The sequence below is a fragment of the Sander vitreus genome, chromosome 21, assembly GCF_031162955.1.
Source record: "Sander vitreus isolate 19-12246 chromosome 21, sanVit1, whole genome shotgun sequence".
Lineage (NCBI taxonomy): Eukaryota > Metazoa > Chordata > Actinopteri > Perciformes > Percidae > Sander > Sander vitreus.
The window spans coordinates 3,428,569-3,531,054 of NC_135875.1; the positions used below are offsets into that span (position 1 = coordinate 3,428,569).

Below are 102,486 nucleotides of genomic sequence, written 5' to 3' on the forward strand. Positions count from 1 at the left end.
TGGAAGTGGGTCAATTGTTGCGCCTGAGGTCCTTGCGGAGTTTCGGACTAGTCCTGAAAATGGCAACCCCACACCATGTACGGTTTAGGCTGTAGTCGGAGTTTTAGGCGGAGAAGAAAAATAATCCTTAGGGTTCCACAGCCCTGCTGTGCGAACGGCGTAGCTCTTGCTACCGCCGGTTCTTGCAGACTCAGGCTTGGACCCCTAATAATGCATTATAGGAGCATAACGTATGGTGCTGGTTAAAAAACAACAAAGAGCTTATTAAGAGATCTCACCAAATTCTTTTTTAAACAATCCCAATCTAAAACCTAATGCAATACAGAAAACAAAAACACAGATGAAAATAGTGTGGTAAATTAAGTTGCAGCACTGCGTTGCCGATGTGTGGAGAAGGAACTTCGTTAACACTGTTCTTGATTATAAAAAAGGTTTATTACATCAAAGATTCCAGCATCAATTTATAAGCTTCTGCAGGAGCTCGGAGAGACGACCAACCCAATCTTCAAATATTGTCGCTCTGAAGTTCTGCGGCTATCTCATTGTATATATTCTGTGCATTTAGTGGGGGTGTGAGTATATGCTTGGAGTAGGGAACTGACCATTTAAGGCCCCAGACATGGTATAGCTCCAACAAAATATCTTCTGTCTTAGGGGGCCCCTTCTAATGTTAACAGTTTCCAAATGTTTCAGCAACAGTAGGATAAAGTTCATAGGAATTCCCTTATATGTATGTATATATGGCAAACCTTAAGTCAAAGTTGTAAATCTTCAGATACCACAATAGAAAATAGACAAGAATTCAAATAATCTATAATTATATTTGCCAACAATAAAACAAACACAATATATGCAAGATACAAACACGTCAAGAGATGTGATTCAGCTAGCCTGTGTGCGATATATATAGAACATTGTTTAGTCAGAAAGTATTAGGACACTGATGAATTTCTTCCTGTTTTTGCTCTACTCCTACCAAGCATACCAAGTTTGAAAACATTGTGTCCGAGGTTAAAGCTCTGATTCACACCGTTAGACTGTGTTCACATCCTGAAGCCCTGTAGTTCCAACGATAAACAACACTGATGATTCAGCGTACAATCATTTTAGACAATAGAGATCTTTCAGCTCTGTGGTAGTCTCGCTTTGCCAGACCTTCCTCCACAGCGCTGCGAAGGAAGGTCTGGTTAGTCCACACAGCATTCCTGGAAGGGAGAAAAACGTGCTCTGGTTTATTGGTATTTCTTTAAACCAATCACAATCATCGTGGGCGGTGCTAAGCGCCGGACGGAGCCACGGTGCCTCTGCAAAATAGCCTCAGGAAGGAACTTGTTTTGGTGGAACATGTATACGTTCAAAAGTTGTTTTAGTCGTGCAACAGAAAACTCAGTAAAAAATGAAATCGCCATTTAACTTTTATTTTTGAACAGGACACAAACCCCGGTCTCCTGGGTGAAAGTCTTGTGTTTGTTTGACCCAGCCACAATTCCAACTTAGACTTCGTTACATTACTAACCAGTCCTTCCACAAAAATGCAGAGTTTTTTTGTGATTGTTGCGGGCAAAAATCCTTGATTATGCATCACGTTTTCTTAAAAAATGCGATGGAATATGGGGGATATTTATGCAATTTCATGCGATGAAATTGCGTGAACTTGCTAAAACTGCGGTTTCATCGTGGCTTCATCGCGGGGTTTGCAGTTTTCGATGATGTTCACGTCGCGTAATTACGTCACTTCATAACGTCACTTCATAACGTTCCCATGGCAACAGGGCAAAATGGCTGCTCTTGTGTGAAGTAAACGCAACATTTTTCAACTTTCTGCTAAGATATATGGGACTTTTTTGCAACAAAAATGCGGGATTATGAAATCATGCAAGCCTAGCATATTTTGTGCAGAAATCGGCAATTTATGCAGCAAAAGTGCGGCGTATTTATAAGAATTCAGCCCCCGCATAAATCTGCGGACTTTGGCTGATTATGCATTGAATTATACGATCGCATAATCACGTTTTTCTGGAGGGACTGACTAACTGCTTTGCTCCCATCATTCGGTAACTACTACAGCCACTAGAGGGTGCCGCTGCTATAAACGTGAATATGAGTCATAATTGCTGCTTAAAAAACGACCTATTGGAGCGTTTTTTGGGGGAAGAAAAGTCTTTTCGATTCATATTTAACAGACAAACATGAGAGTGGTATTAATCTTCTCATCCAACTCAGAAAGCTAAAAACCATGTTACCCAAAAAGTGTTTTATTTCTCATTTTAGCAGGTTAACCACCGCCACGCACATGTTTTAGCATGTCTACTAAACTGTGTTTCCGGTGTTTCCTCTTTTAATTGAGATTTAGTTCACCCACATTCAGATGTATGGTTTTTGTCCTCATTTATAACGTACCCTCCTTTTAATTTCCTACCAGACTGGATTATTATACAATATAAACAGCAGCTTCTGAAGCATATTCTCACATATATAACCTGTACTGTGAGCTGAGGCTTATTGCAGGTCTAACACGACTCACTCTTGGACATTACTTTTCCAAACCACCACATATACTAGTAAGGGGATGAGGCTGACAGGGATGAGAGTGAGGGCGATCACCATCCCTTGAGGTGCATCCACAAGCGGATCCTCCTCTTTCGAGCAGTTGAGGAAGTAGTTAGAGTGGATGTTGAGGAAGATGTCCTGAATGGTGGGATTTGGGTAATAACAGCCGATCAGATTAGACAGCCTCTCAAGGCATGTCGTCATATTGTTGTATGGTCTGGAATAGATAGAGAGAAAAACAATGTTAACGATGAATCATCTGGTGTTTTACAAACCAAATGAATGAATCGAATGATTCAGAAAATAAATGTCAGATGAATCAATAATGCAAACAAACATTAGTGGCAGCCCTTAAACAGTTGCTCTGTATTTTTTACATGTTTTAGAAATTCAATTTTATAGTATTCTGGGTTTCATCCGATATTTTAGCCACAGTTTGAAGAAGAAGAAGACGCATTTTATAAATCCTGCAAGGGGAAATAACATTTTTTTCCACGCTGTTGTTAGTTACACACATTACACACAGGCATGCATGCACAAGAAGGGCTTGCTCAAGGGAACCTTGGCAATGCCCAAAAGGTGAACTGGTAACGCCCAGCTACCAGCTACCAGTCCACTAGTCTATATCTACCACGATTCATTTAGAGCAGGGATCTTCAACAGGGGGTCCGGGACCCCTAGGGGTCCTCAGAGTCAATGCAGGGGGGATGCCAAATTATTGTTATTTTTTGAAAGTTTTTTCAAAAATTAAAGTCTTAACATGAATCCAACATATTATAAGCAAATATAAATCCCCACTGCTTACTGGCCTAAGGTAGTCACTAAGATAGCCATCCACAGATCCAGTTCATCCTAAGCATTCAGTTTGCCACATGATTTATAGAATAATGCCAACAATTATTATGTCAATAGCTTAGCATGCTATGCAATAAAAATGTATAAAGGCTTTAGGCCGCCCTAGACGTTATTGTAAGCCCAGTTTAATATGCAACTTCAATTTATACAACATAGTAATAATAGTAGTAGGAGGTCCCTGCTCCATCTCTCTTTCAGTTAAGGGGTCCTTGGCTTAAAAAAAAATTGAAGACCCCTGATTTAGAGGATTGTTCCGGTGCTACCGGAAGATCCCCCAGATGTCCCTCACCCTTGTGTTGGCGTTCTAACCTCCGGTGGATTTCTGAGGACTATGGTTAACTGCTCCTCAGATCTCTGCAGGGTAAATCCAGACAGCTAGCTAGACTATCTGTCCAATCTGAGTTTTCTGTTGCACGACTAAAACAACTTTTGAACGTACATGTTCCACCAAAATAAGTTCCTTCCTGAGACTATTTAGCAGAGGCACTGTGGCTCCGTCCGGCACTTAGCACCGCCCAAGACGATTGTGATTGGTTTAAAGAAATGGCAATAAACCAGAGCACATTTTTCTCCCATCTCGGGATGCTGTGTGGACTAGCAAGACCCTCCTTCGCAGCGCTGTGGAGGAAGGTCTGGCAATGCGAGACTACAAGTGCACACTCCGTACTTTGGTTCGTCCAAAAAAAGGTTTCCTGACTGGGAATCGAACCCCGTAAGAGTGCCGAATCCTGAGCACTAGACCCCCAGGGATGACTTAAAAGTAAAGTAAAAAAAAAAAAAAAACACAAACATATGAACCTGGTTAGATAATCAAAGCTTCATGCAGCACATACAATTAAATATTAAAAGAAGACACTGATTTTGTGTAACTGGATACATAATTTCTGAAAAGAAACTCTTCAGTTGGAAGATGTGAGCACATATATCAAGAAGCAAGAAAGTGTGGCAGATATATCTGTGCCTAAAACCGAGACTGTGTGGTCAAACTATTTCCTGTTTGAACATAAACAGAGCAGAAATGATTGAGGCTGTGAAAGGGTGTGCCGAAGGAAGAGACCATCAGTTACGTACACATACACTCAGCGTGCAGCCTTCTGGCACCAGATGGATGATGGATATTTCCCACTGCCACATTACTATTCCCAGTTTATTGTTGCTTAAAGGGCTGGTGTTGTTCTATCTATATTCTTTCCTATTGTCAACAAATTGTAATGAAAGGACTAACAATGACTTGGTCCATCTCTACTCTGTCTGTTGCTTTCAGTCTCAACCCCATTGCTTCCTGCTTTCAAAACTGGTCGCAAATATTCATTTCATTTTTTTAAAGGCTCAATAATTTCCAAAAATAGGTGGGCACTGTAAACATTACTCAAACAGGAGTAAAAGGGGCATTTGTAGCCAATGTGTTGTTGTTATGTTGTTTCAGTAGGCTACTATTGTGTTTTCTTATTTTATTCCAGTAAATATCTTGTAAACTTTGATAAAAAAATAAAACACACACACGCACACACGCACACACACACGCACACACGCACACACGCACACACGCACACACACACACACACACACACACACACACACACACACACACTTTTATTTAAATCCTGAAAACAGCGCCCCCCGTGTAGTAGCGGCTGGGAAACGTTAGTCTGTGTGGTCAAAACGGGTATTGCAGTCTTAAAATCAAGGCAGTCATGTCAGTCAACTGAAGTCAAACCTATGAGCTGATAAGACAATATAACAAGCTGTCACTTTTAAACTGTAAACGGACAGACCTCTGGAAGAAGAAAATGTGAAGTGAATTGCGAAGCAAACCAGTCGTAATTTGGCCTCACAACAAATATGAGAAAGTTATCAGGATAAAGTTTGAAACAACCGCAGAGTTAGCTCGTTTTACAGTGTTGCTAACGTTAACTAGCTAACGTTAGCTAGCTAGATAGATAGCGAAGATGCAGCGAAGATGGAGGGAAGAAGAGAGTCAACAAACAAACAAGTGCAGCGGGATATTATGTAATATGGATATTGACTGCCTCATCTTGATGACAGAAATTAACAATGGGATTCGGCGTCAAAAAACGTGAGTTAAATACAACTTTTGTCTGCTTTCTGGCTGTTTTCTGGCATGATAGTGTAATGTCCCGCCGTGGCTGTCTGTGTAGAACCTTAACACTTGTTTAACCTAACTTCTAGCTGTGTTCTTGTTGTTATGGAGCTTGTGTTATGAACTTGATCTTGTTTGCTTGGACACTGAAGCTGCTGTGTTTCTGCTGCTGTTTATATGATTAATTTACAAGTAGTAGGACTAAGGTGATTTGTGACTTAAGTTACAAGCTGGGTGCTTGTGAGACTTGTAACTTAAGTAGCTACATTTACTTAAGTATTGTGCTTAAGTTTTTGAGGTTATTTTTATGCTACTTCATACTTCTACTCTATTGCATGTATTTACTTTAGTTATTTTCCAGTTTAAAATAATAATACTACAACCAACAAATAGGCTACATTAATATTATTTACCTAAAAGATTAACCCCACATTTACCAGCTGCAATATTAAATTGGTGTACCATTAATACATCAATAATCATAACCCAATAATATAATACACCTTCTGAAATGGGCTATTCTATTGTAGGTTTTGATGGCAATACTTTAGTACTTTTATTTAAAATGTTAAATGCAGCCTTTTAGTGTTTCTGCACTGTGGTATCCTGCTTTCACTCTTCCACCACTCGCGATGCAGGCTGTTTTTGACACTCATATCGTTAGAAACGTGTCAAACTCTAGGCCCGAGGGCTGAACCCGGCCCCTCGCAGATTTTGATCTGGCCCGCATATCAACTTAGGTTCACAACATTTTTTTTTTGCGACGTTTTCGGCACTTTTTTTTGACAATTTTGATGCTTTTTCCGGGCATGTTTGTTGCTTTTTTCTATGATGGCTAAGGAAGTTTTTTTGCTGACTTTTGTAGGGCTTTTAGGCGACACAACTGTCAGTAAGAAGGCTATATGTGCCATGCAATAACCTGCAGCTATTTTTTTGACACATGTGGGCGAAGAATGCCAGAAAAGTCCAATTGAAAATGTGTCCTTTTTTTTTTCAAGATTATTTTATTGGGCTTTTCCCTTTTATTACATAGAGACAGTGGATATGCATGAAAGGGGGAGAGAGATGGGGGCAGCAAAGGGCAGCAGGTCGGTTTCGAACCCACGCCGCTGCAGGACTCAGCCAACACGCAACATGGGGGGAACACGCTTACTGGGTGAGCTAGAGGCCGCCCCGAATGTGTTCTTTCTTAATACTACTACAACTATTACAGGGTCTGTCCTTCATAGAGGAATTTTGGCTATAAACTTAATTTATGTAGCCCTTTTTAAAAAGGTTTTAAAAGCATAACGTTAGGACATTTAAAGTGTGCTCAACCAAGAATAAATCAAAAGAAGAGATGAAGAAAAAAAGGTATAAAAAAGTAAGTTTATAAAGAGGAAACAAACCCTTAACCTCAGTAGATACTCGGTATGCTTTACCTGATTACATCTGGCAGCACACACCAGTTTTCTGTGCTGATTGACATCATTTCAGTGTGAAAAGCTTCACCACAAATGAGGTGGCTGTACGCTTCCAGCATGTCCACATCGCAAAGTGTTGCAAACTTATTTTCCTGGTCCTGAAACCTCTCTGCAAAGTAAAAAAAGAAAATGCTTCTGACATACGTGAACTAACAGGGACACACAAATATCAAACAGCACCCAAGGCTAATTTATCATGTTTCAGTGTCTTGCTGTGTGAAATGGACAAAATCATAGATTCCCTGTGATATGCCTCTTTATTCAGTATACAGGTTCTTTGATTTACTCTGATTTCATAAAGGTATGAGCTCACTCAGTAGCCCAGTAGTGCATGTTTCTCTTTATCTTGGCTTCTACCTTAAAGTGAAATTAGAATCATCACATTTTTTCAGCTGTGTAGTAAGCAGTTTCTTAAGCACAGGAACTTTAAAGGCACTGATATGGACATGTGGGGTTCCTTTCCTCATGCAGAATACGTAGAAACACTCACCATCATCCTCTGTGATAACGCCAGACGTTTGGTTGTTTTGCAGTTCATCCTCAATTAGACTTTTTTCATCTTTGTACAAACTGGATGTCACATTGTCTGGTTTCAATGCACCTGCAATGCAAAAAAACATGCATTTTATTTGAGCAATATTCTCCACATTTTGGTGAATGAATAATGTCAGTGAACGCATCCTCTTATTCTCACAGCTGCCAGGTCAAAATCGCATACTGTACGTGATTCACATATCGTCGCTGTCGAGCAAAAACCTTCATAAACCGTTGCTTTTCAGCTTAAGAAAAACAAGCTAATTTGACGATTATATTGAGCTATTTACCTTCGACAAGGTCAGATGAAATTTCCTCGTCACTGTACAAGGTTTCGGCCGGGTCTTAAAAAGTCTAACATTTTAGGCCTTGAAAAGTCTTAAAGGTCCTATGACATGCTGCTTTTTGGATGCTTTTATATAGGCCTTAGTGGCCCCCTAATACTGTATCTGAAGTCTCTTTTATATAGGCCTTAGTGGCCCCCTAATACTGTATCTGAAGTCTCTTTTATATAGGCCTTAGTGGCCCCCTAATACTGTATCTGAAGTCTCTTTTATATAGGCCTTAGTGGTCCCCTAATACTGTATCTGAAGTCTCTTTCCCGAAATTCAGCCTTGGTGCAGAATTACAGCCACTAGAGCCAGTCCCACAATGAGCTTTCCTTAGGATGTGCCATTTCTGTGTCTGTAGCTTTAAATGCTATGGAGGAGGAGAGAGGGGGGGGCAAGGAGGAGGGTGTGTGTGTGGCCTTGACCGCTTGTTTTCAAGCCATGATGTCTCTCTCTTTCTCATAGGTGGGCTAAATTCTCTGGGCGGGCAAAGCAGAGAAAGGGGAGGTAACCTAGCTCCTTATGACCTCATAAGGAGAAGATTCCTGATTGGCCCATCTGAGCTTTCATTTTCTCAAAGGCAGAGCAGGAACCCAGGGCTCGGTTTACACCTATCACCATTTCTAGCCACTGGGGGACCATAGGCAGGCTGGGGGAGCTCATATTAATGTTAAAAAACCTCATAAGGTGAAATTGTCATGCCATGGGACCATTTACATTTGCTCAAGTATTGTGTTCTAGGTCTTAAATAATTTTAAACATGTCTTTGTTTTCCTACGTCCATGTAACGTTATACCTCTAAATGCTCTTTTTTATTTATTTATTTATTCCGTGGTGTTGTAGTTCTTTCTTTCACTAGTTGTAGAAGACTACAAATGAGACCAACATGCAACTTATACTGCAGCCGATCAGCTTTCGTGTTTTTGGCGCGAGCCTCTTTCAGATTGTTCCACACATGAAATAGACTTTGTTCTTCAGCTACGGGGAAGTGCAAGTTTAGTGATATACTTGGCTTGATTAAAACAGATTTTAGGGCTTAGTTGATGTTGTAATAAAGGTCTTAAATTTCATTCATAATGGTCTTAAAAAGGTCTTAAAAAGTCTTGGTGAAAGCTGCAGAAACCCTGGTTTAAATGTAGTTGTAGTCTTGCTTTGCCAGACCTTCCTCCACAGCGCTGCGGAGGAGGGTCTGGTTAGTCCACACAGCATTCTGGGACGGGAGAAAAACGTGCTCTGGTTTATTGGCATTTCTTTAAACCAATCACAATCGTCGTGGGCGGTGCCAAGCACCGGACAGAGCCACGGTGCCTCTGCAAAATAGTCTCAGGAAGGAACTTGTTTTGGTGGAACGTGTATGTTCAAAAGAATAAACACAAAAACACATAATGCATTATAGGAGCATAACGTATGGTGCTGGTTAAAAAACAACAACAAAGAGCTTATTAAGAGAGCTCACCAAATTTTTTTTTAAACAATCCTAATATTACATCTAAAACCTAATGCAATACAGAAAACAAAAACACAGATGAAAATAGAAAATAGACAAGAATTCAAATAATCTATAATTATATTTGCCAACAATAAAACAAACACAATATATGCAAGATACAAACACGTCAAGAGATGTGATTCAGCTAGCCTGTGTGCGATATATATAGAACATTGTTTAGTCAGAAAGTATTAGGACACTGATGAATTTCTTCCTGTTTTTGCTCTACTCCTACCAAGCATACCAAGTTTGAAAACATTGTGTCCGAGGTTAAAGCTCTGATTCACACCGTTAGACTGTGTTCACATCCTGAAGCCCTGTAGTTCCAACGATAAACAACACTGATGATTCAGCGTACAATCATTTTAGACAATAGAGATCTTTCAGCTCTGTGGTAGTCTCGCTTTGCCAGACCTTCCTCCACAGCGCTGCGGAGGAAGGTCTGGTTAGTCCACACAGCATTCCTGGAAGGGAGAAAAATGTGCTCTGGTTTATTGGTATTTCTTTAAACCAATCACAATCATCGTGGGCGGTGCTAAGCGCCGGACGGGGCCACGGTGCCTCTGCAAAATAGCCTCAGGAAGGAACTTGTTTTGGTGGAACATGTATACGTTCAAAAGTTGTTTTAGTCGTGTTTTGAGCGGTATGCACCCCCACTAACCTGGAAAACGGTTTTCAAACAGTAACATTAATACAGGAAGGAGGAATACAGCGTTCTCCTGCAGCGGGGAGTCAGAGGCAGAGGGGCCGTCACCGCAGCGTTCGCCAACGTTAGCTTCTTGTCTCATCTGGGGTCTGATAAACAGTAAATTCATCAACTTCAGTGTCCACAACGCTATTTTCCAATAAACTGTAGCTGTCATATTTCACTGGACCCGCGTGAGTGCGGATTTCATGTCGCGGCTATCGTCGCTGTTTGTCACTTTGCCTAAGATTGAGTGACAAGTGTACTCGCCGTGTTGTTTATTTGGTTGCCATGCCTTCGCGAGTGATGACGTCCTGTCACTGTTCCAGTTGCTCACACACTGTCTATGGTTGCTCACCCTAAAGGGGGGAGAGAGCGGATGACAGTTCGCCTGAGTTCAGTAGAGCAGACGGCTCTGCAGAGTCATGTAATTGCGACTTTATGACTTTTCATAAACAGCTGAAGGTGCGCGGTGTACATACCGGAAACCCTGCCGTGCGTATGCCCTATTTCTGATACCGTGGCGGCAGAGGAAAACAAACAAGCATGCAAATGGAAATTATCGCGGCCCAAAAAATGATCAAGCTCATTTTTATTTATCATGCGATTAATTGATTTATTGACTATCGCGACAGACCTAGTCGTGTTGTGTCTCTTTTGCGGTGGTTTTGCAACTCTTTTTCACATCATTGTGGACCATTATTATCTCCATATCTGTGTCTAAAACGTTGGAAAAGCTAGAGCAAATAATAAGTAATTGACTCAAAAAGCAAGTCCATCTACAATCATTAGATCTGATATCTAAAGAAAGTATTTTAGTTCCATTCATTTGTTAAGGTGCTGACCAAAACGGCTCCGGTGCTGCACTTAAACCTTACAGTGGCGGCAAAACCCTGTGATAATAATTGACAATGAAAATAATCACTAGTTGCGGCCCTACTCGTAATAAATGAAAACGTCTTACTGTTGTTAGCGGGGGGCTCTCTGAGTGTTTGGTTCCCCTCAACTTTGCTCAGCTCTTCCTCTGTCCTGTTGGCTGTTTGTGATTCCACATTACCTCCTGCTGTGGACACAGAGTCAACAAAACTTTTTAACATTACACAAACAATTCTAGCACATAAAAACCCCTAACCCGAAACACCAGCCTTTTCTTTGCTGCTACTAAAATGAAAACTAAAATGCCTTCCTCTACCACCTTCTTTTCCTTCATCAATCCCACACACAGGGGAAACAATGGACACTCATGGAAAACATGCCGCAAACCCCAAAAAAAACAGGAAATCCTAAGAGAGTAAAACACAAATAACCTAAAGCACACGTGCAAAGTCAAGTATGGGATACATACTACATACCGAGGATAAGAACGGGGACGAGCAGGTACAGGATCATGGTGGCGAGCGATGAGGGGATCGGCAGTAACCTTCGAGGCCGCTCGGTGACCTGGGATGCCATTAATGAAGCTCAGAGTCTGAGAGCTGAGTGGGTTAAGAAACAAGCCCAGCCCTCTTTATCTTAGCGCTGCTGTGTGTGTGTGTGTGTGTGTGTGTGTGTGTGTGTGTGTGTGTGTGTGTGTGTGTGTGTGTGTGTGTGTGTGTGTGTGTGTGTGTGTGTGTGTTTGTCTTTGTGTGTGTGTGTGTGTGTGTGTGTGTGTGTGTCTTCCGGTGATGTTGAAGATAGAGAGCGGATGATGGAGAAATAACAATCTAATCATGAGTTAAAGCTGGAGCTGTAAAAATTCCAAATGTTGCTACACAATTAATATATAATTGTCTCTTTCAGTCAAATAAAAAAAAAAAGATATATTATTGTTAGAGTTGTGAATGAATCCGAGGATACATTTTTTGGTTATATAACTGTCATGTGACCCAGATGATGTAATAACATATACACAGCCTATGAAGTAAACAACGGCTCTTTATTATCATAAAACATTTCTGTTTCCCCCGCTGCTCATTCTTGTTACTATGAACGTGTTTAGGGTCAAGTGCCAACAACCGACCGTTGAAATAATAATAAAGAAATATAGTCCGACCAATAATCATTGTCAATAATCATACATTTCAACATTACACATTACGGCACAAATATTTTTTTGAATTTTTCAGCTGCGTAAGCCCCGTCTCTGTGTAACGTTGAGTTTTTCCTGCGTGTCTCTGCGACGCGTAATGTTAGGCAGCCAATCACAGACATTATTAGATCTTGGTAGAAGCATTCTGATTGGCTCACAGACTCTGAAGAAAATTTGGTATTATTCGATACTTGATATTTCACAGGCAATTCGGTCAGTGCCTAAAAAGTATCGAATTCAGTACCCAGCCCTACCAGTCATACGCCTTAAGACCTTAGCTAATGTTAGCATTTCATTGCGGTTAAACAAAGAAACCGCGACTATTTAAAAAAAACTAACAATTACAGACAATTATGTAATAATTGTTACAGACCTAATTAAAGGTGGCCTGTGGAAGGGTGAGAGGATTAATAAATACAAACTGAAGGCTCTTCTAACATGTTATTTGATTATAATTGGACACATATTCCTATTTTACTGTTTACACCGTTAAATTACGACTCATCAGTTTGTGTCAGTGTATCACAGATACTGTGTATTACTTTAAAACTTTTTTCAACCTGGACCCTATTTTTCTATGTTTTGTGTCTAAGGGCCTGATGGGAACAACAATCTTTGACATTGGTCCAGTATTAAGCGAGATCGCTGCAGTCGTTAGTGGCGCAACAAGCTACAATGTAAGTTAATAGGACAATTGTCCAGCTTGTATTTACCTTCACAAAGGTGCTCGTTTTGCCGCTGACAGACTCAGATTAATATTCTAAGTGTCTGACAACATTATGGAAAGGATCCCTTCAGAAATAGACCTTTAAAACCTTTCTGTTTAACCAGAAACAGCTCTGAAGTCGCTAACGCTAAACCCACCAGACTCCATTTAAAAAAAACAATACTTTTCGCGTGTATAGAGCCAACATATTTTCCCATGTAAATCAGTAAACTATGTGTTTATTTCAACCAAAACTAGAGTTGTGATAGTTGGAAAAGTGTAACGATGACCCAAAACGGCTTTTCACAGTTTGATTTTGTTTGTGTTGACTTTGAATGAAGTGTGTTTACGATGCTAAAATGACTGATTATTTACATGGAGTCTGGTGGGTTTAGCGAACGCAATTTCGCGGATGTTTTTACGTTTAAAAAAAGGATCTTACTCTTTAACAGAAAGGTCGACCTCCTTAGAAATCATTTCCATAATGTTGTGAGACACTTTTAGATATTAATCTGAGCCAGTCAGTGGCAAAACAAGCACTTTTGTGAAAGTAAATACAAGCTGCACAATTGCCCTATTAACTTACATTGTAGCTTGTTTCTCCGCTGCCGACTGCAGTGATCTCACTTAATACTGGACCAGCGTCAAAGATTGTTGTTCTCATCAGTCACTAAGACACAAAAACATAGGAGAATAGGGTCCAGGTTGAAAAATACGGTAGTTACCCTTTAAGAGGAAGTGCTGGTATGTCCCTACTCACTCTGTGGGTCTACTGCCATAAATACACAGCGATAAAACTCCTAATTGGAATGGGACTGCCCAGTTTCCTGCTCTTCCTCAGATAGTTAGTGAAAATGCTCTTAAGGAATTTCCTTCTCCATTTAGCTGCAGGGAAGGTGGCTGCCAGACAGACAGACAGACGGGGCTTGAATCAGGAAGCTGATGCAGCATAAACCACACAAACAAGCTCTCGGAGCGGTCACAGAAAGCTCTGACATGTTCGCAAAGGTGTTTGTATGACAGCGATAATGATACAGACACAAAATACCCAACGAGTCCTGTATTTTGTGCAAAAACTCTTTCAAATTCCCATTTATTTTGGAAAGAATGTGATAGTAAAGTACGTTTTATACGCATTTGCCAACTTTTCTAACATTTCTAACAAACCAACTACTAAAAACTTCAGCTTCCTCTGCTTTGTTGGTTTTAATGTGCAGGATGTCAGAGCTTTTTTTAATGGCTTCTGTCTACACCTCAGCTCTCAGAGACAGGAAACGGTTCTGGCATTCAAGGGTTTTCCTGCATGTTGAAAGACATGAGGCTGCTTGATTTATGGAAAAAAATCATAATCACAATTATTTTGGTCAATGTTGAAATCGCGATTATTTAACACGATTACTCGTTGACTTTTGGAAAAGATGTTTCATTTATTGAACTTAAAAAAAACAGTGATACAGTTAAACAAATCAAAAGTGAAAAACACCTTAAACTTTGAAATGTCCCGTTGAACTTTTTAAATTCCCCTTAAAATAAGTAATATAAAAAAATATATTCAAATGTTGGCTGAGTGAGTTTAGAAAGTGTGCATGTCATTCAGAACACAAGACAAAATAAGAGTTTACTTGCAAAGCATAATGTGCAAAATAATAGTTTTTCTTGATTACGTCGTTTTTGACATCGATCAGAGCCGAAATCGCGAGCCAAATTTGATTAAAGCACAGCATTAGAAAGACGTTTATAGGGACATTTTTGGAAATCAGAAAAAAGCAAATCAAAGATGTGTAGCAACCAAAAAATATATGTGGCAGATTTTTTGTAAAGACAATAAAATGGTGACAGTGAGTTCCTCCAGTAACTTGCTTTTTCAGTTTTGCATTTCTATATAAGACCTTAACATCCCATGATTGTAAAACAAAACAAAAATCAATGTACAGATTTCATAGAAATAAAATGAAGCTAGAGGTGTGACGAGATCTCGCGAGATTAATTTGTATTTTCATGACAGTTCACAACATTGTTTAAGAAATCAAGACAAACGCAGTTCTTTTGCATGAAGGTTACCTTTATTATAATCTGTTAATATTAACGGGTTCATGGCAATGGACATAGTCACACATGAAAAGGGGAGGGGGAGGGGGGGTAAAATCCCATTTCATCAGCAAATGCTGCCCTATCCCAGAGCGTGCCGTTAATATACATATATATAAGTGAGTTAGACATATACAGTATCTGATTCCAGTCTTTAAACTTCCTTTTACAGTCGGATTTTGTTTTAATCAATTAACATAATAACCTCCGCTGGGCCTGTTAGAGAGAGACTGGAGGAGGACTCATAACACGCGGGCGATTGCACAAGAACAACTTTAACACTTCACACGCTACGTGTGACATGTCCACACATCAAATAAACCACCACAGACTACTCCGCTGCAAATGTACGTGTCATACTGAGAAAGAAACCTTCCTTACATAGATCGAAAGCCTTTGAAACTGCAATAAAAAAAAAGGCTTTCAGTCATAATGTTTAAGGTTTGATTAGGAGGGCTTCGGTACTTTATTGGTACTGATTGAAATGACAGGGTTCAACCGTAAGGGTTGTCCAATGGCCCGGGGCAAATAAACCGCCATGTCGGGCATGTAATCATAACAACCCATTTGCCCGTTCGGGGCTTCGGGCATCATCGTGTCATAAATTATAGAGCCCGACCGATATTAGGCATTTTCAAAACTATTAGTATCGGCATTTATAATCGCCAATACATTTAATATATTTTGATGTTCCTCTGTTCTGTTGTGACAATAAAACAAAGAAGTTTATTTTTAATATTATGTTAGTGAGGACTCATAAATAACTACAAATAACTAATGTTAGGGAAATCTGTTTGTTTTGTTACGCGATTCTGTGTGTATTTTTTTTTAAATAGATATCGGCCGATATATATCGGAATATCGGATTTTTAAATCACCAAATATTTGTATCGATATTGGTCGTGACGTTATTGTTCTCTTGCCTCGTTTGAGAACGCTTGTTGAATGATTTCATTTGAATGTGCCGCTGGCCAATCATGAATTGAGACGGTCCCTGGCGCTTTTGATGTATTTTTCGACATTTCGACAATGTTTTTTACGCTTATGATGCTTTTGACGGGTTTCAACGTTAAGACATATTTTTCGACATTTCTTTGACATTTATGTTTAAAGTTTTTGACACTTTTTGACGTTTTTTTATTTCAAGGCTTTTTTAGAAACTTTTTCATTTATTTTGTCGACGCTTTTTTTGACATTTTTTAAATAAGTTTTTTTAAATGTATATTTTACATTTTGTCAAACCTTTTTGGGGAGTTTTATTTCAGAAAAAAAAAAAAAAAAACTTGTATAGGGGCCAGTAAAAATGGACTTTGGACAAGTAGAATCTTCTTTCTTACCCTTAATGCTGAACCCTGAAATGTGTCAGGTACTGTACTTTTTAAAGCTTAAAATTGTATTCAGGCAGTTCTTACAGGGTACCCATGGGGTCTTAAAAGTCTTAAAAGGTCTTAAATATAATATTTTTTAAAATAAGGCCTTAAAAGTCTTACATTTCTTTAGAAAGTTTTAAATTTCATTCAAAAAGGTCTAACATTTGTATTGTCCTTTCATAAGATTAAATAACTTCATTGTTTCGTCACAAAGCATGTATGTACCACGTGCTACAATAAAATGTCATATTAAGTTCAAGTACTTGGTAAACAATTATTTTTATAGCCTAAAATCCTTTCTGATATTCCATTATATCCTACAGTACATACGTTTGCCAGTATGTTCATGAAGTTGGTATTATATTTCATTCTAAATGGTATTAAAAAAGGTCTTAAAAAGTCCTAAATATAACTTGTGGACCTTGTGTACAGTTGCTTGTGTTTAGACATTTCCGTTTATATTTCCTTACCCCTTGTGTTGTTTTGTTTTCAAAATTTCTATCTCAGAAAAATGAGTTTCTTGTTAATTACCTAATTTTTAATTACCCAAAAATAACATGAATGATTCCATGCAACGCGCTTCGCAAGTACAACAATGATCGGATCTCCACTCTCATTGAATTTTGGGTGTTTTATTAAATGTGTTGCTATACCGTATACCAGTCTGTGATTATCTTTCCTTTAATATTAGTCTAAATAATTCATCATTTCTACTTTTTTTAACTCAAGTATTAGGTATAATTTCCAATAAATGAGGTTTATTGACCATGAATTCCAAAAATAAATGTAAATATAGTAATAAGTTGGTGTTTGTGGTGTTTATGTGACGGGGAAAAAAAGCATCAGAAAAAGTGTTGATTTTTGGGAGGACGACAAGTGCACAGTCGAATGGAAGACAACACAAGGGTTCAAGCCGGTGCTGTACTCGAAATACTGATTAAAAAAAGAAAAGAAGCTGTCTGGGATTGCCTCCACGGCTCTCTCAAAAAAAAAAGCAGCCATGATGCCAAGGAGCCAATCACTACTCAACCTGACTGTGTTGAAGGGTTGAATAGTAGGTCGCCAGTTTCACATCAGTTTACATTAACCGCACATACAAACGAGCAAGCGAGCAGGGTCGAAATCACAGGTTAACAAAACCACTCAGGAGTGGATCAGGAGTCGTCAACATCTCAGCCCAGCTGTCAACAGTTGACATAACCCATAATCAGACACCATTCACATCCTCCCACTGTACGTTGTTCTCAGGGTGCCAACGTCTGAGGAAAACACTGTGGTTTGATTCCCTGTATCTTTGACGTCTCTGCAGCCATTAAACTACGGCTTCAACTAACAATTATACTCCTTGTCGATTAATATGTGGATTATATTACAAAGCCCAAGATGATGTCCTCAAATGTCTTGTTTTGTCCACAACTTAAAGATATTCAGTTCGCTGTCACAGTTATGATGTGTTGTACAACGGGCAATGTGCACATTTGTTAGCTATAGTGGCAGTTTCTGCATGCAACATGAGCATGTCCATGCAGAGTCTGTGTCTGTGTACTTTGTGTGTGTGTGTGTGTGTGTGTGTGTGTGTGTGTGTGTGTATGCATTTGTGTATGTGTGTGTGTGTGTATGCATTTGTGTGTGTGTGTGTGTGTGTGTGTGTGTGTATGTATTAGGGCTGTCAGCATTAACGTGTTAATCGCGATGCGATTAAGGGCCGAGCATAACGCGTAAACTTTTTTTTAATCGCATGCCGCCATTGATTAATTTATTTAACACTTCACTGGGCTTTGCGTCGTGCCTAACAGGCTACTATTTTGACCCTTTGCAGCACCGTTACTTATCATCAAGCTGCCACTTCCTCGTATCACATCCTGCTGCTGCAGGCTGCAGGCATGATGGAGAAAGACAGCAGCAATGAAATCCTGAATGGCGCTTTTTATTTTCCAAAACTCCCGGACGGCTCGTAGAAAAGTCGAAAGCCATATGCACATGTTGTGTAAAGCCAAATTAAAATATCACCGAAGCACGTCAAGCTTGAGCTACCACCTACGAGCTAAGCATAGTAGTACAGTTAATGTGACTGGAGAGTGCTACTAGTTGCCGACCTGTGGATGAAACAAAATCCCCAAAAATTACTACAGCTCTTGAGAAATGGGCGGCAACTAACTGCAGACCCGTCAGCATTATACAAGACTATACAGTATCTGATTCCAGTCTTTAAACTTCCTTTTACAGTCGGATTTTGTTTTAATCAATTTACATAATAACCTCCGCTGGGCCTGTTAGAGAGAGACTGGAGGAGGACTCATAACACGCGGGCGATTGCACAAGAACAACTTTAACACTTCACACGCTACGTGTGACATGTCCACACATCAAATAAACCACCACAGACTACTCCGCTGCAAATGTACGTGTCATACTGAGAAAGAAACCTTCCTTACATAGATCGAAAGCCTTTGAAACTGCAATTAAAAAAAAGGCTTTCAGTCACAATGTTTAAGGTTTGATTAGGAGGGCTTTGGTACTTTATTGGTACTGACGAGCTAAGCATAGTAGTACAGTTAATGTGACTGGAGAGTGCTACTAGTTGCCGACCTGTGGATGAAACAAAATCCCCAAAAATTACTACAGCTCTTGAGAAATGGGCGGCAACTAACTGCAGACCTGTCAGCATCGTACAAGACTCGGGTCTTAAAGAAGTACTACGGTTGGCATGTTCTGACCCGTCTTATACATTGCCGTTGAGGGAGACAGCAGTTTCAAGCACACACATCCTGTACGACACGGAGAAAGCGGCTAAACTGGAACTGCTGCACGGTGCTGCAAACGCTGTCTCATTAACCCGTGATCACTGGACGTCAGTGAGGAATCAACATTATTTAGGAGTTACTGCACACTATATTGACTCTAGATTCAAATGTGTGACTAGATTCACACATTTTCTTTTGTTTACAGTAAATAAATAATAAACAAATACAAATCTTAAAGTCAAGTTCATAAAGTCACTTTCTTTGCATTCATTTGATTCCCAATCAAGATCCACTGGTAAGAATGGCTTTCCATTGTTAATATGTACTTAAAAACACTTCTGAAATGCAAAATAATAGAATTTTAATCATGTGATAAAACATGCGATTAATTGCGATTAACTACAGAAATTCAACGATTAATCGCGATTAAGAAAAGATTTATCGTTTGACAGCCCTAGTATGTATATATGTATTTGTGTGTGTGTGTGTGTGTGTGTGTGTGTGTGTGTGTGTGTGTGTGTGTGTGTGTGTGTATTAGGGGTGGTACGGTTCACAAAATCCACGGTTCGGTTGGTATCACGGTTTTAGGGTCACGGTTTTCGGTTCTGTACGGTTCTTGTTATTTTTTCTTTTAATCTTTAACACTCCAGAAATATACTTTAGCATAATAGCTCAAATTAGCATATTGAATGCATGTTGCACAATACATGCACAGAGTGGCAGTTCTATCTGTTGTTTTATTTCCGCTGTCATCATAGCTAACATGAAATCCAAAATGTTCCTACTAGGGCTGTCAAAATAAAGCATTAATTTCGATTAATTAATCCAGAATGTTCTGCCTGGATTATTAATTGGAACATTTACTACTTAAATCTTCTTCCTGCCAACCGTGTCTACTGAAATCTGGTGCCACTGATATGTCTGCTCTTCTCTCTGATGCTCTGAAACAGACGATACAGGCAACACAAACACCGCTGCACGTGACGCTAGTTAACACTCTACTCAACAGCAGCTAACGTTAGCCTACCGCTAGCTAGTTAACACTATACTCAACAGCAGCTAACGTTAGCCTACCGCTAGCTAGTTAACACTATACTCAACAGCAGCTAACGTTAGCCTACTGCTAGCTAGTAGCTGGATTAAACACGGTTAAAATGCTGACAGCTAACGCTAAACGGTGTAAAGTGTGACTGTGTTTTACTGTAGAGGATTCAACACGGGATGTAACAATCTGCAGCTGCCGTCGGAGAAACAACACAGACGGTGCGTTCAATGAAACTGGTAAACTACAGCGTCGTGGTGCATTTGAAGTTATTGTAAATGTCCTTTTCCCATCTGGTGGTTGTTTTTGACGTTCAACAGCAATTTACTAGTGAAATAAGTTATTGTTATACATTATTAAATCATTTCATTTTGACCATATGGCCTTAGCAATAAACAAGCCGTTCTTTAATGTCACCAACTGTTGTTTAGTACCTTTTTTTTCTTTTCGGTTCAGGCACCGTTAATTATGTATGCGATTAATTTCGATTAATTAATCACAGAGTATGTAATTAATTAGATTACATTTTTTAATCGATTAACAGCCCTAGTTCCTACACACCAGACTATATACGACGCTGGCGCATCCTCCAACTCCGGGCAACCTTCCTCATTTCTCCCACTTGACATTTCTGCATGTGACCTGCACTGTGATTTCATGCCATGAGATCATGTGACTGCCTTGTGTATTGAGGCCAGAGTTACTTCCTGTGCACACTAAACAAGTAATGAATGTGTTTGGATGAAGAAAAGGTCGAGGAAAGGTTGTGAACTGGTTTGGTGCCAGTGAGCAGTCACACCCTGCTGTGTTTTTGCACGGTTTGTCCGCCCGTTGAACCCACAGCTTGAATCTGAGAGCATGTTTTGTGCATTTCACTACATTTCGTCTCCTTATTAGAGCATATTTTGGATTTGTTGAAGGGAAAATATTGTCAAATGTACAGTTTATCAAAATTGTGATTGTGGATCTAAAAAAAAATCAAAAAAACAATCTATGTGCAGCTGCAGCAGCATGACTTTTGGAAAGCGGTTGCAATTATTGGATGAAAAACAAACAGTGAAACAAATCAACCGTGAAAACACCTTGAACTGTGAAATTTCCCTACGTACTTTTCCCGTGTGAACTTTTTTTTCTCCAGGACAAAATAAGAGTTTACCTGCAAAACGTAATGTGCAAAATAATCATGTTCCTCGTCATCACAATTTAAAATTCAATGAATTGCGGTATGGTTACAGTGATGATGATAGATAAACATCTGTTGACTGGTACCAACAACATTTCGAAGAGTTTATGTTGTCCTCCTCGGGTCAAATTTGAAACTTCTAAATCAGAAATATGGCTTTCTTTTTAACCCAAATTACCCAAAAAGTGTAAGTACAACTGCAAGTACTTGATCACTACTTTCACTGGACTTTGGGTATTCCATTTCATTTGAAAACAATTGAAATTGGTCTCCTGACTAAACGTTGACATACACTAGATTACAAATGGTTCAAAATGCTGCCGCTCGACTTCTTATTGGAACTCGTAAACGAGATCACATTACTCCTGTTCTTGCCTCCCTTCACTGGCTACCGGTTTGCTTTAGAATACATTTTAAGATTCTGTTGTTTGTTTTTAAATCTCTTTATGGTCAAGGCCCAGCTTATATTGCTGAACTACTGAAGCCGCACGCTCCTCTGAGGGCATTAAGGTCTGCTGACAACATGGCATCATGACTTTGCGTAAACATACACGCCACTTTCCTAAAGCCAAATGGCGTGTTATCTGTACACATTTTGAGCTATCCACGTGTACGTCTACGCTGTATACAGTGGATGTAAACATACACACCACGTGGCGTCGCCACGATTATGTGTCTTGATAACTTGTAAAAATGGCATACGAATTGGCATGTCATACATACGCCACTTTCTGAGATCAGTCTGCTGCTGACCAGCTACTCCTTGTTGTCCCTAGAACACGGCTCAAAAACAGGGGAGATTGAGCGTTCTCAGTCGTGGCCCCAAGGCTGTGGAATGAAATGCCTCTGCATGTCAGATTGGCCCCCAGCCTTCACATTTTTAAATCACGACTTAAAACTCACTTTTATTCATTGGCCTTCAAACCTGCGAGAGTTGTGTTCTGCATTTTCATTTTCCAGTTTGTTACTTGTTTTAAATGTTTGTTTTGTTACTCGTGTGTTTTAAATCTGTCCTAAATCATGTTAATTTCCAGCACTTTGGTCAACCTGGTTGTTTTAAATGTGCTTTATAAATAAAGTTGGATTGGATACACACGTCTGTGATTATCCATCAACATACGTTCCTCTAATATTAGTCAGAATAATTCATTATTTCACAATGAGGTATCATTTCCTATAAATGAGATTTATTGACCATGAATTCCAAAAATAGGAGTAAAACTAGTGGTAATAAGTTGGTGTTAGTAATGTTAGTGAAAAATAGCGTTGACAAAAACGTGAATAAAAGCGTCAAAAGTGCAGAAAAAAGGGACAAAAATGTCAGAAAAGAGTCTGTTTTAGAGATCTGACAGTGAGTCCATCACATCTTTCTCCTTAGTGTCATGGTTTGGGTGGGTTTCAGTTAAGCACAAGAATCGCCTAAATCAAATTGTAAGATGGTCAAGTAAGCTGACTGGTGAGTCCCAGCTGCACCCCCACATCCCTGTATGCTAAACAACTACAGCGGATAGCTACGGCCATCTTAGAAGATAGCCTACACCCTTTGAATAGGGAACTCCAGTATCTCCCCTCTGGACGGAGGCTAATGGTCCCTGGTTGTAGAACTACAAGATTTAAAAACAGTTTTGTCCCAGTGGCAATCACTCTGTTAAACAAACTGTAGAATGACGCACAAGCACCTTGGTTTATGTACTAGCTGTAGAATTTCTGCATATAACTGCACAAGTCATTGTGGTCATGGACTGTTTTTTACCCTTGCTCTACTGTCGGTTTTTGTGTGTTTTAATGTTTTGTGTGTTGCATGTTATGTGTTGGTCTACACAGTTTTAAGGATGTCCTGCCTCTTAGACTGTAAACCTAGTTTACCTACAGGTACCAATAAAGGGTAACACTTTACTTGAAGGGATCTACATAAGAGTGACATGACACTGTCATGACACGTGAACCCTAACCCTAACTTGTCATGACAAAAACCGAATGACACTTACTAAAAGAAGCGTTATGTCATAAACATTTATGACTTGTTTATAATGCTTATGACACGTTCATGACAGTGTCATGTCACTCTTATGTAGATACCTTCAAGTAAAGTGTAACCCATTAAAGTAACCTGAACCTGAACCTGAACTCCCGGTGACACAAACAACTAACCGAACCCAGGAGGGTACGGCAGGGTCACCAAAACACACAACTGCTCTCATTGGCTGGGGTGCGGTTCTGGTTTAACCATGCAGGCTGGCTTTTAAGAGTGGCAGCTTCTCAAGTCTCTACCTCAGATACCAGAGGACAACTTGGGACAGACTTTAAACCTCAAAACAGCACAGGTAAGGATTTTTTTTGAAAGACTGAATGTTTCTCGATTGGCAGATAAATGGAGTTCAAGTATAGATAATTACAGATAGAAATGTTTCCGCAAAATATATATAGGGAAGTTAAAAAAAACAACATGCTTTTCTATAAATACAAACATAAATACAATAACTATATTTACAATATAAATACATTTGTAAACATAATTGAGCTTACTTGTAACAATTTCACATTCATGCATGCAGTTGATTTTTCCAACATCGCTGATAATAAATAATGAAATGAGATCATATTCACTGCTGATCGGTTTAAGAAAGTAAATTGTCTCGCTCTGTGGGTTTGGTTCATCACAAATTGGAGCCCACATATGACTCACATTTACAAGATGTGTGTTGCATTTTTAAGACAATAATTTCACATCCTTTATTTTCTTTAACAACGTTGTTGAGATGTAAATTTCATCCTTTTTCCCCCATTCTACCAAAGGGAGATTATTAAGAGCATGTCAGCAGGGTTCCCCGCAGACCCCATTAAGTCTTAAGAAGTCTTCAATTACATTTCCAGAATTTAAGGTCATAAGAGTTTGAGGTGATGCCTAGTTGCATTAGAAATATCTTCGGTCTTTGCGCTTTCTTTTTCTTGTAATGTTTTTTATGATTAGTTTTCCATAGGCCTCTTGCATTTACAATTCATTTAATGACTTTATAAGATTTTACAAACATAAAGCTCAGCCCTAGGTCTGTGCAATTAATCACAATTTTAAAATTTTGATTACGATTTCGGCTCCTAACGATCACAAAAACAAAGTCATCGAGAAAAGCTTATTATATTGCATGTTACATTTTGCAAGTAAACTCTTTTGTTTTGTGTTCTGAATGTGCAAACGGGAAAAGAATTAAGGGGAGTTGTCACAGTTCAAGGTTTTTTTTTAAATTAAATAAATGCAAGATCTTGTTGTTGTGTTACCCCTCCTGTTGTCGTCGGGTCAGATTTGACCCATTTTTAAAAAGTTTCTATATCAGAACATTTGGGTTTCTTTCAACCAAATAGTCCAAAAACATAACGTGGATGGTTCCATACAACCAATTTAACAAGTAAAATAAATGATCAGTTCACTACTTTCATTGAATTTGGGTGTTATTCAATTTCATAGCGTTTGACATTTTTTTTATAAAAGAATGTTGGAAAAAAACACAAAAAAAGTGCAAAAAAATCGACAAAAACATTGGCAAACGTCGGAAATTTGTGACCAAAAATTGGAAAAAAGTGACAAATGAAAAAACATTTTCATGACGCTGTATTAGTCGAGCTGTCTACTGTTGCAGAGACGTCTGTCATTTTGTTGCCATTTAGCAAATAAATATATATTTTTTAAAGAAAGTACAAATACTATAATATTATAAAATTATTATTATAAATATTATAAGAGTTATAAACATTTGACATTTAGGGTTTAAAAAATAATAATTTCATTAAAAAGGTGCATAATGTGACAGTCCACGGGGCAGTCCTGGCAAAAGAGAGAGAGATGATAGAAGAATAATACTATTATAATTAATTAATAATATTAATATTATGAATAAATAATAAATTAGTCATGCATTAAAAAGCATCAAAATAGAGCTTCAAATTTCAAATCCTAGAAACACCCCTGGTATAATGAGTGAGTTGTTTCATTTTACTTCATTTTGGAGCTCCTTCCTAACCTAACACACACACACACACACACACACACACACACACACACACACACTCTCTCTCTCTCTCTCTCTCTCTCTCTCTCTCTGACACAGATAACTTTTCGTACAATATCATACAAACCCCTCCATGAGAATGTGTTGCACACACACACACACACACACACACACACACACACACACACATTAATTTTAACGGGCTGTTATGCTTCTCTTCTAAGACTATGGCACATTCAAACATGTTTTTCGTCGAGTTTTTTGTCTCTTTTTTCTCTTGCGCTCGCACAACATGCGACCATGTGTAATCATTTTCTCTTCATAAACCATTCGGCGCTGTAGCGTCGGACGCCCAGGCCTAACGTCAACACTGCTGATCATAAGCAGGCTAGATTCACAGCAAGCTCTGAACCATCGTCATCTCATTTTTCAGATAGTGAATGATCTATGGTATCAAATGCAAAATTTGAAAGGGCCAATAAAGAAAGCGTTGCCATATGATTATTTTATTTTAGGAGACGGCATCATACATCATATTACACAAACTGCGCCAGCGAGTCAGAGGGGAAAACCCGACCACTGATCACATGCCTCAAATGTAGATTCTCTCTAAGAAGACATTTCCTTTTTCCTTCAGCTGCCTGAGCAATATACCAACAAATATTCTATATTTTCTTGTTAAATTTGTCCGCTGCTTTTCCACTTAAGAGAAAATATATTGAAGTTACAGAGCAGAACATGTATTCAACACAACTTGGTAAACATCCGTTCTGGCTTAAAGAAAATAAAGAAATATCAGCTAAATCCCAACTGTCTACAAAATGTTTTCCCTTTTTACTGTTGTTTCTCTTACCTTTGAAAGGAAACTCCTTCATGTCTATCCCCACCATCAAATAAAGGGTTTAGAGAAAAGATATTAAAAAGAAAAGAGCACTGTTAAATATTGCGAGTAGCCTCAGCCGTAACAGAGTCGCACAGAAAGATAAAGTGATCAAAGAGGTGATTGTGGAAACTGCCTATAAAGGCTGTTAGCACGCAACACTGACTGATCTGTAGAACTTCAAGATACCCACTATTTCCCCTGTGCCAACGACCTGGTGCCAGTCGCACGCAACCCAGCACAAAATGACTAAAATATCACACCTGCTTAGTCAAAGTGAGGAACATAGCTGTCTGTCTCTTTCAACTTCAGTGTGGAGGAGTTAGTGTTTCCTGATATTGTGACAAGTGCAGTATTCTGCTCAAAATCCACCCAGGTAACCCAGGAATACATGTTTCTTTTTAACAATAATTAGTTCTCACGCAAGCTGGTTCCACTGACATTTTGAAAAGACGAGAGTGACTCATAATCATAAACCCAGCAGGCTGCAGAAGTTTATTATTATTCTGCAGTATGTAGGTTGTTATTTGGACCAAACTGACATTTTTTGAAGAAAGTGACAAAAAAAACATTTTCATGACGCTGTATTAGTCGAGCTGTCTACTGTTGCAGAGACGTCTGTCATTTTGTTGCCATTTAGCAAATAAATATATATTTTTTAAAGAAAGTACAAATACTATAATATTATAAAATTATTATTATAAATATTATAAGAGTTATAAACATTTGACATTTAGGGTTTAAAAAATAATAATTTCATTAAAAAGGTGCATAATGTGACAGTCCACGGGGCAGTCCTGGCAAAAGAGAGAGAGATGATAGAAGAATAATACTATTATAATTAATTAATAATATTAATATTATGAATAAATAATAAATTAGTCATGCATTAAAAAGCATCAAAATAGAGCTTCAAATTTCAAATCCTAGAAACACCCCTGGTATAATGAGTGAGTTGTTTCATTTTACTTCATTTTGGAGCTCCTTCCTAACCTAACACACACACTCACTCACTCACCACTCACACACACACACACACACACACACACACACACACACACACTCTCTCTCTCTCTCTCTCTCTCTCTCTCTCTCTCTCTCTCTCTCTGCTTCTCTTTCATCGACTTATCTTCCATTCAGCCTTTCTCTCTCTCTCTCTCTCTCTCTCTCTCTCTCTCTGACACAGATAACTTTTCGTACAATATCATACAAACCCCTCCATGAGAATGTGTTGCACACACACACACACACACACACACACACACACACATTAATTTTAACGGGCTGTTATGCTTCTCTTCTAAGACTATGGCACATTCAAACATGTTTTTCGTCGAGTTTTTTGTCTCTTTTTCTCTTGCGCTCGCACAACATGCGACCATGTGTAATAATTTTCTCTTCATAAACCATTCGGCGCTGTAGCGTCGGACGCCCAGGCCTAACGTCAACACTGCTGATCATAAGCAGGCTAGATTCACAGCAAGCTCTGAACCATCGTCATCTCATTTTTCAGATAGTGAATGATCTATGGTATCAAATGCAAAATTTGAAAGGGCCAATAAAGAAAGCATTGCCATATGATTATTTTATTTTAGGAGACGGCATCATACATCATATTACACAAACTGCGCCAGCGAGTCAGAGGGGAAAACCCGACCACTGATCACATGCCTCAAATGTAGATTCTCTCTAAGAAGACATTTCCTTTTTCCTTCAGCTGCCTGAGCAATATACCAACAAATATTCTATATTTTCTTGTTAAATTTGTCCGCTGCTTTTCCACTTAAGAGAAAATATATTGAAGTTACAGAGCAGAACATGTATTCAACACAACTTGGTAAACATCCGTTCTGGCTTAAAGAAAATAAAGAAATATCAGCTAAATCCCAACTGTCTACAAAATGTTTTCCCTTTTTACTGTTGTTTCTCTTACCTTTTGAAAGGAAACTCCTTCATGTCTATCCCCACCATCAAATAAAGAGTTTAGAGAAAAGATATTAAAAGAAAAGAGCACTGTTAAATATTGCGAGTAGCCTCAGCCGTAACAGAGTCGCACAGAAAGATAAAGTGATCAAAGAGGTGATTGTGGAAACTGCCTATAAAGGCTGTTAGCACGCAACACTGACTGATCTGTAGAACTTCAAGATACCCACTATTTCCCCTGTGCCAACGACCTGGTGCCAGTCGCACGCAACCCAGCACAAAATGACTAAAATATCACACCTGCTTAGTCAAAGTGAGGAACATAGCTGTCTGTCTCTTTCAACTTCAGTGTGGAGGAGTTAGTGTTTCCTGATATTGTGACAAGTGCAGTATTCTGCTCAAAATCCACCCAGGTAACCCAGGAATACATGTTTCTTTTTAACAATAATTAGTTCTCACGCAAGCTGGTTCCACTGACATTTTGAAAAGACGAGAGTGACTCATAATCATAAACCCAGCAGGCTGCAGAAGTTTGTTATTATTATTCTGCAGTATGTAGGTTGTTATTTGGACCAAACTGACATTTTTTGAAGAAAGTGACAAAAAAAACATTTTCATGACGCTGTATTAGTCGAGCTGTCTACTGTTGCAGAGACGTCTGTCATTTTGTTGCCATTTAGCAAATAAATATATATTTTTTAAAGAAAGTACAAATACTATAATATTATAAAATTATTATTATAAATATTATAAGAGTTATAAACATTTGACATTTAGGGTTTAAAAAATAATAATTTCATTAAAAAGGTGCATAATGTGACAGTCCACGGGGCAGTCCTGGCAAAAAAGAGAGATGATAGAAGAATAATACTATTATAATTAATTAATAATATTAATATTATGAATAAATAATAAATTAGTCATGCATTAAAAAGCATCAAAATAGAGCTTCAAATTTCAAATCCTAGAAACACCCCTGGTATAATGAGTGAGTTGTTTCATTTTACTTCATTTTGGAGCTCCTTCCTAACCTAACACACACACTCACTCACTCACACACACACACACACACACACACACACACACACACACACACTCTCTCTCTCTCTCTCTCTCTCTCTCTCTCTGTCTCTCTCTCTCTCTGCTTCTCTTTCATCGACTTATCTTCCATTCAGCCTTCCTCTCTCTCTCTCTCTCTCTCTCTCTCTCTCTGACACAGATAACTTTTCGTACAATATCATACAAACCCCTCCATGAGAATGTGTTGCACACACACACACACACACACACACACACACACATTAATTTTAACGGGCTGTTATGCTTCTCTTCTAAGACTATGGCACATTCAAACATGTTTTTCGTCGAGTTTTTTGTCTCTTTTTCTCTTGCGCTCGCACAACATGCGACCATGTGTAATAATTTTCTCTTCATAAACCATTCGGCGCTGTAGCGTCGGACGCCCAGGCCTAACGTCAACACTGCTGATCATAAGCAGGCTAGATTCACAGCAAGCTCTGAACCATCGTCATCTCATTTTTCAGATAGTGAATGATCTATGGTATCAAATGCAAAATTTGAAAGGGCCAATAAAGAAAGCATTGCCATATGATTATTTTATTTTAGGAGACGGCATCATACATCATATTACACAAACTGCGCCAGCGAGTCAGAGGGGAAAACCCGACCACTGATCACATGCCTCAAATGTAGATTCTCTCTAAGAAGACGTTTCCTTTTTCCTTCAGCTGCCTGAGCAATATACCAACAAATATTCTATATTTTCTTGTTAAATTTGTCCGCTGCTTTTTCCACTTAAGAGAAAATATATTGAAGTTACAGAGCAGAACATGTATTCAACACAACTTGGTAAACATCCGTTCTGGCTTAAAGAAAATAAAGAAATATCAGCTAAATCCCAACTGTCTACAAAATGTTTTCCCTTTTTACTGTTGTTTCTCTTACCTTTTGAAAGGAAACTCCTTCATGTCTATCCCCACCATCAAATAAAGGGTTTAGAGAAAAGATATTAAAAGAAAAGAGCACTGTTAAATATTGCGAGTAGCCTCAGCCGTAACAGAGTCGCACAGAAAGATAAAGTGATCAAAGAGGTGATTGTGGAAACTGCCTATAAAGGCTGTTAGCACGCAACACTGACTGATCTGTAGAACTTCAAGATACCCACTATTTCCCCTGTGCCAACGACCTGGTGCCAGTCGCACGCAACCCAGCACAAAATGACTAAAATATCACACCTGCTTAGTCAAAGTGAGGAACATAGCTGTCTGTCTCTTTCAACTTCAGTGTGGAGGAGTTAGTGTTTCCTGATATTGTGACAAGTGCAGTAGTTTTTTATTATTATTCTGCAGTCTGTAGGTTGTTATTTGGCCCAAACTGACTAGTTTCATTTAAAAAACAAGTTATCGTGCAGTTGCCTAGGATACAGCTGTATATTTCAGTTACACTGGATTACATGAAGTCTAAATGTACTTGAAAGTTCTTTTTAGGATGCCACACTCTACAAATTATTAGACAATAATTGGGAGCTGTAAAACATTTATGTACGTATTACAATCATCCTTTGGGCAATATGAATGTCTAAGCCAAATTTCATGGTGATACACTTGATAGTTTTCGAGACGTTTTGCTAAAACACAGAGGAAAAGGGGGAGGGACTGAGAAGTTGTCAATGTTCAAATTGTTTGGCTAAATCCTGGATCTGGAGCACCTTTAACATAGACACCTCTTTCATACAACAAAAAAACGGATCCATTGATGACATTGATTTGGGAGTTGCAGAGATGGGTGTAGGTTTTAGTCACAGAGGAGTTTTTAAAACATCCTTCTCATTGCAAGATGAGTGATTTACTGTTCTTCATTTTCTCTCCACCAGCAATGGCTAATGGCACCGATGAGGACTACTACTCTGGTTACGGGAGCTACGACATTTTAGACTTGTGGAATACAAGTAACGCCACATACTTCAGTGATTTCGACTCCTTTTGTGAGCCTGGAGAGCAGAGGTTCACCATCAAAACCTTCCAGACTTGTGTTTTCTGCCTGATCTTCTTGCTGGGCGTGGTCGGAAACTGCCTCGTGATCGCCACGTTCGCTCTCTACCGCCGCCTCCGGCTTCGCTCCATGACCGACGTCTTCCTGTTGCACCTGGCGCTGGCCGACCTCCTCCTGCTCCTCACGCTCCCGCTGCAGGCTGTCGACACCCACCGGGGCTGGATCTTCTCCATTTGCCTCTGCAAGGCCACACGTGCCTGCTACGCCATCAACACGTACAGCGGGCTTCAGCTGTTGGCCTGCATCAGCGTCGACCGCTACATGGTCGTGGCACGCGCCCAAGAGATGCTCAGGCTGCGCAGTCGGATACTTACAGGCGGGAAAGTAGCTGCGCTAGGCGTGTGGCTTGTTGCGGTGCTCCTCAGCTTGCCTGAAATCCTCTACTCCGGGGTGTCTGGGTCCGGCGAGGACGCATACTGCGGCATGCAAAAAAGCGGATCAGTGAAAATGGCCACCAATGGCGCCATCATTGCCGTCTTCTGCCTGTCCTTCTTCGTCATGGTGACGTGCTACTCGTTGATTGCTCGAGTGTTGTGGGAGGGGAATGCACAACTGCGGGGGAAGCAGTGGCACCGGCAGCGGACCTTGAAGCTGATGGTGGCTCTGGTGCTGGTTTTTCTGCTGTTCCAGCTGCCGTATACGGTGGTGCTGTCACGTAAAATGGCGGGGCCATTCTGCGCTCTGCTGTTGGAGTACATCACCTGCACGCTGGCGTACACCCGCTGCTGCCTCAACCCCATCCTGTACGCCCTGGTAGGCGTGCGCTTTCGCAACGACGTGCTGCGACTCGTCCATGATTCAGGCTGCCGGTGCGGGCTCCAGGCGACGCCGCACAGTGTCGGCTCCACCTCCGTCTCCCCCTCTTCACCTGCTTCCAGAGTGCTCTCAGTTTGCTCTCCAGCGTCCCCCGAACCTAGCTGCTCCAGCAACAAGACTGCGCCCACCAGGTTTCAGTTTCCAGTAAACCCACATCATAATTCAAGGAGTAGACTATAAACTTGTTGTGGACTTTGTTTATATATATATATATATATATATATATATATATATATATATATATATATATATTCTTTACGAAGAAAAATGTCAACATCAAAAACATCAACAATTCTTAGGTGCTGGTGTGTTGGAAAATATCACATTAGACTGGAGAAAAGGAAGATTCCGCGCTCTGCTCTCGCTACAGCATCATTTATTGAAGATACTAACATTTCAGCTCTTCTGGACCTTCGTCAAGAGTATCTTCATCATTTGTAAATACTCTTGACGAAGGTCCAGAGGGGCCGAAATGTTAGTATCTTTAATACATCGTGATGCTGAGCAAGAGGGATCCTCCTTTTTTAAGGCTTATATAGATATTATAGCCTGGGAAAACCCTGACGAACTTCCGGCAAATTTGAGATTTGCTCTGCAAGTCCGTCTGGCCGAGAGCCCATTCAAGCCCATTTCCAATTTTTCCAAATCGAGGCACCAATCACAACCGCTGAGCTTTACACGATGACGATTGCGCAGCGACGGAATTTCTTATACTGCACTGTAACTTTTATTCTCGTTTTTACGCCAATACATATAATCTGCAAACTGCCAAACAACAGCCCCCAATAATCGTCCAGGGCCGATAATCGGTCTGTCCCTAGTAGAGAGAACCATCTGTCAGGGCTTCGAACCTCTACTCTCCATTCAAAAGACCCTTCTCTCTATGTCTTTCTGCTCAGGGAGCTTTGTTTCTGCTCCCATCCACAACGTCACTGCTGCATCACTTCCATCGCACGTCAAAAGAATGAGTGGGGTTAAAACCTTATTATCCTGTTAACTTTTGACAGCCCTAATACTTATATAACTTTTTTTTTGGTTGAATTGTTTTTTGTTTTGTTTGTTTTTTTAATTATTTTTATTATTTCCATGAAGAAGTAATACATATACCAGCATACTGTGTAATTTCATACTCCAATCAGAGTACAACTCCTACTAGTAACAGTATTCCTCTACTCCATATGAGCTTAAACCACACTCATGCATGCTCATACTTTTACATACACACCTCCCTACACAGACACACACACACACACACACACACACACACACACACACACACACACACACACACACACACACAACAGAAATGTTGCTGGTACAATAAAATCATTGAAGCAGTCATGGGTTTTAAGTCCTCATTGCCGTTGACACATTTCCTTCGTTACTCAAAAAGTCTTGAGGTTTGATACCCAGCTCTAGTCACAGTGGTCACACTTTGTTTGTTTAGTCCAGTTCTTATTTAGCCATCAGGTGACAAAAAGCAGATAGTCCGAGAGAGTCACAGGATTTCGTAACCCTAACCACAGCAACCTTATGTGCAACATTAAGCCAGCATGTTTTTATTTCCTCTTAAATACTTCCATAAACACTGAGAGATGGAAAACACACCGTGACGCGCTGACGATCCAGTTTCAATGATTTATTCCTCCACACGTAAAATACAACTAATACTGCAGTTACCAAAACAAAACAAAAAAGTAACCAAAGTTACTTTGTGTCGGTGAGTGCGGTCAACAGAAAGTGTTCGCCCCCAGGCTCACCTCCTCTCTGTCACAGCCCAAAAATCAGGTGAACAGGTGACGCAAACAAATACACTGTTATCACTTCCGCCGAAACCCCGGTGAACACGCCCACCACCTACAATATCAGTATATCAGTATATCAGTGCATAAATGCATCATGACATCATGACTTCGCTTAAACATACACGTCCCAAGTGGCGCCTTATCTGTACGCATTTTGAGCCATCCGCGTGTATGTCTACGCTGCGTACAGCGGACGTAAACATACACGCCACAGTGCCGTGTTATCTGTACGCATTTTGAGCGCCGTATACAGCGGACAGGTTGGGTTTAGGAAAAGAAGAAAGCGACGGTTGAGTTTAGGAAACGTGACACGCGGGACACGATCCCCGGTCTCCTGGGTGATAGTCCTGTGTTGTTTGACCCATCCACCTCCACCCCCCCGACCAACCTCCCTACGCGGATTTTCACCCTTTCATACTACTCACTACCGCGTAAATTCACACGCAATCGCTAAGTAATGTAAGTCAATGGAGGCCAAACGCCGTTGATAAACACGCTAAAAAGCGAGTATGCGTCTTGATAACACGCCAATAATGGCGTACGGATTGGCGTGTCATACATACGCCACTTCATGAGATCAGTCAGCATAAATAATAAAAATGACACCATAAACAACTTACAGGAGAAAGATGTGGCTCTGTTGGTAGTAGTGAGACTTTTTTTACTGTCATATTAAAGCCTTTTGATTGCAGAGTTGGCTGTTTTTTGTTGTTTTTTTTAAAATAAAGTTGGACTAAACAGATTTTTTTGAAACGTATTGTTTTGACCTTGTGCCATCTGCTTGCATGTCCAGGTTGATATGTGCAAATGTATACACTGTATATGTCTGTTTTAAAATATAACTCTGAGTCTAGTGTCTGTACTGTCAGGGTTTAAGCAACTGCTCTACAGCTTCTGTGAACTAGATTTCAATCTTAACCTCCAGGTTTTTCCCACCATTATGAGGTTTAGGTGCAGCACCTATGAGCTGAATGACTGTAACTACAAGACTTTGTGATTGTAGTCAGACTTCTTTAGCAGATTTTGTCTTGAGGCTAGGCCTGCACGATTAATTGTTATAAAATCGCGATCTCAATTCAACCTGTTCACGATGTTATTTTTAAATAACTTTGTTTTTTTGGTGATTTAAAAAAAAATATATATATATATACATTTTTTTTTTATGACTTCGATTCTCATTTAATTTTACGAGCCGACTGCATCACAAACGCTACTATTTTCTTCTGTGAGTTTTAAACATGGACTGTATAAAATAGAAAAGAATCGTGGCAGAGAATCGTGATTATCAATTCTAAGCTAAAGAATCGTGATTCATATTTTTCCCCGAATCGTGCAGGCCTACTTGAAGCCTTTTGAGAGTTATTTATGTATTATCTGCTCTAGCTTTTCCAACGTTTCAGACAGACGTGGTAACAATAACGGTCCAAAATGATGTGAAAGGAAAGATGCAAAACTACCGCAAAAGGACACAAACCAACTATAATGACCACAGAGACCCAAAACAACCCCAAAGGAAACACAAATGACCAAAAAGAGACAGACGCACAAAGTAGGGGATGAGTTGAATGAGTTAACCAAGAAGAGAAAACAACCCTCTTGTTAGAACGGAAAACTATTTACAGAACACCATGACCGGTGCTGTCATTGAGTCCCCTTCATGTCCACATTTCATCTCTGGTCTTGAAATGAAAACAGAAAATGGTGAGACTCGGATACGACATGAATGCAGCGCTCTCCTGCTGTAATGTGATGCTTTGGCCACTAGATGTCGGTGTGCTGCTGTGATGTCCTTTTGAAAAGTTTAAAGACTGACGATGACACAAACCATACAGAGAGGTTTCATGGCGTCGTTCATCTCTAAAATGTTATCTTTATTAGCAAATGCTTTTGAATCAATTAAAAAGAGACAACAGAGCACAAGAGTCTATTATACATAGTCTACTATACCAACACGCACACATGAATGTCACTTATTTGTTTGTTCAAATGAAAAAGAAAGAAGTAAAAACATGACTAAGCAGCTCTATTTGGTTATCAGGCAAAGTACACTTAGATTGGGCTGCAAATAATAATTTATTTCTATTATCGGTTTTAATCTGCAAATTATTGTCTTGATTAACTGATGTCTTAAGTTGTTGTTTTGAGCTTTCAAGTCAATCCAAACGATGAATACCATGTAAATGTAGCATAAACGTACAGCTCCAAAAGAGGGTGAGGTTAGCGCTGCAACTTACGTTTATTTTTTATAAAGTTTGGTCGATTAAATATTAGGGACGGAGGGAAAAAAATGGATGCAGCATAGTATCGCGATATTTTCCGTGGCAATGCTGTATGGATACACAGAAGCCAATATGGATCTATTATTATTATATATGTGTTGGTCAGTTTGTCTGCTTGACAATCCCATTTTGCAGCAGTAAAATTGAAGTGAGATGAACAAACAGAGAAATGGATCTTTAGATAAAACAGATGTTGACAAAGTTTCCTTTTGGAATATTGCAATATGTTTAAAATCGCAATAATATCGTATCGTGACATAAGTATCGTGATGATATCGTATCGTGAGGCCTCTGGTGATTCCCAACCCTATTAAACATCAGAAAATGGTTTTAAAAAAAGTACCTAATACCATTTGTCACCATTGTCCAAAGTGACTTGTTTAAGTCACTTGTTTTGTCCGACCAACGCTCAAAGCCCAAAGGTTTTCACTTTTAGTGTCACATAAGACAAAGAAAAGCAGCAAATCCTCACAGTTTAGAAGCTGGAACATTATAATCAGATGTTTAGATTTTTCCAAAAAGTTGCTGATTTGTTTTCTGTTGATCGACTGATCGATTAGGTTTCTTGTAGACGTTTTGTTTTTGGAATTAGTGCATGGGAGACGACTCCACGACAGTGTGACACAATGTAAAGACCTCTGGCAAAGGTCTTTGGGTCTTTTAGTTTAGTTTACTACAGATTAATATACACTTAATCAATTGAACAATAAGAGGGCTTTAATCTGGGCACTCTCCAATGCATACTCCAGTTAAAGAAACTAAAATACTGATAAGAAAAGAAAAGAGAAGAAATTACACACAATATCAGATCAACAGAACAAATACAAAAGGTAAAATAATATTAGGAGTTACATGGGTTGTTTACAAGACATCCCATAGGAAGAACAAATACATTGTGTTCAATGGAGAGAAACAGGTGTTGTTTTTTTATCCAAACATTTCAAAATAATACATTTTAAAGCTGTAATTGCAATAACTGAAGGTTATTCTACCGTCCGAATCTAATGGAGATATGTGTCCATGTTTGTTTGCATCCTGCCCTTTCTTCTCTTGTGGTAGTTTTTGGAAGCATCACTCTACCTCTGTAACAAACTTGTCTCAGTTCAGTTTGTCCCAGTATCTGTTAGAAACCTCACACCACAGAACTTCTCATCACTTGTATCCAACTTACTGTAAACCCGGTGAGCACAGTTCCTCCCCTGAATGTGTCAAACCTCATTATGTGCTGTGTGCTGCTGGCCAATTGTGGCCAGACACGCAGGTATCAGTGTGACGCTCATTATTTATTAACGTCTGCGTCCACCTTCCAGTAACACTCACGGCACATTCTGTAACCAACAACATGCTTACTAACCAGAGTCCTTTGGCCCCCTGTGTCATCGCTGCTACACAACTTATGATTGTGATTGAGTGTGTGATCCTCTTTAGCAGCCACACTACAGCGGTGGTCTGTTAGGACGCAGGTTGTTTGGAGTTTCTTATGACGCATGTTGATATGAATGAGGCTTTGATCACAGAGGGATTTTGTTCTGTGAGCTGCCAACCTTTGGCTGTTTGTTTGTAACCTGTTTGCTTTTGGAAAGACGCCTACTCTGCTGCTGCTGCTGCTTTCATTTACAAATTGGAACTCCAACTTGATGCTTTTCTTAATTAGTTTAAATGAGAACTCACGTCCTGTACTTTAGAGCTGCGAAGATGAATCGTTAAGTTGTCAACTATTAAATGAATCGCCAACGATTTTGATATCGATTAATCGGTTTAAAGGTGCAATATGTAATATATTTACTCCTAAAAAAAAATGACCACAATGTGTCATCAGATATTAAAGTGCTCATATTATGCTCATTTTCAGGTTCATAATTGTATTTAGAGGTTGTATCAGAATAGGTTTACATGGTTTAATTTTCAAAAAACACCATATTTTTGTTGTACCTCACATTGCTGCAGCTCCTCTTTTCACCCTGTGTGTTGAGCTCTCTGTTTTAGCTACAGAGTGAGACATCTCACTTCTGTCCCATCTTTGTTGGAAGTCGCACATTCGCAGTAGCTAGGTAAGGACTACTAGCCAGTCAGAAGCAGAGTATGAGGGCGTGCCCTGACAGTACCTAGGTAAGGACTACTAGCCAGTCAGAAGCAGAGTATGAGGGCGTGCCCTGACAGTACCTAGGTAAGGACTACTAGCCAGTCAGAAGCAGAGTATGAGGGCGTGCCCTGACAGTACCTAGGTAAGGACTACTAGCCAGTCAGAAGCAGAGTATGTGGCCGTGCCCTGACAGTAGCTAGGTAAGGACTACTAGCCAGTCAGAAGCAGAGTATGAGGGCGTGCCCTGACAGTACCTAGGTAAGGACTACTAGCCAGTCAGAAGCAGAGTATGAGGGCGTGCCATGCTAGCAGCTAGGCGAGCATTATAACGTGTGTTCCAAAGTGACCACGTTTGTCTCTGAAGTAAAGGCTGGACTACAATAGAGCTGTTTGGAGCAGTTTGTGAACAGTGTTTTCTGTTGGAGATGGTAAGTCCCTTTGGGGGGGACTTTGGGCTTTTTCACTTTGTAAACCTATAACATGCACAAAAAAGATATATAACACAATAAAGGAAAAGGTAAAAGCCAAAAAGCATAATATGAGCACTTTAAGGAAACATGCTAAGTTGAAATACTATGTTTTCTAACAACAATGCTAAAGCCAGAAATTCTCGTTCCGTGACGGAATGTGTGTTTGTGTTTTGGCCTGTGTGTTGTAAGGCTAAATATTGGAGATGCTTTAAAATTTGGAGACAGCTTGGAGCCCAGAAGGACACAGAGTTGACTAATTTCCTCCTAAACAGGTAAGCGTTGAGCTTCATTCATTCATATCCCCTAACGTAGGGATAGACAAAGTGGCGCAAAAAGTGGGTATGCGCTATATGCGGCGCAAAAGCACTGTTAAAAAAAATAAATAATAAATAAAATAAAATATATATATATATATATATTTTTTTTTTTTCAAAGTATTTTTGGGTAGCTGCTGTTGTGCGTTTCTAAATTATTTCTGCATTTCCTCAATGTTATTATATAACATTTTAGAGGACTAACAGGCTAGAGTAGGCGCCCTGTCTCATAAGATTCCATCATAGAATGTTGACATAGAAGAGGGAGGGGGGGGCGCGGAGCGGGTGGGCGCTGTGTGAGCAGGTACGAGTGTACGAGTAGTGAGTTGTTGGGGGCTAAAAATAGAAAAAGAAAGAGGGAAAAGGAGATGGCATGTCCAGGGATGCGACAGCAGTTAAATAAGTGGATGGTGAAAGGCAACAGGTAGGATTTAAAATGTGAGGTCTGTGCTTGGAGGCGCGCAGATATTCATGTTAACAGACTAGCTAGTGTTACTTTTCTAACGCTGGGAATGTAGCAGCCAAATGGGGGTTTACCATGGAATCATGCATATATTTGCTACCAAACTTGGAGGCTTGCAAATATTCATGTTAACAGACTGTTCTCACTGTTCTCAGACTAGCTAGTGTTTGCTAACACTAGCAGCTTAAGTGGAGTTTACGGCTAGCTTAATGCAAACCAATGTTGCTTTTGGCTACATTTAGATTTTGGTTAAACCCTATGGTACCAATCGCATGCATGACATATCTCAATTTTATTCATGTAAAATAACAACTGGTAAATATAAGGTAGCATGCACAATAAATGACAAGAAGCTGGACAACATAACTTATGCAATAACTCTGGTTTACCATGGAATCATTAATAGATTTTGTTTTACCATTAGCTGTGTTAGCTGTGCTGTCAGACATACAGGCTATAGTTACATCTGTTGGGTGACATGGAAGCTGTAATTACAGGGTCACATCTCTCTCTTTAAAGGTCTGTGCTAAGTGGCTCTCCATATTTGTACTTTTTAGAATCCAAAATGTGAATGTAATTTCAACAGCAGCACAACCTTACTGCATCACATCACTAGGCTGATAAGAATTGAATCTAGGCTGCTATATTGAACAGTGAGTTCATTTCTTTCAGGTGTGAGGATGGTGGATCAGGAAAGACAGGGGGAGGCAACAGGTAGGTCTAACATTAGGTGGAAGTGTAGGGGGAGCCACTTGATACCAACAGGTTCATTTTTTAATATTATTAATATGGAAAAACTAATATAGAAAATATATTACATAATGTTTGTTTGACAATATGTCTTAGTGGAGAAGAACACAGGCAAGGAGTGAATGAGACAGACATGAGGTTGGCGATGATATCAGGTAGAGATGAGACCAGTGATGACATCACGTAGAGATGAGACCAGTGATGACATCAGGTAGAGATGAGACCAGTGATGACATCACGTAGAGATGAGACCAGTGATGACATCAGTTAGGAGTTCTATTAGACCACACAAAACTAAATGTCCAGTTCAAGCTCCGTGTCCTCCTCACATTCGTTTCATTTTGCACTTTAACGTCAGTGTTGCTTACAGATGAAGTCTGATTACTTCTAATGCCAAATCGAAATAATTTAACATGTTTTGTTACATGATATTAGGCTAATCTTGCCATTGCGAATGAAAAATGCATTTCTGTATCAAAACCCAGCACATGTGGGAAATATAACAATTAGCCTATGTCTTACAGCGGGGACATAGGAAACAAATCAGAACACAAATTTAAACATCCGCAACGCATATGCTCGAACACCATCAATGATGATTTATTTATTGTAATGAAAATAAAGTACATTTATATATGTATATAGATACCATATAATTATGCTGGGCCTACAGGGACTGATATAGTGTTCTCAGCGGGCGTAGCCCACAGACAGTGACTGTGCCCTGGGTAGAGACGGCCGTGAGGTCGCCGCCTTTTAAGCGACTGTTGCAGTGACGTTAAGCCCAGAAAAGTTGGCTGTCAGTCGCGCACAAAGCTCTGCAAGGTCGCGGTCTTTTTAGCGGCCGTTGTTGTCACGGTTAGTCAATAAAAGGTGACTGTCAGCCGCGTACAGAGCTCAGCGAGAGCACAGGCTTTTATGACCGTCAACATAGCAGCATCTAGCAACTCCGCTGCGTTGTGGAGTAATGTCTGGCAATGCGAGACTAGCATCAAGCTAACATTGACATTGTGTAACGTTGGGTTTAGCGTTCTCAACACCTGGCAACTCCCGTTAACTTTGACGCTGGGGAGACGACTCTTTCAGTATTTAGAATTTGGACTGCAGTAACCATTTTAAATCCTAGCTGTCATTATATATATATATATATATACATACATACATACATATTGGACCTTTAAGTCATATTTCATGAAAAAAAAGTCAAAACTTCTCTGATTCCAGCTTGTTAAATGTGAATATTTTCTAGTTTCTTCTCTCCTCTGTGACAGCAAACTGAATATCTTTGAGTTGTGGACAAAACAAGACATTTGAGGACGTCCTCTTGGGCTTTTTGGGAAACGCTTTTTTTGTTTACAATTTTCTGACATTTTGTAGACCAAACAACTAATCCATTAATCGGGAAAATAATCTACAGATTAATCGCAAATGAAAATAATCGTTAGTTGCAGCCCTACTTTCTTTTCAATCATCAGTGCTGCCAGGGTGCGAACTACGGGGGAGCTAGGGGGCACTCGGCTCCCCTTAATAAGACATGGGCTCCCCTGAAAACGTGATACGTGAAATTTTAGGGGGGTCTCTAAAAATATATTCTTTCTAATATATTCTTCGGTAGCCTGAGTAACTTTAACCATTGTTCATGTGAAATCTCAAAGACAGCCTGATGCTTTGTTAGACTATCTGTGGCTGGCTGTTTGCTGTTTGACCTATCAATTCCTGTCGATAAAGTATAATAGGGTAAATCCTGTATAGTGCATACACTTGTAGCTGTTATGTATCTTTATAAACCCCCCCATACACACACACACACACACACACACACACAAAAGTGGGCTCCCCCAAAGGCCACGGTCTAGTTCGAACAGAGTGCTGCAAATATATTCCTACAAAACTTTTTATTCATTCAACAAAAGAAGTGTCGGTACTCACTCCAGAGCTAATCACCATCACCGTCTCCCTTGCTCTGACCTTTTTATCTAACAAAATTGCTCAAACTTTTTAATCGATTTATCGGAATAGTTGAAAATGAATTGAACTTAAATGTAATTCAACTAATCGATTACTCTTTGCAGCTGGAATCAGCATCTGAACATCATGCTCAGAAATTGTGTCAGAAATATAGTTTTTTGTATGTCTCTGAATACATGTTTGCCTTCTTGTACATGGAGGCTTTAGGACCCAGAAGGCTCAGCTCTCTCCGTGCTCTCCGCTGTTAGGACTAATGCCACTGCTGCTGTCTTTCTGTCTCTCTCTCTGTCCCTGTTTCGGATAGACAGAGTGGCTGCCTGTTGGATCTCTGCCCTTCCCTATTTTCCTCTTTTTTTTTTTTCCTCGGGACATGGAGATCAAAGGCCCAGAGACTCCCAGCATCCAACAGCAGATGGAGGGCTGCCACAGACTACCAGTAAGCCAAACTAAGTCTCATCCCCCGAAAGCACTGCAGCTGCCGGAGTAGTTTCCTGAGTTTTCTGCCCACCTGTGCAGAGAGGAAACACAGAAGTGATACCTTTTTCCTGGTTCATTTGAATGTTTTCTTCTGATCGCAGCCTCGTTCCTGTGCACAGAGCTCCAGGCTCTGAACTCTGAGTCTCCACCCCCTTTTTCTCTTTCACTCGTTCAGCTGTCACTCTGTCTGTCACCCTCAGGATATCCCCTTCCCTCTTTCTAGGGTTTCATAATGCATCAGGATCTCATTCAAAGGCACGGGTGGATTTCATCCCCCTGCTTTCTCCTTGTTTGAGAATATGGACGAGTATTGAGTGCTACTTCAGCATGAATCAACAGACTGGGGTCATGGAAATAAGCGAAAGGTCACAGGCCAGTGCCTCACAGAGCCTCGAACTAAACTTTGAATAACTAGATACAGAAATATTGTTTTATTTTTGTCCTTTTTTGGCACTGTTTTTTAAGCTGAGGCAGTTTTTTTCGAAAACAGTTTTGTATGTGTGTTTCTTGGATCTATCACATTGACAATCATGGGAAATGCAGCAGGCAGCATGGAGGTAGCCCAGGGGAAGGAGGGCAAGGCGATGTCGGCCCCCCCCGGTGCCACGGGCTCCCAGAAACGAACCGCGAAACTCCCGATGCCACCTGAGGAGGAACTGGAGCAACGCTTCGGTGCAGTGCTGGTGAGTTGTGACTTTCTGTGTGTCAACTTTCAACGTAGAAGAAAAAGAGCACGAGGCAAACGTCAGAACGAAACAAAAAGAATTTGGAATATGTAGGAAATGTGCACATTGTAAGGACAAGCTTATCACAGTGCCAGGTACACAATGCCACTGTGGAAAGATACATAAGAGGTCCTTTATACTGGAGCTTGCTGCAGCATTAGGGCTCACTGCATGGTCTGCTGGAGAAAAAAATCTGTTTACAATTTAATAAAAAAGCTGCAACTACTTTTCCTTCATCATAGTCAGAATCACATTCAGTTTAGGATACCTTGTTCATAAAGAATCACTCTTATGTTGCATTAGTCTTTTAAAGAAGGTTAAATGTTACAAAGAGTTGTTCACTACATGGCTAAAAGTATGTGGACACCATGACGACACACTTTGGGTGCACTTAGTTTGGTCTAAGTCTCTTATGCCCCAGTCAAGAGAAATCCTAATCCTACAGTATACAGTGATATTCCAGCCAATTGTGGGCTTTTAATTTTGACCGTTTGTCCCTTTGCTGTTTCAATGTCAATCAATAAGCACTTAGTCTATATGCTCGACGTTCCACTTCCGGGATTGCTACGTTGGCGACGAAAATTTCGCCGGATTTCACTCATTTAGGCCGGATGTCCGTTGCCTTGGGCTTCCTTTGTGTTGGCGTTCTAACCTCTGGTGGATTTGTGAGGACTATGGTTAACTGCTCCTCAGATCTCTGCAGGGTAAATCCAGACAGCTAGCTAGACTATCTGTCCAATCTGAGTTTTCTGTTGCACGACTAAAACTACTTTTGAACGTACACACGTTCCACCAAAACAAGTTCCTTCCAGAGGCTATTTTGCAGAGGCACCGTGGCTCCGTACAGCGCTTAGTGCCGCCCGAGATGATTGTGATTGGTTTAAAGAAACGCCATTAAACCAGAGCACACTTTTCTCCCATCCCGGAATGCTGTCTGGACTAGCAAGACCTTCCTCCGCAGCGCTGCGGTAGAGGAAGGCCTGGCAAAGCGAGACTACTAAGCACTAAGCCTGTTGAAATACTTTTTTTCCCAGTGTGGTGTGAAAGAACTTGACTGGTCTGCTCAGAGGCCTGACCTTAACCCCATCCAACACAGATTGCGAGCCAGACCTTATCTCCCTAAATCAGTGCCCCAAACGAAAGGTCCTCCAAACTAAAATGAGAAAATAATAATAATTTCTGATTGTCACGAGTATTTTCTGATCTGAGGCCACTGCTGGCAGGATGACATGGTTTGTTTGTACCTTCCTGTCACATATTCTTTGTATCTACTTTTGTTTTGATACACTTTACAGGTACTAGAAAGATAATGTCTACACCAACAGAGTTTTCTTTTCTGTTCTTTTTGTGCTGTAATTATATCTTTGTCTTCTTTTTCCGTTTTCAAAATGTTATCAACATCTGGTGGAAAGCCTAAGACACCAAAGTCACCACCAGTCATGGAGAAGTACTATACTACCTGCAATCCTAAGCGTAACAGCAACATCTGTGATTGGCGGAGCTGGCTGTTACAATGGAAATCTTTATTGCACCTGCCAATGAGCTTCGGCCACTGAAGTCTATGATCGTTTCTGTATGCAGTCATGTACCTTTTGCCTTTTTTGCCGTTTTCAAAAGGTTCTTTTGCACCGAATCAAATGTTTTATGGTCGCAATTCATCTCGTACTTTGGCTTGGTTCCAGGCTTAAAACTCCTTATTGAATGTAAGCATTTTCCAAAACGTCAATTGAGACATTGAATGAGACTGTTCAAAAAGTGGGCCGTCCAATATGAACTCTATTCTGTGTGTGCCCTTGAGGTCAACAAATGCGTTGAATGCATTTTTATTCATCATAAAACATTGGCTCTATTGCCAGGTTCAACATCTAGTGGAAAGCCTAAGACACCAGAGGAGTGGCTGTTAACAGCAGCATGTTAACGCCCCTGGTTTGGGAATGACATATTCAACCAACGTGGTGTTTTGTTAATGTGTCCACATGCTTTCGGCCAAGTCCTGTAACTGGAGACATTAACTTACTTCAGCTGAGTGGCCTCGTGTTCAGTAGCAGTGTGTTGTGGTTGTACTTGTTTTATTGTAAATCACTCACGCTGAGCCATTTAACCAATTCGTGAAGGGGGGGTGGGGGGAGACATAGGGGAGCTTCTACAGAGGGAAAATGTGGGACAGGCAGGATACCTAGGATTCAGGCAGACGGTGAACCCCAGAAGGGGAAAGGACCGAGACATGTCTTGGGAGGTTGACAGCGAATGTGCAACTCTTATTTGTTTTTGGTACGTATGGCTTGCTAGTGGTACCATTGTTCTGTGTATATGATCCTGTCATATACACAGAACAATGGTAATTGTAATTTTGCTTTCTGTTTTTCTGTGTCTTATAGTATAACAGATGTGTGTGTTGTGATTGAGTCAGGGGTGAGGTACTTGTCAAATAGAAGTTTTATCGTAAGCAATCAAAAATCAATAAAGACATTGTGCAACAACAAAAAAACATAATGACTCATCCTGGGTTTTGTTCATCGAGGGAGGGCTTCAGGTTTTTGTAATAAAGTATACAAACATGCTAGATGTAAATTCTACTGTTTTATTGCCTGGCTTTCCCTACGACTCAAAGCCTCATTGTTAAAAATCCTTTTTTTCTGGATCCGACAAGCATTCCTCGACCGTAACTTGATTTTCTCTTCATTACTTCTTTCACTGAGCTGTTGGTTGACATCATGTGCAGCTGGCCTCATGCCTCCGTGGTGACAATCAGAAGAAAAACAAGGGGCGAGCCAGATTTGAGTCTGACAACGCAGCTATGTTCAACATGTGGCCGGGCCACTTCCTCTGTGATGGACTGCATTCCTTTTGTCATTCGTCTCTGAGCCTGTGCGGTGCATGATGATATGTGACATCATGTCAAGCTGATCCGTGGTTTGATGTGAGCATGAAAACATAAACAAACAGGCCCGAGGTTTATTGTCAGTGAGCGTACTTAACAGGAAACAGCCTCTGATTAATGCTTCTCCCTTCCACTGAGGCAGTTCAATCAATGAGTGGGAGCATAAAACACTCCCTGTTAGCGCAGAACCCAAAACTCCTATTATCGCTGCTGAAGAGCTAATAGGGTGTTTTTTTTTTTCAATAGGAAATCTCTGAACCATACGCTGTGAAAGCCTGACTTTTTCTGATTATTTAAATTTGGTTAAATTCATCCATTCAATTATATTTTTAATCATGTTATATTCCTACCCATTCTGGCCCCCTAAAAATGAACATGCGTGTCATCTAAAGCTGAAATACATGACAGTACATGGCCAAAGGTATGTGGACGCCTGAACTTTGCATCCATATGTGATAGGTGAACATCTCATTTCATTACTCTGCTGCTACAACGGCCTGCTGCAAAGATTCAGATAAAAGAGCATCGGTGATGTTGGTGATCAAGTCAGTGTTCCAGTTCATCCCAAAGGTGTTGGATGGTGGTGAGGTCATAGCTCTGTGCAGACCATTTAAGTCATTCATAGTCTATATCCATGACGTTCCACTTCCAGAACGGAATACCTGTTACTCTCTGCCTCCTTTGTGTTGGCGTTCTAACCTCCGGTGGATTTGTGAGGACTATGGTTAACTGCTCCTCAGATCTCTGCAGGGTAAATCCAGACAGCTAGCTAGACTATCTGTCCAATCTGAGTTTTCTGTTGCACGACTAAAACAACCTTTGAACGTACACATGTTCCAACAAAACAAGTTCCTTCCCGAGGCTATTTTGCAGAGGCACAGTAGCTCCGTCTGCCGCCGCCCATGACAATTGTTATTGGTTTATAGAAATGCCAATAAACCAGAGCACGTTTTTCTCCCATCCCGGACTCGCCAGACTTTCCTCTGCAGCGCTGTTGAGAAAGGTCTGGCAGTGCGAGAAGTTCTTCCACACCACACTGGGAAAACCATTTCTTTATGGAGCTTGCTTTGTGCACGAGAGCGCTGTCATGTTGAAACATGAAAGAAGAACACAAACTGTTGCCCCAAAATTTGAAGCAGAACTGTGAACTGAGGAGTGTGGACCAAAACCAAGTACAGTACACCCAAAGTGTGTCGTCAGTAGTGTCCACATACTTTTGGGCATACTGTATAGTGTATAACTCTAACATTTAACCTTCTCTAAAAACAATCTAATGAAATATAAAAGTGATGCTTTATAAACAAGGTATTCTGAGCTGATGCATCTATCATTTTATGCTGTAGCATTAAGATGTACCATCACTAGAACTGAGGGGGTCCAAACCATGAAAAACAGACCCACATGAAAAGAAATTTACAACAAAACGTATGTGGATCAGGGCCTACTCATCCTTCTGGCCACATAATGCAATGCAGTAGCACAGTGGTTCCCAAACTTTTTCTGCACGGCCCTCCTTTGGTAGTACACATATTTTCAAGAGTGATTCTAGTTGAAACAGCCTGTTTGTTCACATAATGTTGATATGATATCTATTAGTCAGTGGAGGATTTACAATATATCCTCATCTGATACAGATAATAGTCCTGTCTCCTATTTTGCATGGAGAAAGGTGTTTGCTTATGTTTGTTTACTTACAGTGCATATCTATATTTAACACACGGTAATTGGAATATGTGTTGCAGCGGACCGATGTGTGTGAGTGTGTGTGTGTGTGTGTGTGTGTGTGTGTGTGTGTGTGTGTGTGTGTGTGTGTGTGTGTGCGTGTGGAGGTGTTTGTGGGGTCATGGGATGGCCACTGCAGTGAATTAATGTGACAACGGCATACATCTGGTGCCAACTGCTGCAGGTTTTTCTGCTTTCAGCATGTGTGTGGCTGCAGTGGTGTGTGTTTGCATGAGTGTGCAGCCTTTTTATGTTCAAGAAAAAAAAACAACGGCGTCACTCTGCAGCAGTTTAACGGCACGCTGCATCTGAAATCATTTCTCCTCCCCACCCTGTGCTGAACACATCCCCAGCGAGCTTTTTGCTACATCACTATGGTATCCCACGAAATATACAGTAAGATAATCTTTCTCAACAACTCCCTCCCCCTCATCCAGTCGCCCCTCCATCTTCTGCTGAGTCTGCAGAGCAAATCTCCTCTGTTAAATGGAGAAGACACTCTGTCTGCATACAAACCAGCCGTCTGTGTGTGTGTGTGTGTGTGTGTGTGTGTGTGTGTGTGTGTGTGTGTGTGGGGGCTTGTTTAACTATATTTGTGGGGTCCAAAAACTGGGAGTCCAGTATACTTGTGGGGTCCCGACAGCTTTGTGGGGCCAAAATGCTGGACCCCACAAGTTTAAAGGGCTGTTTGAGGGTTAAGACTTGGTTTTAGGATTAGGGTTAGAATGAGGTTCTGGTTAAGGTGAGGGTAAGGGTTAAGGTTAGGCATTTAGTGGTGATGGTTAAGGTTAGGGTAAGGGGCTAGGGAATGCATTATGTCAATGACGGACACTGATCAAACTGTCACTGGTTTCATCCTGCAGAGGCTTAAAGGGACAAGAGAGAGAGAGAGAGAGAGAGACAGAGAAAGTGACAGACTTCCCTCTGAGGTTTAGATCTGGAGGGTGGAGGATAATGTGTGTGATTGCTTGCACATGTATCTGCGTTTCATTCGTGAGCAGCTTCTATTGATGCTTTATTGATATTGGGATGAATGCGTCTTGATGCCCCTGCAGTGTTCTCAAACTGAGAGAACCCAAACCGAAATCTGCTCAGTACTGGATATGAGTCCGATAGCGCCTGTGTTCCAAGGCTTCGGTCACATCCAAATTTACATGGAGCCCTTTTCCCCTCAGTGTTTTACATAACACTTTGCATATTTCCCAACAGGGAATGCAGCAGTGGGTGGAATTGTAAATGTGCATCTGTGGATTTACAGACTGAGACAGAAAGAAAAAGGACAGAGCACTGAGTCCCTTTTAGCTGGTTAAGAAGTTGAGATATTGTAATATAGTGATGGTGTGATAGTTAAAGTTACTATATGTAACTTTTAAATGTTTCTGAAACGGTGTAATGTTCCATCTGATGATCATAAATGACCTGTAACAGCAAACGAGACTAAAAGAATTTGAATTTGAAAAGAAGGCTATTTTTATATAGTTTTTATTAGTGCCTTTGTCCGGGTCCGATTTTTCCTGCAAAGTCACAAAATTATCTATGGCAGGTAGACGGCGCTACAGTCACACATTCTGAAAGGTCACAGATTTCGTCTGAACACTGGAAAAGCCTGTGTTAGTGAGTATCCAGCCAAGTAAAAGGAAGCAGGAGATTCTTTATATAGGCCTAATTGTATTTTAATTTCATTTTAGAAGTTATCTGCTGCGGTGATGGCTGATACTGGGGCAGGGCCATCGCAGAAAAGAAGGAAATTAAACAAAGAACAACTAAAAGCTAGAAGGGAAAGTGAAAGAGGAGGGGTGAAACCGAGTCAATCTCGGTCGGGCTTTCAACAGATGGAGACAGTTACGGGATTTTAAATTATCAACTGATTTCATAGAATTCCGTGAAATGAACATGGTTAACTCAAAATCAGATTTTCGGGCTTTCATAATACTCGCTACCATCCTCGCTCCTAATGCTACGTCATCTTCTCATTGACTTTACATTGGCATTGTTTTCCGTGGTGGCACAGAATTTTCACACATTCCGTGCCACCACCACGTAATGCGGTGTTAACATTTCGTGATAATTTCACGGAATTCTGTGAGACCAGGCTGACATGATTCAAAACCATCCCCGAATTGGCCCTCAGGTATGTAATATGTCTATTTCATTTATAAAATAACTTTACAATGCGCGATGTAGTTGTATGTCAGTAGCCAACATTAAATTACCCCCCCCCCCTCCCCCTTCCTTTTAGCGCGGACGTTTTATTCCTTTTAGTCCATGTTTGTGTTGGCCTACTATTTTCTTGTCCCTTGTCCCCCTGTACTTGTGTAAAGCGTCAATGGGTTTAATGAAATGGGCTATATAAGTTATTACTACATTGGTTGCTACAACAATCTCTTAATGCTTTGGCTTGTGACACAGTGGCAGTGACAACGTTACCCAGTTTAGCTCACGATACATCCAAAGTAGGTTAAGTTACCGTATGTAACACTTGAAATGCAACGATGCATCTGTAACTTATTCTCTTATTGTAAATGAATGATTTTCTGTCTGACCAAAACATTCGCTAACTCAGTACGATACAGTGGGCAATACAGCACCGTAAAGAAAAGGGCTTTACCACAGCAGGTGTGGTAAAAACTAGGGATGCACCGAATCCAGATTTTTGGGGTTTGGCCGAATACCGACTCCACTGGTTAAGATTCTGCCGAATCCGAAACCGAATCCTCCTCCCATCCTCAGTCCATTAACACAGTAAACACATTAATGAGGTAAACTGTGACTGTCCTTCCTTTGCCGTACCTGAAGTTGCTGCATTCTGGCTGCTGTCTGTAGATTCCTTCATGCACAACTCGTATTCTTCCAGATGTTTCATACCAGATGTTGTAACAGCGGTGATGTTGTGTGTTGTTTAGGGTCCTCGCCACCACGGGACAAATCGGCATTGCAGATTGAACATGAAGCTGGACTTGAATGGCTTTCTTTTGACTAAAAGTACTGCCAAACAACACTTTTTCTGCTCACCAGTTCCATTTTCACTTTCTCACAGCCTACTGCATTGAACGCTCCACCTACGTAAACACCTTCCCGTAATCAACAGCGGCGTCATTACATCGGCCAGCGTAGCGCGCGGAGTGCAAGCGTAGGGTTCGGTTCGGTTCGGTGGAAAAAAATTCTAATGTTTGGCAGAAACCAAACCCCGTCAAAAAGCCCAATATTTGGCTGAATCCGAAGCCGAATCCTGGATTCTGTGCATCCATAGTAAAAACACTACCGCTTTTGTCCAAAGCGACCGCTAGAATGAACACAAACTGAAAGTTACATATAGCCACTTTAACTCGTCTGAATGAACAGAATGTTAGAGACATTATCTCTACAAATGAGTTTGAAGCCGGCTTACACATTTACACCTGACACATTTGCTTAGAAATCATTTTGCAGGATTATGCTTACACCTGATAATGAAATATGTCTGAAAGAAAAGTGCTGCACTGGATCAAGTTTGGAAGAGGATTAGGTGCCAATGTGAAAAAAAATTTCAGTGCTCATATAAGTGCTCATATAATGCTCATTTTCAGGTTCATAATTGTATTTAGAGGTTGTAATAGGTTTGCATGGTTTAATTTTCAAAAAACACCATCTTTTTGTTGTACTGCACATTGCTGCAGCTCCTCTTTTCACCCTGTGTGTTGAGCTCTCTGTTTTAGCTACAGAGTGAGACATCTCACTTCTGTTCCATCTTTGTTGGGAGTCGCACATGCGCAGTAGCTAGGTAAGGACTACTAGCCAGTCAGAAGCAGAGTATGAGGGCGTGCCCTGACAGTACCTAGGTAAGGACTACTAGCCAGTCAGAAGCAGAGTATGAGGGCGTGCCCTGACAGTACCTAGGTAAGGACTACTAGCCAGTCAGAAGCAGAGTATGAGGGTGTGCCCTGGCAGTAGCTAGGTAAGGACTACTAGCCAGTCAGAAGCAGAGTATGAGGGCGTGTCCTGACAGTACCTAGGTAAGGACTACTAGCCAGTCAGAAGCAGAGTATGAGGGCGTGCCCTGACAGTACCTAGGTAAGGACTACTAGCCAGTCAGAAGCAGAGTATGAGGGCGTGCCCTGACAGTACCTAGGTAAGGACTACTAGCCAGTCAGAAGCAGAGTATGAGGGCGTGCCCTGACAGTACCTAGGTAAGGACTACTAGCCAGTCAGAAGCAGAGTATGAGGGCGTGCCATGCTAGCAGCTAGGCGAGCATTATAACGTGTGTTACAAAGTGACCACGTTTGTCTCTGAAGTAAAGGCTGGACTACAATAGAGCTGTTTGGAGCAGTTTGTGAACAGTGTTTTCTGTTGGAGATGGTAAGTCCCTTTGGGGGGGACTTTGGGCTTTTTCACTTTGTTAACCTATAACATGCACAAAAAACAGATGCTTGCAACAAAAACACAATAAAGGAAAGGGGTAAAGCCAAAAAGCATAATATGAGCACTTTAAAGTCAGAACTCAAATACATTTTTCACATGTGGCTCTAATCATGTTGTAAGTGAGTAAGTGAAAAATCAGCTTCTCTTCAAGGATAGGACAACTGACTGTCCAGCTTACTTTTATTGGAAGTCCATGGTGGTCTTAAAACCGTCCGAGGCACTCTGATTATAAGTTAAAAATCCTTTATCAATAAATGGATAACCAACGTGTTTTGACTCAGTCTTCTTCAGAGTTAAGGCTATGAAATATATATTTCTTGTATAAAGTGAATTTGGATTTCTTTTTCTATATCTATCTTGTTTTCGATATGGTACACTGCATGGCCAAAAGTATGTCTGTATAAATGTCTGTTCAGTCACTATCTCTCTCTGAAGAACTGAACAAAGAGCCATGACTTCAGATGATTTTTTAGATGATGAAACTTCAAAACAAGTGAGATCCCAAAACACAACTGTGATTACAACTTATTGCCATAGATGCCGCCAAAGAGAACAAAACGGTGATCTTTGAGATTTAAATTTGAAGCTTGTCTCGTTCTCCATCTCTAAATCCCCTGGCATTTTCTTAAATGTATATTACAGTGCATTCAGCAATGATGGGAACATATAACTCCGAGCTATTGCCTGTCAAATAAATATATTGATCGAGAAATGTGTTTTAATGTGATTTTAATGTGATACATTGGAATCAGATTACATGCGAAAGAGACACAGCCGTATGCTGCATGAGACGGGAGAAACAGGGAGAGGAAGGAGAACCCAGATTTAGCAGTAATTATTCAGCCACTGCTGCAAACGCAGCTTGTTTCTGTTCACATGATAATTCCATTGATCCGTCCTTTTGGGATAGTCAGCACGTTTACCGTCCCACTTCTGTCTGCTGAATCCAATGCATTGTCGCCCTGCTGCCAGTTTTGAGCCTCATGTTCTGTTTTCAGTGTTGTTTTAACCTCATGTGCTAAATAAACTCAGCATACATGTTAATAGCAGATGTAAAGGTCACTGGCTTTTACTTTTGAATGCCACTTAAATCAGCATCGTTGAAGCAGAGTTGGAGGGATTTGTAAGCCTGGAACACACTGAGGCAATTATTGTGCAGGTTGTCACGGAGAGAGTGCCAATTTGAGTGTGACAACATGCTTTCACACTTATCATGTGTGTGTAAAATGATCCCACGGCCATCAGCGATGAAAATTAGACTCATTTAAATATGAAACTTGATCGTTGTGTTCCCTCACAGGTGGTATTTTGCATTTCTGACCCCACTAGAAGAGAGTGGCTTCACCTTCTCCACTAGGGACTGATGTGATTATCTGGTCAGATGCTGACGTGCACGCTTATTGGTGCTTTGTTTGTGTGATTGGTTATGAGAAAAGCAGTTTAGATATTTTATATACCTGAAACATCTCTGTCATTTTAAGTGTACGCTATATTTAGAATGTTTTCAGCGCTTTACCTTGCTGTCAGGCGGGGAACTGAAGCCGCTATCTCTGCTCTCTTTAGACCCACCAGACTCCTTTGACAAAAACAGCAGGGTTCAACGCTAAGGATATTTCTCACTTTACCGGTCTGGCAAGTAAAAAGAAAACTATCTACTTGCCCAAAGCCAATCTTTACTTGCCCTTGTGCAATTGAAAAACATTGCAAAAAAAGTTTGAAAAAAACAGGGGGGGGAAAACCCATCCAAAAAAACGTCAAAAAAAGCTTCAAAAAGACTGTTAAAGTTAAAAAGATAAAACTCAAAAAGTGTAAAAACAACATTTTTTTCGAACAAAAAGTCAAGAGTTGAAAGCATCAAAAGTGTAAAAACTAAATGTCAAAAGCATCAAGTGCCAACAATTCTTGATTGGCCAACATCAAATGGTTATGATACGATAGGTAGTAGTAGGTTAGTAATAGATAGTAGGTTGTTGTATTTACTTGCCCGACTTGGTGTTTTACCTGCCCTGGGCCTTCGGGCAATCCTTATTGTTGAACCCTAAACAGACATTTTATCTGGCAGAACATGGGAGTTGCTGCTCTACTGCTCCCTTGATCAGTTAGTTTGTTAGTTTTGTTAGCTCCTAACTAGTGCTGTCAAACGATTAAAATATTTAATCGTGATTAATCACATTAATGTCATAGTTAACTCGCAATTAATCGCACATTTTTAACTATTCTAAATGTCCCTAGATTTCTTTTTGTCCCATTATTTTTTCTCATTTTAATGCTCTTATCAACATGGAAAAGCGGATCGGCTTACTTTGTGCTTTTGTCGCCTGGCTTTGACGAGGGGGCGGAGAATTGGCATCAGCCGTGTGCTTGGCCGTCAGCCGCGTGCTTGGCCATCAGCCGTGTGCTTGGCCATCAAGTGGTATTTCAGACTGGACGTGCTGCGATGATAGCTCAGTTCACAACGACAACACACACAGATCACTTTGGTCTTGTCAATGGAACCATTTGGCAACTTTTTATAAAAGGCCCTTCTGACAGCAAGGTGAACCACTGAAAATATATTATGTAATATATAAAATATGTTTAGCTGCTGCCCCCGTCCACAGCAGGACGCTGCTTACCGTGTCGGTACTCCTGCCCACACATATCCAAAACTGATCCCCTTTTTCAAAAGATGATAGTCCCTTTTGTACTCATAATTATTTAATGTCATAAAGAAATACTTGAATGCAAGTTTCAGCAGCTTTAAACCTTTTCTCTAAAAGTACCATATAACATTGTTTTTCTGTGATATAACCAGCACATATTGACCCACCCAGCTCTATTCATCAGACCTGATTTATCAGATTCACATCCAGCCTCACAACACCATTGATTTACTGTGCTAGTTGGGATTTTGCTGTCCCCTGTTTTTCAGCATGGCACGTGTGATGTCCACACAGTAGCTTTCTCTGTGTTCCAGTATCGGACGGCCTCAGCTTTTAACTCAGAAATAGATAACATGAATGTCTTTATAGCTCACAAAACTGTTTGATTGTTAGGGCTGCACCTAACAATTATTTCCATTGGTGATTCATCTGTTGTTTGGTCTCTAAAATGTCAGAAAGTTGTGAAAAATGTGGATCAGTGTTTCCCAAAAGTCCAAGATCCTCAGTCCTCAAATGTCTTGTTTTGTCCACAACTCCGTTTACTGTCACAGAGGAGAGAAGAAACTAGAAAATATTCACATTCAACAAGCTGGAATCAGAGAAGTTTTACTTTTTCTTTTCATATAAAATGACTCAAACCGTCTAATCGATTACTAAAATAGTTGGCGATTAATTTAAAGGGGAACTATGCAGTTTTTTTTAAGCTTAATTTACCTTAACTGAACAGCTTCAGAGTCATTGGAATGGTTATATGACTTTTTTCGAGTTGAATGGTGGTTGTCTCGCTCCCCCCTAGCGCCTGTGAGCGGAAAAACCACCCTCGCAACTTTGGGCCGGCGAGCCGGCGGCCTCAGCGTCAGGAAGTATGGCGTGATATCAGGTCTCGCGATGTAACGAATTGCTTCACGGCACTGCACACATAAACCCATTGAGGAACCGGCTAACAAGGTAGCGATGGAGTTTTTCACACTATCATCATGGCTGAGCCGGCAAAAAAGAAGCAGAAAGCTAGGAAAGCATTGTCGGAGGAACAGAGGAAGAGGAAACGGCAGACTGACCGAGAGAGGAGTCAGACACGAGTAAACATAGGAGCTGCCAAATATCTATTCTGAAGCTGTAGGGGGGGCTCTATAGAGAAACCTGTAGGGGGAGATCTATAGAGAAACCTGTAGGGGAGATCTATAGAGAAACCTGTAGGGGAGATCTATAGAGAAACCTGTAGGGGGAGCTCTATAGAGAAACCTGTAGGGGGGAGCTCTACAGAGAAACCTGTAGGGGGGAGCTCTATAGAGAAACCTGTAGGGGGAGCTCTATAGAGAAACCTGTAGGGGGAGCTCTACAGAGAAACCTGTAGGGGGAGCTCTACAGAGAAACCTGTAGGGGGAGCTCTACAGAGAAACCTGTAGGGGGGGCTCTATAGAGAAACCTGTAGGGGGAGCTCTATAGAGAAACATGTAGGGGGAGCTCTACAGAGAAACCTGTAGGGGAGGCTCTACAGAGAAACATGTAGGGGAGGCTCTACAGAGAAACCTGTAGGGGAGCTCTACAGAGAAACATGTAGGGGAGGCTCTACAGAGAAACATGTAGGGGAGGCTCTACAGAGAAACCTGTAGGGGAGCTCTACAGAGAAACATGTAGGGGAGGCTCTACAGAGAAACCTGTAGGGGAGATCTATAGAGAAACCTGTAGGGGGAGCTCTACAGAGAAACATGTAGGGGAGGCTCTACAGAGAAACCTGTAGGGGGAGCTCTACAGAGAAACCTGTAGGGGGAGCTCTATAGAGAAACCTGTAGGGGGGAGCTCTATAGAGAAACCTGTAGGGGGGGCTCTACAGAGAAACCTGTAGGGGGGATCTATAGAGAAACCTGTAGGGGAGCTCTATAGAGAAACCTGTAGGGGGAGCTCTACAGAGAAACCTGTAGGGGGGCTCTATAGAGAAACCTGTAGGGGGAGATCTATAGAGAAACCTGTAGGGGGAGCTCTACAGAGAAACCTGTAGGGGGAGCTCTACAGAGAAACATGTAGGGGAGGCTCTACAGAGAAACCATGGCCAAATCTGCATCGCGCCTCTTTAATAGTGCACAACTAATCGGTTAATCTCTGCAGCTCTAATGGAGCTCAGCGTAAATTCTTGACAGCATGACATCCTGCTTTAAGTGTCTTCTCCGTGCTGTCAGCTGTCTTTTCAGGCAAACGTGCAACCCTCCTCCTCCCCTTCCACCTCTGGTCATCGTCTACCACAGCAACCTAAGTCCCCTTCCGGCAGACAGCTCCTTTGTTCGGTCTTCGGGTTCCTTCTCCATCATCACCAGTGTCTAGGCTCCATCGGGGGGATATGTCTTGGCTTCTCTACCCCTTTAAAAATTGTTTTAGAACAAGAGAGTCTAATCTCCAAAGACTCTGTACATTTCATATTATGCATATGTACAGTACATCTTTGCATATCTGCCACGGAGTCTCTCCTGATTGAAATGATTGTATATTTATTTCATCTTATAAAAAAAGAACAACTCCCATTTAACATCAGGTTATGTGGTTCAGCTGGGGCTTTTCTCTGAGCTCTGAGGCCCAGAGGGTAAAGTAAAAGTAACCAAACTGCTGGACATTCCTCAGCAGACTACGTGAGTTCGTGTCACTGACTCCTCGCTCTCACTGACCTCGTGATGGAGTCGCTCAGCTTCAGCTAAGAGAGCAGGAGGGGAGCGAGGGCAGACAAAGAGGAGAATCATAAGATATGAGGAGGATTTGTAGCGTTTCAGCAAAGTGAGGAGATAGCTTACTGCGTGTCGTCCTTGACTGGGTGTCTCTTGTCGACTAGCCCAGTTTGTATGTGTGTGTGTGTGTGTGTGTGTGTGTGAGAGGAATTAAAAAAATTACTTTTTCTTAATCATGAGTATAATGAACACTGTTGATTTTGATTCATTTTGAACATGTAACTAAAGAAACCCCCTTATATAAGCATTTTCTGAAACGTGTGTGTGTGTGTGTGTGTTTGCGTACACAAATACTTTGTTGCATATAACCAATCATCTCATGTAAAAATGCTTAAAGCAGCAGTAGTTACCTTTCTATCATTGGCTAATATAAGTTTAGGATTCATATCAGGCCTTCAGGCATTCATATCTAAACAATTAGATGAAATAATGTCCATATGAATATATTTCCTGCTATTTCTCTGTGTTTTCAGAATACGATGAATCTTCCTCCAGACAAGGTGAAGATCCTCAGTCAGTATGACAACGAGAAGAAGTGGGACCTGATCTGTGACCAGGTGGGTCTGCTCTCTAGATTCAGCCCAGTCTGTCATCATGCTCTTCTCTCTGCTTCCTTTAAAAAAAACACAAAAAAAACAAACATTTTAAGTCACATGTTTTGTGGGCGGTGGACAGACAGTATAAGCAGTGTAGGCCAATCAATATACACTGACGCAATGAATACTAAACATCAGAAACAACTCAATCCTCACACACGCGCACACACACGCAGATGGACACAGTGTGTATGAAGATAAACACAATGTATTTGTATTTGTGGTGTCACAGTTGAGCTCCAGGCTTCAGGAGAGTGAGCAGGAGGCTCACACACACACACACACACACACACACACACACACACACACACACACAAAAGCATCATTAATATTGCACATCGCCGTAGTAACCAGCGGGAGGTCCATAACAACCTGTTACATGATTGGAAAATTATCTTTATTGCACAAAAATGGAAGCCAAATGATTCCACTTTGATCTTTGTAAGCTGTCACTGTTTTTTTTTCTTTTTCTGATGACACGGTTTAAAAATAGATTCAGTGGCCTAAAGTAGGACTGGCTCAGCTGGACTATGTGTTAGAGTAATTTCTGGAAGCTTGTTAAGATCGAAGCCATTTGCATAAGAGACACTGTGTAATCAAACTGCCTGTGTGAAGCCCGGGCTGATTTCTGCCCTCTGGGCCCCACTTCCCCTCACTGCAGCACCGCAATCAAATATAAGTAGAGGTGCGTGTGTGTGTGCGTGCGTGTGTGTGCGTGCGTGCGTGTGTGTGCGTGCGTGTGCTTGCGTGTGTGTGTGTGTGTGTGTTAGGGGTGGAAGATATATTGACTCAATATCGTTATCGCAATATTATATCGAAATTGATCAGTATGCAGTATTTTATGGAGCGCTGCGTCCCGTCCGTTGACTGTGTGGCTTAGTTGTTTGATTTAGACCCCGCTTGAAACGCTGTAATGATCATCATTTGATTGGCCAGTTACCGTGCCACTTGCACATGTTAGTGCACGTCAGGGCACAGGTCCACTACGTGACAAACCCTATGGAGCGTACCACGTGACGTGTGTGCATATTTTGACAGAGTGACAGTGGAAGTGAAGAAATAGAGACAACAAAACGGAACGAATCAGAGAAGAGAAAGAAAAGTTGTGTCCTGTTCTCTTTATTGATATATTTTCTACTGTCCAACCATGAAACATGTCCTGTTCTGTAGACATGGTCCTTATTTATATATTTATTCATGTTGGACCAGTCCAATATGACAGTCAGTTGAAATAAACCTTGTGTTTAATTTGTTATGAATCTATTTTGATGTGTTTTCCGGTAACTTTTGTCATTTTACATGTTTAAAAATATCGAAATTAATATTGATATCGCAATATCACATTTTGTCAATATCGTGCAACCCTATTGTGTGTGTGTGTGTGTGTGTGTGTGTGTGTGTTCAGGAGCGGTTTCAAGTGAAGAATCCACCATCCACCTATTTGGAGAAGCTGAGAAGTCATCTCGATCATGGAGGAGTCAGTCGGAAGGTACAACCCAACAAACTCAAGTCCCACGCCTCAGTTTAAAGTTCAGTTTCTGTTTGACGTTAAAAAAAGGTTTTTATCGCCATATTTCCGGAAAAATATAGTTGATAAAATTCTTCACCTTCCTGTGGCAGAGAATGGAAACAGCAGTTGATACCACCGGAATTTTGTCTGTACACCGAATTGTTTCTCAAATCTGATCTTCAACTTTTACTGTTGACGCAAATATTTGCGAGAGATGAAGTTTGACCTACCTGGTGCTGCCTCTCTCACCTATGTTATCCAGTACTCAAACAGCAACTGCCGCCCTTATTTCTGGTACCATTAGTGACGTAAAGACGGTTTAACCTACAGATTGACTGAAGAAACTAAATCTGACTTAGCTTTCAAACCACCAGGAATGTGTTCTTTTTGGCCGTCCAAATTGATAAAAACTATCTATTTCCAATCACCATTTACCAGATAATAGTATCAGGGCTACCTGTGCCCAGCTGGTTGATCATTGCTGCTTTTGCAGAGCTGTCCATAAAAGCAAAAATGCATACAATCATTTAGGTATGTAGTCTGTAACGTGGATTGTTCCACATTTCAATCTATAATCCTACTCAGTTTCCCTCTTGTATCACTCCAGTATTTAAATAAGTATAGTAATGTTTGTAGATGTTAAACTGTCCTGTAAAAAATTGACGCAGTGAAAAAGAAATGTTTAGATTTAGATTCTGGCAAGAAGGTTTCCCTGTGACTATTTCATTTCATCCATTTATGATTGATCAGGAGATCAGAAAGTATTTAGGAAAGGAATGTATTGAACTATTAAATGACCATTGAGGACTTTTTAAAAAGAAATACAGTGCTTGTTTGTTTCACTGTCAGGAAGCTTTTCTTTGTAATGTGATTGCTTATTAAGTCCACCATCAAACTGCCCTAACATCTTTTACATTTTCTGAATAATGAAGCGTTTACTGACTTCCCAACTTCCCCGCGTGTGTTCCTGTCAGTTTAAGAGACGTGTCCAGGAGTCCACTCAGATCCTGAGAGAGTTGGAGATTTCCCTGAGGACCAATCACATAGGGTGAGTCGCGCTCCGATTGTGTGTCTACGTGTGAATACACTGTGTTACATTAGAGTGTTTAAAAAGACTTCTTGGACACATTAGTGTTGACTGCAAATCATTTTTCACACATTAAATAAAAATTGTAATGCGTAACGTAGGTGATACCTGAATGGTGCTTTGAAACGTATTAATGGAACACATTTCTGGTTGGAGACAAGATGTTTGTGTCTGACAGGGCATGTTTTTCACTTTAGTTTGTGATTTAAAAAGAAATCTGAAATGTGAGTGCGACACCGGAGCAATCCTGGAAGTGGAACATCGTGGATATAGACTAATTAGCTTGGAAACCTAATGTACCTGTTGGGCCACAGACTAAAGAAAATGACACCACCCAAACCAGCAGTCAGTCTGACCGGCGGTGACATGTTGCTGTTCCTAACGCTAGACTTGGTTTATCAAAGACGCTAGCAAAGCAACGCAGTACAGAAAATAAAAAGTAATAGGACTTGAAATACTGAACATCCAGTATCCACCAAGAAAAATCATACAATGAATTGAATGAAATCTATTAAATTCTAATTAAACGCAAATCAAAGTATGATTTATATTTGAAATTGATGATATTGGCGGACTTTTTTTTTATTTATTGTTGTCCTATCACAGTGTGTTGTAAAGTTTGTGTCACTGAGTGGAAATGTATTTGCCTCTTGCAGCTGGGCTCAGGAGTTCCTAAACGAGGAGAACCAAGGCTTAGATGTTCTTGTGGATTATCTGTCCGTTGCCCACAGAGTTGTCACGTACGTATCGGCTTGAAAAACCATTATCTGTCATTCCTGGAACAGTCGAGTCTTAACTACGTCCGTCTTATCTCCTTCACGCAGCCACAACTGTATCAAACTATCTCACGAATGCCACCTCAGGCTACATTTATTTGAGCTCTGATTCTGTGACTCACAGGTATGACGTGGACACTTTGGAGAATGGCACGCTGCCCACAGACAAAAACAAGACTGGGGACAAGTCAGTGGAAGATCTGAACAGAAGTGCCAGCAACTCACCTAGTCACAGTGCCTCGAAGGCCAGCAAGGCCTTCACAGTCAGGTACGCACAGGGGGCTGAGTAATGATTCATGGGTTCTAATGGTGGAGATAGAGTCGATGTCCCAGCTAGGGCTGGGCAATAAATCAACATAAATTTAGATTTTGGATATCGTAATATGACACAAGTGTCTTTTCCTGGTTTTAAAGGCTGCATTACAGTAAAGTGATTACATCTTCTGAGCTTCCCAGACTATTCTAGCTGTTCTATTATTTGCCTTTACCCACTTATCATTATACCCATATTATCGTTGATTATTTATCACAAATCTCATTGTGTAAATATTTTGCGAAAGCACCAGTTGTCAACCCTACATCGACGATGCGATATAGATATATTGAGGTATTTGATTTTCTCCAAATCGCCCAGCCCTAGTCCCAGCTGAGGAGGACTGAGAGATTCATCTGTCTGTATGGATATGTGTCATGTACAGGTATAGACCCAATCACAATGGTTGTTTCCAATAACTTCCGATTGAAAACTCCTGCGTCCCGTAAATACAATTTAACGGCTTTGAGATACAACTGGATATACTCTGATCTCCATCTAAAATACACGTTTGATGCTTTCAAATGTCGACACTTTGACTAACGTTAGCTTGGTAGTCTCGCATTGCCAGATCATCCTCCACAGCGCTGCGGAGGAGGGTCTGGCTAGTCCACACAGCATTTCCGGTGACATGTTGCTGTTCCTAACGCTAGACTCGGACGCTAGCAAAGCAACGCAGTACAGAAAATAAAAAGTAATAGGACATGAAATACTGAACATCAAGTAAGAAAAATCATACAATTAATTGAATGAAATTCTAATTAAACGCCAAAAATGTATGATTTATATTTGAAATTGATGATATTGGCGGACTTTTGTTGATTTATTGTTGTCCTATCACAGTCAGGTTATCTTCATGTTGTTAGTTGGCTTAATGTCTGAAAGCAGAAATATTTAGCTTTATAGAAATGTTTTAACTTTAGTCAGAAAACCATTTAATAAGTTCTGACCGCAAACCACACCGAGCACATGAACTCTGCAGGTTTTACACACACACACACACACACACACACACACACACACACACACACACACACACACACACACACACACGCACACACACTCTTAGACATCTAATCTTTCTGATCTGAAGTGACTGCATTCCTGTCATAGTGTGGTGGCCTCTTGTTCAGACTGCGTGTGTGTTTATTCATGACTTGTTCAAGAGTGAATGTGTGAAATGTCGGACAACACTCAAACCATTCATTAGACAAAGTGGGAGTTTCCAGTTTGCAACTGTGGAACTTGTTTTATCCGCTATCATCTACAACTTTGCTGTGTTATAATCTGAGAAAAGATTATTGATATATGGATTGTGTTTGTCATACGATCCAAGCAAGCACATAAAATCATTGCAGTTTGACAAAAAAAGATCACGTGTGAGCCGCCTGAGACTAATGAATATATCTTTTAGTGTAGGGACAACAAAGCTGTGACTGCAGCACCTCTCACCTTCATTCAACTCTCTCCCAAACAGGAAAGGCCCGAGGAGTTCTCGTGTTGTGAGCCAGACAGATGACGTTCATCTCTGCATCATGTGTTTACGTGCCATCATGAACTATCAGGTATTTAAAAAACACCCACACATGGAGTAGTAAAAAGATAACGGCCTCTAAGTTATTTGTCACGTTTGACAGAAATGTATGGAACTAGGGCTGCACAATATATCGTTGTTTTTATTGCCATCGCGATATCAACTGGCACGATTAACACATCGAGACCGCGACATATCGCGAAAGACACTGAGGGATTTTGTGTTAGACTGCACTTTAAAATGTAACTGTCGTTCTTTTTTTCGTGATCGCCTTTTATATTCAATTAAATGTTCAATCAGTTCAATAATAGAATGTTGGAAATGATTTCCTTTCATTTGTTTTAAGTTCAACAAGCAACTTTCATTAGTTTAGAAGAATATCGAAAGCAGCAGAAATGCAGAACTGAGCACACTTTAATATCTGTTTATTTATCGCAAGTAATATCGTTATCACAACATTCAACAACGTCATTGCATATCGCATATTTTCCTCATATCGTGCAGCCCTATATGGAAGCTAGCAAAAGAAAAACATGGATAAAAAAGTTAGGAATTAATGAGTTATCATGATTATAATAAAAAGATACTGTTGTTGTTGGGGCTTTGTAAACTATAGAGTGTGGTCTAGACCTCCTCTATCTGTAAAGTGTCTCGAGATAACTCCTGTTATGATTTGATACTATAAATAAAATGGAATTAAATTGAATTGAAAGTGAATTGATTTTGATTTATTTTGAACACAACTAAAGAAAACTCTTTAAATAAGCATTTTCTGAAACGTGTGTGTGTGTGTGTGTGTGTGTGTGTGTGTGTGTGTGTGTCTGGGTCTGTGTCTGTTTGTGTGTCTGTGTGTGTCTGTGCGCGTGTGTGTGCATGTCTGTGTCTGCGTGTCTGTGTCTGTGTGCGTACCTGTGTGCGCATTCTGTGCGTGTCTGTGTCTGTTTGTGTGTGTGTGCGTCTGTGCATTTGTGTGTGTGTGTGTGTGTGTGTGTGTGTGTGTGTGTGTGTGTGTGTGTGTCAGTCTGGGTTCAACCTGGTGATGAAGCACCCCTGCTGTGTCAACGAGATCACGCTCAGTCTCAACAACAGAAACCCGAGGTACGGAGCACCTGTTATGATGACTTAATAGTACAATATGTAATACTTCTGCATTCAAATGTCTAAAAAGGACTATACATTGTTATATATTTTGTTGAGTTGTCTATGTGGGGGAAACTGCAGCTATTTTTTCAGAATGACGTGAATAAACGTCACTAAACATTACGTGGCTAAAACTGTAATGGATAAACACATCCGCAGAAAATGACATATTGTACGTTAAAGTTGATGTAACTCTGTCGGCGTCACAACAGACTTTGTTGAGCAGAGTTTGTGTCGGACTGAAAGAGCCTCATAATACATCTGGTAGATGAATAAATGTCCATCTCTGCCTCTCAGGACCAAGGCGCTGGTGCTGGAGCTGCTGGCGGCCGTGTGTTTGGTGAGAGGAGGCCATGACATCATCGTCTCCGCCTTCGACAACTTCAAAGAGGTCTTTAAACTTCCGCTAAACTGCACTCTTTATCTTCTTTATCTGAATCTGCTCTGGGTGTTAACGGAAAATATGCGATAACGTTGAATATCCCGACACACACAGACACACACACACACACACACACACATAACGTTGAACGCTATTATTTGCGATAAATAAACAGATATTAAAGTGTTCTTAGTTCTGCCTTGCGTCTTTTGTCCTCAGAGGGTTAATGTTCATTTTTTTCCACCACCTATATGACCAGCATCAGCTGAGATGACCACGTTATTTTAAACCGGTCTTATGCTTAACATAGAAGTGCTATTAGTGTCACAGCGCCCACATACCAGTGGCCCTTTAATGCAGTGAAAGGCAGGTTAAGGGGAACCCCAGACCCCACCTGCCCCCCCTCCCCCGTCAGCTGCTCTGCCCAGTTGTCCCACCGCCAGACCAAACTGACTGAAGAGGCGTAAATATGTGAAACACTTGTTGAGTTGCCTCTGACCTCTCCTTGGCCGTCTCTCGTCTTTGCCTGAGAAAGCAGCAACTGTTGCCAACAGATCTCCTCCCGCGGCTACAACAACGCAGACAGAAAGGAGTATAAACCTGAACTAGGAGGAGCTATTATTAGTAAATGTCAAGGATGTTAGAAACCTGCCCTGCAACGAGCTCCGCTGTCTGCTTCTGGACTCAGATCTTGTATTTTCTTTGTAATTGCCCAGAGCTGCCAGCATCAACTATTTTATGTATTTATTTCAGAAACGCTTAAACAACCGTTAAATTAGATTGGACGGGCTGCTATAGTCGTCTTTTACTTCCGTCATTACTTTGAATTTAAGCGTGTAACTCTCAAATTGTGGATTTATCCAGGGGGAATGATTAAGACAGAAATGAAAACAAATACATTGAAATAAATATAAACTTTTATTCTACTCTGCTAAGGGTATTTCTGTTTTTTTGTTGTCATTAAAGCGGCTGTGACCTGACACAGATACATCACTTACACTATCCTAACTGTGCTCGATGGTGTTTTAAGTCCCCACCGTCGACGTCAAGGCAGCGTTGCGACCGTCGACTTCAAGGCACCTAACCCTTAACCCTAACCCTTGCCTAACCCTAGTGCCTTCAATGCAGCGCTGCCTGGAAGACGGCGTTGGGGGCTTAAAACACCTCTAACTGTACACCTGAGGCACAGCACATTGTAAAATAAATTCAAATGCTCACGTAAACAATATGGATTAGTCTTTTATTGACGCCTGACTTCCCTTTGTCTCACACCATAACAACATTCAAAACTCACCTGTTGAAACTGGCCTGCTAACTGTAATACTCGCCCTCTCTGCCCGATTCCCTTTAGTCCCACAAATGTAATGGTTTTTTTGTTTGTTTTTATCTCCCCTCCTATACCTTTTTGCTCAGTCTATGTCTGATTGTCTACAAATCCCAGGAAAAGACAAAAACCACCAGTTCCTATGTCTATCTCTTGATACTTTCTGACCTTCCTATCGTGTCTGTGACAGCACAACTCATCAACATCAACATCGGTGAAGACGTTTAAAAACCTTTTTTTAAGGCTAAATAATCAAACAAAACAGCTAGTTACTGTAGTTTTAGCTAGACTATCTGTCCAATCTGAGTTTTCTGTTGCACGATTAAAACTTTAAACTTTTTTCTTTTGAACGTACACGTTCCACCAAAACAAGTTCCTTCCTGAGACTATTTTGCAGCGGCACCGTGGCTCCGTCCGGCACTTAGCGCCACACAAGACGATTGTGATTGGTTTAAAGAAATGCCAATAAACCAGAGCACGTTTTTCTCCCATCCCTTAATGCTGTGTAGACTAGCAAGACCCTCCTCCGCAGCGCTGTGGAGGAAGGTCTGGCAATGTGAGACCGATACTACTCGGGACTACAAACGGAACGCTTCCGATACCAAAATCTTCCCATTACCTACAGATTCTGCATTCAAATGCAATAATGTGTTTATAAAGATGGAGTCCAAGTAAACGGCCGTGTGTGTGTCCATGATAATGAAGGAACATGCCACTCAGTGCAAAAGAGTGTCTCATTAGCTTTGATACACACACAATACTTGTTAGTGGATACAGTCACTGTCGGTTTTGTTTTTTTTCCTGGGATTTGTTGACGGTTAGAGAAATATAGAATAATAAAAAAGAAATAAGACAATTAAGTGACAAGCTCTCTGGCAACATAAGCCCTCACCTGTCTGGTTGATTAGTGTGGCATCAGATACCACGGCGGGGACTTGAGTATCACAGAGAGTGGCGCTTGATTTGGTTCCGCAGCAACGCCGACGCGTGTGTGTGGGCGAGAGCCAGAGGGAGAAAGATGGAGGGAGCGATAGATTGGTCATAGAGTAGAGGCAGGCGGGCGCTGAGCCATGAGCTGGCTTATGTGTCCCTCTTTAGCAGAACGTGGGCATTGTTTTGGGTTGTGCAGGCTGTCGGGTTGGCGTGCTGCATTATTTAGTGGACATGAGGGAGACGCAGAGTAAAAGACCGCAAACACAGAGAGGCTACTACTAATGGAAGAGACAGGGAATCTGCTGAGCTGTTAGTTTAGAAAACACACTCATATTCAGCCACATTTTTCTCCGTTTTTCTCTTGTTTATGTAACGGTTTGACTGCAAAACAAAGAGCACACTCGACTGTGTGTAACATGGCAATTATCCTGCACAATGCAGAGGCAGCACTGGTTTTATTATTGCCAATATTTCTCTTTTGCCCTGGAGTGGACAGATAGATAGATAGACAGACAGACAGACAGACAGACAGACAGACAGACAGAGAACTTGTTATTGTGAGCATACTGCCCCCATGTGTGTACATATGGAGAAGGCATAATACAATTTTAAAAGAATGTCTCGCAGGACTTTACCCAGATTTAACACATCAACAATGAACCACAAAAGACAAAAATCAGAAGCTCATTAATCATCTATAGTTTCCCCCTGCCTGCTGTGATCTGATTTGAATTCTCACTCATTTGAATGTGTTTTTCAGGTGTGTGGAGAGAAAAGTCGGTTTGAGAAGCTCATGGAGTATTTCTACCACGAAGACAGCAACATCGACTTCATGGTAAAGGAATAGGAATAAGTGAAGAGGAATAACAATCTCTTGGTTATACTGTCGATCATCTGAAAAGACTGTGTGTGATTTCATGTGAAGCAGTGCTATAAACAAAGAGAGGTCTTTAACAACTTGATACTGGCAGTACTGATGCTGGTAATCAAAATCTAATTGTAGTTAATCAGAATCCAATTTATTGCTTATTAAGTACACTAGGTTTGCACATATGAGGAATTAGTTTTGGTGCAAAACGTAATTCTGATTCAATTTTATTGTCATTAAGCAGAGTACAAGTACAGAGCTAATGAAATGCAGTTAGCATCTAACCAGAAGTGCAAGAATCTAGTGTATATATATATATATATACCTAAGTATTGTAGCTCTAACTTACAATATGTACAATAAATACAGTACCAGTGAAGATATTGAAATGTAGACAGTATGGATTGCAAATATGAGGTATGTAGAAAATGAAATTAAAAATGAAAGGAAGAATTGCAAGAATCAAGAAACATAAATATAGAACAGAAGGAACGAAATATGAAAATATATTATAAAGATATGTACAATATATCTAAATTGAAATGGAAGCAGTTTTAACCCTTGTGTTGTCTTCCCATCGACCATGCAACCTTTTATTTTTCTGGGTCAAAATTTATAATTAAAACTTTTTGGTTATCTTTTTCAACACTTTTGTCGCTTTTCCCAAAGTTTATGTCACTTTTTTACACATTTTTTGTCACATTTTCAAGTGACAACAGGAGGGTAGAAGAGGGAATGTTTGTGCAGAAATGTGCAAATTGGCCAAGGAATGTGCAAAGTTTCAAAGTACGAAGAATTAAAAGAATGTGCAATGTACAGATAATAGTCCCAAAGATGTGCATTAATGTAACGAATATAGACATATATATATATAGAATATAAAAAGTGTTACATGAAGTGTGGCAATCTTATTTGAACAATTTAAGTGGTTTCTTTTCCTCAATAAAATGTAGTACCTGCTGCCTGGTCCTTTTATGTTTATAACTTTATATACTCACACTGATCTGACTTATAAATTCATTACCAACCATAATAATCAGACCTATAGTTGCAAACTTGGACAAAATGTTTCTATTTGTTGATGAGGGGCCCTGGCAGCTACTGCATGTAAAACTAAAGGCAGTATTTCCTCTGTTTGTCCACCAGGTGGCCTGTATGCAGTTCATCAACATCGTGGTCCACTCAGTGGAAAACATGAACTTCAGAGTCCACCTGCAGTATGAGTTCACTCGTCACGGGCTGGATGACTACCTCGAGGCAAGTCATAAAGTCCTTTTTAAATTAAAACCTTAAAATATAGAGGATTTATTTATCCTACAGTTTGGACTCGCATTCATTTTGTGCATTTGTAACTTTGTTAATTAGTGACAACATGGTGATTAGTCTTTAAGTGTCCTGTGTTTGTGTGCAGAGGTTGAAGTTCACAGAGAGCGACAGGCTGCTGGTGCAGATTCAGGCCTATCTGGACAATGTGTTTGATGTGGGAGCTCTGCTGGAGGATGCTGAGACCAAGAACACTCTGCTGGAGCACATGGAGGAGCTGCAGGAGCACAACACACAGGTATACACACAGACACACAGACACACACACACACACACACACACACACACAGACACTTACAGACACAAACACACACACACACACAAACAGACAGACACACACACACACACACACACAGACGGACACACACTCACACAGACACACACACACACACAGAGACAGACGCAAACAGACACAAACACACACAATCACACACACAGACGGACACACAGACACATACACAGACACACACACACACACACACGCACACAGACACACAGACAGACAGACACACACACACAGATGGACACACTCACACAGACACACACACACACACACACACACACACAGAGACAGACACACACACGCACACAATCACACACACAGACGGACACACAGACACATACACAGACACACACGCACACACACACAAAAACACACATGCACACAGACACACACACACGCAGACACACACACACGGACACACACAGACATGCACACACACACATACACGCACACAGACACAAACACACATGGACACACACACACACACAGGTGCAGATGGACACAGTGTGAACACAATGTATTTGTATTTGTGTTGTCACAGTTGAGCTCCAGGCTTCAGGAGAGTGAGCAGGAGGCGATGGAGAAAGTGTCAGAAATGGAGAAGAAGCTCATTCAGAACACAAAGGAATTGGCACTCCTAAAGGTAGAGTCCATTCTCCTCTTTATATTTTTTTCTTCCTTTTTTGTTCTTAATTTTTTTATTTTAGCACAGTAGTGTAGGTTACAAGAACAATATCTGTTTCATTTTCTGAGCTGTCCATTTCTTTATTTTTCAAACATAAAGACAACAGGAAGTTAATACAGTTGGGGAGAGGTTAAGGTGTACAGAGTGCAGAGTGTTTACATAAAACAAAGGTTGGTAAGACCGGGAGGACTTAAAAGAAACTTGCAAATAGAAAATATTATTAAAAATCATATTATTGACAGCAAAAAACTAAAGGGAAGTTTTCAAACATCATTAGTCATTTTTTCAGGGTCCTTATTGAAAATTAAAACATTACTCATTTATTCATTATCTCAATGAATTCTGTCCGTAAGGGCTTTACATATTTGACCCTCTTAGTCCAGAGTTTATATTTTATTTTTCTTAAAGGATGATGAAGTACAACTTGGGTTTTATTTTCATATCTTCACGGTTCGATCAGTTATGATGTAATTGTATGCAGCGAAGTAATTGCAGAGGTCTCGGAACACTGAGCGATAAAAATAGCTTGAGCAGATCAAACGGGTCTAAAACAAACCCAAAGTACGTCAAGTTTATTCGGAGGAGAAACAAGGATGGACAGTTTGTCGTAAACATCGACTATTATATATATCCCATCCATAAGTACCACAATGACAGAGTGTATGACTATTTTGATGATGGATTTCATACACTTTCTGTAATAAAACAACTAAAAGCAAAAATCCCTGGGACAAAATCCTACCAAATGTGAGTCTGTGGTCTAATTTGTGTCAGTCAAGTCAACTTTATTTATATATCCCAATATTATAAATCCGAAATGTGCTGCATGAGGCTTTACAATCTGCACAACATATGACATCCTCTGTCCTTAGACAGTCATACACTGGAAATCATGTATGGAAGGGATATATTAAATGCCAGTTTAAAGCTATAGTGGGCAGTTTCTGTCGCCCCCCATGAGGAATTTTAAGTGATGACAACAGTACTGTTGCATCCACATGATACAAGCCTTCCGTGACCACGCTTAATTAGCTTTGTAGCAACTCATTTGGCAATGGCTTGAATGTAACGGACGTTCATTAATATCAAAACGTTACGCGCTAAAGCTTTAAACAGGAGGAATGAAAATGAAGTTTTGATGAACATATGGCTAAGTGATTATGCTTTTAAATGTGAACCTTTCCTTTTAATACAACACATATAACTAATGTTTAGAACTACAAAAACCAAGTTATAATAAAGCATTATTTTCCTCTAAGCTTCTTATTATAGGACACAATACATCAAACATAATGAGAACATATAATTCTGGTGTGATGTTTATAGGTAGTATTTCATACTTTAGGTCATTTTACTGTGATTGTGTAGTTCGTACACACATAACTACTGCTGTTTCCTGATTGTGTGTATTGTATTGTGTGTTGTAGGAGAGTCTACGTGAATCCTGCTCGCAGGTGACTCTCCTGCAGCTGCGAGAGCGGGAGAGAGAGCTAGAGCGTGAGAGAGAGAGAGAGAGAGAGCGAGACAAGGATCGGTCCACCCAGGCCCTGAGGGAGCTGGAGGTTAAAGTCCAGGCTCTGGTGGAGCAGGGGCTGGTCCGGATGGAGCGCTCCGCTTCCGGAAACCTGGACGTCCAGGTGGTCCCTCTCATCCAGCACGTGATGCAGAAAGGTCAGAGCAGCTGATGTAGTCACACCTGCAGACTGAAATAGTAGTTATCACAGAAGTAATGAGAAACATCTACAGCAGAGGCTTCAAACTCTAATTACCTGAGGGCCGCTGGTCGGCTGCTTCTCTCAGTTTAATCTCAAATATTTTCACTCTGAAGCTGAGAAACTCAAACTGCCCTGCATTATTAGAAGATTAATGCCGCTTAAGATTGTATTCTTGTAGAGAATCAACTTTCTTCTTGCAGATGAGACAGGAAGCAGTCACATTAAACTCCTAAAACTGTCCTCCAGGTCAAGCTTTATTTTAGGTGTTAAATGTGCCACGGTTAAAAGTTAAATGTGAATTAATAGCTAGTTTTTATGGTCAGATTTTGCAGCCTTGGAACTGTGGAAAAATCAAAATTGGAGATAAAAAATGATGACTTACTTGCGGACCAGATTTAAAAAGAAAATCCTAATATTTGCTGGGCCTTGATCTACAGTTTATGTCTCTGCTCACACACCATTTTGTTACTATAATCAATTAGAAATAAGATAAATGTAAATTAGTTAAAAGCTTTCATGAAGTGGCCACACTGACTCGTAATGTCTCTAATTTCTCAGCGCCCGAGTTTAATTCATACCCAGACGGGTTCATTCGGTGCGATTTAAAGTCAACGCAAAGACGCGAGTGGACGTCAAATTCACCCTCCGCTGGATGACATGACGGATGAATTTAAGACAAACATTCCTTTTTGCCTGTTGAAAATCAACTTGAGTGCAAAGTTCACAGCAGTTCTGATTTCTGGAAGAAATAATAATAAAAAACATAGCCCCTTTCAAAACATAATTACATAGTGCTTCACAATAAGCATAATTAAGAGAACTTGTAAGTTAGAATAAACCAAAATAAAGTATACTGTATTCTCCTCCAGCGTCCCGCTCCCTCAGATCCTCTTCCTCCATACACCTGTCTGTCCCCTCCGCCCGTCTCACCACCACGGGGAGCAGAGCATTCAGCCGCTCTGCTCCCCTTCTCTGGAATTCATTACCACGCCAACTTAGAAACCTCGATTCATTCCCCCATTTCAAATAGCAACTCAAAACACATCTGTTTAAAACTGCCTATTCCACTTGATGTCAATTGCTCTGCCTCTTTCTGTTGTTGTTGTTGTTTTTGTTGTATTCTTTATGTTTTCCTGTTTTTAAATGTCTTATGTATCCCTGTACGGTGTCCTTGAGTGCCGAGAAAGGCGCCTTTAAATAAAATGTATTATTATTACTATATGATAATAAAATATACATCCATAGAATTGATCATTAGACATACAGAGCAAGGGATTAATTAAGTAAAAGTGCATTTAAAAATGCGTTTTTTTAAAGGAGATTTGGCACAAATCATAATGAAAACAGTCCAATTCATTGATTACATTAAATTGCTAAGAAAGTGTAACCTACAGTAGAGTGTTCTTTTAGTCAGCTCACAGCACTGAATGTGCACAGAGGCACACAATTCAACATATTCTGTATGAAGAACAACGTTACCAATAATTCTTTCAGAGCGTTTTTAAGTAAGAAATTAAGTAGGTCTTTCCAGGAAACTTTCAAGGAAATAATTATTGCTAAGATGGTGTTTTTTGTTGAGCTAACAGCACTGAACGTGCACGAATGCACACATATGTGTATGAAGAACAAAGTTTCCAATAATTCTTTCAGAACATTGTCTCTGTTTTTCCTATAATCAGCAACAAATTAAGTAGTTCTTTCCAGGAAATCTTCAAGGGAATAATTAACAAGTTCATGTGAAATATCAGCACTGTAAAAGCATTACCATGTTAACACTTATCTTGAGTTTTTTTGACTCGACTTCATGAATGTAGAGAGATGAGAGGTAAACAATGACAGTCTTGTTGTTCCCCTGACAGCTAAAGACGAAGCAGATTCAGGTAAAGACCACGAGGCCTCTCCCCCCTCCTCAGACCCTCAGCCTCCCCTCTCTCTGCAGTCGGCGACAGTGCAAGCTGCTCCACCTCCTCCTCATCCTCCTCCAGGCTCAACTGGAAGTCATCCTCCTCCTCCTCCTCCTCCTCCTCCTCCTCCTCCACCACCTCCACCTCTAGGTAGGGCTGCAACTACTGTTATTTTCATTGTCAATTAATCTGAGGATTATTTTCTCAATTAGTTATTTTGGTCTATAAAGTGTGGATCAGGGTGTTTATGTGCAGCACCTAAGCTGAATAAAATAGATGTGAGCACCAAAATAACTAAAAGACTTTCCTTAGATCTAACTATTGTAGTCGGTCCCCAGCAGACTTCTTTGACTTTATGCTTTTTGAGTGTAATTTCTTTATTATCTGCTTCACCTTTCCAACGTTTTAGACGTAGATGTGGTAATAAAAATGCTCCAAAATTATGTCATACTGCTTATTGTTTTTGACATTTTCTTGAGGGACGAACCCTAAACCCCCCCTCCAAAGTCTTTTATAAAGCTAGGGAAAACACTGTCGATCAGTGTGTTCCCAAAGCCCAAGACGACGTCCTCAAATGTCTTGTTTTGTCCACAACTCAAAGATATTCAGTTCACTGTCACAGAGGAGAGAAGACACTAGAACATATTCACATTTAACAAGCTGAGATCAGAGAGTTTTGATTTTCTTTTCATTAAAAAATGACTCAAACTGGCGATCAATTTAATAGTTGTCAATAACTAATCTATTAACTTTTGCAGCTCTTCTTCTAGGCTTAACTGGAACTCCTCCTCCTCCACCTCCACCTCCACCAGCAGCTCCCCCCTTCCCACTGCTGGATGGTACGACCCAGCCATCAGGGGATGTGACTCATGGCAGTTCGGGTGAGTCCACAATCGGAGCAGGGGTGGTCCAGAGAAGAGGGAGCAGGACTATGTCAGGGCCAATGTGTTATTTTAAGGCGTCTTTGGTTACTGTTGTATGACCTAAATTCTGAAACTGTCACATTATTTCAACCACCAGTATAAATAGCTTTAGGTTGCCCCGTTTATGTTTTGGCAGTGTACTTTTTTTTCTAAATAATTGACCTAGTTTTATAGCAACAATGATTCCCAAACATTTTAGTTCGAGACCCATTAATACAACCTGTCATTGAAATACTTTGTCGATGCCCAAGTGTTAAAACTATACAATATATTACAAGAAAAAAACTAATATTAGAGAAAAGTCAGAAAAATAAACCTCAGATAATTCAAATTTTTTTATTTCTGTCTCCCAGGTTGTAAAAAGAAGAAGCCCATTCAAACCAAATACCGCATGCCCCTGTTGAACTGGCAGGCCCTTAAATCCAACCAGGTGGCAGGAACCATCTTCAACGAGCTGGACGATGAGCACGTCTTAGAGGTTGGCCCAGTTCACGTTTCCACCGTCTCCGCTACATACTGTACACACAAAACGTATCGTACTGTATATCCATTTTGTGTCTCAAACTCGATTTGAACTCCAATTCCTCCAATGTCACTCGTACAATAGAGCTCAACAGTGACCGCCCACTTTTTTTAACGGCTCTGGTTCCTGAAGTGTTTTTCCCGATTCAGTTGTTCCGCTGACATTTCAAAAGTTGCTTGTATAAAAGGTTTTAAGTCTGGAACGAGCCAACCCGTTGGTTGTGACCATTAAAGATTTGATTTGGCGCAAAAGAATATTTTGAAAATGGCAAGAAAGCCAAAGGAAACAATCATAGCCTTCAGTGGTAGCAGCTAGCTCTAGCCGTTCGCGGGTACGGTAAACATTTCCATGGTAACGGTGAGTTGGACCAATCAGAGATGTTGCCGTTACGCTTGGGATTGTGGGTAGTGTAGTATTTCTCCATAAGATTGTGAATAAAACATGTTTTTCTTAAAGCTATAGTGCGTAGTTTCTGTCGACCCCATGAGGAATTCTAAGTAATGACAACAACACTGTCGGCGCGTCCACATGACACAAGCCTTCCGTGATCGTGCACAGCCCCCAAAACCAAAACCATATAGAGAAAATCAGTAGGATTTTTACTTACTTACCACACTGTTGTAGACTGGGTAAACTCAGCCCGATCTGCCGGCCATATGATTTGGCCCTGCAGCTCAGGCTGGAAACCTGTACATTTATCTATCCTGCTTCCGTTACAAATGTGCAGGAACCAGTCACAAACTGGCTTATCCACCTGGCACACTATTGGCGGGATTAAAACAATGACGATAGAGAAGCGACGGCAAGCAGCTTTTTGTTTATATTCAACATGGCGGCAACCGAAGCGCAGCAACCCGTTGATGCCGCTGTCGCTGCTGTTTTAAAACATTTCAAAGGCAAGTTTTCTCTGAAAACAGAACAGAAACTTGCCCTGGAACAATTCCTACAAAAGAAGGATGTGTTTGCCTTACTACCGACCGGCTTTGGTAAAAGCCTAATTTACCGGCTAGCCCCGCTGGTGGCCAAAAGAATGGAGCTCAGCTCAAACCCTCTCTGCAAAGTACGTCACCCAGAGTTGGTCTGATTGGTTGAAGGACTATCCAATTGCATACAAAGTCATTTGAACTATGCACGTTGATCACGCCTCTTGTGCAGTAGAAAATACAGAGCAGACTCCCCAGACTAATGTTCAGTCTTAAAAGATTGAGCTGGGTCTGGTGATAGCCAGACTAACACTGTTGAGCTCTATAGACCTTTATCACAGCAGACATTTTGACTTGTCGTAGCAGGAAAAACAGGTGAAAGTGTCTCAGTTACACCTGTGCTTTCCCTGCTTTAAACGAGCCTAAATGTCTGCCGTGGAAAGGGTCTATTATTGTATCAGAACAAAAATGAACCACGTCTATCAGTTTTAATTTGATCTCTGCGTTTTTTCCTCACCTCCATCTTTCTTAGGAGCTTAACATGGCGACTTTTGAGGAGCAGTTCAAGACCAAGGCCCAGGCCGCCCCTGTCGAGCTGGGGACCCTCAAGATGAAACTGGCCCACAAGACGCCCAGTAAAGTGTCTCTAATGGAGCCCAACCGGGCCAAAAACCTGGCCATCACCCTGCGGAAGGAAGGAATGGCTGCATCTGATATCTGCTGTGCAATCGAGACGTATGTATGAAAATCCTCAAAATCATTTGACTCTAAAACAGCATCATATAGACTGTGACGGACTGTGTGGATTCTTCAGGTTAATGTGTGCATGTTAATGTTAACATGTTACAGTGTCATTGTTTAGAGGCAGTAGTTTGAGCCAGATTAGTGATGTTGAGTTAAACACTGAGATTTCCTCCTGTCAGTGAAGTAAACATGTTGTGAGTTTAGATGCTGTGAACCCTGTCTGCATGTCATCTTCCTATGAGAGTGAGCCGCGGGAGATTATACACCTGTAGTTGGCTGAGATCTTAGGTGGGGGGGGGCAGCTGTTGTTATGTCCTGCAGGATAAGAGGAGTTCAGTTTGGAGTACGGGGAGCTAGCGAGCGACTAGTAATGTCAGATAGTTGACTGAATTGTTTCTTTGACTTGGCGTTGGCTACAGCCCACAGTAGCCTGTGTTCAGGTCAGTCATTAAACTGCAGTAAAATGGCTATAACGTCTCACCGACTGCTTATTGAGGGATGTTACAATATATGACACTGTTTTTTTTTATTCTACACTGCCGTCCCCACAGGTACAACCAGAGAGCTCTGAGCCTGGACTTCCTGGAGCTCCTGGAGCGTTTCATCCCCACGGAGTACGAAATGAAGCTCATCCACAACTACGAGTGTGAGGGCAGGCCACCTGACGAGCTCAGCGAGGAGGACCGCTTCATGATGCGCTTCAGCAAGATCCCGCGGCTTTCCCAGCGCATCAGCACTCTCACCTTCATGGGCAATTTCCCTGAGAGCGTTCAGCTAATACAGCCGGTGAGTACACAAGATAAACGGCAGGGCAGTGACTTAAACTGTATTTCAGAGAAGAAACCCAAGTGAGATGGGAGGCATCCAGTCCGTTAGAAACTACACAGAAGACATGTATACCTCCGCCAGGAAATAGTCCCGAGATAAAAAGATTGTTTTATGAGGGAAATTATAACTCCTGTTACTTATTACTGAGAACATAAGTGAAGTATTTATTTTTTTGGATCCCCATAAGCTTCCACAAAGTGTTCGCAAGTCTTCCTTCCAACAATTTAAATCACACAGCATCGATAAAACAAGAAAAGGCACAACATGCCAAATATGAAGATCAGAAAATAAGTGTAATGACTCAACATATGTAACAGTAACCACCAGTGGAAACAAAAAAAAATTATAATATGATACACAGCAACAGAAAAAACTAACACATTTTAACATGTCATTGTGAAGAATAAGGGATTTAGGTAAACAACACTACAAAATAGTTCAGAAGTTAAAATATAGAAGAAATGGCAGTAATAATGTAATGTGTTGATTTGGCACACATATTTCATGCTTCATGCATTAAACAGACAAGACTAAATCTAAATTAAACATATCAGGCTACTTTAATCTGTTAGTTTTATACATTTTGGATCTGTGTTTATATATTCAGCTGAGAATCAAATAATGATCATAGAATTTCAACTCTTTCTGGCAGCAACTGAATGCCATCATCGCCGCCTCAATGTCCATCAAATCTTCCAGCAAGCTGAAGAAAATCCTTGAGGTAAGTACAGTCACTTTATGTGACTCTGACTCTGCTGTGAGGGATAATTAAAGTGCTCATATTATGCTTTTTGGCTTTTTTCCCTTTCCTTTATTGTGTTATATATCTTTTTTGTGCACGTTATAGGTTAACAAAGTGAAAAAGCCCAAAGTCCCCCCCAAAAGGGACTTACCATCTCCAACAGAAAACACTGTTCACAAACTTTGCTCCTCTATGCGTAAATACTCAATGATTGACGTTATATTGTTTGTGTTTTTGATGTAAAGATCATTTTAGCGTTCGGAAACTACATGAACAGCAGCAAGCGAGGGGCAGCGTACGGCTTCCGCCTGCAGAGTTTAGATTTGGTGAGTAAAAAAGGACAAAATGAATCTAAAAATACTACAACTACAAACAGCTTTTGGACCGAAACACACAAATGTCACTTAGTATTACGTTTATATAAGTAATACAACAATCTTTTACACATGTCTCATTTTTGTCTGTTGTTTTTTTGTTGTTTTCTGCTCACTATCCCAAGCTGTTAGACACCAAATCTACGGACCGAAAGCAGACGTTGCTGCACTTCATCGTCAGCATCATCCAGGAGAAATATCCGGCGGTCCAGTCCTTCTACACAGAGCTGCACTTCCTGGACAAGGCGGCGCTGGGTGAGAACATGAACAGAGGTGTCGGGACTTGGGGGACGAAGCAGCAGCAGTTGATCGTAGTAAGAGTGTCATGTTGACAACTGCACAGCTCCGTCTTTAGCCTCAGACACAAGACTTATTCTTTAAAGCTTTAGTTGACATTAATGAACGTCCGTTACATTCAAGCCATTGTCAAATGAGTTGCTACAAAGCTAATTAAGACTATCAGCTCCACACAACTCTCTCTGTATTTCTCAGTATGACTATGTTCAGAAGATTGTATATATTTATATATACTATATTTTTATAGGATGTCATTTATTCTAAGAACAAGAGTAAAAAATTGAATTATTTTTTGGCCCTCATATACTTACACCTACAGATGTTTTAACTGGGCACATTGGTTCAAGGTACTTTATTTGTAATGTACAACAATAGCAGAAGTAGTTGTTTGTGATGAAGATCTGAGACCTCAGGCATCTCCAACAATGCTCCTGAAATCATTATAAAAAGAAAAGCATGCAACTAAAAGCTGCATCTGAATCTAAGACAAAATGCAAGTTAAGATATAGAGCTAAAATATAAACAAATAAAATATTATTAAGTTATATCATTTATGCAGTACTGCAAATGAATACAACTGAATGTTAACAGAATCTAGAGAGGCAATTTGTTATGGGTTTATACATAATGTATGTATATATATATATATATATATATATATTAGGGTGTTATTTCCACTGGTGTGTGGGGGGCACTTTCAAATTGTGAACATTTCTGACTCTATAAAATGATTCTTGGCCAAGTCTTGGCGATCGGCTCCCATATTAAACAATAAAGAAACTAAGACATCCTTTTCTTATACATGGTTTAGTACTTTTCTTTCTGGCAGACTTCATCATTATGATCAACTTAATTATTTCCTGGATGTTGTATCACCATAGTCCCTATAAATGAATGTAGAAATGCAGGAAATGGGATTGAAATGTCCCCCCACTTGTCAAACCAAAGTTAGTAGGTATATACTGTGTGTATATATATATATATATATATATATATATATATGTGTGTGTATGTATGTATGTTTGTGTGTATGTGTGTATGTATGTATATATCCACACACAGGTGTAAACAGTTGTGAAACAGTAAAAGTATATAAAGAGAAAGGTACAGTTATAAAGTAAATGCGATGAGCCTGCGGGATGACGCTGTCCTTGAGCATGGTGGTGCGGCCGGACGGCAGCTAATTTGGGGTGACTTTGGTCTTTCCATTGTGTTTTGGGTAGATACCCCAAAATAAAAGTTCTCTGTGATATCATTTCTGTCATGTAGTGGGGATTGAGAATCCTAAATATTGTAGTCACAGCTTAAAAAGTGCTGTAGAAAACAAACTATAGCTGTCTTGTTACAGTACAAAACTACAGTACGTAAAATCAAGGTGGTGCTTTAGTTATTTATGTGTTCAGTTGTCTGATCTGATCATCACCTGCTGTTTTGATGCTTATTCAAGACAATGCAACACATATATTTATTTCCTTTTTAGAAAAAATATTCTATCTATGGTTGTAAATTCAGTCACACAAAGACACTTAATCCCACTTGTGTAGATATGAATGTGTCAAATGTTAATGAGGAGTTATGATAGTAGGAACATCACTTTATTCATAATTTTTCCTTAGTTTATGTTATCTCTCCTTTCACCCTGATGCCACAGTGTGACCCCGACATCAGCATTAGCACCATATAATCTAATTAATGTTCTATCAGCACTGATGAGCATGTCAGCTTTTAAATGACAGAGCTCCCTGTCTCGTCTCTTTGTAGTTTCTCTGGACAGCATCCTGCAGGACGTGCGAGCTCTGGAGCGCGGCATGGAGGTGAGCAGGAGGGAGCTCGGCGTGGAAAAAGACAATCCTGTGCTGCAGACGTTTCTCAGCAGCAACACTGAGCTGCTCCACTCGCTCACAGCGGACGGAAAAACTGCCCAGGTCAGCTTTAATTACCACTATAAACTCTACTCATATTTCACTTTTTTTGCCATATTATACTATGACTTTTTTCGACATACTATACTATGACTTTTTATGACTTTTTTCGACATGCTATACTATGACTTTTTATGACTTTTTTCGACATGCTATACTATGACTTTTTATGACTTTTTTCGACATACTATACTATGACTTTTTATGACTTTTTTCGACATACTATACTATGACTTTTTATGACTTTTTCGACATACTATACTGACTTTTTATGACTTTTTTCGACATGCTATACTATGACTTTTTATGACTTTTTCGACATGCTATACTATGACTTTTTATGACTTTTTTCGTCAGTTGCCGCATGTTTCTGGTATTTTATTTGAGCAGAATTGAAGCTAAAGAGTATAGTTTTGTCTCTGTGTATTACAGGATGCGTACGACTCCACTGTGGAGTACTTTGGAGAGAACTCTAAGACCACTCCGCCCTCCGTGTTCTTCCCTGCTTTTGTCAGGTTCATCAAAGCATACAAGGTCAGATAACGCTCCTCTTATTGATCTGTGGCCTGAATGAACCCATAGGGCAGATGTCTGCTTCACTGATAATGAAAAACTGCAAACTTACAGCCCAGTCAGGGAGCTAATTATTTGACCTTTAGATAAGTAGATACTATTAAAATACGTCTTCTCTGACAGCAAGCTGAGCAGGAGAACGAGCAGAGGAAGAAACAGGTGCTGAACTGTGAAGCTCCATCAACTCCACCTAAATCTGAAGTCAGTGGGACTAAGGTAACTGAATCGTTTAGTTTCCTCTCAAAATACACAAGCAGCTACGTATTCATAGACTTACTGACTTACTGCTGAGCATGAAACAAATATTTTTAAGCTTTAATTATCTCCTTAGCTACCACTAAACCCAACTACTGTAGAGCTGCAACGATAAATCGAATAGTTGTCAACGAGTGTCAAGGTGTCGTATGCTGTACGGATTGGAAAGCACTTTGAGGCAAAATTGTAATTTTTGGCCACATAAATAAAATGAAAAGACTCTGGGCCATATCTTGCACCTGGCACGGCACAGCGCAAAGCCCCACGCAAGTGTCTTTGCTACTTTAAGACCGATGCAGTTGTCAATGTCCCGTCCAGCGCCCACGTTGTTTAAATAGCAAATGCACCTGCGCCCATCTGTGCGCCCATGGGCGTGCTGGTCTTACAGGGAGGTGTGTTCAGGTGCATTCTTGGCGTATTGTCATCTTGAGGCAGTGGAAAGTGATCGCGCCATTGACCAACAAAAACCTGGTCTAAAGTCAATAGTTTCATTGTTATTTTAACAGCAAATTAGTAAAATGTGCCTAGGCCTCTGCACAGTGTGTGCACACTATGCTTGTTACACACACAGGGACGCACAGCAGCACACACACATGCAGAAGATGCTCACGGACCCTTTTTTCAGCCATTAAACTAGCAAAAGTGGATTTGGACACGCCGTAAACGCACCTGCGCCAGGTGCTTCACGCCGTGCTCTTAGATCGTTAAAATAGGGCCTTCAAGCTGTAAGAAACCAGAGTTATCCCTTAAAAGGTAAACCATCATTGGGTGAGAGGAAAGTCACACTTGGACATGTTTGATGTTTCAGGTTTGCGTGACGTCCAAACTGCCACAGATGGATCTGATCGCGGAGCTGAAGAAGAAGCAGGCGTCTCCTCTGGTGAGGGAGGGGAAGGACGGCGCCATCGAGGACATCATCACAGGTACACACATCCACTGCACTGCTAAGTTAACGGTGACTGAGTTCAATGTATGAAAGATACACAGTAATATCTCCATTACCTTTCCTCTTGGTTTTCTGATTTAAAGGAATAGTTCAACATTTTGGGAAATACACTTAATTAGGGTAGCTTTTTTTCCTCCAAAAGTCAGATGAGAAGATGAAAACTACTGGAGGAGCTGAGGTCAGGACGTGGTTAGTGTAGCTTAGCATAGACACTGAAGGCAGGTGGCAACAAGTAGCCTGGCTCTGCACAGGGTTGACGGTTCAATCCCAGGCTCCTCCGGCAACATGTCAAAGTGTCCCTCAGCAAGACACTGAATCCCAAGTTGCTCCCCGGACGCTGTATGTATAGCTGTCCACTGCTCCTGATACTTAGGATGGGTCAAAACGCAGAAATAGAATTTCACTACATTGTACTGTGTGTATGTGAGAATTAGCTCACTGATTAGCACACACTCCCCCGACACTCACAAACTGTCTTTCTTACATTTCTGTTTGTGTTCGGATGAAACAAGATCCATCATGTTTATCAGTGAGCTTTAGAGGCCTCGGTAGGTGTATTGTTTTACCAGGCTAGCTGTTTCCCTTCGCTTTCAGTGTTGATGCTATGCTAGGCTAACCACATCGGAGCTTCCAGCTGAAATGGACAGACATGATATCGATCTTCTCGGAAAAGAAAACAAATAAGTTTTTTTCCCCCAATATGTTGAATTACTCCTTTAAACTAAACGTCCTGGCTGAACCTTGGGAAGATGCACTGCTGCATTATTTAACATTTCCTCCTGTTTACTTTTTTAGGAAACTCCGCTTTTTCTCTTCACTCTTTTAATGCTTACCTCACTTTTAGTTGTCCTTCTCTCTCTCTCTGCCCCTGTTTTTTCTCTGGCGTCTCCAGCTCTTAAGTCCGTGCCCTTCACGGCCCGCTCTGCCAAGCGCTCCTCTCGCCTCTACTGCGACTCCGTCTTCAGCGACGAGGTGACTTCTCTTTTAAAATCCCTCGCTGCTCTGTGTGTCTGTTTCTCTTCCACTTGGCTCTCCGTGTTGCTGAATGAGAAGCTGTTTCTCTCTCTGCACCTTTAACATATTCAAAAGGAATATTTACATCTTTATCTTTCATTGAGGGAATCTCATATATGTGCTGTTAATGTCATATTACAGCCTGAAACTGAAACAGGATTATAAGGTTTATATTCATAAACTTGATTTAAATGTTCTGTACACATTTCTTTAAAGCACAAAAAAACCTACTCTGGTCAGAGAATGTATCCTAAAACATGAGATGTGGTCTCTAAATTCAGTTGAGGTGAGCAGACATGTACACGTACCCAGATAGAGATTAATGCCACCTTTTAAAACACTATTAAACAACTATATACACGACTAAAGTACACAACAGGGGTGTCCACATACTTTTGTCTATATAGCATTTATTGTTTGTAAAAGATTTCTTCTGCTTCTTTCAAAAAGTAATTGCACAAGTAATATTAATCCAGAAACATCAGATACAATAAAGACAGACAGGGGGTATTTTACTTAAGTATTTTAAGTAAGTAACTTTTACAGTGTGGTATTAGTACTTTTACTGCAGTAACGGATCTGAATACTTCTTCTGCCACTGGACAGGACTTAAATTATCCAGACTGAAGTTTAATATCACAACATAAATGTGTTGTCCGTCTTGTCTCAGGTTGTTCCTCAGTGTGTTTTGTTCTTCGTCTCCTCAGATTTAAGGAATCAGCCGTACAGGCGGACAGACGGAGGCCGACGCAGCGCCAAGTGGAAACCAGGACAACAGCTCCACGTGTCCTCAGACATCTCCCTCTGAAAAACACTGCACACCACACTGAAAGCTTTCAACTGCAAGAGCACAACGTTTAACCCACTGTGGCAGCCATCTTACTTCCTCATGCATGTTTAAGAATGCAGAGGTGAAAATGCATGTTTTCAGAAAGTCAAACTGTTCCTTGACACACAAACTCTTTGTGTTACAGCGAGGCATCTTTCTGTATAAAGTCAAAACTTGGATACACTTGGTCGGTGACTCGTCATAGCTGGGGGCGTGGCCTGTGGCGGAGTCGCGGTGGGGGAAAACAATCCTTTCCCCCTGACTGGTTAACATAGCGTTCAAAAAACTGAGCTGTATTGGGTTGGATTGTCCATAAATTATAAGTGACTGGACAAAGGATCCAACAGAACTGCCAGAGGTGTCGTTTCCCAACATTTTTTGTTAATGTTAGCTACCTGATTGAGTCTCCAGGTAAGAGACAGCTAACGTTAACCGTTAGCTAATTTTAGATACTTAATTTAGAACGTTATCCCAGGGTCATCAAACAGTCTATTGTTATCCCACGTTCATTAAAGCTATACTAAAGACTAGTATGTCTAAGCATGTTAAATGAATAAATTCCGTGTAACTGTTAGAGTTTGTAGCAGCGACGTCAGTGGTATTAACACCGGCTCTGTCTGTCTATTGGACAGTATATCAAACGTAAGATCAGGATTTTTTTCAATTTATTGAGAACGCCACACAGCAACTTTTTGGTATTGTACCAAGCAAAAAAAAACAAAATATGCCAAAGATTAAAAATGACCCACTAACAAGGTCTACACTCATTAATTAGAATGGCTTGTTTCCCCCTAATTATAAACGGAAGTGACATGTTAGTGGGCGTTCCCAGTAATGCCGACCAAGTCTATGATTGTTGAAACGTTCTGTGATTTGAATAATCAGATGTTTAAGAGGGTGAATCTTCTCTAGGCTTGATCCTAAAGACACTGAATGTCCTCTGAGCTGAGTAAAGAAAATTGCATCTGATATGTAACAAGAGCGCTTCATTAACGCTGCTCGGCTAAACGTCAATCTTCAAAGGCATTAAAAACAAACTTTGACGGACAGACCACTCATAAATCATTTTAATAGTTTTCTTAAAAAATGCCCAAGACATGACTTTTTAATTGGTTTCGTTTTAAATAGAAAGATGGACAGCGGTAATTGATGTTCTGTCTCATAGGAGGTATCAAAGATTTAGGCCGAAGATTTGTAATATATTTAAATTATTTTTAATACTGAAGTGTAAGAATGAGTCACTTCTACAGTACGTTGCATCTGCATTTCAACAAATAAAGCATTTTATACTCTTATTGATTTAGTGTCTTTTTGGTTTTTAGTGCAGTTTGTACATTTAGCCCTGTATGGAGTCAACATAAAACGTATATACTTTTTATGACAAACTATGACTTTCGACTTTATTTTACGCAAGACGACCCGAGGAGTAAAAGCAAAGAAACCATTTATTTGAAACGCAACAAAAAATGTCAAAACGTTAAGTCGTGGCACGCAGTTAGTGTGTATTCATGGATGAAAGAATAGAGAGTGGAGTGTTGAATGGTAAAAGGTTAAACAAAGACAAGGATGGGGAGCATGGAGTATAGTCTGGAGTGTGTGTGGAATCATCCAGACAGAGAGCAACAGACAGTCAGGACTGCAGAGGAAAACATTGGTGCCAACCTGCCGTCCATCCAGGACTTCTACTCATCCAGAGTCAGGAAACAGGCCCTGCACTACTGTATTACTGTTTACAATCAATGTACAATGTATGTACTTTCTGTGTATGAGAAACAAAAATTTGAAGTCAAATTTCCTGTATTTGTTCACATTTACTTTGCCATTAAAGCTGATTCTGATTTAGATTCTTTGATAAAAGAAAAATAGCATGTCGGGAAAAAAACATATTATAGTATAACATAGTTGGACATACTATGACTTTTTTCAACATACTATACTATGGCTTTTTGTGACTTTTTTAGACATTATACTACTACACTATACTTTTTCCTTTTTTATCACTTCTTTGTGACATAGTATACTTTGACTTTTTTACACATACAAAACTATGACTTTTTTTCCAACATACTAAAGCCAATTGGGTTATTACTAGATCGATTCCATATTTGACAGATAATCAGTTTGATGAGGTGTTGCTCGACCCACCAGACACTCCGTACACTATGAGAAACCACCAGACGTAAATGAATGCTGGACAGGTGGCATGCTTCAGGCAAACGATGGTCTGAAGATAATAAAGCGGCCTGCAGCATCAAGACAGACGCGTCGCGATAACCACTGTGACCTGGGAGCTCCATTACCAGCTGACACAACTTCTGTATACAAGAAACCCTTTACACTGATGTAGGACAAATCTGGAACCACCAAACTTGCGCATGTCAGACGACCACTCTACCACCTGAGCCACAGCCTACTTTGTGCAATATATGTACTCCGTTTCATTGACTATGAATAAAGTGCTTTATTCATCAGAAGTATATATCAGAAATATAACATGTTCTTTTACAAAGACTTTTTGTGGTTACACTTTATGAAAAAAGGATATATGAAAAATGTATTTGAGGGGTATAATAATAATAATGTCAAAGTCAAACCTTGTTACAGTATCAGATAATAATAATTATTATTATTATTAATTATGTCAAAAAAAGTCAGTTTTTAAAAAGTATGTCACAAAAAGTCAAAAAGTTATAGTATAGTATGTCGACAAAACTCACAAAAAGGTAAAAGAATGTCGAAAAAAGTAATAATATAGTATGTCGAAAAAAAGTTGTAAAAAAGTCATAGTATAGTATGTCGAAAAAAGTCAATAAAAAGTCATAGTATAGTAAAGCAGCACTGTGGCCTCACAGCAAGAAGGTACAGGGTTTGGATCCACAAAGTATAGTATGTCAAAAAAATTCATAGTATATACCATACTATGAATTTTTTTCAACGTACCGTTGACAAAAGTCACAAAAAGTCAAAGTATAGTGTGTCAAAAAATCACCAAAAAGTCATAGTATAGTATGTCGAAAAAAGTCAATAAAAAGTCATAGTATAGTATGTTGAAAAAAGGCACACCATACTATGACTTTTTGGTGACATACTATACTATACATTTTTTCAACATACTATACTATGACTTTTTATTTACTTTGTTCGACATACTATACTATGACTTTTTATGACATACTATACTATGAATGTTTTCGACATACTATACTTTGTGGATCCAAACCCTGTACCTTCTTGCTGTGAGGCCACAGTGCTGCTTTACTATACTATGACTTTTATTTACTTTTGTTCGACATACTATACTATGACTTTTTATGACATACTATACTATGAATGTTTTCGACATACTATACTTTGTGGATCCAAACCCTGTACCTTCTTGCTGTGAGGCCACAGTGCTGCTTTACTATACTAGGGCTTTTTTGTGACTTTTGTCGACATATTATACTATGAATTTTTTCGACATACTATGCTATGGCTTTTTTCCACATACTACAGTATACTATGACTTTGTGACTTTTTCGACATACTATACTATGGTTTTTTTGGTGCCTTTAAACAACATACTATACTATAACTTTTCATTTACTTTATTCAACATACTATACTATGACTTTTCATTTACTTTTTTCGACATACTATACTATGACTTTATTCGACATACTATACTATGACTTTTTCATTTACTTTTATTCGACATACTATACTATGACTTTTTCATTTACTTTATTCGACATACTATACTATAACTTTTCATTTACTTTATTCGACATACTATACTATGACTTTTCATTTACTTTTTTCGACATACTATACTATGACTTTATTCGACATACTATACTATAACTTTTCATTTACTTTTTTCGACATACTATACTATGACTTTATTCGACATACTATACTATAACTTTTCATTTACTTTTTTCGACATACTATACTATGGTTTTTTTGTGACTTTTTTCGACGTACTATGATATGACGTTTTTTGACATACTACACTATGACTTTATTCGACATACTATACTATGGTTTTTTGGTGCCTTTATTCAACATACTATAACTTTTCATTTACTTTTGTCGACATACTATACTAAGGTTTTTTTGTGACTTTTTTCGACGTACTATACTATGACCTTTTTATGACTTTATTTCGACATACTATACAATGACTTTATTCAACATATTTTTTAATTAACGAAAAGAGTCAGAATCAGCTTTAATGGCAAAATAAATGTGAACAAATACAGGAAATTTGACTTCTCATACACAGAAAGTACATACACAGGATTGTAAACAGTAATACAGTAGTGCAGGGCCTGTTTCCTGACTCTGGATGAGTAGAAGTCCTGGATGGACGGCAGGTTGGCACCAATGTTTTTCTCTGCAGTCCTGACTGTCTGTTGCCCTCTGTTCCTGTTTGGTGTCCGATCCAAACTGGACTTGCAGTAAACAGAAAGTCATAGTAAAGTATGTCATAAGACATAGTATAGTATGTTGAAATAAATATCAGTGTATAGTGTGACAAAAAAGTCATATACTGTACATAGAAAAAATGTCTAAATAGTTATAACAAGTCATAGTATAGCATGACGAAAAGTTAACAAAAATTCATAGTATAATATTTCAAAAAAGTCATAACAAAAAGTCCTGTTCATAAAGGCTATGAAGAGATGAATTTCTGACTAAATTCTAATGTAACAAAATGAAAAAGTTTATCTGAGGATAATATGAGACTTTAGTAGTCTGAGTTAGAGAAATCAGGTGATTATCGTTGAATTTGAAACTGATAAGAATGCCTTTTCAGAAACCCGTCTAAGTGTTCTAAGTATTCTGTACATTCCTGTATTGGCATGCAAGTGTTGTTTTAAGACAGACTCAAAAAGCGTGTCCTTTAATACACTGAGGAGACTTTAAGCCTTGTGTATTTTTCTGTGTTTGCTACAACTGATTCCCACACATTAATATGTAATTCTCCGTTTTAAATGCAGCTCAAGAGGTGTAGTTCAGTTCTTGTGTTGAAGCCTCAGTGCTTCCTCAGAGAAACCAAAAGTTGTTCCACTTCTGCTTCCATCTCCTCCAGTTCCTCTGTGATTTTTTTGCCTTGCCTTGCTGCGTCTTCAACACTGGAAACGAACTGTGGCAGATCTGTTGTCCTCTGAGAGTCACTGATAGTTTTCGCCATCGTGATCGCAGACTTCAAAGTCTTTGCAGTTTGTGCAGCTACACTGTGCACAGCAGCATCGGAGGCCATTTTGTTGCTAATGGTTTTGATTGTTTTCAGCTTGTTCACCAGTGGTTTGATACTTTCACTGAAATCACTGCTTTTCTGCATCATATTCTCCTTCTTTGACTTCATTTTCTGTTCTTTTGAATCTTTGCTTGTACAATGATTCATGATATTGCCAACTACAAAAACGGCAAACCTAGTAGCATACAATGCACCAAAAGCACAACCATACGCACCACCTGCTGCACCAATGGTCCCACCAAAAATACCACCGATTGCACCACCAGTTGCACAGCCGATGGTGAACGATGCTACATCCCTCACTACACCACGAACTGGATTACCAGTTACTTTAGCTGCAGAGAAGACTGCACCACCAACACCACCACAGAACACTCCACCAACTACACTGCCAAACACGCTGCCGATAACGCCCACAGTTGCAACGACTACATTAGTACGGCCACAAAACGTGGAGCAAGTTGCAATACTAACTGCCTGCAATGTCCCCAAAGCTCCAGCAGTAACACCACCACAAGCTGCACCACTAACTCCTCCCAACAGACTTAGCAGACTTTGGAATGTCTCATTCTTGATAATATCCTCGTGCATGTCATGAAGTTGTGCAACCACCAGCGTGAAGCTCTCTGAAGTCTTCTGAAGACAATGTCTACCTTCACCGTAGACGCGTAAAAAAGATGTCAAACTTGTTATGAGTTCGTCTTTTATGTCAGTTGAAGCGGTAAATGCTCCGTAGGCAACAGAGGCGCCTTCAACATCAAATAGGTTTTCCATTTTTGTGTTTTTTTTCTTCCACGATAATCCACCTGATAACTAAGGTGTTTTCTACTTGATGAAAGTTGAGTTTTTCAGTTGTTGGACGTAGTTTAAGATCCCAAATCGATGGTTAATTCCCAGAAATAAAACCAGGAGTTCTCGTCATTGAAGAGGTAGAAGTTTCTGCCTTAGAAAGAAAAACAGATTACAATTTAAAAACTTGTATTTATGTAGAAATATTAGTTACAAATAAAAAAAATGCAACATTTGACAGTAATGGTAGCACTTATTACGACATTGAAACAAACAGCTCCAGATTTATGGAAGCTGAAGAGAGCCACTGAAATATTTGAATGTATTAATTTAATTTGTATTTAACAAATGCATGAACAAACTTGAACCTGAATAACCGATTATTTTTGGCCACTTGCTGAACAAGATGTAAACATAAGATTAATATATCATCACCTTTTAAGTTTATATGGCAAACGTTTTGGCAAACATTTGCTTATTTAAACAAAAAATATTATTTAACAAGAAAAAAAAAGTTTTTGGATTACTTTAAGTTAATGCATTTAGTCATGTTTCTGCCTATCTAATCCATCTCATAATTAATCTGTCATCTTTAATATTCGAGGCGTAGTCGGGGTGGAGAGGGGTTGCAGTTCGGTGGGCTGGGGATCTCATCGCTGCTTTTTGCAGATGATGTGGTCCTGATGGCATCATCGGCCTGTGACCTTCAGCACTCACTGGATCGGTTCGCAGCCGAGTGTGAAGCGGCTGGGATGAGGATCAGCACCTCTAAATCGGAGGCCATGGTTCTCAGCAGGAAACCGATGGAGTGCCTTCTCCAGGTAGGGAATGAGTCCTTACCCCAAGTGAAGGAGTTCAAGTACCTTGGGGTCTTGTTCGCGAGTGAGGGGACAATGGAGCGGGAGATTGGTCGGAGAATCGGCACAGCAGGTGCGGTATTACATTCAATTTACCGCACCGTTGTGACGAAAAGAGAGCTGAGCCAGAAGGCAAAGCTCTCAATCTACCGGTCAGTTTTTGTTCCTACCCTCACCTATGGTCATGAAGGCTGGGTCATGACCGAAAGAACGAGATCCAGGGTACAAGCGGATCGAAATGGGTTTCCTCAGGAGGGTAGCTGGCGTCTCCCTTAGAGATAGGGTGAGAAGCTCAGTCATCCGTGAGGAGCTCGGAGTAGAGCCGCTGCTCCTTCGCGTCGAAAGGAGCCAGTTGAGGTGGTTCGGGCATCTGGTAAGGATGCCCCCTGGGCGCCTCCCTAGGGAGGTGTTCCAGGCACGTCCAGCTGGGAGGAGGCCTCGGGGGAGACCCAGGACTAGGTGGAGGGATTATATCTCTAACCTGGCCTGGGAACGCCTCGGGATCCCTCAGTCGGAGCTGGTTAATGTGGCCCGGGAAAGGGAAGTTTGGGGTCCCCTGCTGGAGCTGCTACCCCCGCGACCCGACCCCGGATAAGCGGATGAAGATGGATGGATGGATGGATCTTTAATATTTTACAGTTTTAATTTTCATAATCGTTTTAACTTAAATGTGTAAACATTTAAAACTCCAATAAAGTTTTTTCCACAGAGCGGCTGTTACATGTTTAATGTATTCAAATACTCAATAAATACATTATAAATACATAAATACAAATAATCAATTCACATAAATTGAATAAAGTAAAAAAATCTTTTTAGACAATAAAGTGAAAATAAGGGCAAAAAATACTAGTATATAAAAAGATATTTATATATCATTATATTAGTGGATATTTTTGTTTTTTAGTGAAGCATCTAAATGAAAAAGTAATTGGCCAATCTATAATATATATAGTTTTTTAAACCATCAATTTAGTCATTTTTATTCAATACTTTAAAATCTCTATTTTTTCCGGTGGCACACTTAAGACTCCATACAACTGTCATTGCAGGAACTGATGCAAAAGGGTTTTTACTGTTGTCACAGTAGTGTAGCTTTTTCCAGTTTGGTAAATTATTAAACTGAACTAATGACTGCGGCTAGAGTTTCTTCCTCATCTGCTACTTCCTTCTGTCTGAAGGAATGTTGGGATTAATAAAGTCTATCTATCTATCTATCTATCTATCTATCTATCTATCTATCTATCTATCTATCTATCTATCTATCTATCGCTCATAAAACAAAGAGGACAAAATGCAAAATATGATAAAAAGTATGTGTTATATATAATATAATCTTAGAGAGTAAACCAGTTTTTACTTGTTATTTGTTACAGAATCAGAAAAGGTTTTATTGCCACAATAAGTACACTTGTGTGAAATTTGCCTTGGTGAAAGGTACAGATGCATAAACAAACAAACAAACAAACATATTGAACATTAATATAAAATAAACAAATACAGAAAAACAAATATATACAAAGTAACTGTTGCATAAGAAAAAAGACTGAATGGCTGAGTGCAAAATTTTCAAAGACTATACAGCAGATTCAGATCAGTTTGATTTGTACTTACAGTCTGTCCTCCGTTTCCAGACGCAGGTAAAGTCACATCTGGACAGTCAGATTTTGTTCGAAGGACAAAGTGATAGCAGGAGGAGGAGCCTGTACTAAAACACTTTCACTTCCAGGGGCCTCGAGGGAAAAACAGGAAGCATCAAATAACTGTGAAACTGCTCAGTTTGTATCATGAAGAACAAGAAATAAATGGAAAAATATTCATATATATGCATATGAGACTCTGCAATATCATCATGAACAAATTAACCATATATACTTACCTGAACTTCAGATTTTGAGGATGATCCCTCCTGTTAACCTGTTTATATTTTGGGCATTGTGTATCTTTTTGATTATCACTCTTTGCCAGTGTTGGGGAAGTTACTTTTAAAAAGTAGTGTTTGCTCCTTACTCATTACTTCTTTAAAAAAGTAATCCATTACTTTACTTAGTTAGCCCCTATGGAAAGTAACTTTTTACATTACTTGTTACTTTTATGTTGCTTGACTTTGGGCAGAACCCAATAGGCCTACATAAAGTTCTACTATGGAGGACATAACAGGTATTTCTTTTGTGCTCTTTATTATACAAAATAATATCAGTAGGCCCCTTAGGAACAACATGATAACCTCAAAATGGGTCATATGTCTCAAAATAAAACATTTTACTCATCTAAATCCGACAGAAAAATGGCAGTCGAGTTAACGGGAGTTGACAAAAGTTTCTCGCCAGGACACAGTGTACTCCCCTTAGTTTCAACGAGTTTGAAGTAGTGGGAATAACTCCATCCCTCAAAAGTTAGTGTTGGCTGCTTCTCTCTTGCCACGATTGCTCTGCTACCAGCCTCTGTCACGTACCGTGTGGAGCTTGTGACAGCGCGCAGCTGAGAAGGCAGTGTCGCTGTCAAATCTGTCCCTGGGAAAAGTAACTGAAAAAGGAACTACGCTTCGTTACCACATTTTCAGTAGTAGCGCGTTACACTACTTTTTACCCAAAAAAAGTAGTTACTGTATCTATTGTTTTAAGCCATCAACCTGCTAGGGACTGCAGATGAAAATTAGCCTGTATGGCTAAATCTGGCACATTTACATGTTGGACTCATGTTGATTAATGTGCGTTTTCCATTTTAAATAAAGAAAGAAATTTAAAAAAAAAAACTGTTGGACAAAAATAAGACATTTGAGGGCGTCACCTTGTGCTCTTGTAATGGGCATTTTCCACAGATTTGTAATGTTTTATAGACCAAACAACTAATCAATAAATGGATAAATTGATGAATCATTTGAGGCCATTCACAGATGAGACAGTCACAACCATCATGTATAAGAGGGTCACCTTTATTGTCACAAAAACACAACAGGAACGTACAAAAGCAGCAACCTTTTTTTTTTTCTTGGTTGATTTTTCTCACACGAAGCAGCAACTTTTACTTTCCATACACAAAGTTGCGCTGTGTTTTGCACGGTTTAGTTGGTCTTTAGTAGTTATACTGACTTTGTAGTAGATTATCATTCTTCTTCACGATTCACAAACAACACTTACCCCACACAGCAAGCATCACTCTCAGACTGGAGGAACAGTATGCAGTTGATATACAATATCATCCTTACATCTTTCTCAATACTTATAATAATCTTTTTTTTCTTTATTCTGACAGTAAAAGGGGCTTTACCGACCCATTTAACATATTACAAAAATCTATCTTGCTGTACAGTTTTTGTTTAACTCTATCATACACGCACAAGTATACACAGAATTATCGACAAGAAAAGTTTACCTCTGTTGACCCAGCGTGCAGATTTCCAGGAATGTATACAGTATGCATGCCATTTGGGATTTTTTTTTCCCGTCTAAAAAAAATGTCCACATAAAATTTTGTAATATATCATTTTGGGTTTATATACACTTTTGAACACCCACAAATGGTTTGAACATTCACACATTCATCAAGAAACTATCAATAGAGTTTAATCTGTGCAGTGTACGGACACCATTGGTTATAATAGAGGAAAACAGCTAGAAAATGGGGCGTCCTATCACTGACTATGTTTACATGCACATAATATTCCAGTTTTTGCTCTTATTCCGAAAAAGACGATATTCCGACTAAGCTATTCACATGGCTAATGAAAGTGATTATTCAACTAATATTCCCGTTTACATGTAGCCGTGCAAAATACGGTTTTTAAAAAAGTTTTCCAGCGGTGGCGGACTTGTTGGACATTGCGAACACAGCGTCCCGCTTTCATTCCTTCAACCAGCTTCTGGAAAAGGTCGGCGTAGCGATGTGTGCGCATATCCAAAAACCTGTTGATATCCAGGTCTTTGATAATGTTTATAACAGCTACTTATAAACATTATCAAAGACATTATTCCAGCCTGGCAAACTGTTGGCTGGTTGGTTTGTGTACAGAAACCATAGCAACGCACAGAGCTGACCATAAGCCGTAAACAGGCAAGAGTCCGTAAACTGCGGTAAAAACTCTGATTTAGACGCATATTCCCAAGCCCCCAGGAAGAGCGCCATGTCTTAAAGCAACTGTGGGCTTACTGTGGATTTCCACTGGATGCGGAACGTCTGCGGACCGGCTCCGCTGCGGAACGGCTGCGTGCTCCGCCGTCCGTCTATACCCACCAGGTCCGGATTTCTTGCGGCACGGCTGCGTCCATGACTGACAGCTGTAGTCACGAGGACCCACGAGATCTCACGAATTCACGTAGAATAGAACCACAAAACCAACATCAGTTTGTTTCCATCCAGAGGAGTAGAGGGGAAACAACTCTGTGCTGTTTTCAAGGTGTAGCGCAGGGAAATATGATCCGCCATGAGCACGGTGTATTTTACTTTGAAAATTAACCGGATTTTTATTTTGTTTCTGTTCTCGACTTCCTGTCCCGCACTATCTACCGTGTGCTGAATTGTTGCGGAGCTCTACGGCGTCCGGCAAAAATAGAAGCTCTGCGTATCTGCTCCGGAGGGCTGCGGACCGCCGGAGCTGGGATGGAGTAGGGACGCAGATGTTCCGGAGCCATTACACAGCCGTTCCGCATCCAGTGGAAATTGCCGGTTAGCGGCCAACGGTGGAACTGTTCCAGAAAGACTTTTCACATAGACTTTTCATGGCGAAAGAAACTTCTATATTTCAGCGGATATTATTTTTTTGGGTACATCAACTTACCAGCCCGAACACTTAAAGGGTCCTTGTTTAAAACGTCATGTTTTACACATTTTTAACATTAACTAGTAGCCAAATCCAGAGTTATTAAATGATGAACGCACATAATGAAAGCGAGCAGACCCGCGGGGTTGCGCCCTGCACTGCGCAGGCTCATAGTTTCGTGAACACAGCTTCTCTTAATACATCATCCACGTTACAGGCTTTACAGCATACAGCCCTCGGATGCGTCATAAGATAAGTGTTATAAGCATGTAAACGAAAACACAAGGTTTAACGTTAGTGGAAAAAAATGAAACAGTGAGTTTATGAGTTTGCCACGTTTACCATGGATGAATTAAGAGAACGACGTATATACTTGTAAGAGAGAAGCTCAAGAACGTGCAGTGTTGCTACGACAACACAAAACTGTTGCTAGTGCGCATGTCCATCGTGACATCATGTGCCAGTACATCCATGCCAAGGGGGTAAGCGTCTGTCAACAACCCATAGATCCTATGGCGCCATTTTTATGCTAACAAGCAATCTCCTCCCGTTAGCATCCCATTGACTGCCATTCATTTTGACGTCACTTTGACAGCGAATACCTTTACATCTGAAGCGTTTAAAGACTTTATTTGTCCATTGTTTTTTTCTAAAGAAACACGACAATGTATAAAAGGCTCCATTACCTTGTATCTCACGTTATGGCTCCGTAGCAGACGTTTTTGTAAAAATAGGCTAACGATTGTGTCATAACCACGGGACTTACTGTCGCATAGTAGAGGAATTACCGTATAGTACAGGAGAAGCGCGCAGGCAGTTTGGACTTCCATTAGGCCTAGCTGTTTAAGTTTAATTACTAATGTTAATTAGCATTTTAGTGATCAATAATTAGCCTGTGCCTATGTTATCTCCTTACATATACCTACGCTCTCCGTCTCTGCTAGATTGGGAATGATTGAGATTTCTCTTGGCACAGCTACCAGAAGACTTACAACTTTCAGACAGGTTGCTCACGTCACATCTACGTCGTCTCTCTCAGTTGGAGGCTGCTCAGTAATGCTCGGCGCTCACCGGAAAAGTGCTTCTAATATCCTTCACTGGTCTCCGTCCAGAGACACGGGATCTGTTGGTCCAGTTTATATACTCTCTATGATCCATGCAGTCAACGCGGAAGATCCGAGCTCCATGTTTGCTTTATGCGCTTTTGAGCAACTCTCATCGGAATGAACGGGGCTTCGCGCCGAACGCTGTATCCAGTTCTCTTAATACATCCACTCATATTCTGAATGCAAATCCAAAGAAGGACTCTAAAACCCAAATAATACCGGAATATCCCACGTCTTAATCGGAAAATGCTATATTCGGAAAAAAGCCTTATTCGGAATATCCAACCGGAATATGCTGTTTACATTACCTTTATGAAATTCTGAATATTGTAATATATTCAGAATAATAGTGGAATATAGGTGTGCATGTAAACGTACAGAGTGAGGTGATCGCTTTAGAGGAAGGAGGATATGTGCTTTTTATAAATGTGGTGGTGCTATTATCATACTGTTCCCTCCCACTGCTGTACTGGTCTACTACAACAACGTGTGATCATGGTTTGTTTCTATGGGTTAGCAGGAAAAAAATAAATAAAACCTCTTTAACACAGAAAAATAATAATTTACAGAATAAATGTGTTACATGCTTATGAATCCTTTTTCTTTCGAGTATAAAAATACAAAAAAAGCTTGATTATATAAAACATAGATGACACTTTTCTTTTTTACATGTTAATAAAGCAATTTCTTCAAAAGAAAAACTGAATGGTCTCATAATATACATCTGTGAAGTGGTTCAGGTTATACTTTTAACTGCGCTTTTTTTTCTATTTTCGTGCTAACTTTTAATGGTATTTTTGAGAATACATTCCATTAAATGTATTACGACTATATGGAGAAACATCTGCTTGTGATTCATTTATTATTTCCCTCCAGCAAAATGTCAAACAGCACAGAGACTGAGAGCAGGATTATTTATCTTGTCATTTTAGACACATTTCAAATATTTCACCCCAAAAACCTTCCCGCTCAACTCTCAACACTTTACATCCAGGGTTGGATTTAATGTTTATAAGAAAATAATCTTAGACAATGAAAAATATTGTCTGTGTCCCAATTTCATACTTCATACTGATTGTATACATTTTATACTAAATGGTTTTTGCTCTTATTAAGCAAAACAATGTACTTTTCTACTTTGAACAGAAGATTATTTGAGTTTGACTTTCTTTTGTTTTTAAAGATCTTACCAAGCCGTCTTACCACCATCTGGAATTAGTTTTAAAGGACGAAACCAACTAACATTAATATCACAACACAGCCTCGACCGGTCTATTTACTGCCGCACGCCCGCGGTTTAATCACGTCACCGTTCTATTTAACGTAACGGGCAGAGTTTTAAATAAAAGTAGCAAACATTTTCAAAACAGAACTAGTTAAGTTTAGGCAACAAAAGTACTTTGTCAGGGTTAGTAAAACATCAGGGATTGGCGTGAAAAGAGTCCCGTAAAATGAAGACGTAATGTGCGTCACACGGTTGTTCACGTTGTTCCCATAAAAAGTGACAGAAATTGTTATGTAATTAATGAAAACAGAGCTGGAGAGAGCAGTTCAAATACTGGCTTCTTTCTCTCCTCCTCACAGCTAGCCAATCACAGCGCAGAGTCGGATGAACGTTGGATTGTCGGTTTTGGAAAGTTACAGAAATTTTCGAACGCAGATTCGCCCCGATTGGACTTCAGAAAGGTGCGAGGAGGTTTCTGGAGCTATTTGACCAACTGACAAAGCATGCTATCGTCAATGCAAGTTGCATTATGGGAAATGTAGGATCCAGCATGTTTGGAGCTTGACCCACAGTAGTTACCAAAGGTCTGAAGGCATCTGCTGCTCCAATACTAAAAGTTAACTTTATGACAGTCCAATACTAAAGTACCTCTATTTAAAAAAAAAAAAAAAAAGATTTTTAAATCATCATTCATTTTGTCACTTTTAGAGAGTGAACACACAAAAGACTTAAAAGAATTAGTGTGTAGTATGGAAGTGGGACACAGATATTGTGTTAGTTGTTCGATATGGTGGACGTTAGAAGTGAAATCCCCAAACTGCTTCATCCTGCAGGTCCAGAGCCGACGCAATCACCTCCAAATGTTTAACTCTTTATCTAACGGGAAACAGTACAGCATGATGGGGGAGAAATTGGATCAGAAGAACTGATTATTGGAGTGTTATCATCCTGTCTGGCTCCCTAGTTTGATGACCTCTAGCTCATAAAGACAAATTGTTCAAATGACAAAATCTCAAAATCTCACGCCTTCGAGGTCTGAACCAGAATGATCCGAGTACTCGCTCCTCACGTTATTAGTCCAGCTGAGACCTGAGAAGCAGACAGAGAATGAAGAAAGCAAAGCAACAGAGAGAACGGAAAGAAAGAGAGACTGGCTCAGAGACCGAAATGATGCGAGAAAAAGCAGCGGAGGGAAAGGATCAGCAAAACTGATTGTGACTGGCCAGAAGCATGAGCAGCATTTCTGCTGAAGCACAAGAAGAAGAGGAGAAAATCTCAGCACTGCCCCAAAAAAAGCAAGAAGAGAGGGAAGAGCAAAGAAAAAACAAGACGAGAACATTTTTGAATGGAAACAAGAAGCCGTGAAAGGGAGGGGGAAAGAAAAAAAGGGGGGAAAAAAAAATAAATCAAAATTTACATACAGACAAATGTATTTCAAGTTTTTGTTAAATCTTACATGTGTGTCTGGCGAGGTTTGCTGTGTGACGCTAAGCCCCCCCCCCTGCACTACCACTACTCTATGCTTCCATCTCCTGATTGGCCAGCGGGGACATGGGGTTTTGGTGCATCAGCGTGACAGTCCTCGTGCCTGTGGGTGGATGAGAGACGGGAGGAGAGTGTGTGGCTGTCGCTGAAACGATGCTGTGATCACAGTCTGCTGTCAGAGCTCTGGGACTGAAAGCCTGTCCTCGTTCTTCTCCTCTGTGTGATGCAGCGAGGAGGGAGGGGACGGAGGGAGGTAAAGGAGGGGTGACATATATTATTGCAGGAGAGGAGGACGGATAATGTTAATGTACAGGAGGAGACAGCAGAGAGAAGAAGAGTCTGATAGGAGGAGAGGAAAGGAAACAAGGAAAGACAGGAAACGAGAAGCAAAGCGGGAGATTAAACAAGAAGAGGAGACAAGGAAAGGGGAGACAAGGATATGAAACAAGTGGGTGAGAGGATGGGAGAGAAAACAAGGAGAAAAGGAGAGGAGAGCAGAGGAGAGGTTACAAGGTGAGGAAATAAGACAAGGGAGATAAGGAAGGGGGAGAGGAGAATAGGAAACAAGTAGGTGAGAGGATAAGGAGAAGAAAAAAGGAGATAAGGAGAGGAGAGGACGCAATAAGAAGAGAGGATGGATAACAAGAAAGGGACAAAAGGAGAGATAATGGAAGGAGAAATTAGGATGGGAAAAAAAGAAAAGAGATGCAGAGAGGAGAGGAAACAAGGATGGGGGACAAGTTTGGAGAGGAAAGGACTGATGATGGGATGGAGGGAGGTAAAGGAGGGGTGACATATATTGTGGCGGAAGAGGATGGATAATGTTAATGTACAGGAGGAGACAGCAGAGAGAGGAAGAGTGTGATAGGAGGAGAGGAAAGACAGGAAACGAGAAGAGAAGAGGGAGTGTAAAAGGAGGAGCAGAGGAGAGGTTACAAAGAAGGACAAGGAAAGGGCCGATGAGGAGAGAACAAGGCAGGGGAGGAAACAAGGAAAGGAGAGAAAACAAAGACAGGAGACAAGGAAAGGGGCAACAAGGAGAAGAAGCATGAGAGAAGCAAAAGGAAGAAAAAGAAGAGAGGTGGCAGAGAGAAAAGGAAACAAGGGAAGGAAAGGAAAAATGAGAATAAAACACTAAAGGATAAAAAAGGAAAGGATAAAAAAGCAAAGATGATGAAAAGAGACGAGAAGGATAGAAGAGGGGTGGAAAAAAGACTAAAGAATAAAACAAGGAAGCAGGGAGTGCAGAGGAGAGGTAAGGAAACAAAAAGGAGACAAGGAGAGAAAACTAAGAGGAGAAGAGAGGTAAGGAAACAAAACGGAGACAAGGAGAGAAAAGAAAGAGGAGAAGAGAGGAGAGGAAACAAAGATAGGAGACAAGGAGAGAAAATGAAGAGAAAAGCAGAGGTGAGAGGAGAGGAGTTGGAGGAAGAGGAAGCGTGAAGGAGAGGAAACAAAGAGGAGGGGAGTTGGAGGAAGAGGAAGCGAGAAGGAGGGGAGTGAGTATCTCTGACAGCCGCTCCGTATTAGCCGAGCCTCCTGGGTGTGGGTAAGAAAACATTTCCTTCTATCTGACCTGATCTTTCTTTAAACATCTCGGCAGCAGCAGCACGAGTCTCAGAGGCTCTGTTATGTGCTGGATAAATAAACCGACTCGAAAAACAAGCAGCATCCGTCCGTCCCCTGGTCCTCCTCTGGTGCCAAAGCTAATGAACGCATCAGCACATTAGTGAGATTTGGCCACACTTGGCGGCCAAAGGTATGTCCGTCCAAATGTTCAGTGAGGCAAACGAGGTACGTTCAGGACGATTAATGACAGGCCGTTTACTGCACCGGGTATGTAGAGAAAAACCAGTGGGGATGTACAGTACGTCTAAAGAGTGCCAGGTCAACAGGACTCGGGTCGGGCTGAATTCTGCACACAATGGATCGGATCAAGTGTGTCCTTGAAAGGGTAGAAACAAGGAAAAACCCTCAAGAAAACTTCAGGATGAAGGATGTAACTTGTTTTTCTGGCTTTGCTCATCATTTCTATCAGTTATGATGATGCTGTAGTCACTTACTGTACAACAACATCCAGCAGGCAGTGTTTTCCCCAGGTTTGTGGACTTAGGTGCACGTATTTGGCAGGGGTTTTACAGGTCCTCCCTCAAGAAAATG

The 102,486-nt window shown here is 40.3% G+C and overlaps 3 protein-coding genes and 1 long non-coding RNA gene across 8 annotated transcripts; 2 read left to right on the forward strand and 2 right to left on the reverse strand.

Annotated features, from left to right (window-relative positions):
* Positions 1-413: 413 nt before the first annotated feature.
* LOC144536746 (receptor activity-modifying protein 1) lies at positions 414-11,481 on the reverse strand. Of its 2 annotated transcripts, none has more exons than XM_078280006.1 (5): positions 11,359-11,481; positions 10,971-11,066; positions 7,460-7,570; positions 6,928-7,078; positions 414-2,767 (listed from the first exon to the last, which is right to left on the reverse strand). In XM_078280006.1, exons 1-5 carry the CDS (start codon positions 11,456-11,458, stop codon positions 2,521-2,523), a joined length of 705 nt encoding a protein of 234 aa, XP_078136132.1. In that variant the 5' UTR covers positions 11,459-11,481; the 3' UTR covers positions 414-2,520. The 2 variants fall into 2 exon arrangements, with proteins under 2 accessions (XP_078136132.1, XP_078136131.1); XM_078280005.1 differs by having other exon boundaries at positions 10,971-11,069.
* An 11,633-nt stretch (positions 11,482-23,114) lies between these two features.
* On the forward strand, positions 23,115-32,114 carry ccr10 (chemokine (C-C motif) receptor 10). Its single transcript, XM_078280004.1, has 2 exons — positions 23,115-23,531; positions 30,908-32,114. Exon 2 carries the CDS (start codon positions 30,910-30,912, stop codon positions 32,080-32,082), a length of 1,173 nt encoding a protein of 390 aa, XP_078136130.1. The 5' UTR covers positions 23,115-23,531; positions 30,908-30,909; the 3' UTR covers positions 32,083-32,114.
* Positions 32,115-42,302: 10,188 nt separating this feature from the next.
* fmnl1b (formin-like 1b) lies at positions 42,303-86,704 on the forward strand. Of its 4 annotated transcripts, none has more exons than XM_078278925.1 (27): positions 42,303-43,194; positions 58,068-58,151; positions 59,596-59,679; positions 60,633-60,748; positions 61,444-61,527; positions 61,688-61,831; positions 63,354-63,441; positions 64,432-64,508; positions 64,848-64,941; positions 67,950-68,024; positions 69,204-69,314; positions 69,469-69,618; positions 70,205-70,306; positions 71,776-72,019; positions 73,923-74,117; positions 74,726-74,848; positions 75,244-75,368; positions 76,869-77,071; positions 77,632-77,866; positions 78,561-78,629; positions 78,896-78,976; positions 79,150-79,279; positions 81,083-81,246; positions 81,676-81,777; positions 81,940-82,032; positions 82,880-82,994; positions 84,739-86,704. In XM_078278925.1, the coding sequence occupies exons 1-27, from the start codon at positions 43,042-43,044 to the stop codon at positions 84,837-84,839; spliced, it is 3,342 nt and encodes a 1,113-aa protein (XP_078135051.1). In that variant the 5' UTR covers positions 42,303-43,041; the 3' UTR covers positions 84,840-86,704. The 4 variants fall into 4 exon arrangements, with proteins under 4 accessions (XP_078135051.1, XP_078135052.1, XP_078135053.1 ...); XM_078278926.1 differs by having other exon boundaries at positions 74,738-74,848; XM_078278927.1 differs by having other exon boundaries at positions 60,675-60,748.
* Positions 86,705-89,056: 2,352 nt separating this feature from the next.
* Positions 89,057-93,432, reverse strand: LOC144536571 (uncharacterized). Its single transcript, XR_013503760.1, has 2 exons — positions 93,366-93,432; positions 89,057-91,048 (listed from the first exon to the last, which is right to left on the reverse strand). It is a non-coding gene; the product is annotated as an uncharacterized LOC144536571 (long non-coding RNA).
* Between the last annotated feature and the right edge of the window lie 9,054 nt (positions 93,433-102,486).

What these genes read in the sequence shown, in the direction of transcription:
- LOC144536746 (XM_078280005.1), bottom strand. Translation starts at nt 11,458, where the DNA reads ATGGCATCCCAGGTCACCGAGCGGCCTCGAAGGTTACTGCCGATCCCC. An exon ending in CGTCCCCGTTCTTATCCTCG is followed by an intron (nt 11,070 to 11,358) that starts GTATGTAGTATG and finishes CTGTGTCCACAG; the next exon opens with CAGGAGGTAATGTGGAATCA. An exon ending in GTGCTGCCAGATGTAATCAG is followed by an intron (nt 2,768 to 6,927) that starts GTAAAGCATACC and finishes TATCTATTCCAG; the next exon opens with ACCATACAACAATATGACGA.
- ccr10 (XM_078280004.1), top strand. Translation starts at nt 30,910, where the DNA reads ATGGCTAATGGCACCGATGAGGACTACTACTCTGGTTACGGGAGCTAC.
- fmnl1b (XM_078278925.1), top strand. Translation starts at nt 43,042, where the DNA reads ATGGGAAATGCAGCAGGCAGCATGGAGGTAGCCCAGGGGAAGGAGGGC. An exon ending in AGCTGAAGAAAATCCTTGAG is followed by an intron (nt 78,630 to 78,895) that starts GTAAGTACAGTC and finishes TTTGATGTAAAG; the next exon opens with ATCATTTTAGCGTTCGGAAA. An exon ending in GCCTGCAGAGTTTAGATTTG is followed by an intron (nt 78,977 to 79,149) that starts GTGAGTAAAAAA and finishes CACTATCCCAAG; the next exon opens with CTGTTAGACACCAAATCTAC.